The 144,179-nt window shown below is 34.4% G+C and overlaps 6 protein-coding genes across 9 annotated transcripts; 5 read left to right on the plus strand and 1 right to left on the minus strand.

The window, feature by feature from the left end:
* The first annotated feature begins 1,142 nt into the window (after nucleotides 1–1,142).
* Nucleotides 1,143–11,001, plus strand: LOC145616579 (uncharacterized). 3 transcript variants are annotated; one of them, XM_081671328.1, is made up of 11 exons: nucleotides 1,143–1,275; nucleotides 1,372–1,433; nucleotides 1,513–1,576; nucleotides 2,483–2,554; nucleotides 2,641–2,687; nucleotides 3,526–3,685; nucleotides 7,435–7,664; nucleotides 7,772–7,895; nucleotides 8,010–8,303; nucleotides 8,380–8,496; nucleotides 10,203–11,001. In XM_081671328.1, the coding sequence occupies exons 6-11, from the start codon at nucleotides 3,545–3,547 to the stop codon at nucleotides 10,494–10,496; spliced, it is 1,200 nt and encodes a 399-aa protein (XP_081527454.1). In that variant the 5' UTR covers nucleotides 1,143–1,275; nucleotides 1,372–1,433; nucleotides 1,513–1,576; nucleotides 2,483–2,554; nucleotides 2,641–2,687; nucleotides 3,526–3,544; the 3' UTR covers nucleotides 10,497–11,001. The 3 variants fall into 3 exon arrangements, with proteins under 3 accessions (XP_081527454.1, XP_081527455.1, XP_081527456.1); XM_081671329.1 differs by having other exon boundaries at nucleotides 3,534–3,685; XM_081671330.1 differs by lacking the exon at nucleotides 3,526–3,685.
* LOC145616576 (uncharacterized) lies at nucleotides 3,543–7,298 on the plus strand. The gene is made up of 4 exons (XM_081671327.1): nucleotides 3,543–5,775; nucleotides 5,870–6,190; nucleotides 6,299–6,398; nucleotides 6,493–7,298. Exons 1-4 carry the CDS (start codon nucleotides 4,895–4,897, stop codon nucleotides 7,222–7,224), a joined length of 2,034 nt encoding a protein of 677 aa, XP_081527453.1. The 5' UTR covers nucleotides 3,543–4,894; the 3' UTR covers nucleotides 7,225–7,298.
* Nucleotides 11,002–15,881: 4,880 nt separating the features above from the next.
* LOC145617948 (methyl-CpG-binding domain-containing protein 4-like) lies at nucleotides 15,882–19,859 on the plus strand. Its single transcript, XM_081672719.1, has 2 exons — nucleotides 15,882–16,019; nucleotides 19,123–19,859. Exons 1-2 carry the CDS (start codon nucleotides 15,984–15,986, stop codon nucleotides 19,627–19,629), a joined length of 543 nt encoding a protein of 180 aa, XP_081528845.1. The 5' UTR covers nucleotides 15,882–15,983; the 3' UTR covers nucleotides 19,630–19,859.
* An 18,216-nt stretch (nucleotides 19,860–38,075) lies between these two features.
* Nucleotides 38,076–72,136, minus strand: LOC145616329 (piezo-type mechanosensitive ion channel homolog). Of its 2 annotated transcripts, none has more exons than XM_081671028.1 (22): nucleotides 71,997–72,136; nucleotides 71,708–71,807; nucleotides 70,518–70,598; nucleotides 70,248–70,407; nucleotides 69,989–70,146; nucleotides 65,765–65,921; nucleotides 65,440–65,626; nucleotides 62,638–62,753; nucleotides 60,852–60,936; nucleotides 60,277–60,492; nucleotides 60,028–60,205; nucleotides 59,246–59,374; nucleotides 58,880–59,053; nucleotides 58,519–58,746; nucleotides 55,915–57,450; nucleotides 51,412–53,957; nucleotides 49,324–49,719; nucleotides 46,893–47,051; nucleotides 41,259–41,771; nucleotides 40,323–40,461; nucleotides 40,051–40,195; nucleotides 38,076–38,688 (listed from the first exon to the last, which is right to left on the minus strand). In XM_081671028.1, exons 2-22 carry the CDS (start codon nucleotides 71,754–71,756, stop codon nucleotides 38,553–38,555), a joined length of 7,488 nt encoding a protein of 2,495 aa, XP_081527154.1. In that variant the 5' UTR covers nucleotides 71,757–71,807; nucleotides 71,997–72,136; the 3' UTR covers nucleotides 38,076–38,552. The 2 variants fall into 2 exon arrangements, with proteins under 2 accessions (XP_081527154.1, XP_081527155.1); XM_081671029.1 differs by having other exon boundaries at nucleotides 71,981–72,136.
* Nucleotides 72,137–97,017: 24,881 nt separating this feature from the next.
* LOC145617782 (auxin-binding protein T85-like) lies at nucleotides 97,018–104,546 on the plus strand. Its single transcript, XM_081672533.1, has 5 exons — nucleotides 97,018–97,234; nucleotides 98,348–98,454; nucleotides 99,512–99,715; nucleotides 102,771–102,838; nucleotides 104,268–104,546. The coding sequence occupies exons 1-5, from the start codon at nucleotides 97,141–97,143 to the stop codon at nucleotides 104,371–104,373; spliced, it is 579 nt and encodes a 192-aa protein (XP_081528659.1). The 5' UTR covers nucleotides 97,018–97,140; the 3' UTR covers nucleotides 104,374–104,546.
* Nucleotides 104,547–110,033: 5,487 nt separating this feature from the next.
* LOC145618066 (putative cyclic nucleotide-gated ion channel 16) lies at nucleotides 110,034–116,402 on the plus strand. The gene is made up of 6 exons (XM_081672847.1): nucleotides 110,034–110,492; nucleotides 110,686–110,898; nucleotides 111,489–111,799; nucleotides 112,823–112,934; nucleotides 115,230–115,466; nucleotides 115,623–116,402. The coding sequence occupies exons 1-6, from the start codon at nucleotides 110,034–110,036 to the stop codon at nucleotides 116,400–116,402; spliced, it is 2,112 nt and encodes a 703-aa protein (XP_081528973.1).
* Nucleotides 116,403–144,179: the final 27,777 nt, after the last annotated feature.

Raw genomic sequence — 144,179 nt, forward strand, 5'->3', positions numbered from 1 at the left:
ACTTTGGTGACCCAATACGGGAGGTCACCGATCCTTCGGAAGTTGTTGTAGCCACTAAAACCGAATTTCCTTTGCGTTTCTTATAAGGTAAGAAGCGTGATAGACCCCGAGATTCACAGGATTTTTGAAATTGTTCCTCGGCTAATGGGGGTACAGAAGGTTCAATTGCGCCACTCAACTGTTTCTTAGGCCCATGGTGCTTAATCCATTCCCACATTTTTCCTTCGCTCCCCCTTAGCTTCATACCAAAATATGTGAATTTTGTAGAATTATGTTTTGGTTGTTTAAGAGGATGTGATCTTCGTGAAGAGAATGGCATACTAATCATCCCGGGCTTATAGTTGGGACTGGGTTTTGTAAAAGGTGGGAAATTAGATGAGGTTAAGGTGTGGCTAGGCTCTTTAAGAGGAGGGTTTTTAATTTTTATGGATTTTGAGTGCGGCCTCCTCTTTTTTAAAGGGGAGACAGATGGAGTAACAATCATAAGGGATCTTTTTTTTCATTGACTACTCTTGGGTTGGGGTGGAATGATGTCTTTGAAAAACCTCCGAAGGTTCACTCTAGTAGTTCTAAATGTTATGTTCATTTTAGTCCAATATTCGAATTGGATATATTATGTTCAAAGTAAGACATTGGCTTATTTGGTCCATTGTTATCAGTCACCAAAGAAGTAGGCATATAAGAGGACAAACACAACTATTCTTCTTATGTCCAACCCTATTACACCCCGAGCACAAAACAAATAAATTCTCATGTCTGATATTAATCCATTTTAACTCAGAGTTTCCAAGGTCTAAGAAGAAACCAGGTACTAATGGTTCAAACACATGAATTTGGAGATTTACTCTAAGCAAACACATAATTGAACCTGGTACACTACTAAAATTCGCGGATTTTACGACTGTTTCCTTGCGATGGGCCAAAAAACGGTCGCAATTAATATTATTTACGACCGTTTATTAGCCTGTCGTAATTCTAATTAATTGCGACCGTTTTATAATAAATTGCGGCCGTTATAACGGTCGTTAAAATTATAAGAATTAATTTTTTTTTTGAAAATAATTACGACCGGCCTAAACGGTCGTAGAGACGGTCGTAACATTTTAAATCTTTTTTTTTTTGTTTCGCTGAATCCCAAAATAAAACAAATTCGTGAGTTTGGGTTTTCAGAAGGGGGAGTTTGAAGCAGAGAAGAAGGGGGAAGAGGAGAACACCTCGCTGCTCTGCCGTTGTTCTCACCGACGACCTGTCTCCGGCCAGCGACGCTACACACAGGTATGCCGTTCTATTTTTTTTTTGTTTTTTATTTTATTAGTTTAGTTAATTTGTTCGAAAACCCTAACGTTGGGTCTCAATTCAACCCCCACGCAGACCACCGTCGCCGGATTCCCCTCCAGGTCGTCTCTCCTTTGCTTTCTAATGATTGTACCAAGGTAAGTCGATGGTATTATTATGAATTTTTGTTAATTTGGGAGAAAACCCTAAAATTGATTCACAAATCAACGTTTGCAGGCGAAAAGTCGCCGGTTTCCTCCTTCTGTCGTAGCCTCCTCCGTCTTCTGTCGATTGTAATCAAGTAAGTCATGCAATTTTGGGTTTTTTTTTTTAAAAAAAAATTATTTTATTTTATTTTTTAAAAATTTATTTACTGTTTATGGCCTTCTCTCTCTTTCTTTCTTTTGTGGATTGATTAATGAAGCAGTTTATGTATGGAATTGGGTTTGATTCATTTTTTGATTGAATGAGGGTTAATATGGTTGTTCTGAAGTCTTATTTGGTTTAATTTGAGTTAAATGGTAACCAATTTTAACTTTTCTGTCATTTATAATTGTTTATATTTTGATGATGAAATACTGAAGTCCATTGGTGTTGTTGTTGATAAACTATGGTGTAGTCTGATGATTAATGTGATTGTGTTAAAATTGAATTGATTTGCTTTGGTGTAATTTGAGTAGAAAGGAACTAATGTCGAAGTGGATTTCAAGTTTGGTTTTAATTAAACTGTTTGTGGTGGCAATTTGATTAGAAAGGGAACCACTATCACATTGAATTGTTTGGATGTAATGAAATTTTTGTCTTAAATCGATTAAATAAGCCATGTAACTTTGTTTGCTTTGAGATTTACTGTTGAATTTGTACATGATCTTATCTAATATGCAAGATTCATAATGACTAGTTAAGAATTAGACATGGTAAATTTGCATTCCAAATAAGCTAGTTTATCGTAAATGTGTATTAATACATGGGTTTATCTCATTGTAATTACTTTAATATCATACTACATAGTTGAATAATTTCTTATACTATAAATAGTCTTTTCGCCTATTTTTTAGTCAAAAATGGTGAAATTTAACTCTTGTCCTTTTGATTAAGCTATGTTCTCAGTCTTGACCTTTTGGTTGATTTTTGTTTTATTTTTTTTTAATTTCGTTATTTAATCTTAAAAAGCTAATTGTGAGTCGCAAATTAACCCCCTTTGCAGCTCCATCGTTGCGAGATTCCTCTTCTGCCCGTCTTTCCTCCTTTTTCAGCCTATTTCCATCGCCCCCACTAGGTAAGTCGGCTGTACTTATTTATTTTTTTCATTTTAAAATTTTTTATAAATACCCTGCCTAAAAGTGTAACACCACCATATACCAGGAACACCTTTGTCGCTGCCTCTGCTTCTTCTGGTCAACTCCTCCGCTGTGTGTTTTTCTTCCCTTATTTATCTACTTCTTTTACTTGTGCTATATGATTCATATTTATGTTATTTGTTATGGAGTTGTGATCTCATGTGTTGGATAATTTTAGTTTGCTATTGATAGCTTGTTGTGTTGTTGGATTTTTTTACGCTTTATTGTGCGTAGGCTAGAACTTGGATGTGTTTTGGTTGGAGTAGAAATTTATTTTACTTTATGTCCAATGTAGGACTATTGGATGGTGTGAACTCATGTGTTGGATAATTTTAGTTTTCGTTTTAAAAAAAAATGAATCTTATTGAATTACAATGGCTTCATTAGAAATATGTATGTTTAAGGGGTTATTATAATCTTGCGAACAATAATTTGTATTATGGTCCCATAAAGTATTTAGTAAATTATTTGTTTTTTCATGAAGGGTTACATGTGTCTTTTTTCTAAAAAAAAAATATTTTAATATTTTGATTTTTGTTATCAAACTCCCATCTTTGTTAAGTATACAAATCTTATTGCTTCTATTATTTTATTAATGTTACATCAATTTACTTTGAAATGGTATAAATATAATTTTTAAATGTAAGTTATAAATAATTTAATCAATATTGTAAATTATAAATAATAAGTATCTTAGAAAAAATGTTGTAAAAATTATATTTATTTATCAAGTTAGAAGCATGTGACATAACATATGTTTAAATCTCTTAATAAAGAATGTGAAATCAACTTTCCCGTTCAAGTCATGATAAGGCCTTTGGATATCATTTCGATTCTAATTGTATCTTATGCCATTATTGTAATGAATACAAGTTCAGTGTGTATGATTAATGTGATTTGTTTTTCATAGTGTTGTAGATTTTGTAACCATGAAAAGGAAAGAGCGTTGGTGGATGTATGATAGATACGATGGCCGTAATACCCGTAAACTTAGGCAAGAGTTTGTGGATGGTGTTGAACAATTCATACAATTCTGTGAAGCTCATCCTGAGAGCCCGGGCGTAGATGAAGTAAGATGCCCTTGTCTGTTATGTAAGAATAGACGTCTTCATGATGCAAACACAGTAAAATTCCATTTGTTCAAAAAGGGGTTTATACCTGAAAACTATGAATGGGTTTCTCATGGTGAAGGGTTTCCTACATCAAGTGTAGAGCAACCAAATACGTACCGTGAGATGGTTCTCGATGCTCTTGGGAGTAATCATGAACCATCGGGTGACGATAGTACTAGTGGTTCAGATGAAGAGCCAAATGCTCAAGCAAAAGCATTTCAAGAGCTTTTAATGGCTGCCGAGCAACCACTGTACGAAGGTAGCTCCATGTCTGTGCTAGAAATGGCATCTCGAATTGTATCTTTGAAATCGGAATACAATTTGCCCCATAGGTGTGTTAATGGTTTGCATCATTACTAAATGAAGCGATTCCCGACAATAATAAGATGGGAAAAACATTCTACGATACAAAGAAGATTCTTAACGGACTTGAGATTCCGCATGAGAAGATTCACGCATGCCCAAAGGGTTGTATGTTATTTTGGAAAGCTGATGCTGAGTTGGATAAGTGTAGAGTGTGCGATAGGGACAGATATAAGAGGACTTCAAAGGGGTCATTGGTTCCCGTAAAAGAACTCATCTATTTTCCCATCACTCCAAGGCTACAACGGTTGTTTGCAACAAAGAACGTTGCGCAGGAAATGACCTGGCATTCCAAAAATCCTAGAGTCCAAGGCACAATGGCGCATCCTAGTGATAGTGAACCTTGGAAGCACTTGGATAGATCCTTCCCCGATTTTGCATCTGAACCTAGAAATGTGAGACTTGGTATGTGTACTGATGGGTTTGCTCCTAATGGCAAGTTTGGGGGTTAGTACTCATGTTGGCCCGTCATTCTGACCCCTTATAACTTGCCTCCATCGATGTGCATGAAAAAACCATTTATGTTCCTTTCTTTGCTCGTTCCTGGTCCTAAAAATCCGAAGGGGAACTTGGATGTGTATATGCAACCGTTAATTGAAGAATTGAAACAACTATGGGACGTTGGTGCAACAACTTATGACATTTCACAAAGGAGAAACTTCAATTTGCGTGCAGCAATCTTGTGGACTATAAGTGATTTCCCAGCCTATGGTATGCTTTCTAGATGGGCAATAGCCGGTAAAAAAGCTTGTCCATATTGCTTGGACAAATCAAAAGCTTTTTGGCTTGAAACATGGTGGTAAAATGTCATGGTTTGATTGTCACCGCCAATTTCTTCCTCCCGAACATCCTTTTCGAAACAACAAAGTTGCTTTTTGTAAGAATAAGGTTGAAAAGGGGACACCGCCACACATAATGTACGGCGACGAGCTATGGCAACAAGTTCAACACTTGGCTAAGGCAACAGATGGACCTGAAGCACTCACAAGCTTGAAAAAGAAGAAACTAGGGTGGTTTAAACAAAGTATTCTTTGGGAGCTACCGTACTGGAAGACTCTTCTCCTCTGCCACAACCTCGATGTCATGCATATTGAAAAGAATTTCTTTGACCAGCTAATTCACACAGTGATGGATGTGAAAAAACATACTTCAGACACAGTTGCAGCTAGATATGACATTGCCAAATATTGCAAACGACTACAATTACATGTGACGGAGGATGCGAGAGGGAAAGACACTTTGCCTAAAGCTCCATTCTCACTAGACAAGGCTCAAAAGAAAGTGTTATGCGAGTGGGTAAAGAACCTGAAATTTCCCGATGGTTATGCTTCTAATTTGAGTAGATGTGTAGATTTACAATCATGTAAGCTTCATGGTTTAAAGAGCCACGATTGTCATGTCTTCATGGAGAGGTTGTTGCCAGTTGCTTTTAAGGAATTGCTCCCGGTCCATGTTTGGAAAGCTATTACTGAGATTAGTCTTTTCTTCCGTGACCTTTGTTGTTCCACCATCAAATTGAGTGATATGGAAAGATTGGAACACAACATTGCAGAAATTCTTTGTAAGTTGGAGAAGATATTTCCACCGGCGTTCTTCAACTCTTTGGAACACTTACCAGTTCACCTGCCTTATGAAGCTAGGTTATGTGGTCCTGTCCAATATCGTTGGATGTATCCATTTGAAAGGTTTTAACTCCTACAAACTCATAGTTTCCATTTTTTTTTATACACCTATAGTAGTTTGCATAACATATAACTTAATCAATTTTATAAATTTTAGGTTCCTTAATCATTTGAAACGTAATATTGGCAATAAGGCTCGTGTTGAAGGTTCAATCTGTAATGCATATCTAACGGAAGAGATAGGGTACTTTTGCTCTAACTACTTCCAACAAGGAGTGGATACTAAAACACGTGACTTAGGTCGTAATGTTCATGATGAAGTTGAAAGCACTTTGGATGATAGTGTTCCGGAACTGTTTAGGGTTGATCAAGGACATGCTTCTACAGGTAGAGTGCGCCACTTTTTGGATGAGAAAGAATTACAACGTGCTCATTTGTATGTTTTGGGAAATAGTGGCATTCTGGAACCATATGAGAGGTATTACATTTGTATTTATCACACTCACTAAGATTTCATTGAATGTGCAACGTATCCAATGTCATTCACCATCATTAATACTCTTTCTCTGGTTATATGGAATGGAAGGGAGTTTGAGGACCACATTGTTCTAATGCAACCCACTATTCGCAAAGAAGAGGTGTGGATTAAACATGAAGCTGAATTCCTCAAGTGGTTTAGGTTGAAAGTGAGTGTGTTACGCATTTGACATCAACACTTTTTTTTTCTTGCTATAAATTAAGGACTCATATCAATTTAACATAATTATGCCATATGAGCAGGTGATTCAAGACAAGCCAAATGATGAAATATTGTTTGCTTTGGCAATGGGCCCATCTAAGCGAGTGCGTACTTGGAACCAATTCTATGTGAACGGATACAAATTCCAAACTTATGGCCATGGAAAACAGAAGTCAACAATGAATTATGGAGTGAGTGTATCCAATGAAGATGGTGGAGATTATTTTGGTATTTTAGAGGATATCATCGAGTTGGAGTTCACTGGTGCCCTTCGCACTTATAAGACTATTCTCTTCAAGTGCAGTTGGATGGATTCTACTAGGGGTATGAACATTGACCAATACAAGCTTGTAGAAGTCAATCATACCAAAAAATACCCCAAGTACGACCCATTTGTGCTTTCTTACCAAGCTAACCAAGTCTACTACGCACCTTATCCAAGTCTGAAAAGAGATAAGGTTCAATGGTGGGCAGTGTTCAAGACAAAGGCGAGGTCAGTTGTTGATGCACCAGTTGCCGAAGACTTTCTACAAGAAACCACTGCTGACATTCCTACTCTTTGTGCTCCGGATGACATTCCAGACTACGAAGGTGATGAAGATGGATTAGGAGATTCGGATACTGATGATGTAGTCCTCCCCGATGCCCCTCCAGATGAGTCCAGTTTCGAATCTACTGATAGTGAGGACGAGGATGAGGATGATGGATTTTGGGACGACGATAGTGATGATGATCTTAGTGCTGATGGGGAGGGTGATTCAACTGAGATTTAGGAGATTGATTGTAGCTTTGTTTTAACTTTTGAATTATTTAATCTTAATGGAGTTTAATTTATTTTAAAAGACCATCCAGGTTTTAATTTGATATACTTGTGTATTATTGATATTGTGCAAAGCCAAGGTTATGTGTGATGTTACCTTATAGATCGCAATAACATAATTATATGATCTTTAATGATGTGCATAATGTTTATCTTACTATAGGTTGTCATGGTTGGTGGCGGTCGTCGGATTTTGGGACATGTCACCCCGAGAGAATTGTTTCCATCGACAAGCCATGAAAATACGAAAACTTCTCCAGAAGTTACCCCAGAGTCACGTGTAGATGGTACTGGGACATCTACTCAGGTTCCTGAGACGCAAGACGATGACTCTACCATGGGTGAGGTAGCTACCCTCGTTGCGAGACGGACTTTGTACCCTACAGGGTTATGGTAAGTTAATCATGGTTAGCTTAATTTGCATTCGAATTTGATCAATGTTGGTTAGATTTGTATTTTATGTATGTAATGACTTCATTTGTTTGCTTATTGGTACTAAGGTTCGATGATAACACCGTGAGCACCTCCATTACAGAGATTTTTCAAGCACATTGGCGCAAACCATGGCTTAACTATGATGAGGCTGACGAGGGTACTAAGACCCATTGGTGGAACCAGTTTACGGTATTATATAACCCCCAAGTTTAATTTACTTATCTAACTTTGGTGTGTGTTGGTTACTTATTACAATGAATTATTACTCATAATATTTTTGTTGTTTCTTAAAAAAATTTGCAGAAACTATACCTTTGGAACGCTGATCTTGACACCCTTGTGAAGAAGGAGTATGAAAAGAAGGCACATAAGAGGTTGAAAGAGATGGCATACAATGCTTCTGTCAGAAACAAGTCAGTTCCAAAATGGATGGGGCATACTACGTTTCAGCAAATGATGGATAAAAGAAACAAGAAAGATTTTCAGGAGAGGTCAGAAAAAGCTAAGAAGAACAGGAGGGGCGGCTCCCTGTCTAATCCAATTGAGCCGTCACACTTCCAAGGTTCTATCTCTGCATCAAAGCATGAAAAGAAAATGGTAATACTTAATGGTTTTTAATGATAAATTTAAGTAGTTGCATACATTAAGCATTAAAAGAGTTTGATTTGTGCAGGCTCAGAAAGCCGGTGGAGTACTTCCAAGTGCCCCTAAGGTCTTCCTAAAGACCCATTTCAAGGAAGTTCCTGGAAAAGGAAAAGTTGCGGCTAACAAGAGGGCACAAGAAATCTCGGTAACACATCTAACTTTGGAAACTAATGAAATAATTTTTTTTAGGAAGAAAGCAAAACATAATCACCTTTACTTGTATATGCATGAAAATATCTATGATTAAGCAATTTGAACCTATAAACAAGTTTAATATGCTTTATATGAGATGTTTGATTGATAAAATCTTAGTTTATATCAAAAACAAAGAGTTAGGTAAATTAGAAGGTCATTTAAGCCATTTTAGCCTAGTTATGACCCTATAGCCTTGTATATGCATGGAAATGTCTATTATTAAGCAATTTGAACCTATAAACATGTTTAATATGCTCAATTTGAGATGTTTGATTGATAAAATCTTAGTTTATATCAAAAACAAAGAAAATGGGTAAGTTAGAAGGCCATTTAAGCCATTTTAGCCTAGTTATGACCCTATAGCCTTGTATATGCATGGAAATGTCTATGATTAAGCAATTTGAACCTATAAACATGTTTAATATGCTGAATTAGAGATGTTTGATTGATAAAATCTTAGTTTATATCAAAAACAAAGAAAATGGGTAAGTTAGAAGGCCATTTAAGCTATTTTAGCCTAGTTATGACCCTATAGCCTTGTATATGCATGAAAATGTCTATGATTAAGCAATTTGAACCTATAAACAAGTTTAATATGCTGAATTTGAGATGTTTGATTGATAAAATCTTAGTTAATATCAAAAACAAAGAAAATGGGTAAGTTAGAAGGCCATTTAAGCCATTTTAGCCTAGTTATGACCCTATAGCCTTGTATATGCATGAAAATGTCTATGATTAACCAATTTGAACCTATAAACATGTTTAATATGCTTTATATGAGATGTTTGATTGATAAAATCTTAGTTTATATCAAAACAAAGAAAATGGGTAAGTTAGAAGGCCATTTAAGCCATTTTAGCCTAGTTATGACCCTATAGCCTTGTATATGCATGAAAATGTCTATGCTTAAGCAATTTGAACCTATAAACATGTTTAATATGCTGAATTTGAGATGTTTGATTGATAAAATCTTAGTTAATATCAAAAACAAAGAAAATGGGTAAGTTAGAAGGTCATTTAAGCCATGTTAGCCTAGTTATGACCCTATAGCCTTGTATATGCATGAAAATGTCTATGATTAACCAATTTGAACCTATAAATATGTTTAATATGCTGAATTTGAGATGTTTGATTGATAAAATCTTAGTTTACATCAAAAACAAAGAAAATGGGTAAGTTAGAAGGTCATTTAAGCCATTTTAGCCTAGTTATGACCCTATAGCCTTGTATATGCATGAAAATGTTTATGATTAACCAATTTGAACCTATAAACAAGTTTAATATGCTGAATTTGAGATGTTTGATTGATAAAATCTTAGTTTATATCAAAAACAAAGAAAATGGGTAAGTTAGAAGGCCATTTAAGCCATTTTAGCCTAGTTATGACCCTATAGCCTTGTATATGCATGAAAATGTCTATGATTAAGCAATTTGAACCTATAAACATGTTTAATATGCTGAATTTGAGATGTTTGATTGATAAAATCTTAGTTTATATCAAAAACAAAGAAAATGGGTAAGTTAGAAGGTCATTTAAGCCATTTTAGCCTAGTTATGACCCTATAGCCTTTGTATATGCATGGAAATGTCTATGATTAAGCAATATGAACCTATGAACATGTTTAATATGTTGAATATGATTTTTCTTAATTACAGGATTCCTACCAAAAGAAGCTTGACGAGTCTTCCACTCAAGGGTCACAACCGGACCCTAACAAGCTATACTGGGACGTTGTTGGTGGTAGGAAAAAGGGTGTAGTGAAGGGCCTAGGTGCAAGCGCTAGTTTGTTTTACAGCCCCTCTTCTGAGAAAAGCTCGCAATCGTACAATCTTTCTATAGCTTCACAGTTGGAGGAACGGGTGCAAGTCGAGGTTGCCGAGCGAATAGAGGAGGCGAAAGTGCAGATGCAAACACAGATGGAGGCACAGTTTGCTACGCAGTTGCAGTAAGCATTGAAGAAGGAGCGGGAGGAGGCGGCAATTGAGAGTAAGCGAATGATGGAGACGATGTTGCAGAACTTGTTCTCTAACTGTTCAGGTGGTCCTTCATTTCAGCTTCGTAGGGAAGATGACCCGGACATGAGTGGTGGTGGGGTTGGTCAACAGGCTCCAGTGTCGTAGTTTATTTGTTCATATAGCTCTTAGTTTAGTATTGTTCATATAGGCCTCAGCTTTTTTTTGGGGGCATAGGCCTTAGCTTTTTTTTTGGGATATAGGCCTTAGCTTTTTTTTGGGGGGAACATAGTCCTTAACTTAGTATTATATTGTGCATATTGGCCTACTCTATTTTTGAAAGAACATAGGCCATTACTAATTCATATAGGCCTAACTTAGTTTTTAGTTTACCTTATAAAACTATTACTAACTAATTAGTATTATTATTAACTTGAGCATTGTTATTGTAAATATTGTTCAAAGTTGGACTTATTAGTATGAATTATGTGTTTTAATTTAATTATTTTTAAATTTATGAAATATAAAAACAGGTTATAGGTTCAGGTTAGGATGGCAACGTAAAATCAAATGGTATTAAAATTATGATTTTTGATGGTAATAATAACATATTATACCTGTCGCAAATGCCAAAAATTGCGACCGTCATATACCAGTCGCAAATACCAAAATTGCGACCGTCACAAAAACCTGTCGCAAATGCCAAAAATTGCGACCGTCATATGCCTGTCGCAAATACCAAAAATTGCGACCGTCATATACCTGTCGCAAATACCAAAAATTGCGACCGTTATATACCTGTCGCAAATACCAAAAATTGCGACCGTCTCAGACCGGTCGCAAACATCAGAAATTTGCGACCGTCATGAACCTGTCGCAATTTCGACAGTTAATCAACCAGTCGTTGAAAATACAAAAAACGGTCGCAAAAATAATTGCGACCGCCATATTGTCGCAAATTTGTTTTTTTGCAACCATCAAAATAACGACCGGCGTCTTGCGACCGTTGACGGTCGCAATATCAGTTTGCGACCGTTTTTGCCCGTTTTTACGACCGGTTGTGGCGGTCGCAAAAACACGTTTTTTTAGTAGTGGTAGGGGATCATCAATACACAAAATGTTCCCATCCAAAGAAAGCATTGGTTTAACAATATCTAACTTGCATAAGTTCAGAGGTACCTCATCAAGGTGTACCCATATAGCAACCTCTTTGAAGCTTATATCCCTTATTGATTTACCTAAACTCCAAGGTTTGAAAACTAGAAGAGCTGTCTGGTACGCTAAGAATCCCTACTCCAACATGGCATGTAATACCCCTCATGATTGCTTTAAAGGAGTTTGATATACTACTCATATCAACAAGATGCATCTTCTTTTTAGGGAGCTCATATGCTAAGAATACTCCATAGTTAAGCGTGCTTGGCTGGGAGTAGTCTTGGGATAGGTGACCTCCTGGGAAGTTTTCTCGGGGTGTGCATGAGTGAGGACAAAATGCGCCGGAAGGACTCGTGTTGGTTTGTGGGGACAGTTGTTGGCCCTCGATGCGCATTTCGTGACAATAGGTCCCTCCCTAATTTGTTTGGGGTCGGGGTGTTATAAATGGTATCAGAGCAACCTTGCGACCGCGTGCTGACCGTGGATAATTGATCCTATGTCAGTCGTCTAGCGGGGGAGAATTCTGGGGCCATATGGCCGTAGCCAGACTGGATGTAACACTTTGGCTACCCAGTTGCCGTTAGGTGTAATACTGGAGTCCCTAGCTTTCCAGGCGCAACGAGGGCGTTGCCGTTTTCAAGTGGGGGTGTATGTAATACCCCTCATGATTGCTTTAAAGGAGTTTGATATACAACTCATATCAACAAGATGCATCTTCCTTTTAGGGAGCTCATATGCTAAGAATACTCCATAGTTAAGCGTGCTTGGCTGGGAGTAGTCTTGGGATGGGTGACCTCCTGGGAAGTTTTCTCGGGGTGTGCATGAGTGAGGACAAAATGCGCCGGAAGGACTCGTGTTGGTTTGTGGGGACATTTGTTGGCCCTCAATGCGCATTTCGTGACAATAGGCCCCTCCCTAATTTGTTTGGGGTCGGGGTGTTACATGGCATCTCTGTCACGGACATCTTCATAGAGAAATAGAAAGATATTATTGTACTTCTGAACTTTAATTTCCCTAAATTTAATCCATTGGCTTGTCACCCATTCTTGAATTTGAAACTCTGAAAAATGACGATAGTCTACAAACTTCCCGAGAACTAGGTGATGAAGGAAATTGGAATTTTGGGATGTGTAACAACTGTTTCCGGCTTGGGTAATCAGAAAATTGAGGCGAAGCCATATCAAGTGAAATAAGGGAAGAGGTAGAATCTAGGAAGATCGTGAACGAAGGACTAGGTTAACAAAACAGAGCTAAGAAAATAATAGAAACCCACTTATACGAATAGTAACACTAAGCTATTATATATATCTAATGGAAAGGAAACACTAACTATTTAAAAGTCGTCGCCGATGATACAGGCTGCCGAGAACACGATGATGCGGCAATGAACAGAAAACTGAGGTAAAAGCACCACCAATCATTCAAGAGGATTTGGGTTTTCGACCGAGTAGTTGCGAAATCAACGAAAACTTGGTTTGATTGATTGTAGTTGTTAATTAAGGGGTAAAGGAAAGGTTTGTCGGTGAGAAATGGTGGCAGGAATAAAAGGCTCTAGAATTCTTCTTGAGAGATAAGCTCCCTTTCAGAGAGAGAAGTGTTGATACACTTTCTTATTTGGTAACCCTTAAAATACCTATTGAATCCGTAGTGTTAATACTCATTTTAAACTGTTGTGCTAATGAGATTCCGCCAATCAAGTGATCGTTTCCTGAAATAGCTTTGATTGAAAGTTTTTAATTGATTTTGTTGACTCCTTTATTGGTCCAATCAAATCCATGATGGATGAGTTGAAATCAAATCGATATTGTTTGATATCTTTGACCAAGGAGTCATCTTTCCTTTCTTAGCTATTATCCTTTTTTTGTGCCAATGAAGTCAATTCTAAAAATCTTTTATTGATTCTCTGTTTCTTATCCTAATTTGTGGGATGTAAAGAGTCTAATTCCAACAGTTTCATATTTGAAATCCATGTGTTTTTTGTTGTAACATGTGTTGTATGTTTTTGTCAGACGGCGTGTCACATGTGAAATTCATTAAAAAAATAATTTTGTTGCAACATGTGTTACGTGTCATATTTGATATTCATTTAAAAAAATATTTTTATTGTAACATGTATTACATGCATTTGACTTGACGACAAGTCATGTTTGAAATTCATAAAATATTACTGCACGTGACACTTAAACTTGATTATCAATGTTTTATTAATATTTCTTCTGTTTCATAATTTTTTCACAAATTTTGACCAGACACACATGCCAACGCATAGGTTTAATAGCTACTAAATATTTTATAAAAAGTTGATAATAATAAATATACATACTACCTCAGCTTCTTATTTTGTGCAACAATTGCCATTTTAAGATGTTACAAGTTTTTGCTCCTCATCCTCGAAATTAAATTTATTAAAACCCTAAAGGTGGGATTTTTTGTTTTTTTTTTTTTTTTTTTTTTTTTTTTTTTTTTTTTTTTGTGGTGTACTTCTGGATTTCGGCAATTTGTTGGTTTATTTTAAAGGTGGGTTTGTGGTCGATTTTGGCGGTTTTTTGGGTTTGTTTTCTGGTGATGAGTTTGCGGGTTTAGTTATTTTTTTGGGGTGGGTTTGTTTTTAGAGAGAGCTTTTGTTAGTTTATGGTAGTTTTAATTTGTGGTGGTTTCGAAAAATTCTAGCGGTGTGGGTGGGTGGATGGTGCGCTTCGTCGGTTTCTAGGGAGGATGTGTGGTGGGTGGGTGTTATTGTTAGTGATATGGTGGTTGTTGATGTTGTATTTGTTGGGATGGTGGTAATAAGCTCTCTTAATTATTTGTATCTTACTTTAATTGACATCCTTTAAAAGTTTTGTCTTGCTAAATTAATGTGCGAGGTATTTTGTTGCACAAAATAAGAAAAAGTGGTAGTATTAATACACAGTTAAAGTTAATAGATAAATAGTAGTCCTAAAAATTAACCTGTATCAATTATTTAGATAGGAAGGAGTATATATATAATTAAATATTGACCTAACTCACAAACTTATCTTATCAATTTATCAGATATTCGTATTGACCTTGATAAGTAAACATGTTAAAACCCTTAAAATTTAGGTGTTTTTTCGGTGTCTAATTTGCATCGTTATATTAATAAAAAACTTCTTAAACTTGTTTATAAGACTTATCCTCAATTCCACAATTTATTATTTATTTTTACGCTGAACTATACTATGAAACTATGTTAGTTTCAGGTTCAAAATCTTAACAATAACTCGACCGGTATAATTAACGTGTCGTGTCATGATGTGTTGACCTGTTTGGTTAAGGCCTTGTGTTGTCTCTACCTGTTTGTTTGTTTTTTTTTTCCTGAACTTAAATTATTTTATTGAATTATAATTAATTTTTCTCCCTTTAAGTTATTTTTATTAAACTTAAATGATTTTCCTGAACTGAAATTATTTTTAATGGTAAAAACTATTTTTTTTTTTTTTTTTGGCAATCTTTTTAACCGATTAACTATTATATTCTTGTTTCTATAATGTTACTAAATATACCAATTAGAACTTATTATTATTGAACTGTAATTATTTTTGCTTAAAGAATTAAAATTATTTTTACTGAACAATTGAGTGTTACTCCCTTCATCTCATAATAATTGACAATGCACATTAGACTTTTTTTTTTCCTACAATACATATTAACTTTGACCATTGTTATTTAGTAGCGTAATAAAACAAATTTATGAAATATGTTGTTAAATAGATGTAATATACAACTTCGTATTTTGATAATGTCATTTTTTATAGTATTTTTAACTAATATTTACTGATATATATTTGAACAACGCTTTTTGGTGTGGTCATGCTATGTTGTGCGACTAGCTAGCTGACACAAACAATAACACTGACTAATTAATCTCTGATTGGATGAATAACCCTGACCGGGTAACCTCTAACTGAGTAATCCCTGACTCATCGGGTAACCCCAACCACACCGTGTAGCCAGTCACCTACGAAAATTTATGATATTTAAAAGTTATATTGATATATGTATCAAGTTTGACTGTGTCAATTATTTTAAAACAGAGTGGATTTTTTAAGGGATTTTATAAATAAGGTAATAGGATAGAGCCTTAATTGCCCATACAAGTGGCAAACCCTTGACACTAACACGTTTCCTATAATGTCTAATCATCGTTACGTGTCAGTTTTTGCCAGCTAAGCTTAGGTGTTACATGTAAGTTATGGCCCCTTAATGAGCCTTATATCAGAAACTCCCATAGTCACATTCACATTCACCATTAGAAAGAGGAGAGAGAAAGAGCAAGAGAGAGAAAATCCGTGCGAAATTCGTGAAACCATGAGCAAAAAACAGAAAATTCAGGACGATTCTAAGGTATGCATGTTTCTCTCTTCCTTCAATTTATATATTTTCGGTTTGCTATTTTTTTTGGTTTATTTTCACTGTTGTTGCTGTTGTTGTTTGTTGATTGTAAATTGTGAATTGAATTTTCGATTTTCTGGCAGAATAAAAAAGAACAAGTGCTGCTGTAATTTACATATACTTAAAATTGGTATTTTGTTATAATTCAGATGAAAATTCTGATTTTTTTTTTTAGAACGGATGAAAATTCTGATGAATTGCATTTTTATTGATTTATTTTTGTTGTTTGATTTTTTCTGGGTAAGCAATTAATTCGTTTAATTTGGTCTATTTGTTGTTTGGAGTTGTTGTAAACTTGAAATTAGCCGTTAATTTCCTCATTGATTTTTTTATTAATAAATTTAATAGAGTGATTTTTTTTTTTAAAAAAAGGGTGATTTATCAGTTGATTGAGTTTCTGATGTTATATTACTTATAAATAATCAATTTTAATCTGTTTTTATAAGTAAAAATCAACTTCAATTAGTATAAATTATTTTAAGGTTAGTACAAATAGGGTGAATAGATGGAAGAAAGCCTTGGTTTTACTCTATTACAAATTGATCATCTATTTGATTTCTACCCTGTGTTTTACCATCTATTATATGGTATTTTTTTTTCAAGTTTCAAGGAGACAAAGATATACTAAAATACTCCTTTCGTCCCAAAATGATGTTCTTGTTTTGACTAAAACTTTTCGGTTTTGCAAATTATTAGCTATGATACTTAAAGTCTATAGTAATTCAGTTTATCAGGAATTAATTGAAGAAGAAGATAGAATTTTTAGTTAGGGTGTAATCTTGAGGCCTAGAAAATGTGTAAGAGAGTAGAAATTTTTGTTTTCACTTGAGTTTTACCATGTAACTTTGATCTTTATTTTAAACCCAAGCCAGATACTCGAATTGACACTCGAACATTGGCGTGAAACTTGGATACTTCATTTTGTTATTTTATTTTTTCATGAAAAAAGCCATGTTTCACTGAGCAAATGCCTATGTTAGACACACGAGTCTGATTTACATAGTCTATATGACATAACAAATGGATCAGCTATTGATTACGTTGCTAAATAATTGAAGAAATCAAAGATCTCTATTGACAATCTTTTGATCGGTTTTTAATTACATTGCTATATAATCGAAGATCTTAATTCAAAAGATTGAGTTAGCTGTTGATTACGTTACTAAATAATTGGAGATCATTGATTACACTCAATTAGGTTGTAGATACTGGTGTGCCGTTAGACTCTTGCATGGGTGGTGGGCGTAAATATCGGAGAATTGTGTGATAGGCTATACTTTACGTAATTAATGTACATAATTTCCTTTTGGAGGACTTAGCGTATATATTGAATGCGGTTTAATGCTGTAATAAATTTTGCTTTTGGTACATCTTTGCTTAGTTGATCTTGGTGTATAGTGTTGTGTGTTCATTACTTGCCATGAGTTGTCTGTTGGTGATTTTGAATGTCAACTTGAATTGCTTACTTTATGCTTAGACCAAACGTCATATCTAGTGTGAGTATGGGCTTTGCTTGCTTCAAATTTCTCTATCAACCCTTTTTTGGTGCACTGAATGTCTTACCTGAATATTCCTGTGTCTCTGCTCATATGAAGTGTTGATTTTGCATTGTCCTAGATTAGATGAATTATGCTCCTGAACAACAATGCGATTTCGTTGTTCACTATCTTGCTTCATGTGAACCTACTGTATTTAAGCCTCTTTTTTTTTGAAAAAAATAAAAATTCTTAAGTGTGTTTATACAGGATGTTTGCATGTTAAGGTTCCAAGGTCTGCTAGGTTTTATTCAAAAGATACATCTACATGAATATTTTTAGCTTACATTGGCATTGGATCACCTATTAATGACGTTAAATAATCAAAGATCTCAATTTATAAGCATTGGTCAGCTATTGATTACGTTGCCAAATAATTAAAGATCTCATTTTACGAGCATCTAGTTAATAGCGACTGCCGTACTGTTAGACTCTTGCATGGTGGCTGGAGTGATTATTGGATAATTGAGTGGAGGGCTATACTTTGCTATGTACACAAGTTCCTTTTTGTGAGGCTTTACTTGCATAATGAGTTGCAGTTTGAGACTATAACTAGATTTTGCTGTTGGTGTGTCTTTCCTTAGTTGAGCATGGTGACAAATCATGTTCAGTGTCCATTACTTTTCATGCTTTGTCTGTAGGTAATTTGGATGTCAACTTGAATCAATTACTTTATGCTTAGACCCAAAAGTCATTTAATGCAAGTTACTTTGTTTGCTTCAAATTGGACCCTTTTATTGATGCACTGGATATCTTTACCTAGAAATCCTTATCTGTCTGTTGATATGAAGAGTTGATTTTGCATTGACCTAGATTGAGGATTCCTTGGATGCACTCTGCTTGAGTAGCATTGCCATTTCGCTCATTCTTTTGATGACTTTGTACCTGCAATATGATGCTTCATAACACACTATATTCCAGCCTTAAAAAAAAAAAAAAAAAAAAAAAAAGGAAGTTTGCATGTTAAGGTTCTAAGGTCTGCTAGATTTTGTTCAAGATATCGATCTACATGAATATTTTCTGCTTATCGCCCCCCCCCCCTTCTTCTCCTCTCTCTTCCTTCCACAATGTGCAGCTGTACTTAGTATCATGTGTAGAATACATTCTCATTATTTTCTAAAAAGAAGCTTGAGCGAAAAGATGCTTGCACATATCATGTTTAGAGGTTTTATTATTATTGTTGTATTGCTCATCTCATTGTATTAACTTATATGTGCCTAAATCTTAATAATAACAGACATTGATTCAAAAAGTAATTGGAAATTTTGTAACTGTTATTCTGTTGCAGTTGCTTTATTTTTGAATAGAAAATATCAAATATAGATTGTTTGATTAATGGGTTGAGTTATATATGGTCAAACAAAATGTTGGGATTTGGGATGTTCAATGAAAAAGATGCTTGGTTTGTTCTTTTAGACAGTGACAAGCTGTGATTACCTTGGCTTTGGCTACGCTTTTCTGAAACAGAAATGAAGATTTGATTTGTTTTAATCTAATTGTTCATCCTTTTTGAATTGTAGCCAAAGCGTGGTGCCATTGACCTGTATGCTGTACAGTGTGGTAAGTGCCAAAAGTGGAGATCAATTGCTACAAAGGAAGAGTACGAGGAACTGCGATGCAAGTTTATGGATGACCCATATACCTGTGACAGACAACCAAATGTGACGTGTGATGACCCAGCAGACCTTGAATGTGATGCAACCAGAACTTGGGTTATTGACAAGCCTAATCTTCCGAAGACTCCAGCAGGGTTCAAGAGGGAACTCATCCTCCGATCAGATTATTCTAAGTTGGATGCCCATTACCTAACACCAACCGGGAAGAAAGTGAGGTGTCAGGGAGAAGTAGTGCAATTCTTGGAGAAGCATCCAGAATACCGACACTTAAAGCTAGACGACTTCAACTTTACTGTTCCAAAGATACTGGAGGATACTATTCCCCCTGAGGTGAGGAGGAAGCGCGCAGAAAAATCTGCGAGCAAAAAGGATAATGATTTTGATGGTAAGAGGAAGAATTGTAACAATTAGTAGGCTAAGTTGTTGACATTGTTGTTGCTCTTCCTGCTTCAACTTTTTTATCTATATCTTAGAGAACAATGAATATCTCAGAAGTGGTAGGTGTCTAGGGTAGTAGAACTTGCTTTTGGAAATGTCTGTAATGTGCCATTTGTATAATTTGGCCTTAGATGAATCTGTTAAGCTGAATTTTCGAGTTACTGTGCATGCTTATTATATGTAGCATCAGATTTCTTCCCATATTTGCATTCTAAAACTGCTTGATTCTCGCCGTGAAGGATTATGATTTCCTTTTTTGCCTGCTTGATGTGTATGTTAATCATGTTTAACAATTGGAGACACTTTGGGGGGCATGCTTGGATTGAGGCCTTAAGATAAAAATTCAAGTGGTTAAGATAGTGTGTATGGGTTATATTACCATTGAAGTAGTGATTATTAGGGTGCTATTCTCCTCCTTTGAACTTACTAAAATTGTTAAAACCTTATTATGTGTTATTTTATTAGTTGTAAATTGAATTTAGATAACCATGTTGATTTAACCTCATTACCTTTATTAACATTTTCTTTTTTTAGTTTATATAAATATAAATGTAAGTATATAACCCAACCAAGCATATAAAAACGTGTTATTTTCCTTGTGTTGTTAACTAGTCAAGGTTTCATTTTTGTCACATAGAAGTACTTTTATTGCCCTTTTTGTTTTCATTTCTATTTGCCCCATTTAGAATATTCCATTGAGATTTATCCTTTTTTAAATATTTCATTGAGAATTATTTTCTACTCTTCTTCCACCTCTGTGAGAGGAGTTTAAATGCTTGATTCTCACTTCAAACTAACAGGATCCTTAAATTTTCCCCCTACTTAAAAACAAATTTTTTTAAAAAAAAGTTAAATTCCTTTGCACTTTTGTAGAGAGTGATTTTGACCATGAATATTCAAGGATCTATTTGCATGGTTTACTATTTTGAAAGTAAATTGGTTGTATATGCCATTCACTAATATATATTTTAGACATGAGAATATATTAAATTTGGTTAAATCTTGTGCAAGTTGCAACGCACGAATGTTACTATTCGTTTACTCCCTCTGTCCTAAATTGTTTGTCCCAAACTAAAAAAATCACTTTATTAAGGGCTTGGGCAAAAAATGGTGCAAATGGGTTGACATAAATATCAATGAGGAGAGAAATAGAGAGAGTGCCAGCGGAAAACATGCCAATAGTAGTATGAAGCAATTTTTAAGTGACACCTAAAAAAGCATGTGGAGCAAACAAATAGGACAGAGGGAGTAGTTAATACTAATACATAGGAAATAAAATCTGATAAAATAGGTCTTTACTTGAGTTTCATCATACATTTATGGAAATATTATAGACATATTTATTTTTGGTATGTAGATTGATATCCCTCATTATTTGTGTCATTGCCAAAATTTAATATTTAGTGTATTGTAAAATTTGCGTTTGCGACAGAACATAGTTTTTATCATTATTATTATTATTATTATTATTATTATTATTATTATTATTGTATTGTAAAATTTGGGTTTGCGACGGAACATAGTTTTTCTTCTTCTTCTATTATTATTATTAGGGTAAATATAAGTTGATATACTAGATCAACTTGTATTGTCAATATACAAAGTAAATACGACTTATTATTATTTACTATTGGGAATTTTTTGGTAAAAGTGCGATGTTGATTAGGCAATATTATTGTATAAGCATTCCTCTGTTGCCATTATCGTAGCCGTAACTTTCCCTTTCCTCATTCTTTTGTTGAACAATGGCGCTCCAGATGACCTTTTCTAGGACAAGAGCTCACTCAGTTATTCCAAACGCGAAAGCACTCCACCACTTCAACCACTATCATCTTCTATTTCTTCTCCTTTCGTCACAGACTTCAATTCTTCAACCATTTTCAAAATTCAAGCTCAATGGAAGCTTCAATGGAGAACATGGTCATCCTTGCACTTTTGGGGTTAACCATGCCCTTAATTTCACCCTTTATTCATAGGGTATTTATTTAAGAATGGGAAAGGTGGTGGAAATCGGGGAGGCTATAATGGTGGTGGTATTGAAGAAGCTTCAATAATGGTGGTGGAGATGGGGAAGCTTCAATAGTGATGGATATATAGGGTTGTTCAGAGTGTGTTTTAGACTACACCAAATTGCAAACCAAACCTCAATTTTGCAATTTGGTGCGGTTTTAAAATAGACCAAACCGCACTTATATGTGGTTTGTAGTTTTTATACTATATTTTTATTTGAAATGTATAAAAGAATTAAAAAAAATATATATAAGCTAATAATATGACTATTAGCTAATTAAAGATTTTTTTTTTTTAAAAAAAAGGAGTTTAATATTTGAATTATAAATTAATAATCGCAAAACAAAATAAAAGTTTTGTTTAAAAAATTATAATTATAAATTTTAAAATATATGGTTAAACCGCAATCTACACCGCACCAAACCACATTTTGCGGTGCGGTTTGAAGCAGTTTGAAAAAAATACAAACCTTAATTTTCCCAAACCAAACTGCGAACACCTCTAGTGGTAGAGGTTGGGGAAGCTTTAATGGAGGAAAAAGGAGGAAGCTTTTCAATGGTGGTATCAGTAGAGTGCTTGCAACAACTACATAGACGGAAGTAGTAATTAATGATGGCATACAGGGTTTTAAATCATTTGAATGACTAACCAGGTGACGAAGCGCGAATCTAAGCTGGCGAAAACTTCTACTCATTTTATTTAAAGAATAACACCAGTTGATTGAAAATTTTCGTTGATCTATTATATTAGTTAAACTAGCTAATAATTTGATAATTATTGTATACTGCCCTTCTCATTGAAATATATATTTCATTCTCTTTGAATATATAGAATTGAGAAGAATATTTGGTTGCTATTTCTAAAAAATCCGTATTAAAACTAACTAATAGAGGTTCCATATGCTTAGGATTACACAAAAAGTTTGATTAAATTATAAGAAAACACTACAAGAAAACAGCATGATTGCGAAGGAAAAAATCTGTCGCAAAATAAGTAAAATTTGTCGGAAATTAGGTTTCCGTCGCAAAGCGTTGTCGCAATACTGTTTGTCGGAAATTTGCTCATTACGACGAATTTTCCGTCGGAATCGCATATTTCGACGGAATTTACGATAGACTGCGAAATGTCAGAAAACGGTTTGACCAAATCTGAAGTTCCGTCGCAAATTTCCGACAGAAAAATCCGTCGCAAATTATTTATTCCGACGGAAAAATCCGTCCCAAAATATTAATTCCAACAGAAATTTCTTCTAACATGGCATAAATACTTAGTTTGAAGTGCCTAGGGCTTGAAATCAAATGAAATGAACACTTACCACATTTAAAGAACCAAAGTCATCCAAATTCAACCAATTTTCGCCTATATGGCTTAAAACTTGCCAATTTTCTATGTTTTTAATCAAATGACCTCATTCTTTCTTCCAACATGGCATATATACTTAGTTTGAATTGTCTAGGGTTTGAAATCAAATGAAATGAACACTTAACACATTTAAGGAACCAAAGTCATCCAAATTCAACCAATTTTGACCTATATGGCTTAAAACTTGCCTATTTTTTATGTTTTTATTGAAATGACCTCATTCTTTCTTCTAACATGCCATAAATACTTAGTTTGAAGTGCTTAGGGCTTGAAATCAAATAAAATGAACATTTAACACATTTAAGGAACCAAAGTCATCCAAATTCAACCAATTTTAGCCTGTATGGCTTCTAACTTGCCCATTTTTTATGTTTTTATTCAAATGACCTCATTCTTTCTTCTAACAAACCATAAATACTTATTTTGAAGTGCCTAGGGCTTGAAATCAAATAAAATGAACACTTAACACATTTAAGGAACCAAAGTCATCCAAATTCAACCAATTTTGGCCTATATGACTTAAAACTTGTCCATTTTCTATGTTTTCAATCAAACGACCTCATTCTTTCTTCTAACATGGCATAAATACTTAAATTGAAGTTCTTAGGGCTTGAAATCAAATGAAATGAACAATTAACACATTTAAGGAACCAAAGTCATCCAAATTCAACTAATTTTGGCCTATATGGCTTAAAACTTGCCAATTTTATATGTTTTTAATCAAATGACCTTATTCTTTCTTCCAACATGGAATATATACTTATTTTAAAGTACCTAAGGCTTGAAATCAAATGAAATGAACACTTAAAACATTTAAGGAACCAAAGTCATCCAAATTCAACCAATTTTGGCCTAAATGGCTTAAAACTTGCCTATTTTCTATGTTTTTATTGAAATGACCTCATTCTTTCTTCTAACATGCCATAAATAATTAGTTTGAAGTGCTTTGGGCTTGAAATCATATTAAATAAACATTTAACACATTTAAGGAACCAAAGTCATCCAAATTCAACCAATTTTGGCCTATATGGATATTAACTTGCCCATTACCTATTTTTTTATTTAAATGACCACATTCTTTCTTCTAACATGGAATAAATATTTAGTTTGAAGTTCTTCGGGCATGAAATCAAATGAAATGAATACTTAACACATTTTAGGAACCAAAGTCATCGAAATTCAACCAATTTTGGCCTATATGATTTAAAACTTGCCCATTTTCTATGTTTTTAAGCAAATGACCTCATTCTTTCTTCTAACATGGAATAAGTACTTAGTTTTAAGTGCCTAGGGCTTGAAATCAAATGATATGAACACTTAACACATTTAAAGAAAGAAAGTCATCCATATTTAACCAATTTTGGCCTATATGGCTTAAAACTTGCCAATTTTCTATGTTTTTAATCAAATGACCTCATTTTTTCTTCCATTATAGCATATATACTCAGTTTGAAGTGCCTAGAGATTGAAATCAAATGAAATGAACACTTAACACAGTTAAGGAACCAAAGTCACCCAAATTCAACCAATTTTGGCCTATATGGCTTAAAACTTGCCTATTTTCTATATTTTTATTGAAATGACCTCATTCTTTCTTCGAACATGCCATAAATAATTAGTTTGAAATGCTTAGGGATTGAAATCAAATTAAATGAACATTTAACACATTTAAGGAACCAAAGTCATCCAAATTCAACCAATTTTGGCCTATATGGCTTTTAACTTGCCCATTTTCTATGTTTTTATTTAAATGACCTCATTCTTTCTTCTAACATGGAATAAATACTTAGTTTGAAGTTCTTAGGGCATGAAATCTAATGAATTGAATACTTAACACATTTTAAGAACCAAAGTCATCGAAATTCAACCAACTTTGGCCTATATGACTTAAAACTTGCCCATTTTCTATGTTTTTAAGTAAATGGCCTCATTCTTTCTTCTAACATGGAATAATTACTTAGTTTTAAGTGCCTAGGTTTTGAAATCAAATGAAATGAACACTTAACACATTTATAGAACCAAAGTTACCCAAATTCAACCAATTTTGGCCTATATTGCTTAAAACTTGCTAATTTTCTATGTTTTTAATCAAATGACCTCATTCTTTCTTCCATCATGGCATATATAATTATTTTGAAGTGCCTAGGACTTGAAATCTAATGAAATAAACACTTAACACATTTAAGGAACCAAAGTTATCCAAATTCAACCAATTTTGGCCTATATGACTTAAAACTTGCCTAGTTTTTATGTTTTTATTGAAATGACATCATTCTTTCTTTTAACATGCCATAAATAATTACTTTGAAGTGCTTAGGGCTTGAAATCAAATTAAATGAACATTTAACATTTAAGGAACCAAAGTCATCCAAATTCTACCAATTTTGGGCTATATGACTTAAAACTTGCCCATTTTCTATTTTTTTAATAAAACGACCTCATTCTTTCTTCTAACATGCCATAAATACTTAGTTTGAAGTTCCTAGGGCTGGAAATCAAATGAAATGAACAGTTAACACATTTAGGGAACCAAAGTTATCCAAATTCAACCAATTTTGGCTTATATGGCTTCTAACTTGCCCATTTTCTATGTTTTCATTCAAATGACCTCATTCTTTCTTCTAACATGCCATAAAAACCAAGTTTGAACTGCCTAGGGCTTGAAATCAAATGAAATGAACACTTAACATATTTTAGGAACCAAAGTCATCCAAATGCAAGTAATTTGTTTTAGAGACTAAGATATAATGAAGTTTTTACTGCATTTCTCTTTGCCTTGGTGTTAGCAGGCACTTGCCTTTCCCTGGCACTTCCTTGAAGTGTGCCTTAATGAAAAAGTCAGGGGCATTTGGAATATGGCCTTGATTTTTGCCGCTTTTAAATGTACATGCAGAAATTCAATGAAAACATGTCACACTACATTAGTTTATTAATGCACATATAAAATCATTTGTACTAGTCACATTTTAGTAAGTTCACCATCTTTTTTGCATGTTGTACAACAGATATAGATCCTTGGAAGTGGGTTAGTTCGACGACATTGTCCATAGACCCGCCTCTTCTGTTCTTCTTGTTTTGTTCTGATCTCTTCTTATATTCTGGATCATTGGCAACAATATGCAACATCTTCTTATGAACATCTTCATTGAGCCATCTTGGTTTGGCTCCATTCATCTTCTTTGTGATGTTGTAGAACATGTCACATAGGCGATTTGCAAACTTGAATTCGAAGGTTTGCTTCAAATGGTAGTCCAACTGAGGTGCCCATCTGAATTTTTTCTGCAATTCATGGAAAGACTTATATTTACAAACTAAACTCCATCAATATAGCCAATAAAACACGTATTAGGTTAGGTATAGATTATCATATGCGGAACAAATTCCAGAAGTGTTCTCTTGAATCCGCATCAACCTCTCCGTAATTCCTCCAAGGCTCTCGATAGTAGCTGGTGAGCGTGTCGGAGAGAACATTCCTCACCTGATTGTTATCAAACCTATAATCATATTGAGGCATCCACGTTAGTAATAAAATGTTTAAATTACGGAAATTAAGAATCTAAGGCTATTTCATTACAACTACATACGAACCAAAGTGTGGTAGAGTCTAACTCCGGCAAATCCTTAGGTGGTGGTTCCTGTTGACCCTCAAGCTGTTGCTCCTGCTGTTGTTGCCCTTGATGCTGGTGTTGCCCTTGATGCTGTTGTTGTGGCTGAATATGTCTCCGGGTGATGATTTCTTGAGACGCCCCCAAATCATGTGCCTCCTCTTCCTCCATGGAGTCGTCCTCATCGTTGTGCACAACAACATGAGTTTTTCCCCTTCCCCTTTGTCTTCTTCGACGTTTCTCCTTATTTTTCCCCGCAATGAGCACCTGAAACAGTTTCAAATACAAAGAAAATTAGAACCATGTTACAAAGACTATTAAGTTTAACAGAAAAGTAATGAAATATTAATCATTAAAACCACGTTTCAAATGAAGTTACAATTAATAGAAAAAATAATGACATATTAGAACCATGTTACAAAGGAAAGTAAATTCAACTGAAAAAATAATGGAACATTAAGACCCAGTCATTATTAAATCATAAAAATTACAGGAAAATAGATAAAGGAGTAACTACATATTCTCCTCCTCATTACTCTTATCACTACCATCACTATCGCTATCACTATCATTATTACTATCACTAGTGTCATCTAAAAATACATCGATCTCCTCATCCTCGTCACTGTCACTTCCATCAATGCTAGATTCTTCATCTTCATCGCTTGAGATAACAAAGCCATCGCCATCATCATCATCAATATCATCAATATGGAAATGCAAATGAGATTTGACCAAGGGTCCTTATCACTCCAACCTAACCCATCCTTGGATGTTTAATCTCACTAGTGAATGTATGCCAAATTTTCAATTCTATGGAAAATCCGGCATGCAGCATTTCCATATCGTTCTCCAAGTAAACGATGTAGGCGATTAGATACACCTATATATGTACCCAGAGAACAGTTTAGAGAAATGACAAGCAAGGATATTCCTTAGAATAAAAAAAATGGAATACAATCACCACCTTAGTGAGATTAAACGTCCAAGGACAGTCCCAACCGGGGACTATCCAAGACATACTCCTAATGTGTATGCCTTGAACAGGTATCTAAGCAAATGATTATGCAAATGATTCATTTAAAAATATATATACTAAACTAACATAAATAATATTAAACAAATATATATATCATGATTAAACTAAACAAGAGAAACATATCATAACACCATACTATTAATATAAACCAAATCAAACCAAACCAAAGTAAACTAATACATCATATTAAACTAAACCAAACCAAACTACCGTTTTATATATTAAATTAAACTAACATATTTATAAAAAAAATAAATTAAACTAAATTAAAATACTTTATATTAAAATAAATTAAACTAAAACACATTATATTAACACAAGCTTAACTAAACTACATTATGTTAAACAAAACTAAACCAAACTAACATTTTTTTAAAGAGAAGGGAGCAATTAATTAATTATAAAAGATGACCAATGTTTACAAAATTAGGATCATCAAGCATACAAATGCTTGGACCCTTAAGCCTGCACTGGCTGCTGATCATCAGCTCCACCAAACCATAGCAACTAAAAACAAAGACAAGCATAATCAACATTCCACTAAGCAAATCCTTAATAAAATTAAAACCCAACAGATTGTCTAATAACCAAACTAACACACATACATATATACATTATATTAGGGTTTGTAATGTGACTAACCTTTATATCTGCACTTCTTTTTGACAATTAAACCAACAAAATTGTACAAATCCTACAAAAAATTAAAAAAAAAATTAAAATAATTAAGGGTTATAATTAAACAAAATTAAATTAAAGGGGGGGGGGGGGGGGAGCAAAGGACGACTTACTGAAATTTTCAACCGGAAGCTAAGCAATGTAGGTGCTTCAGTCATGACAAGGGGACGGAGGTGCCCAGAGGCTGTGTTGTGGTGGTTAAAGGTTAGCCTGTCAGATTTGAAAATTTCTTTAAAAAATAAAATAAAATAAAATACCAAAAATTATAGGGCAACACTTACTAGACGCGGCAGTTGCGTCGCCAAAAACAACCACTAGCGTCGGGGGGAAACTCGACAGCAACTGCTCTCTCTTCCTCCTTCTCTTTCTCTTTCTTGTTCTCTTTCTCCTTCTCTCTCTTTCTTGCACCCTTCTTTCTCTCTTTCGTTCTCGGCGGCGGGTGTGCATCGCCGGCAGGAGTGACTGTGCGTCGCCGGCAGGAGAGACTGCGCTGCCCTACTCTTTCTCTCTCATTCTCTTTCTCTCTCTCCTTTTTCTCTTTGTCGTTCTACTTCAGTGTTTCCCCCTTTTTCTTAGGTTAAGCCAAATGTTCTAATTTTGGGTTTTTTTCAAAAAGAACACATCAATTCCGATAGAAAAATATTCCGTCGGAATAATAAACGTCCAACGGAATATTTTTCCGCCGGAAACTTTCCGACGGAAAAAGCATCGTAACTCATATTTTCCGTCGCTAAATTGCGACGAAAAATATTCCGTCGAAAAATTTAAACTTTACGACGGAAAAAGAGGTCCGTCGCAACCATTCCATCGCTAGTTAGCCTATTTCTAGTAGTGGAAGTGATTAGTTTGTTTCTTATTTATTGCATTTATTGGAAGATTTTTTTATGTGTTTTATTTTTTTTTAATTGGAAGAATATAGAGAGAAGTGCACTCAATTAGCAAAAAAATTGTTCTATCGGAATACCCCTTTTAAACATCTAATGTCTTGATTTGCGTGTTGAAAATTGTTCGGTTAAAGTTTTGGAAGTCAAGTTAGTTCTTAAGGATCCAAATTAATCTCGAAATTAGCAAAAAAAAAATAACGCAAATGTCTCATATGCGTGTCAAAAAAATGTCTCGATTTCCGTGCCGTTACTTTTTGTGATAATAATTGTTCGGTTTAGGTTTTAGGGGTCATTTTGACCCTTAACGGGTCTAAATCGAACTCGAAATTGTCAAAAAATTAACGAAAATATCTCATTTTGCACGTCATGATATTTCTTATTTTTTTGTCATGACACGCAAAACGAGACATTTTCGTTAATTTTTTGATAATTTCGAGTTCGATTTAGATTCTTAAACAGTCAGATGACCCCTAAAACCTTAACCGAACAATAACTGTCACAAAAAAGTAATGGCACGCAAATCGAGACATTATTTGACATGCATATGAGACATTTGCGTTATTTTTTTTGCTAATTTTGAGGTTAATTTGGATCCTTAAGGACTAACTTGACTCCCAAAACTTTAACCGACTAATTTTCGACATGCAAATCAAGACATTAGATGTTTAAAAGGGGTATATAGTCTTTTCCTTAATTATTTAAACTTTATGAAATATTTTTTAACGGTGTTAGTCATGGTTGGGAAAAAGACCAAACCTCAGGTGTACCATTGGGAAGGCAAAAATTTAAGAGTGTATCAATGGGAAAAGTCAAAACCACGGGTGTACCAATGGGAATTTCTCTTTTTTTTTTTTAAATTAAATTTTGCCACCTCCTACTATCTTCAAAAACAAGGAAAATTCCCATTAGATTTCCCAATCCTCATGCATGACGTCATTGAGTGTACTTCTCTCTATATTCTCATGTTAAATTACGTTTTTATCGATATACATTAAAATTGGGTTTGGGAAAAGCATTTGGTAGTAGATTATTATTATTCTAGCTCACATGAAGATAATCAAGGATTAACATGTATCAATTATTGTTGTTCTCAAATTTGGGGAATTTTTCATTAATTGATATAATCTTCTAAATCAAGCCATATTTACATTGATTAATTCTATATTGAGCTAATATATATGCTCAATTCACGATAATAAATCATATTTTTGAAAATACGATTAAATTTAAGAAAACCCCAAAATTCTTATGAACCCTAATTCTTAAATTATAACAAATATTAAGCATAATTTATAAACACATATAATCAATTTTGCTACTAATTGAAGACATAATACATAAAATTGATGCAAATTAGTCTCACTTCAAAATTAATTAATCACTAAAACTAATCCCTATATTTCATTTAAAAACCCTAAATGAAGAACACCATCATGTAATTAATTAGCCCCAATTTCATAAATTAGGTACCTATATTTTTTGCTTTATTTGTATACTTTAAGTTTGCAATTAAAAACAGAATAACGTAGGGAAATAAACGAAAAAATATGAAAATACTTGTCGATGTATATATTGATCCGAAAAATCAAAAAACACAAGGATAAGTGTTTAAGCCTAATTATATATAGGAAATCCACCAAGAATTAAACAAAATCAAGAATAACTAACTACAAGAATCCACCTAATTAACTAGCTCTAAATAAACAAATTAAATGTTTTAACTAAAACAAAAAAAACAACAATTGATCGCAACCAATTAAAGAAAGTGTTTAACTTCAATTTTCTATGTTTGATAATTTGACATTTGTGTGTGTGTGTACAACCCTATTTATAAGATGAGCTAGCTTAGAAAGATTAGGAAAAGTCCCTAATAATTCAATCCTAACTAAACTAGAATTTTACTCGGCCTTGAATTGGAGACCAAGTTACATGGTTTACCAACTAACAATCCTCACAATTTGCTTAGTTGTCTAAATTAAACTAACTAGGACTCTTCTAACAGCCTTCCTTAATTAAATCGACACGCCTATAATCAGTTATAACCAACTAATATATCCTAACAACTTAACTAACTAATCATCTGTAAGCGTCATTCGAAGTGCGCCTATGTTAAGCATGTTGTGAATATGCTTGGAACTCATAGAAAGTGGGAATTGGCATATAATTAGGGACAAGGAAAGTAAGGAGTCGCCAACAAGTTTTTAAGAAACTTGTAAACCGTTCACGAATCATTTAAGGCAACCACGATAAAGGGACAACGATAGGCAACAACGATTGACCCATGAAGGTTACACCCCATTCATAATCCATGAGATTAATAACTCTATATGATTCGGAACCACAAAAGGAGGATCGAGGATGATGGTACGAAGTGAGTCATGGAGTCACATTCGCCCGTATTGGCCTCTACTCGATACTTATTGCAAAAAGTGATTCTTGTGATCTCAAAGGCATAGAAACAATATTTTATTTTCTCCAAACTAACAATAGGTTAAATTGGTGAATATTAATGCAACATAGAATTTTAAAATATTAGCGATCACTTCAATTAACAACAAGATTAAAAAGGGAACCTAAAACGATTGTCAAAATTATCTTATTTGGCGCTATTTTCAATTACATATTCCCTTTAAACATGCAATATGGTGATCATAATAACAATTGAATACACATCAATATTGGAAGCAATTTAACCATAAATGCAACAATTAATATATGACAAAAATAATAAAAAAATCATTAGAAAAGTAAGAACAAAAGGAACATAATTCATTATTTTGATTTTGTTTGCTTGCAACTATAAAAACAATAAATGTGTTAGTAACTTCAAGGAAAATTAATAAAACAACAATGTAATTAAATTTAATAGAGTTGATTCGGGACCAAACCCTCAAACAATTCTACCTTTCACGCCTTGGTTTTAGCGTAGAGCTGCGGGTTAAAGTACGGACTCCAGGGAGTGCTTAAGGGAGGTATGGTGGAAGAATTGGGAAGGCTAGAACTTAGGTTAAAGCAAGAGAGAGAGAGAAGAGAGAAGGTTATGGTGTAGGGAGAAAGAGAATGATTTTTGGTGCCCCAAAACTGGAGAAATAAGGGTCGTATTCATATGGAAAAGGAGTAGGGTGAAGCACGGAACCCTAGAAATGAAGAGGCACCACAGAGAGACACTAATTATGCACCGTATCACGGTGTGTGTACCGCGTCACGACGCTGAATACCGCAACATGTATGAAGTACCGCGACGCAATGCGAAATACCATGTCACGGTGTTTCTGTCATGACACGGTGCACCAGTTTCCTTAAAAGCGTCCAAAATCATTAAGCATGTGACATTTTAAACGCGAAGAAGACATGTAAAAACAATGTACCACGGTATGTGTACCGCGACACGTCATCATATATATGCCACGTCGCGGCATTTTACCTTGACGCGATAAATTTCAGTTTTTTTACGTCTTTTTAAAACTATGATAATTTTTAATCTGTAACTTGGAATAAATTATATAATATATCGTTGGAAAGCTTATCAAGTCTAATTTCTAACACTATTAGAATCAGGTCATAATCATTGGTAAATTTTAATATATAGCTGTTTTAGTGAAAGGGTATCGGTTTTGGGCCGAGTTTAGTGTTTTGCTCATATCTTATTCGTTTTTAATCGGAATTGGACTTATGATATACCGTTGAAAGTTTATTTAAAGACATATCCAACTAAATAATATTTGGAATAAAATTATAGGGCCACGAAATCAGTTCAGCTCGGGTTTGTGATGCGGACACGAAAAGTGGAAAATAAGTTACAGTTTGGGGAAATGAACTAAGAATTGGGTTGGTTTATGACATATATTAGATTGAATATGGATTTAAGAACTCCAAAGATTAAATTCTCAACCTGACCAATAATGGCGGTGAAAGGTTGTTCATCATCGGGATTGGTTTTGGGGAGACATATTTAGGTGTCTACACCGTATCATAACAAACTAAAAAACTTTACACAAACCTAATGCTTGAACTAAGAAAAACCCTTTCAAATGAAAGGTAAAAACCTGTAAATTAAAATCTAAGTAAACTAATTAAAGAAATAATCGATTTAAACTCCAAGAAAAGCTACTAGACAAATCGTAGCTTTGCTTTGATAACCAAGAAACTGTGCATTGCTTGCTGGCTGATTGCATCAATAGTGTTTAACTACAAACAAGTTCCTTAAGTATAATGACCAAATCCTTGAAGTTCTCCATGCTTGTATTCATCTCAGTGGGACCAACAATGACATCATATAAGAGGCTTTTGGCAATTTGGTTGAAAATTTTAATTATTTAATAGTTTTGGAAATAGTTGGTGGTTAATTTTGTTTTTTTAAAAAATAAAAATTCTCGGTAGTTATTACTAAAAAAAACTTTACATACCTAATTGTCGCAATTTGTTAACTATTATACCAATTTGTTGCAACTGATAATTTTAATACCAATGTGTCATTAAGATGCTAACTTGTACGTATACCAATGTGATCCATTGATCCACCTTTATTTTCAGGCTTATCAAATCAGATAACACCAACAACTCAAATTGTAATACATTACAAATTGATTTTTTTTTAAAAGATAATAATTATAGTTAAATGTATATATTCAAAAAGGTGACAAAAGATATAATGAATCTTTGCTTTGAGAAAAAAAAAATATTAGTATCACATTAAATTGTTGCCCAAAAAAAAAAAATATCAGTTCACATGAATTTCCAAATAATCGTAATTTCCAAATTTATAAACGTAATTATCCTAATTTTTCCAAATTAATAGTACCTAATTTCATATATTTATGAACCCTGAACCTCAAAATTAATATAACAAATACTATCTTCCAAATTAAGAAACCTGATTTCCCAAATTTATATTCACCAAATCATTGATTTCGCTGATACATACATAAACTTGAATCTTCCAAATTATCTCGAATTAGTTTTTATGGTCGGGCGATGCCCCGAGTACTGCATTATTCTATGATTAAAATCCTTCTTTTTACTTAATGTTGTTAGAATGACATGTAATATATGGTGATAGCTTAGTGGCCAACCCTTTAGTTATTAAACTTAAGATTGTGGGTTTGTTCAAATCTTGTACAATCCATACTTTTAAGCACATGAAATGTAATGATTCGATGAATTGAGGAGAGCGCCACAAGACTCACTTAATTGAGGTGACAGCCTCATGAAATGTAAGCTTGTTTGAAACCCCTTTTGAGTTACGTTATAACGTTAGTAGTAGTATAGATTTATTTCTACAATTTTTAATTCCAAGACCCACTATATCTAGCAAATCAATGATAGTTAGAGCTTTTATTTAATTTTTCTTTGAATCAATGTAGCTTTTAAAAAGCTTGAGATAACTCATATGAATAGTGTTTGGGCAATTCATATCCTACCTAAATTATTATTTACTTATTTGACCCAAACAATTAAACTAGGCAATTAAACCTAACTTTAATTGCCTTTTGTAGAACTCTTATGAATAGCGTAAACATTTATACCCCTAAAAATATTTACAATTTTGGGTATTTCTAAGCTATTTCTTTGATGTTATTGAGTTTCTAATAAGGTGTGCCCATGGTTTTTCAAATTATAAGTTGTGCCCTCCAATTTAAGGTGTTTAATCAACCATACCCTCTAACGTTAGCCGGACGTTTGTAATAATTGTATAAAAATGGGAAGTATAAGAAGTGGATAAGAAAAAAGAAGAAAAAGTACATCGAGAGCTTGACATATCAATGGTTGCTTTTAAAAGAAAGAAGAAAAATTAGATGAGAAAATGTGGAAAAAAAATGGTTAATGATAATCCTCTTATGTAACTCTAAACCAATTTAGACGAGAAATTTCTCTCCAAAGTTGGGTAATTAAGAATTAACACAAAACCTAACGTTGAGTAAACATCACAGGGTACACTTGAATAAACATCGACCTTAAGCTGGAGGGGCAAATCTTGTAATTTTGAAAAAGCATGGGCACATCTTAGAAACTCAATAACCAAGGGGGCATAGCTTAGAAAAACCCTTTTCTTCATTAATGTTACCAATAACTAAAGTTGTTATATGAAGGAAAACTGAGAGAGCTCCGCGAAGATGGCTAGCTATAATTCATATCGAGTGCTTAAGCCACCCTAGTAGGTGCATATAAGTAGATGAAATAAAAAACAATTAAGGGAATAATAAAAAAAAAATTAAGGGAATAATAAAAAAAAAAAAAAGAGAAATAAGTGGGTTCCACAAACAAAGTTATTAATCCTTTTGCAGATGATGCTACTCAATTTTTTTTGGTTTTCAAGGTATTTTTCAAAATAATATTTTAAAAGGAAAATTTCCAAAAGTGTGTAATAAGTAGCTTTTGGAAAAAAAATCCTTATATAATTTTACTAAAAAATTACTGTTGTTTAAATTAAATTATTTTAACATAAATTGTATTTAGTTTTTTACCTATTAAAAACCATTCTAACTAATTCTCCATTATGTTTGTTTTTAATGTTACTAAATTTCACTGATTAAAACTTAATTTTACTAAAATTAACTTATCTTTGCTGAAATACAGAGTTAAGATAACATTTAGTGATCAAGTTTTCACCTTATGGTGATCAACTTTTTTTCATTGCAGTTTGGTGACTGAGGTCAACTTTCCCGTGAATTAACTCAACTGAATTATATCTAACTTACCTTTAACAACACCAAAACTTAATCACCTCCAAAAAAAAAAACATAATCACTTGTCATAAATATGTTTGGAATTATTTATGAAATTTGTTTTTTTTTCCAAAAAACTAGCCGTTCGAGTTTAAATTACAAAACGTATTTATTTCACTTACTAACAAAAAGAGAAGATAATCAAAAAGCAACTCGTCCAAACTCCATTGCAAAGCTTCATCATTTCACAACAAATCCAATAGCACAATCTTCACAATTTTTTTCATCCTGCAAGAACAATAAAAACCAAAATAGGTTATGGAAAGGTCAAAATTTTTCTGTCTTTGCAATAGAAGGCCAGTACAAAGAGTATCTAGGATTGTTAGACATCCATGCATGAGATTTCTAATATGTCCAACCACAACCACAACTTCACATAATTCATTCACTCATATACTCTGTTTTCAAAAACAATAACAATCTAAATCAGAGTTAAGATTACCATTTATGAGAACAAAAATATTGTAGAAAGATCAGAATTGTACCTTAGCAAAAAGTTAATAACCGTTCGTGCAAAGCTTTTCCAAAAATGGCTTGAGTCCAAAGGAGAAGAGAAAATGAAAAGGAGGGGGAGAATATTATCCTCTGTTTTTGTAGTAAATAATACAAAGACAAAGAAGAGGAGAGTAGGGTGAAGCGCGCGAAAAAGGGGAACAAAGGGAGCGGAAAAGTCATTTCATTAACCACGTTTTCGATTAAAAAAAAATTACATTGCTTAATTCTTATTAGTTAACCTTAGGTGACTACGTTTTTAACCCCAAGTTACTAAGTTTTTTTCCCCCAATTTAATTAATGTTACCGGAAAGTTAACCTCAATCACCAGCCTGCAATGAAAAAAAAGGTGATCACCAAAAGGTGAAAATGGTGAAAACTTGATTACCAATTATTATCTTTAACTCTTGAAATCCAACTAAGCTTATTTTTAATGAATATTCTTAATTAAAAGAAAAGAAAATAGGGCGTTATAAATGGAATGAGGAAGTACTAATGTAGATTTAATATGTATTTGCAAATGCATATCAAATATTAAAATATTGAAAAAAAAAAATGTAAAGCACGTGGAGATGAGAAAAAAGAGGAGAGGGATGGACAAGTTGGACCACTTTTAAATGTACCACAGAAAGCTTATATAATATCATTGAATATGTAGTGATACTATTTCTACACGTAGTTAGTACCACTGAATAAATATACAATACCATTGAATGAATATATAGCCCGATATTCTGGTCATTATAGAACCGCGCATCAGTGGCCGCCAAGGTGTTTGACTACAGAACCATGCATGTCTGTTAGAGCGAATTGGATGATCGGGCCGACTCTCGTCGCCTCTTCCCCTCCATATGAGACTCGCATCGAGACGTCCTTGCCATAGAATTTTCTATGTCCTAACCCTTTCACTGGCTATAAGGGTTGGAACCGATCCCCTGGTCAGGGGCCAGGGTTGGCTCGTGGACGGTGCCACTTTTATTCAGAAAACAGACAAAGGTCAGTACACGTGGAGAACCCTCACGTCTGTTTTACAGGATTTACGTAAACATGGTTGCGAGAGAGCTAATCGAACGGGAGAGTACTCAGCCACTGAATATTCAATGATACTATTTGATCATCTAGTAATACTATTAATCACTCAGTGGTACATTCTAAATCCAGCACATGAGGGTGAGAGAAAGGAGGAGAGAGATTGGTAAGTAGGGCCACTTTTAAATGTACCGTTGAAAGCTTAGATAATATCATTGACTATGTAGTGATACTATTTCTACACGTAGTGAGTACTGCTGTATGAATATATTGTACCACTACATACATACATGCATAGTACCACTAAATGTTCAATGATACTATTTGATCATCCAGTGATACAATTTAAATGCAGAAATACATTTACGTGAAACCCCAATACCCCTCGTTATGTATTTACTCATACATCACAAACCTCCCTTTGAAAGGCCTCATAATGGAATACTGGTTCATTTCTTGGGGAAAACAGTACGGAGTATTCACTATTGTATTAAATATTTAAATATAATTTTCTCACGTGTAAGGCATGCACCCTTGACTAGTGCAAGTATTACAAGGTTGAAATACAAAGTAGTTTAGTTTTGTACCTGTAAAGTTTCCAAAAAAATTCAAAGGCAAATATGAAGGTGAAAATACAGTAATTTACATGATTCAAATACCTTGTGTATATATACAATTATACTTTAATAATTCTACAACTACTGTAACAAGTATTTACAGAACAACATCTATTTGTTACTCTATAGTACAGCTCGTATGCATCCCCCTTGCCCCTCCTCAAGACTCCACACTCAGAACAAGTTGTCAGTACTGTGAAATCCTCAACAAGAACAAGTTGTCAGTACTGTGAAATCCTCATCAAGAACAAGTGAGCAGCTGCTGTTACCCTAATTGCTGAGCAATATAGTGTACAAGTATAAGACTCTATGAGCGTTCTTCCAAAAACAGACCGGTATGGATATTACTGATACAACACAAATGACAGTTTAGAGCCGAGTAAAACTCCAGCTGAAAAGATCACTCATCACAGTCTGATCTATGTCCAAAAGAATCATAACCAAATATCCATCATCTAATCTGGTTTGGTGTATTCGAGCAACATGTGTGGTGATCTATAGATTTTCACCAAGGTCCAGTAAAGGACTTCCTCCACTCCCAGTTCACCTTCTGCTCTTGCAGCATATATGTCCTCACAAATAGCAATCAACCTGTACCAACCAGAATAATTATGTAAGTTTTAATTTCAGTGTTATTATATGCAGAAAATGCTGTATGTTACTCCCACCATGCAGAAATAGTCATCACATTGTCCTAAACCCTCATAATTAAGGATACAATATAATTATACAAATTGACCTTAAGCATCCAGATTTTAATGTTCTCCCCTTCACTTAAGCTGAGAAGTGTCATAATCAATGATATAATCATAAACAATCTCTAAACTAGGAAACGCCATTCTTCTCCACAACCTTAATATACAAATATGATACTCTGTATTATTTGTTCTGAATCGAGGGAGCATATGACATCTCATTAATCAAACTAGGATTGGGGGGAGGAGGGTCGACAAAGAAATTTTTTTTAAAAAAAAATCAATGCAAAGAAAAAAAAAATAACCATCTCCTAAGGGAATGTGGCATCAATCTAGGCTTTACCAGGAAACTTGGATACAAAGTGTGTACCCAAGAGTAAGACCTATTGATTTTCATGGGCTTTTTTCTGCTAGGAAACCTAAACAAAGTGATCCCGTAAAAAAAAATAAAATAAAAAAGGGTGATGCCGTAGCATTTGTCAATCAGCCTAGCCCAATCCCTGGTCTTTTATTTAGGTGCCAGAGCAACTGTAAATGACTAAAAAAGATTAAGTTCCTAGCCCTAGAATTGGAGACTGGCCCAGAGACTGAACACGCCCTTCAATTCAATCAACTAAAAGTCAGATTCTTAAGAATAATCTCCATTCTAATATGATACACGCCAACATATGTAATCGTTAGACGAAAATTAAAATTCTCTTATTCCAAACACTATTTCAACTAAGTGCTAGACCAACAATTCACTTTTGTACCACAAACAAAACATGACACAAATTACAATGTGCTCCAACTTTTATATATCTTGAAAGTAGGGTATAGAAGGGTTCAGTTTCAATATGCCTTAAGAAGTTTGTCAAGTGACTGGATTGGTGTTCAAATTCCTTTGCTATTTGACTTACCTAGTTACCTGACGTTAAATATTCAGCTGTTTCTTAGACCAAATGCAGGTATCAAAATTAGAACCATTCACATTGATTCTCCAGTTTCTTTTTTTCACAATGCATATAAAAACTTAAACCAATATGAGAATTTATCATTTAAAAAATGGAACTAAATCTGAATAAAATGGTTATTAAAGGTTTAAAACTTGACCCATTAACAGTTGGAACTCTGGTACCTGTACATGTGCTCAACCCAACTCCAATCTCCAAATTCTCAAAGAATTGGAACTTTTTGTCTTCTTTAAGGTATATCATATGGAACAAGCAACAATAAAAACTAGCAAATGTAAAGTAAAGGGAAGCTGAGGTAGAAATACCTATCACAGGAAGGAAGGTTCTCATATGGGATTCTCATTCTAAGGTCAGAGCATTGCAGCCTGATGAACCGACCAACAGCAAGCACAAATGTAATATATAGACCCCAGATGCTGAATTTGCTTAAAGTATCTCCAAGAAGTCCCTCTAATTAATAAGATTCAAGCATTAGAAGACATCACAATTACTGAAGCACTAAAAAAAAAAATTGCCAAAAAAAAAAGACATTCATTTCTCAAGTTCTTTATGGTATGCCAGCGCTGCTCATACTTACGTGGTGTTTCTTCTGAGACCACGATTGCTGTAGGTCCAGTCAGACCTTCACATCTAGAAACATTTAGTGGATTGACATCATAAAATGACCACCACTCAGGATTCTGATGATTGATGACAAGATCGGCATCGACTTTTAACTGAAACAAAAGAAATCAGACAACATAATGATAGAAATCTACTTGTTTTTATCCCTCAAGGAAGAACAAATTTGCACTGTTGCAATTTGAATTTAATCTTTCCAATAAGGTGATCTAATACCATAAATAAGAGTTTTTTTTTTTTTTTTTTTTTTTTTTTTTTTTTTTTTTTTTTTTTTTTTCAGAATTCTTAAATAACAACAAATGATTAGCATAATTTCCAAAAGAATTTAGCAAAAAATCTTAATTAATACTCCCTCTGTTTTTAAATACTTGCTCCGCTTTCCTTTTGCGGCCGTTTTTAAATACTTGCTCCATTTCCTTATTTGGAAAACTTTTATAATATTTTATTCATTTTTCTTAACTAGTGGACCCAATTTTATTACTTTTAGATTCTCTCTCCTCCAATTTACCTTCCACCAACCCCACTATCTCCATATTTTAATACTTTCTCCATTTCTCCTAAAACTCCGCACATGGAGAAATGGAGCAAGTAATTAAAAACGGAGGGAGTATATATTTCCTCGCTATTGCACTAAAATCAGATTAGACCTCTTCATATCACATAACACCATGCTAAGAACAGGGGTTTTTTCATTTCTTTTTTTTTTAAAAAAAAAATAAATAAATAATTATAAGTTTAGATACAGAATGAACTAGTAAATGAATAAGGATGAATAAACAAACCACTAACTAGCGTTGTAATAAAATTTCTGATGACCATAGATATCAATTTCAAAGATTAAAAAATAGAAGCTAAGCAAAATGCGGAAAATATAAAGTTTAGCATAACATACCTCTGGTTCAAATGGTCTCACATCACCAGAACCAGTAACTCGGAAGAATCTTGGAAAGATGTTCTTCACTCGGAAACTATTCATAGAACCATTGAAAACAGACTGTAACTCGGACCTTTTTGGAAGATCAGACACATTGTCAACATCTCTTTCATATTTCACAACCTCTTTTCCTTTAGGTCTATCCCTAGTCAGTACCCAAGAGAAAATTATATGCACATCCCTGCCTACATTAAGAGACTCAGTGAATCTCTTTTGAACTACTTCTGGGACCAGCCAAAGGGTACTAGCATCAGCTTGGCAACATATTACTTGAATGTCATTCGTATCATAAGTAGTCAATAAACCTTGAGGATCAAGATCATCCTTGTTTTTGACATTTTCCCACTCCAGCTTTTCACAAAGGGTGGTTTGATACAGGGTCAGCCTACCACCATTTGTCTTAATATCAACCTGAACACTGACATCTCTAACAGGATTTGCGATGTTTGTTGGATTGCCACTGCTGTACATCTGCAACGAAAATAGAGTATGAGAGTCTCAATGATGACATTTGACAATTGCATCTGTCAAAAGTACATCCATAAATCATAAAAGTAAATTTATAGATTCCAAAGTATATATCCAATGACATAATTCTTTAAACAAGTCATTTTAACAAAGAAAACACACTAGGCCATGCTTGGATTGGGGATGTGATTAAGGTGTAATAAAAGTCAAACCAAGAAAAACATAGTGATTAGAGGTGTTGCTGTCAGAGAGGGTTTTTACAAATGAAATAAGGTAGTTGTGACGGGAGGAAAAAAGAAAGATGGAGGAATCATTACCCTCATATAGAGGGTAATAGTTACCCACCCTCCCCCTAGTATAGCTACTACCCCAAAATGAGGGTAATAATTCCTCTACTTTCGCCTTCTCACCACACCATCATTACGTATCCCCCTACCAAATACATACCACTATTTCCTCCTTCCCTATATCCGCTTTCATTAAGTTTGACTTTTATTAGTAATACATGTCAATCCAAGCATGCCCTAATAATCAACAAATAGCAGCTTTGACAAAAAAATCCCCAATTTGTATTCTAACATCGCTATACTACCTCCGTTAGTTTTTATGTTTGCTCTACTCACTTTATTTCATTTTTGGCATACCACATTCAATACCATCTTATCTCTTACCCCACAATATTTTCAATTCTCATATCTCTTACTTACACCCACCCACCTTTTCATACAATCTCTTTTACTTTAATGTAGAGAAAAGTATATCAAATCGAAGCAAAAGCAAAGACAACTAAAACGAATTTGGGCTGCTGCAATATTATGAGGACAAGGGTGACATCCACATCATCTAGTTGTTGAGATTGAATGGCCCAAATAGGTTTTCAATGGTGATTTATGATGAAAACTAAGATGGATGTATGGGAACACTCTAAGAGATAGAATCAGAAATGAGGTTTTTGCAAGAAAGTAGGTGTGGCAGGCATTGCAGATAAACTAAGAGAAAACCGCCTGCCTTGGTTTGGGCATGTAAGACGAAGACCCGAGGGTGCACCAGTTCGAAGAGTAGGACCATGGAGGGCTTAAACGAGGGAAAGGGTGACCGAAAATGACTTGGTTGGAAGGAGTTAGGAAGGATATGAGGTATATGGATTTGCATGAGGATGAAACATTGAACCATAAGAGATGGAGGAGGAAGATTTATGTCGATGACTACACAGAATAATCAAATTTGGTTCATGTTAGCCGACCCCACTTATGGGGTTGAGACTTTGATTGATTGATTGATTAAATATGATGAAAACTATGAACCAATTACATGCGTCAAAGGTAACCCAAAAACCTATATATTATATGGAAAGTCCTATTTTTAGGAAATTCATGTTTAACCTTCAGGAATAAACAGTTTAATTATAAAAAAGATCAGTAATAAAAACAAAAGTCAGCTATAATTAATAATAACCTATACAAGATAGATAATAATCAAGACTAGAAATATACACTATGGATAGAAGATATTAAAACTAGGGAAAGATCAACATTAAGAAAGGAAATATATCTATATGTATAAAGCATGCAGTACTTCAATAACATACTTTGTTTTCATAGAATTAAAAAAAAAAAAAAAAAAAAAAAAAAAAAAAAAAAAAAAAAAAAAAAAAAAAAATTGATTTTTACACTATTTAAATATTAACTTAACCAAATATTTTTCCTAATACTCCTACCATCCTTAATTACTTGACCAAACTCCTTCAAAAGTTGTCCTTATTAATTTGACAAACTTCCATGAATAAAGAGGACCTGCTTTTTTTTGGAGAAGGAAAAAAAAAAAAAATTTATTTACTTATAATAAGTAAAAGAAATTAATAGTTAATTAGTTATAGTTATGCATTGGCATGTTGTGTGTTGACACATGATATTCCAATGGTTGTAAGTTTAACGAGGCAAAGTAAGTATATTGTGTTATTATATTACTAAAATAAGTGGAAACAAGGTATAAATAGCATGCGGCAGAGTAAGGCTCCGTTCACTTCACCTTATTTATGCTGATATGAAACTAATTTTACTAGACTGAAATAATTTATGCTGAACTGAAACTATTTACACTGAATTGAAACTAATTTTGCTGAACTAAAATTATTTTTTACTAATTCTCTTTTATATTTCTTATTTAGAGTTACTAATTTTTACTGAACCGAAATTATTTTTACTGAACTGAAATCATTTTCACTAAACTGAACTTATTTTTACTAAATTGAAATTATTTTTACTAATAATAATTTTTTAAGGTGAAATGAGGGCCTAAGTATATTGTGTGAGTATGTTACTAAAATAAGTGATAATAAGGTATAAATAACATGGCCTTAGTTCAATCCTGTAAATTAATGTTCATATTATCATTAAATGCATATAACGTATTTTAAAATAAATATCAATATAAAGTGAAATTCGAACATTTTCTTTTTATGCACTAGTATCCACTTATGGAATACTTTAAGCTCTAATTTCTTATATTTTGATCAAAAGGAAACACATTAATTATCATCAAACAGCAACAGTGATAATAAGCTTTTGAATCATTTTGCTTCAAAATTGTTATACATAAGTTGTTGTTCATTCAATTGAAAAGTAGAAAAAAAACCTCATACAAGTAACAAAAATTAATACAAAAGTAAAGAATGATGCTAACCCTCTCTATTCACAATGGCACAACCACTTTCTCTCACATCTTTCTTAGTTCAAAATTATTAACAGTGCCATTACAAACTTTTGGAGTGCCAAAACAAGCACTTGACACACTAAGTATGTTATTATGTTAACGAATGACAATCCAGAGACAATATCGAACTACTGTGTTAACTACTGTATTTTACAAGTACTGACAGCCCAAATATTGAACTTGGAAACTTCTTTAATCTAGCAAAATATCCAAACCATTAGCTAGGCACACAATGCTCCAAAAAGACTTCCTCTCTCTATTACTCCCAATCTCAGATACATAGCCACCAGATGCACCAGAACAAAATGCAGCTTTTAAGAAATAAAAATTTATTAACTTCATTTATGTATAACTATTGATTTGGAAACAATAAGAAGAATGAAAGACTTAAATATTTAAATAGAATAAGGAAACAAAAGCATGTGAGTATTATAATTGAGTAAGCATCAAAATTGCATTATAACTTTTCTATCATATAAGCGGGAAATTCATTTTAAATACCCATGTGTTTAGCCTAATTAGACTAAGAGTATGTTGAGAAGCAAATATTTGCTTAATCGAAAAATAATCAGATCAAACCACATCATATTAGATCACATTATTATGTTTGTATTAGCTTATTTATATATAAATAATTTTTCCATGATTTAAAATTTTTGAAACTTTCATAATTGGAAAGTACTCATTAATAGGAATATGAACCTAGTCTATGATGGCATCATGAATTAATAAGTTCATTAAGATGACCTATTATCAAACATTCAAGTAGATTTCTAATGAAGATATTATGTGCCATGAATCACTCAGGTACTTTAACTATATATCTATCTCATGGACAAATGTGCCCAAAATACAAAAAAAACATTTATGTTTACATATGCATGAAAAAAGGAAAAGTTACCTTCCATAGTAAAAAATCCAATCTAAAATACATTTTTGATGATTCAACAACAATTTATAAATCAACCATAAGTAAAAACCAGATATGCTTTTGCAAATTAGTCACAATTGGATGAAATTTTTTCAGCATACTTATTTTTAGTCTATTTTTCTTGTTCGTTATTTTATTTTTTGGGGGTGGGGGCTATTGATTTACCTGAAAAATGATAAAATTTACATAGGGAAATTTTTGTTTAATTGATTGTTCTACATATAAGTTTGTATGGGATGCAACACAAATGAATAAAGAGTAATAGTTTGAACATATAATCTGGTGAGAAATTACTTTTCCCCAGAAAGAAATTGCTTTTCCCCAGAAAGGAATAGTTTGAGAGAATATTGTATTCATTTTCTTCATATTTCACTATTTTTTATTACAGGAAATATTATTTCCCTCAAAGTATAGCAAACGTCGGTGTAATTGATTAATACTTCTACCTGCCGTGGTATAATTACAGTAAACCTCAACATTCCTCCCTCAGAATGTTTCAAAAAGTATACCCTACTAATGGAAAAACTTAAAAAGTATGTGCATTGTTTTATAGTTAAGCTAAAAAAGGGCTCTGAAAAATATCAAGGGACATGTTTCAGAAGAGTTAGAAACTCAACGGACCTCTGAAAAAAGCAACATCGTCAGGAGCCCTATCCTGGGAAACACTATTTTTTGCAACAGCGATATTGAAAAAGTTTTCGAAACAAACATTGTGTAAGGAGTAAGAACATAATTCTTCTCCATCCAAAACATACTTGGAGAATATCAAAATCATAACAGAGACATTGTCTACCTCAATTTCGATATAAAAATGGGCCATCTCACAATACAAACTCAAGTGTTTATTCCCCATCTTTGTAATGATTATCACCCAGCAAGACAGCTCTATTCCTCTCTGGGTCTGCAACTATTGAACAGGGATGCTTTTTTCTATTTTAATTTTTAGTTTAAAGTTAGCCACAACTACAGAAGAGAAATAGTACCCACCCACTCTAGAACTGCTGACTTGCCGTGTCAAAATCAATAATATGGTACCTGCCAACATAGTTGCTTCCCTGGTATGGATGTCCCATAAAAGGATTTATGTATACATTTCCAAGAAATCTTGCATGGAAGGAAAAGGGGGGATACGTGTATGCAAGAAAAAAAATAAAAAGCTGACAAAATAGAGAGGGTCAGTATTCAAAGGTAGTCACTCCACTAACAATCCACAGTTTTCCTTTTACCATCACAGTTGACCAAGGAAAAGGAAAAAGGTATTTCCAATGTTATGAAATTCTAGACCCTATAATGAAGATAAAATATTTGTCATTATGTACTGGAACAAACAATTCTAACAAAGGGGTAGTAATTAGTTATATGTTTTAATTGAGTCGAGTAACAAAAGATGAAAACAGAACATCCAATTGTATAGGTTAAATGACATTCAATAATTAATTATTGCAAATTATTCAAAATTCATATTTTAACAAGATTCTTACCAGCATAGGAGCCCAAATGACACATATCAAAATGAGGAATAGACATATGCCACTGCAGAACTTAGTCATTTTTGGCTGTTTCTCTCCTTGTTTATGACTTGCTCTATTTAAAATGGCATCACATTTGACGAGATATAAGCTTGCATTTATGTCCTCCAACTGTTCAAGATACATGGCAACATTATTAAACATCGAATAGGTCTTTACTACATCGATTAAAATGGCTAAACAAAGGGAAGAAACAAAAATGCAAGGCCACAATTATCATCAATGCAAATCAACTTGAAATGTGAAATTGACAATTAAAAAAAAAAACCCAACGTTGAAAATCAAGTAAGAAAATCACAAAGAAAACGATAGGACAGTACATAATACTACCTCTGCTTTCCTAAGTTCTACTCACTTTTCGTTTTCATCCGTTTTTTTAAGTTCTACTCACTTTCTTTTTTCATCCGTTTTCTAAGTTCGACTTACTTTTACTTTATTCCTTTATGACAACCTTTATTCATTTTTTATCAGCTAAAGCGCTCACTAAATTTATTCAATATGACTTAATTGTCCCTAAAATCATCATCTCTCTCTCTCTCTCTCTCTCTCTCTCTCTCTCTCTCTCCTCACAACACCTTACAACCCCCACCACCACCACAACAAACACCTACCACCATTGGCAATCGTACAGCCACCTCATCCAATAGTTCTCCTCTCCTCCGACACCAATGAACCTCCTTTTTCTCTCTCATCCAAAAACCCCAAACTCAGAAGAAAAGAGAAAAAAGAAAAACAAAACCTTTGATTTCATCTTCAGCTTCCTCGCAATCTTCTTGTTCATCATTCTACTCTCTTGTTCAAAATCGTAAAATTTGCTCAAATTCTCAATTTCCTTCTCTTTTGGTACCTAATGACTGACGTATTCATCTTCCTAATTGCAGCAACTGTCTCTCCTCTCGCTCTCAGTCCCCAAAACCCATTTACTGCAGCAATTCCCCTGATTAGTTTCTCACTCAATTCGACTTATTTTGGGTTTGTGATTTTTCACTAAGATGAGTTGTGCTAATTGGTTCTGCTAAAAATTGCTGAATTGGATTTAGTTATTCTATTTAATGAAATGTCACTTGGTTTCTGTGGTAATTGACAAAGTGGGTTTGTATTATTCGTTAAATTGAACTGTGCAACGATTTTCTATTTTTCTGCGGAAATTGATGAAATGGTGTTGAGTTATTCATTGTTGTGTTGGTGGTGCAGCTGGGCTTCGTGGTTGGGTCGGTTGTGTGTGTTGCGGATGGGCTTGGGAATAGGTGGTGAAGGATTAGGTCGGTGGTGGTGGCAGTGCACTACCATCGGAATGAGAAACAGGGGAAGGAAAAAAGTAAATGGACATGGTGGTTGTAAGGAGTGGGGTGGGGGGAGAGGAGAGAAGAAAGAAGGGATCGGTTTTTTTTTTTTTGTTAATGCAAACCATAGTTTTTTGACCAAAGATTAATGATAAAACACTCACTACGGTCATAAGTTGGAACAAAATTTTAATTAGGGCCATTTTTTTATTTTAAAAAAATAAAAAAAAATTACAAATCCAGGTAGCAAAAGGGCTACCATGAAGCATTACCCTAAAAAAGAAAAAGTAGAGGGTTTGCTCCATACCATTCCATTGGAGCATTTGGCTGTAGTGTAAAGCTTCAGGAATCTAGATCTTCCTACAGGTTGGGTATTAAATAAAGTGTTTACCTTTCCTTCAATTTGCATCCTTGCCAACATCTTTCAAAAGAACATTCTCTTGCACATTCATCAGGTTTCAAAAGGCTTAATGTCACCTGTTATTATCTACTCATAATAAAATCGCTAATATAAAACTTCCGTAGTCCCCCCACCCCCCCCCCCCCCCCCCCAAAAAAAAAAAAAAAAAAAAAAATTAAAAAAAAAAAAAAAATTAAAAAACAAAAAAAAAATAAAATAAAAAATAAATCGTCATTATTTCTGTTAATACTACCTCAGTCAAGAATTGGTGTTCCTAAATTGAACTTGAAGCATGTGAACTATTGAGCTGTGAACATCAAAATATTAGAGTATATACCATGATTACCATCTTCAATAGTTTAATCGTCATCCTAAGTGAAAATTATTGTCCACAGAGACCATAATTATGGATAATGAAGTTTAATTGTGGAGGGGCATTACATACAATCATACTCTGTATCTAAGTATTAGCTCCAAGAGAGGGAAAGAACAAACAGAACAAAGTTAAGATCAATCAAGACAAAATAACACTCAATGTTATTGGGTAACAATTTATAAAAAGGAAAAGAACAGAGGCATAAGTATAAAAAAATAAATAAAAAAAATAAAAAATAAATGAATAAAATAAAATAAACAGCAAGCACACTTGTCAATTATCATAAGGAGAAAACGGAATGAATACACTGCAAGCTACTATTACCTTCAGCCAGTCATACATCGTCAATGATGTTGTAGTACATGACCAGTCAAGCACACAACGTAATTCATAAAGGAACGGAAGAGCTCGATAAAGCCGATACCCAAGGTAGTTAATCCTCGAAACTGTGCTGGTCAAAAACTGGCGATACAGTGTACTTTTATGTGGCATTCCATAGCGAATTTGTATTGCCTGAAGTGCTAGGGACACTGCTTTTGTCAGAAAGATAGCACGAAGTGCTAAAATTCCAGCGTACTGTTGAAATGGTTGCATGTTCCAAGCATATTCTGTAACTGAATACGTAAAGAGTACAAGGTTGAAAAGGTAGAACAAAACTTTCCCCGTGGCAAATGAACATAGGTAAATAATTCGATCAACCACTATTAAGAAAAAGATAACCTGCATACAAACAATTAGCAAAGTTACTTATACCATCACATACACATAAGCTTGGATTTTTAACAAAATGCACACTACCAGATAAAAGCAGCAATAAAAGTAATGATGCGATTACAAATTTTTAATTAACAGATTTAGTAACTGAAATAAAAAACATAATATTCTAAAGTTATTCCTACTGTTTGTCGCTTACATTTGATGGTCACTGAATCAAAGGAGTAGGGGAGGGAAAGAGCAGACTGATTACCTTTGATGTTCCTAGTTGGGATAATTTTACCTATAAGTCCTCTACACTAACACCCCACCCCAACTCCCCAAGGTTTCTCATCTCCATTCCCCACTTTCTACCTGGTTCTCTCTCCCTCCAACAACAACAAATAAGCCCCAATGATAAATCATCAACCGCTGACTGCTCTTAATCTACGACACAGTCCTCCAATTATTGCAGCTTCCCTCTGATCTCCAGCAGTTGTGTCTCTCAACTTTTCTCTCTTCTTATTCGTAAGCCATAACACAAAAGCCTATTCTGTGTGGTGGGGTTGTACGATGCTGGTGGTGATGGGATTGTGCAGTGCTGATAAGGTTGCACTATTAATCATAACAAATCCCAGATCTTGTGCGGTGGGTTGTGTGATGCAAGTGGAGTCTACTTGTGTGCAAAGGGGAGGCACAATTGTGTAAAGTGGAGGTGGTGTAAGGTTGAGTGGGCCAGTGCTGGTAATTATATGGGTAGAGAGATATGTTGTGATTTTATCTTCTTATATTCCCTCTATTAACAAACATCAAAGCTTTGAGTGTTTTTCTTTCTTTTCCCTTTCTTGCTTCTTCTCCCTTATCCCTCTACATAGTAAATGCACCCAAACGTTATCAATAGACTGTATGAACAAGGGGATTGACAGTTCTACTTACAGCATTATAAAGAAAGGACCAATTCCATCTCTACATCTTCTTCCTACTTTGACTTCTTTTGAATCTTTTAAAAAAATTTATCAAATATAGACGGAAGGAGTAACTTTCTACTTAAATTATATCTATTATATTAATCAAGATACAGAAGATATAAGAAGATACAAAAAAGAAGACTTAGAATCATTGCAGAAAAATAATGGTAAGACAGATATGCATGCTAAATTACAATTTACATTACTGAAAAACAACTAAGACCTCGGACCTCCATAGAGTAACAACAAAGGCATGAAAGATGTATAATCAAATCCTGCAAAACTCCCAAATTTTATACGTAGTATATTTTTTTCCTTTCTAACCATGACACCTAAAGGAAAAAAAATAAAAAAAAATCAGACCTTCAACAAAATTTTTGCCTCTAACTCTTCTTCCCCTATGCCTACTAAAGAAAAGGTAAATTGTTAAGCTATAAGTGTCTTCCTTTGTAGAGTTATAATATGCATTGTTCAGGTAGAATTTACAGCAATACGGACTTTCCAAGTTCGTACAAAGGCTAGGGAAGTGTGCACAGACCATATACATTAATTTCTTCAACTCTGCGACTTATAGAATTTGCTTTAATTCTTTTTGATAGTGAGTCAATGAACATTAGTGTACATAGACCGTGCACACAAAATGTTTTCATCTGATTGATTTCCAAAATATATACAAAATCTTAACACATCAGTATGACACCTGACCCAAATACAACACATAAAAGAAATAGTAACAGATTTAGAGGCTTACCATTAATATGAACACATACTCCTTAGGGAACTGATCTTCAAGTTGATAAACACCAAGAAAATCACTTTTATTCTTAATGACCGACTGGTAGAAAATAGCAACCAAAAAGAAAACTGCAAGATCAGCACCAAATACATAGGCATATAGGTCAACTTCTCTTTTTCCACCACCAATTACAGATAATACAGGATATGGGAATCCAACTTCTTCAACATATCCCAAGCGTTTTGCAATAAGAACCTCTCTTGCAACATCGGCAGCAGGTGTTAGTGATTTTGACCAACCCTTTGACACACAATCTGGCAGTGGAGGGGCATGTACAACTTCAAACACAGCCAAAGCTACATTGGGATTTTCTTCACTCCTCTCAATACTCTGAATGTTAACCCTGCAAGCAGAAGGGCAAACATTTGGATTTTCTCCCTTGCAATGTTCACTGTGGACGAGCTGAAGCAATTGATTCATTCCTGACTCAATCTTCTCAGGTTGAATGCCATCTTCTGGCCATGCCCCAACGTCCATGGACAGCTGAACAAAATATGGAGGAGACTCTGCTCCCTGAGTTAGAGATTTCCAGTAACTTAAGCAGCTTCTAGCTATCATCTCCACTCCATCTTTCAGTGGTTGGAAAACTTTGTTTAGCTTTTCACTCCAGCTAGAACATGGGCCAACATATTTTCTTTCATGCATTTTTCTCTTGATAGCATTAAACTCCGATAATGCACTCCAGTCACCATCTTGGGCAGTTATGGAGCTCTGTAAAAGCGTAAATAGGTAGACCAAAAAGATAGGCAATGAGCTTATCACAAATGATGAATTGATTTTATGATGAGGAAAACCCAACTCTTGAAGCAAAGTCAAGTCAATCAATCCACAGTGTTGAATGATTATTTGGTACAAGTATTCAATTAAGATGTAAAATTCTGTATAGATCAGCATGACAACCCAGAAGGTATAGCTAGGGCCTGTGTTAACACACAGAGCATAGAAAAAAAGGGCTGCAAGGTATACCATAGATAACAGACTGAAGTTCCAAAGGAAAACAAGAATAAAGCAACAGTAACAAACAATATCATTATTGGATCGCATCTGGGACCATATGTGCCTAAAGATTCTCAAAAGCTTCAGCTTCACAGATTCGGACATAGTTCTACTCTTGTCAGACTGCAATGAAGATGTACGAGCTATATGAACATTTTCAGGATTTTGGCTCTCCATTTCACCACATCCTTTATCATCATCAGAAGAATGGCCGGTTGAATCCAAATCTTCTTGTGATACATTCAAAAGACTTGCAAGATTGGTAACAGCTTGATTTCCAAGAGATTGTACTTGAGAAACACCATCACCTATCAGCTGCACCGCAGATTTCAATGGGTGATCCTTTGACTGGCCTTTAGAGCTTTTTCTTTTTCTTTCAACTACTGACTGGTGATCAGAATCCTCAATTTCAGTAATTTCACCAAAAGATATTTCTTTCGAATCTTGAGTTGTTAATTGTTCCGCATTTGGACTTTCAGATTTTCTGTTAACTGGAGATCCAAGCAATTCTGAAGGTAGAACGAAGTCACCAGAAGTCTTCTGCCCCTCTCTTAATGTGTGAGCAACCCTAAAACCTCTATCAAAGTTAAAAGAGGGACTTAACAAATCCTCCTTATCAGCAGCCGTAAAATTTTTATCCACAATAAAAGAGGCACTTCTCCGTTTCCTTAAACCTCCACTTCCAGGAGATAGCTGACCATGATTACCCGGAGAGTTCATACTGTGAAGCTGAACTTGCAGGTCAAGCATCTCTGATTTCATCTTCTCCACTTGCATATTACGTTGTCTTTTCTCCTCCTCAGTCTCACGGATATGCTGTAACTGTGCAGTCTTCCATGCAGCCTTTTTCTCTTGCTCACGTACAATAGCTCCAATTTGCTCTGCCTCAAGATATCGCGATACATGTTCAAATTCTGGAGATGAGAACATATATGATTGCAGTGATACCAGCATGAATATGACGATCTCAACCAATGCAGATCTTGAAGTAATACGAAACCCGTAATCATATTTATAAAATCCAATGGCTTCATAAATGTAACCTACAGTGCCACACTTTCCTTCATTGAAGACTCCAATAAAAGGAGATTGATAAGCAAGAGACAGAACTATAATTACAAAATTATACATGCGCAAGAACTTGAAGATTTTGTTTCTTTTCCGAAGAATTTCCAATCTCATCCGAAAGAACACCAAAGCAAAACCAAGATATCCAAGGTGCAGAATGTCATACTCCAAAGTTCCAGTTATCAAAATCAAAGTAAGCACAAGATCCAGCAGGTGGCAATAACAGTAAAGTCTCAGATAGTCAAAAATGGTCCACATACTTTTTGTTTCAAACGAAAGGTCTTTCCAAACAAATATGTTCTTGCGCTGAGACATCATCTGATTAAAAGTATATGACCCTGATAAATTGGGTGATCTGTCAGCACGCAGCTTGAAACAAGCAACGATGAAGACTATAAAGTAGCTGATAAGCATTCGAGTATCATCCACAACAAGCCCTGCAAAACATGATGAAAAGTTAAAAATTATGATTTATGGCTTAGTTGAGTAGTAGGAATCTAAAACAGAAATAGTTTAGCAAAACAAGACCTACTATAGTTTTATAATTATCAAGAAGTGGATTTCTCCATCACGGAAGGAAACGACGACAAAAAAATGGCTGCATAAAACCCCTTTCCAAATTTTACAGAAAATTGACATAAGAATGCAGATTAATATTACTTATAAAATGAGTATAGAAGATGACTTTCATTATTAACATAGTTTGGTTTGTAAAATTATGATTAACAAAGAAATTCATTAAATTACTTCATAATTTTTTGACAAAGATATCCATTATTAGCAAATGAGAAAGAAGGGATATAACTAGTACGCAAGAAGTGCTCACATCAGACACCATTCGAACAAAGATGTAAAATCAACGCCTATCAAGAAAAAATTTCTATAGTACTTAATGGTATCTCATATTTTCTAACTCTCTACTCCAATTCTCTTTCCATAAACTTGCCAAAAAAATCTTCAAGCAACCAGCTTCATTTTCAAAAGAAGGTTCCAGGGAAAATGGTTAAGATATGCTTTTACAAGGTTTTGACAGAGCATGAAAGAATAAAAAAAGTGACATTTTGATCTATGGAGTGTTGTAAATGATAATAGAACAACCATGTGTGATCGTATATTGAGCCAATGGACAAGAAAGTGACATTGTGATCTATGGGGTGTTACAAATGCTACCTTACGAGTGGGGATATTGGACTAGGCAGAAGTTCAAGAGAGAGACATGTATGTCAATCTGTCATCAAAGAACAACAAAAAAAAGTTGCAATCTTCTTACAAGACTACTTACTATGTACCGGCAATGAAGGATAAATATTCCTCTATATGGAATTGATCGTACTACCTATACCAACAAAGTGTACCTTTCATTCTAACTAAGTATGATGTGGGAGAGAGAGAGAGAGAGAGAGAGAGAGAGAGAGAGAGAGAGAGAGAGAGAGAGAGAGAGAGAGAGAGAGAGAGAGAGAGAGAGAGAGAGAGAGAGAGAGAGAGAGAGAGAGAGAGAGAGAGAGAGAGAGAGAGAGAGAGAGAGAGAGAGAGAGAGAGAGAGAGAGAGAGAGAGAGAGAGAGAGAGAGAGAGAGAGAGAGGGGTCCAAGTGCTACATGCTTCACAACATCTTTGCTGTTAAATAAACAACATCCACCAGATACTTTGGTAAAGATTAAGCACTATGATCGCAAGGGTATATTACTGTGTAATATTCAATATTTAAACAAATGTCCACAACATCTTTGCTGTTAAAGACACGTCATCCACCCAATCATTTGGTATAGACTAAGCACTATGATCTTGAGGGTGTATAACTGTGTACTATTCCCTAAAATATAATCTCCAATCTTCAAACTTATAATTTGACCAAACACCAGGCATAAAACATCAAATGATATAGCAAAGAGACTTCAAGAAGTCTGTGAAGTTGTTTCCTTCCACCAATACGTAAATAGATGATCTGTGGACTCATTTTTCCTTGCATAGATGACAAAGTAAAGGGTTTTTTGTGCTAGGGCAGCGGGGTTTGGTTGCAAGTGCTCATATTGTAAAGATATGTTAGTGAGGAACAAATCAAATGATACTTCAACTCGAATTATACAGTTCAAAACAAATGAAAAGTTGGCAAAAATTAAAACCATTCTCAACTTCCCAGGTCTAGACGAATGAAAGCAACTCAAGAGGAAAAGAAACTTTACATGACTACAAACTAATGGTATTCTTAAATACTTCTAGGTACGTCCATTTGCATATCAGCCCAAACCCCCCCACCCCCCCTCTCCCCCTAAGGCCTTCTTATCCTGATATTATCAATAATTTACATCTTTATCCTACCAACAAACTAATCACTTAAGTAATGATCTGAATTTGCTCAATACTACTGCATAAAAAGGGGAAAACAAATACCATACCTAGCCAACAGCGTTGACAATACTGAAAGTGTAGCTTTGAGCTTTTCCAGCAATCATGGCAACGAACAGCCATCTCATGTGGTAATTGTCGGTTCAGAGACATCTTATTCTCCCAGATGGAAAAATATTCAAGAATCAGGACACATGCGAACAGGAAAACCAGAACGGACCATAGCTTTCTAATAATTCGTCGATCCAAAAGAACAAAAGTAGCAAGCAAACCAATGTAGAGCAGTGAAATGACATTCAAGAGGGCAAAACTAGCAAGAAGCAAGACAATCATGTTAATTTCTAGACCGAAGAGGTTAAACATATTTTCAATCCAAAACATCAAATAAACTTTCAAGGTCATCTTTTGCATATCAAATCTCTCATTTCTTAAAGCAAGAATTCTCCTCTTGTTCCACTTTTGACTCTCTTTGATGGTTTCCCAAAAGTATCCAGACGAATATCTTTCAGTTCTGGAATTCTCAGATTCTCTTCCCAAAAGAATTGGTTCAGAAGGGTCAGTGGTATTTGATTTCCATGTATAGCTTGCTGTAGTCTTTCCCATATCAGAAATTGTGGAATGTGGTACTGAGCTGTTTTCTTCATCATAGCTGGACATAGTAACTGCATCATCTTCGGCTGTGATAAACAAAGGACATGGTTCCTCCCACTCACCTATCAATACATTATTATTTGGCATCCTATCCAACCAATGAAAAACATTATATTGGAGTGTACATGCAGAAATCACCAAAACATTTCCTCTCAAGCTTGATTCTATTCCCCAAAACCCAGGCTCAAACACTTGGAGACCCAAGACATGAGACACATCTGAATGAGTTTGGCCAGGGAACATCTTTGCCTGCTGACCCCACATCTGGAAAAGATATTCCACCATCACTACAAAACCTGTATAAACCAGAAATGACTTTGACGGGACCCTTGAAGTTTTGGGAAAAGTTGAGCAGATGATCATGCCTAGAAGGTACACAAAACCAATTGCGTTTATTTGTGATATGGCTGCATAAAATAGAGCAGCAAACAGAAATTTATTGCTGTGCCATATCATAAACCTTCTCATAAAACCAACTGTTCCTGATTGCAGCACATTAGCATCACATGGTTCATTGTACTTGCTCTGTCGCCTTTCATAGCTATAAAGTTGCATTACAATCAAGACTGCCATAGATTCCCAGATGTTATTCAACAGAGAAGCTTCAGGTTTATAACCCAGGTTTGGGTAAAGATCAATTATATGAGATAACCATGTTTGGAAGCTAGGAAAAATGCTGAGGCTATACATGAAGATGAACACCATTATAGCATAAGCTTTCAAGGGAAACCATAGGCGTCTTTTTGTCTGTTCAACAAGTTGCCTTCCAATGATCCAAAAAAGTAAAAGAAAAATATACCCAAATGATATATAATTAGGTCTAACCAGGTAAACTGCAATAAGTATAGTCAGAAAAGCAATATAGGTCCCCCATGAACGGTATACTGCAAGAAATTTCTGCCCTACTGCACTCAGGTATGATGCTATTCTTCTCTCTGTAAGAATAAGAGAAAATAACATCAGAGATAAAAAAAGATATTAGATACAAAAATGAAGACATGCATCATAGAGCAGACAAGTACATATTTGAATGAACTTAACGTGAGAAATACATTGTTGCTTCAAGGTAAAAAGAATCTCAGTGTACAGTAAACATAGCTATATTTGCACGAAGGAAGCACTGAAGCTTCCCAATTTTACAAAAATTTTGCAAAGACTAAAACAAATTTCTCCAGATAACAACATATCGACATACAGCATATGTAAAATTCTCATTTGGAACATTCAAATCATAGCACTGACCAAAACCTGCTATCAAAACATCCTGCTAAGCAATCCTTCTCGTGGAAAATGCATTAATACATGACAATTTTAGTCCACCAAAAGAAAAGCAGTGCCAACAGTATGAAGCTCAAAATCTCAAATTAGAAGAGTGCAATAACACTTAAAGAATACATCACTACTTCCTTGCAATGAACCCACTCCCACCACTACCCGTGACACCCACCTGCAGCAAGCAGCAAGGGCAGTCCAACAACAACAACCGAGACAAACAACAACAGCAAGCAGAGAGAGACAGAGGGCAGAGGAGCAGCAGGGCAGACAGGCCTCCTTAGGCCATTCGTTTGTAGTGTGCAAAAGTAGGAAGAAGACAATAGTAGTACTAGTAGTAATTAAGGCATTGTTGCCAATTTATGTAATGTAGTAGTAGTATAAATAGGGCAGTCTAGAGTAGAGAAGTTTAGGCAGAAAGTATTATTTTTAGAAGAGTCTTGGAGAGTGATGGCCTAAAGCCATTGTCGATTGACGAAAGCTTCAAGCTTTATTTATCCAAATTAACCTTCCGTCCATTTTATTTATCAACACCACGCTAGTTCGTTGCATTCCTTCAACCTTTCGAACAAAATACACTTTTTAGTTTTTACGAGTAACAAACCATTCGAACAAAATACACTTTTTACAAGTAACAAATAATCAATACAAAAACACGCCAAAGCGAGTGTCATCTATGTATAAAATAAGTCTCAAAACATCTTGATAGAAGCAGGTTAAAAATAACATACCATGAGAAGGACTATTGGTGCTGTCACCACCAGCTGCAGAGCAATAAACTGACAATAAAACTGACTTGTTTAAACCAGCTTTAAGCACACTGAATCCCATTGGAGGGTAAGGTGTATGTTGTACGAATGCTGAGAATGAAAATAGCAAGTCAAATCCATGATTATGTATGGTGCAAAAACAAGCAAGAAGAGCCGTTTCCAAGAAGTCCCATGAACTATCACGAAGACCTACATCAAGGCAAATACAAAATTGATGAAGATGATTTCTTACAAATGAGCCCTACTCAGAGTAAACAGAAAAAACACAAATATTATGGTAAAACATTTGAAAAAAAGAACATGCACAACAGCACAAGTATACCTAGTTGTGACAGTATTTCGCCAGTTAAAGAGCCTCCATGCTCCAGTTTTGTAGATATCAGGTTTATTTGAAGAATGTACAACAATGCAAAATGAGCTTCGCATAGAAGAATTAATGCCTTCCGTATCTTCCTGCTGATACTGTGTCCCAAAAGATATATCAAAAAGAATATCACTGCAATAGGTTGAAATGTTCAGTCAAAATTTAGCAAAAACCACAACTTAATGTTGATAATATTGATTCCACTCCAGACAAATGACAGCATGAACAGAAAATAGAGAAAAGTTAAAAGAAAACTCATCAAAAAAAAAAAAAAAAAAAAACAGTAAGAAGCAAATAGCCAAATACAAAAGGCCTTTCACATACTGTAAATAGCATGAATAAATCCAGGCTTCATAGCTATCAGAAATATCAAAGCCAACATGATAGCCCGGGAGCATTTCCGCAATCCCCAAGCAATTGTAGCAACAATAAGCACCTTGGTCTCCTCCTTAACTGCAAAAGTGCAAGTTACACGTAATGGTAAAAAGCTAGATATTAGAGATGAAAAGAAAACAAAACAAGGGCAACACATTAGAAACAGAATGGGGCAGGATATATGACACCAAATTGACTTTTCAAAATAACTTTGAGATTCGTTCCAACATAAATTAAGAGTTCACCTAGGTCTTGCATAATCTCTAAAGGAGGTAAATATTATTTATTTTTCTAGAGGAATGTAACTGCATTTAAACTCTCATGCTTCATCATAAATTGACTATGTTACAACACTGGTGTACGGGTTAATAAAACCCATTTTAGCAATTGAGCCATATAATGCGACTTAAACAAGTGAGTCCACAATCAGATCCTTCTACATTAACAAAAAAAAATTGCAAATAGGATCACAATCTCTAACAAGAGAGTCTCCAGCATGTATAGACTAACTAAAACATTACTCAGAAATTTGAGAGGCTAGTTAACAAACATCAGTGAAAAAGAACAGGAGAAATACAATTGCATATTGTATCTAATAGGTGCATGCCAAAGAAAGCCTCATGGCATGAGCCCAGAGAGAAGCTAATCCCACAGAAAAACCTACTCCTTAGTTATTAATTTTTGAAAGATTCTTCATTTCTTTCCAAGCAAACCAAAAAAAAAAAAATTACCTTCTATAGTAGGGTCTCCGTTTGGAATATGACCATTCTCATTAGATAGGTATGTAAACACAGAATTGTTCACAAGATTACCAACAGCAATCAGGACTCCAAGACCAAATTGAGCAAGGAGAAAATATCCAGGAATTGTGTAACGCCACAAACCAACAAGCTCCCAAATCTCCATGTTCTGCACAATTTGTGAATTAGATACAATTACAAGAAAAGATATTATTAAGTAGCACAAGACTCGAGGATTACCTTCCCAAGTTCCCAGTTCACAATTGAAAATGCTACATTGAATATGTAAGTACTGACGGCCCACAGGAGTGTGAAAACAAGCAGCAGACTATTCAATCGGTGCAATTGAAACAATGACGGGAACGCATATACAATATACCCAACATAAGCCAGCAATCCAAATGCGCATATACTTGCAAAATGGAAAGTCCAAAAGGAAAGAGCAACCAACGATAACTGCCATGTTAAAAGTTGAAAATCAATATCTAGAATACAATAAGACAGAGTAAATTTGGCACATTTATCCACCACTGAGGAGCTTCTCAACGAATAACAACTAAGACAGAAGACTTCTTAACAGAAGAAAGAATTCCAACAAGTATATGATTAATGTAATAAGGTAAGAGAATCTTCAGAACTAAAAACTGAGCACCAATTGCTCTTTACATCTACTCTTCAGTCAACAAACTTTTAAGCACAAAACTATCTAGTAGGTAACATTAAGCTACAAGAATATGATATAGAGAAGAATAGGATTATTATGTGAAGATATGTAAGTGGTTGATTGGTCACAGTCAATAGTTTAAGATAGTTACCGGGAAACCATATGTGAAAAAATTGATCGTAAATGTCCGAAAAACTGCTCCTTTCACCAAAAAATTGGTATGTCTCTCTCCTGACCTAAAAATGAAGTACAGTCAAATGAGCTCAGCAAACACAAATGAGTTTAATGTCAAAGTCACCTCTATGCAACACATGGCCCCAAAGTTAATAACAAAGGAAATACTCCTTGCATTCCCAAATGTTCTACAGCTTCTACACACTTTTCGTTTGGAGCATTTTATAATATTCTACTTCTACTCAATATTATTTTTGGCAGACCCGCATTACCATCTTTCCTCTCTTACTCCACAATATTTACACCTTTTCACAGTCTATTAGTCCAAAAGAATCTAATAGATGAGATCAACGAAAATATGACACAGCTATAAAGAATAACTAATTTTTTATCTGAATCCAATTTCTTTTTCTGAATATTTCAATATCAATAATAATTAACTGTGATGCTGGATTTTTTTAAGAATATGATCTAATGCTTTAGTTAACCCAATGAAAATCTAAAAAGTTTATATCTAAGTTATAATTAATAGTTGATCTAAAGTACATAACAAGATGTTCTAAATTTTGATTGATATGTTCTTATTACTTTTTTATGTACATAGTGGGTGATGAAGCAAAATTTTAATCTAGGGAAGACTTTTCAGAACATAAGAATCACAATATAGAACATAAGAAGCACTATTTAGAACGTAAGGACATAAGAATTACAATTTAGAACATAGAACATAAGCTTTAGACTTTTAGAAAGTGACTCAAAAAGTATTATATATTATCTTTATGAACCAACAGACATTTAGTTAAGAGTACAGACTATGAGTCCAAAATATTACGAAATTGCCATTACTCACCCCCTTAAAAAAAACTAAGCAGTTAAATGAATCAAGATCTACAGCCCTGATTTGTTCTCAACTAACATTCTTTCTCTCTTTGGTGAAAGTAATTAATGATTGACCATATTACCATAATTGCAAAAAATTTATCTTATTCACTATATTCTAATTTCATTTATAGTCATAATGATTCCCTAAAAAGCATATTAAGGTACTTTGCACTGTCAAATCAATTACAATAAACAGCGTCACCTTTCCAATGTACACGCCTATTCCATAATATCATTTTTTTCTCCCAAAATCGCTACAGCTGAATCGGTCAATTAATGCAAAAGGGAGAATGGATCCAATTTCACATAACCTTTTTCTGCGACCCAATACAACATTTATTAAAGCAATGAAAAATGTCTCTTCTCACCTTCCCTACAATTGCACTCACCATATAACTTCATTCGGATATCATCACATCAAGTGTTTAAGATCAATGAAAGATGAGGATTTTCTTCCGTAAATAGAAATTAAATTATAGACAAGAAAAGAGAGTAATCATCAAATTATCCTCTACAGGCTACAGTCATATCCGACACTACATCACCACTTCTTACTAATCAAACTCGATAGTCAAAACTCAAAAGTCTAACCCCCAACCCAAAAAGGGAAATGACAAAAGCGTATCTTTAACAAAAAGGGAATATTGTCTACACATCACACCACTTAAACTAAAGGCAAATAGGATAGTGGGGCTATATATTTGGCAACACTACTCCAAGATTCCGAAATTGAAAACGAGGACAAATAAAATAAAATAAAATAATATATACTGCATAAAGGAAAAGAAGGCCATATGTATCGCCAATATTCTATTCACATAATGGACAAAAATATGCACCAAATGAGATAACTTAATCATTGCATACTCTTAATGACATACCTTAATTGACGAATAAAAAAAGAATTTCTTGCAGGAAGAAGTTGCTCGGTCAAATCACTTTCTGAACTGGACATCATGAATTCCATTTCCTCCAAATCATTTTTTATGCATGACAGCTGTTTGATAGAAAAAAAAAAGGCACAAATAACGTGGCCGATACAGTTCAAACAAAAGGCTACAAGACTTGAAAAGAATAAAATAAAGTGATACTTATGGTATTATGGACAATAACAAAGCCAAGAGGTTATAAAATAAGCATCAATGCAAAAGGGGGAAAGAAAAAAAGAAGGAAAAAAAAAAAAGTGAAGGCAATAACATTCATACAACTAAATTAACTCAGTAAAATTAGTTGTTTTTGAACAAATCTGGGTTACTTGGGCACCAGATCAATATCACAAGATTTAAATGCAGGCAATTTCTAGTATGCAGGTATGATATATATTAATAAAGATAAATAAAAAAAATACAAAAACTGAGCAATCCTTTAACAATTATAAACTATCAGAATTTCTCCCTCAAACACTTTTGTTTAATTGTCGTATAATTTGGCGAAAGATACAAATTTATGCTTTATGTTGGAATTTTCAGATTTATTGAGGTGAGTTGCAGATGTAAGTTTAAATTTATAAAATTTCACATCAGCCAAACAGTCATTGCTAGAACATTTTTTTGCAAGACTACTGGGGTTGGAAATTGGTAGTCGGCTACTGGGATAATAACTTAGTGCTGCTGGTTCCTCTAGGCTCTAGCCAGTAGTAGTCAAAGACTATCAGTAACAGCATGAGGAACCATTCTTAATATCCCACTGCCGATTTCCACTGGTAGTTTCCTAGGACCCATTTCTATTTAATCGAACACTACTTTCAACTGGTGTAACATTCAGTATAACTTTTATTAATGTTATTTGCATAATTTTTTTCTCCAGATACAAGTATTGGCCAGAAGTAGAGTGAAAGTAAAAACAAGGGAAATAAAGGTAAAATAAATAAAATAGGTATCATTTGGTTGTCCACATACTCTAGTGTGGCATTGAAATTGATATTGCGTATATTCAAATATATAATTATGCAATGAGTTTGTCACACCAACACAATATCGATTCCATCTAAATTATTTGTTATTATCTTCACCAAGAACAGACAAAATATCTTTATTCTACAACATCAATTATCTTTAACTAAACTATGTATAGAGGTTCATTATAACAAGGAAAATTTTGTCAGAAACTCCTTTATAAGTTACTTTTTTTGCGAGAAACTACCTAATAAAAAAATCTGGCAAGAAACTAACTTTTAAATGAATTTCTATGCCAGAAGATACCGGTTATCAGATTTTCATCATTGACTTAATATTAAATTCAGCGTTGACTAATCACATGGACACTACTATCACCACCACTACTCGCGAAACCACCACCCACCCTCACAAGTCACAACTCTTTGCAAAACCACCACCCACCCTCAACCCTTCTTCAAAACCACCATCCATCCACCCTCACCGTTTTTCCTAAAAATACCATCCACCCTCACCGCCTTCTTTGAAAAACACCACCCACCTACCCTACTTTCACAGAAACCACCACCCTCACCAACATGTGACTAGTCAACGCTGATTTAGAATCCAGCAATTGGTATCTTCTTGCAAAATATATCGTTTAAAGGAAGTTTCTTGTCAGATTTTTTTTATAAGGTAGTTTCTTGCCTGATTTTTTTGAAAGGTAGTTTCTCACAATAAATGTAATTCATAAGGGAGTTTCTAACAAACTTATAGCAATAACAGCACTGAGCTTATTAAGCAAGCTTCAGTTCCCTGTTTTAAATCAAGATAAATTACATTTTTCTACTTAATATTTAAGATGAATAAGAATGGAAATAACAGAAATTTTCATGCTCATATGTTTTGACATTAAAGAGCCATTGAACACCTTAAACGTAATGTCGCTGTGACGCTATAGTTCTCATTGGACATGGAGGAACCTCACTGAAGCTTGTAAGTGCCAAGTGGTTAAAACATTCCAAGTTTATGGGTCGCCTAAGTTCATTTGTATAAGATAAGGATTTGATCTCTATTGGATGTCCAATCTCCAGACCCAATGACAATAAGTTATAATTTTTGAATAACAAGATTGATCAAAGTATAAGTCACATGTGAGGGACTATGTTGTGCACATGTGAGTAAGTGAGTTGTCCTACGTAGGAGAAGAGAGAATATAGCCAACTTATAAAGCCTTGAAAGCAATCTTCCCATGGCTATTTGGCATTATGACGGAACCTTACTTGGGATATTAAGTGGTCAAAGTCTCCTCATTTATGGATAGTCAAAGTCTCCTCATTTATGGATAGTCAAAGCCTAGTTTCATAGCTTCCACAAATATTTTAATATTTGCAGATCTTGGCACATGGAGGCTTGTGACATTCCAAGCCATGGTGCAAGGTATGTCCTAATAATTTATGTTACCTTAAGTATCATCACATATTAGAAACAGAAAGATAAAAGCCAAGTTGATCATGAAGAGCCACAGTAGAGTACTCTCAAATTGTATAAGACTAGTTTCTACTTTTTAAACAAGTACCAAAAAACAATAGTGGGTTTATTATTGATATGAGGGAATATATATAGGCAACTATGGTCTTGGTCATGCCATATTGAGCAGATATATGAAGATACTGAAGTTATGATCCAAGAGGACAAAAGTCACCTTTATGACATCATACTTCTACGTAAACCAAACCCTGCACTACTCTTAACAACAACAACAACAACAACAACAACAACAACAACAAAAATACAATATATGCATACCATTGCATAGAAACAAATGAGAGAAAGACCAGAACATATTTCCAGCCATCCAGATTCCGCAGATATCTTGTAAAGACCAAGAAAATTAGCTATCTGTTGAAGCAATGTTGGGAATTGCACAGGGAGCTGATAAGTATAAAGTAGAAGAATATTGAAGCAAGCATAGAGTTGAAGAGACCTCCACCATCTTCACAATGTAGAATAAGAAAAGAAATGATCAGTGATGTTTGGTAAGAAAGATAAAAAATAAAAAATAAATAAAAAATAAAATAAAAAGCCTACTCAATAATAGAATAAAAGATAACTGGAACTGTCAGAACATTACCTGAAGAGGCCTGAAAAATTGCTTGTCAAAGACCAGTCCACTAGCCCGACACAGCTACAAATGAAAAAGGGCAGAGATACCCAAGAAGGATGGCTTATGCCCACAACCAGTTGGATGGCAGGCAACAGGAAGCAGAACACAACCTTGAAGTAAGAACCTATGCAGTGACCAATATAAAAGCGAGGAAACCATTATTCAGTTAGCTGAGACTAGAGAATAATAAAAAAAGAACGAACAAATGACCCAGCAGAAAAAATAATCCCATTTCTAGAAAAGTCAAAGTTGGGATTTGTACTCAAAAGAATTGCATTTCGGAGTTAGGGGTAATATGTACATTCTGTTGTGTCCAGCCTAGCCCTTTCAAGACCAATCAATCACAGTGAATGTTCAATCAAATGGCTTCACAAATTTCTATGAACTAAAAGCCAAACCTTCCCCTCCATGTTAAGAAATCTATTCAAGCTATGCTATTTCATATGCCTCATGTCAATGATTATCCCTTTTGCTCTTTATGATTGAATTCCTTACTAGAACAGTTATGATCAAGCAAAATACAGGTTGTGGAATCTCAAAGTTCATATAAAAATAGAAATAAGACTTCCAGCAAATCTTTTACTTCACCAAAGGGGTATCAAACACAACCCAATATGTCCCTTACGCCTTGATAGTGAGGAGTCCATCCTTCAGGTCCTTAAGGATTGACTGATTGCTTAGAGAAAAAAGAAGGCCGGGATTCTTTTCAGCCTACATAATTAATTGTTTAACACTCCATTGTCTATACATTAGTTACTTCACTCAAATGACACAACAAAACCAATCCCGTTTCCTTGGAACATTAACTTTACCTTCATCGAAAAGGAGATTCAGAAAAGAAGGAATCGATTTAGTAAATTCTCTAATCCATAACAAATGTGGTTCAAAGACATGAAATGAACCGTGATAGAGTTTTAAAAAACCAAGCTAGTTACATCAAGATAAATTTAAAAACACATCCATTGGGAACCACCTCCATTAAGAAAGCTGTTAATTAATATGTATGCTTCCTTTTCTCCTGCTACATTAATGGCATGGACAATGGGTTATAGGATTCAAGAACTATTTCAAATGTAATTGGGCCATTATTACTGAGTTTTTAGTTATATAGGCTGCAATTAACAAGCCCAAATAAAACTCCTATGATAGCATTCATAGCAACAGATTAGACATTGTCGATACACATGCAAACACTGGCCACATTGGGGCAAAGAAAGGGAGCCATTGTACTTCAAAGAAGGGAAACGCACAGGGTGGTAGATCAACTAGCTAGCAGTGCAAGGATGGAAGGAGGGATACTTTTTAATCAAGTACCTGTTTACATAATCCCCCAACTGCAAGATTCTTGTTTGGAAGACTCCCATTTTGGATGTAATTTTTGTAATAACTCTAACTTGAGCCAAAGCTATGAGACTAGAGTGTCTTTAAAACTTTTTTTAACCTGTTAACATCCTTCCAAATGCAAAGTCTAAGTCGATTTATTTGCTTTATTTTTTTATGTAGCCTTTTCATCAGCTCTTATACTACATACTAATTATAATTGTTCCAATCATTTTCTTCCCCAACTCCATCCAAAGCACAATATCAATTCCCAAAATACAACATAACTCCCAATATAGTCTTAGGTAAACCATCATAATTCCAATAAAACCATCAGTTCTTCATGGTTCGTGATCTTTTACCTTCATTTTTTCAACAATTCAAGTCCCAAAATGGCTACTATTATGTCCCTCCAGTAGCCAAACCTTATCTTAAAAAAAATCACATAGCTTCGACTTTCATACCACCCATTAGACTAATTGTGAAAAAGCATCAAATTGGAAACCTCAACTCGGCAATTTCATTTACTATCATCATGTTGATTTGGTTTTTTTTTTTTTTATTAAGTGGATTCATGGTAAAATGTTAAGTGGATTCATGGTAAAATGTGAAATACATTTTGGTAGTATATTCCTCTGAAATTATGCAATTAAAATTTTGGATGCTGCAAAAGGTTGTTGCCATACTCATCTCAGTTTTTTTTATTGTTTTTTTTTAACCAATAAAGTAGTTAATGAAGATCAGACAATAGTAAACTTTACATGTCACCTGACTAGCGAATGATAAATACTAAAATTGTAAATCTTCTTTATAATTGGGAGGGCCTATATTTTATAGGTAGCAAAGCCTCTAAATTATTTAAGATGGCCTTAAACTTAACTTATCAAAACTTATTTAACCTAATAAGAAAAAGAGCTTATCTAATCTGAAATTTCTGTCTCAAAAAGGCCAAGATAAGTTCAAGTGTTCAACTATACACAGCATTAATACCCAAGAAGCTGTCTATTATGATTAAGAAAAAAAACGAAGAGATTAGTGTTGGGTTTGAGAAGTGTGAGAACGGTTCAAGGCTAGATTAAGGTGTAGAAATCGAGTTCGTGCGAACAAGGTTAAAGGTTCGCCTGAACTTTTGGAAGTACATTTTGGGGGGTACCCCAGAAGGTTTCACCCAAACCCAAGTTTGGTTTACCATAAACAGGTGAGGTTCACCCAAACCCAAGAGTAATTTGCCCTTGCCCCTGTTTTATGTGTTGAAATTTGTTGTGCGACGTGGAAGTTTCTTGTCCATTTGATTGTTATTATGCCTTGCACTATATATACTCTAGTTAGTAATGTATCACGGTAAGATAAATGGGAAAGATATTGCTAGAGAAAGCCTCCATTGTATAAGCCCCAATACTTAGGGTTTGAGTGTGGGAAAGGGTGTTATTTTGGATGGAGCCTTCATGGTACCTCGAAAGGTTGTAAACTACATTGCTCTTCATCAAAGATTATTCTATAGTGGATTGGTGGGTTTTCTCCCGGCACTCGGGTTCGCACGGTAAGTTCTCCTTGTTGTTGCTTACTTGTAATTCGTTCTTCATTGTTGTTAATTGTTAATTATTGCATACTTGTTAGCACATTCGTAATCTCTAACAAATAGACCTTGGAAAAAAGGTCATTGTTCCTTAGTAAGAGGGGTATCCATACCCCTCATTTAGTCTTGTCTATTTGGCATTACACTCTACTTTTTTGTTTCTATGTATTGTGCATAAACTAAAAAGATTGAAGAATTTATCTTTTTTTTGTTTGCAAAAGAAGACACGTACAATGTTAGTGGTCAAAACTTGATTTGTTGACCTAAGAAAGAGGCTAAGGTAAGTGCATAATGTTGTTTCCTTCAAGGGTTATTTAAAAAATTTGGCAGTCACTTAGATGCTTTACAAGGAACTCCCCCCCCCCCCCCCCCTCTTTCCCCAATAACACACCAACAAGATCCAAGAACTGCTTTTCTTTCCCTAATTGAAAAGTTGATTATAAGAAGAAAACAAGCTTTTAGAAGTCTTGGAAGGGCAAAACCCAGCCTTTGTTCTCCAAATGAATTCTGACTTTTCATCACGCAAGGGAGAAGTGGTGTTCTCTTTCGTTATTCTCAACTTAGTTTAAGTATCTATCACCATTGGCAAACTTTTCTCTTAGGTAAATCAGCAAAGTATTAAAGCAAGGACAAAGTCACGCATACACTTTTTTTTTGTGTATAAGTTTTTTTTTTTTTAATTTTTTTTTTAATTTCTATTTTGGGAGGAGGGGGGGGGGGGGGGGGGCGGTAATTTGACTGTGCAACGCAGCCACATAAGAAAACAAGAAAGGAATGACAATAGAACTAGATCTAGATTCCTACATGAAGATTATGATAAGAGTAATACAGTGCAAGTTTTATTGGTGCTCTAGTCTAAGATAGGAATATGTATGAAAAGGATGACCTTTTAAACACGGGATTCTGACCATCTTATTAAATACAAGTGTCTTATCCTAAAATTTGAACAGGTTTTGTCATTTTATTGTGTCTCTTCTCACAACTCAATCTCCTTTCAACTTGCAATGGTTTCACAATTGAATTAGAGCCTTATATTGTGAGCTAGGAACAGTGTCAGGAAAACTGTTATACACACTTGTTGCCTACAGCTGCATTTTGAAATTTTAACACTAGCATGTCTATCCTTTTCATTGAAAACTAATCTATAATTAACTCCCACAAGAGAGCAAAAATACATGCATTTTTGTATAAAATACAGTCAATAAAACATAATATAAATGACAGGGAAAGTTTGTTGCTGAGAATGCATGGGACTAAAGAAAATTATTAAAATAATAAAAAGATTCCAATCATACCTAATGACTCCAAAATGGATGAGAAATTCCCCCAGCAAGAACCTCGCCAAGGAACCATACCGAGTTTGTGCTGATATAACCAAACTAAACAAACAAAACCCACTGTTACTTGTATAATCACATAAAATATTGCAGTTGGAGATCTCCAGGAGTGGAACCTGCAGCAGGAAGCCAATATATTAAGGTGATGCCAGGTTGATGAAAGAGCATAGGCACAAAGTTTTCAAACAGCTCAAGCAATTTGCAGTCATTCACTTACCTCATGAGCCCGATTAGCTCCACCCACGATGTATCTTCTAGACTCCATTTGTCCTCCTTGATTGCCCAAGTAATAGTGAAAATTGCTTGTACTAGGGCAACAAGTAGAGAATATATACTAATACCCCACAAAAATAGAATCAACCTACGAAAACGAAAATCTGTAGAAAACCCGTCAGAATTTGCACGTTACCTAGCATATGAATTACTGCTTTTACATATTATTTGACAGAGAATAATTAGTAACCAGCTTGAACAACATAGAACTCACCTCTTCTAGGAAGACTGAACTGAATGACAAGAAATGCTACTAGATCAACAAGCGATATTAAACTCCAATTGACCAAAGCAGCTGCAATAACAAATATAAGCCCATAAGGAGGCCAGCAATTGCGAAGCATGATGACAAGGAGAATCAAAGAATGTGCGGAAAACAGTATGTATGACAGGAAGTACAACCAACAAATGAACAAGGAACTACTATAATTTGACAAGCAGACATGTATAGCCCAACTAACACAAGCCTGGATTACATCCAACTGTTTACTCAAACTAAATAATCATGCCTGTTTCAAAAGTTGGGACAGTCAACTACCAAGAAACAAAGAGAATCGGGGAAAACCCACAAACACAACGGAATAAAAATCAAGATGCCAACAACCAATGGTGCGAATGACGCTAAACAAGATAAACAATATTGAGTTAATCACATCATACTATTGGAAAACTCCCTTGACTTAACCAAATAGGGATAATAAACTACCAACTTACCAAGTTGATTGTATTATATCGAATCAGTCCATGACCATTGGCAACACAATATTATCACATGTGACATATACGTTTTAAGACCACACTCGCCCTTTCTAAGCACAGAATGTATACTTCACACGAATAACTGTCCTAATCACTCTAATGGGCACTCTCCCACTTCCTCAGCCTATATAAACAGTCACATGGTTGGATTACTTACAGTAGAACCCCTTAAAACTACTAACAGTTTTCTAACGATGTTTGTAAACTCCCTCAATGATGTACATGATCAATGACCCCAAATTTCCATACTAAACATCTAAACCAAATATTCTACTATAAATAGCATTTGTGCATTCAAAATCGAGCCCACGACTTTTCAATTCTAAAGTATTTTCGCCCACTCGACAGTCAGAAGCATGTACACCCTTTCCACAGTCAACATTATGCTGCCTATGTAAAATGGCATACACCCACATCAAGAAAGTTTATCTACTTCATTATAACCCCCAACATTGAAGGTCAGCTTAGTTGAAACATATGATTTCGTCAATTATACTCCAAAACTAAGATACATTTCTAAAGAATTGAAGACCCAGATTCTAAAATGTTCAAGAAACAACAATACAAGCACTATAAATCTTTAATAACCCAAAATTCTAAAAAAAAAAAAATTAAAAAAAAAAAAAAAAAAAAAAAAACAAGTACCTGCTATAAGAAGCAATGGCAGCAAAAATTGGCAGAAAAAATTCTCCATTTCCCAGTTGTTATCATCGAAGAAATTGCCTTAAATTCGCCCACTTCACAACTGAAAACATCAAATTGAAGAAAACCCAGTTAAACTCAAGAATTTTTGGCAACATTTAAGGGTGATTTAGGGGATCTGGGCAATAAAACGATGGAAATTTGGTTGGTTATGCCAAGTATAATTTACAAAAATGTGTAATTTAGAGCACCCAATTATGTATCAGTTGTTGTTACCTGTTCAAAAGATTACCTGCTGAATTTGAGTGCAGACAAAAGAGAGGGAGAGATTTTTTAGATTTGATTGAATCCGCCAATGCTCAACTACTCGTTGTATACAACAACGACTTTAATTACTTGATATCTCACTTACGGGGAAATAGGCAAAATTTTTATTATACTCCCTTCTCCATTATCGGATCCCGTAATCTACTCGTAACATTAATAGCATTAAATGATGTTTACTTCGTGTATCTATACGAACACAAATTTGGTATAGTCAATCATTATAGGAGTTACTTTGTTATAGTATTACAAGGATTACTCGGTCAGTATTTGTTGACATCTGATTATGTCTCCTCAAAAATCAAACCCACTGATGAGTACCTTTCACATCTTTGATTATCGAGTTATGTGAAAAATTGAAGAGTCTCGTGAATTTCCCTTAACCCTTAACCGTTTCTAACTTTTCATTTATTTCGTGTCTTTCAAGTTTCAACCCAAAATAATTCATTTTCGCGTCCTTAAAATCATTCATTTCGTGTCCTTAAAATCATTCATTTCTTGCTTTTTTTATTAAAGCGTTCAAACCAGTTTATTTTGGTCCATAATCTAGATCCAATAATTGTTTAGTTTGATGGAGTTTGAAAACAGATTTCCAATTATAAGCTCAAATACGAGTTATAACGAGTAAGTTATGGCCAAAATACTGAACTGGGCCAAACCGAACTTTATATGCGGACCTAATGATCATGTGAAGGGTCCATTAACCTTAATTCAATTCCTAAACCAATTAAGATTTATTATAACTTTTAGAAGTCTCTAGAAGGTTTAAAGCTATCCTTTTCAAAAGATAAAGATCAAAGAGTTTGAAATTGAATAAAACTAGCTCCTCTTTTTGATAATCCTTATTCAATTCGAATTCAAAGATGTCAGATATAATTTTCATTCCTCATAATTTTTATCCATATCTTAGATGGTTAGATAGCCCTTGAAATTTTATTTCCAATTATATATTATAATCTTAATTCCGAGCTATAACAAAAAAGATATGATTGAAATACCAAACTCTGATGTCAAAAAAAAAAAAAAAAAAAAATACCAAACTCTATCAAAAAATGACACCGTCCCACTATATCGGCCATATCTTTTATTCAACAAAAGATTTTAATCTGATTCTGATTGGGTTGGAAAGTAGACTTGAAAAGCTTTCCAAGACATATTATTCATCTTATTCCTATCTCTGGATCAAAAGTTAAGACAAAAACAAAATCCGCAAAAAGTGTTTTTTTATCGCACCACGATGGATCTTACGCGCCGTGATATTCCTATCGTGCCGCGATAAAAGGAGTTTTATTGCGATTCGAATTTTTACTCTTTTCTGATCGTTCGACCTTCTTTTTTCTTACAAATAGAGGTTGTATCACCCCGTTTTCAATCATCAACAAGCTTGATCACCAACAATCATCATCTTTCTCCCTCTTTCAGCAAAAGCTTATTCTTTCTCTCTCTCTTGATTTTCTAAGCCCTAGCTTAAACACGTCAAAACACACATAATTTTCCCAATTAAGTCACCTGTAGGGAATATTTCAAGCATCCTAAACTTGAACCCCATTGTGATCATACACTTAAGCATTGTGGCGTCCAAAGGGAAGGAAACAAGAGTAAAAGAGTCACCAACAAGTTCCAAGTTTTAGGAACTTGTAAAACGTTCATAGGGTGAAGGTTACACCCTTTCACGATCCATGAGATCGCTAACTCCATAGTGGTCTGGAACCATAACTAGATATTCGGGGATGAAGGTACGAATCCAACCTAAAAAAGATTGAACCCGCTCTATAAAATAGGCCTCTACTTTATTCTTCTCATATTCATGTGCGCTTTCTGACTAATATGCAATCATTATATTAACCCTAAACCTGTTTATCTATGTTGGTTGAATATTAATGCACAAATCTATAATTAATACTAAAGTAACAACCGCTGATGTCATCTCTTTTTCAAAGATGTACACGTGGCGCTATTTTATTAAAAGATTTCCCGCTCAAATGCTATTATTTCTTTTTGAAAAAAAATGCGATTTATATTTTTTTTAAAACAGATATAAAGTAATTATTATTTAGGTAATTAATTTAAAATAAGTACATACTCCCTCCGTCCCCTTTTGATAGTCCATATGGGCAAATTTTAGTACCAAAATGTTCACCCCATTTGCTTTTTCCAACAACTATAAATATTAATTTTTTTTACCAAACTTCCCTCCAATTTGCAACAATACTTATGCAAATTTATATTTCCCATGTAAATTTTGTTTTCCCATGTACTTTTATTATTTTCTCTCTCTACTTTTTTGCATACCCAATGTTAATTTACTTTTTCGATGTACCTTAACTATTCTTATTTGTGTTTATTAATTTCCGTGAAAAATGCCCATAAGGGACTATCAAAAAGGGATTGAGGTAGTATTATTTTGGAAATTTATGTTCATATTAGGTTGTTAAAGTCTTTATAGGAGTAGTTAACATAATTAAAGGTCAATTAAATTGAACTTATGAATATTGTAAACTCAAAAAAAAATTACAAAATTCCCAAAATATATTTATGGTAAATTCGTGCATTGCACGGGCATCAATCTAGTAAAACTATTATTGGCGATCACTTAAATTAAAATCATATTAGCCTAAACCAAATTATTGTAATTATCTTATTAGGCATGATTTCAAATACAAAAAATCCCTTTAAACCTGCATAAAAGGCGTGATTTAGCAATAACAACAAACATAATATTGATGTGTTCATTTTATATATATATTTACCCCCGTCCCTTGGTCGTAATTAGTAATGTTTTTGGCTCCTTCGAGCCACTTTTATTACTAATTTGTGTTTTCCAGTGCTTTGGTAGTTTTGCTTGAGTTTTGTAGGAATTTACGTACTTGGAGCATTTTCCCAGGTTTTCGAGGAGCATCTACAAGTGCTGGAAGACCGCGACCCAGTTCGTTAGCCCAAGACCGATCAGAGGTATCGACCGGTGACAAAGGGCTCAGTTTGATGGCACTAGGGCCGAGTTCGGAGGCCCAAAGGTGGAGTTTTGAGGCCCAAAGGACCGTGCCCAAGCTTCGAAGCTTCGCCCGGAGACGCGCCCGGTCGGGCGGGGCGGAGCAACACCTTGAAGAGTCCCGCGCCCGGAGCACGCGCCCGACCGGGCACGAGAAGATACTTGAGGAGGAAAAAGGCGGGCCCGGTCGGGCGAGCACTGCTCGACTGGGCGCGAGTAGACTTTAGACTTGTTTTGTTTTCCGTTTTGCTTTTGTTTAGCGGAGATCTTCTTGCTTATTTTAATGTAATTTTATTAGGCAAGATTAGATACTTCTTGATTATTCTCTTACTCTAGTTTTTATTCTCCTTCTCTCTACTTAAACTTTCTCTCTCTAGACTTTTATTCTCTCTTGTTCCTTAACTCAATTGTAATTCCGCCGTCTTGGTACGATTTCTCTCTTAATTAATCTCAGTATTTTATTCATTCAATTTCTTCATGTCTTGTTTAATTATTATGTTTTGCTTAGTTTTAATTATGTCCGAGTAGTTTTCCTTCTAGGGTTTATGGGGATCTAATAAATAATATGAAGGGTAATTTTATGATTGTTGATCATTAATGCTTAATTGATTTCCTATTGATTGTTTAAATGCTACGCAATTAGATTTGGCCAGGTTTAATTGTATGAGTTTAATTAGCAATATTGATTCGAGATTCGAGAGATGAAAATTGATGTTTAGGCTTAGTTTCAATAGGCAGATTAATTTATAAATGGTTAGGTCGAGATTCGAGAGATGAGATTTAATACCGGTAAATTAATTCTGTGATTGTAATACGTAGCGAAAGCCCTTTATGATCTGATTAATTAATGCATTGATGATTGATTATTGTGTTTGCCCTGGAATATTGTTTTTTAGTGAACCTATGCCCTAGGCCTTCTTATATTTGATTTCTTCCTTAATTATTCTCCTTACTCATAATCTTCGTAGTATAGTTTAAAATCGCAAATAAATATTGGTTACTTTAATAATTTAGACTATATTAATTAATTAGGAGTAGAAAGACTAGTTTCCCTGTGGATTCGACCCTACTTCCCTATCTGCATAAGCTAGTGGACTTAGGTAATTATTTTTTATTAGGCGATACGACTTTAGCCTGTCAAAATAATCTAAACTACAAAAACAATTAGAAATAAAAATAAAACCGTTTCCCCGGCAACGGCGCCAAATTTTGAACCCCACAACTGTCAGACCAATGAATTAGCTGTAATTGGCCATTATATGTTTGGGTACGGGAAATTGAACATAGCCCGGTATATAATCCACCACCTAGGTAGGCACGCTACGCACTAGTAGAATAAACAAAATGGCAAGCGGTTCAAACCCCCTAATGGCAAGCGGTTTTGAACCGCTCCCTATTAGGGGGCTTGCCATTGTCCATTTAAATGGCAAGCGGTTCAGAACCGCTTGCCATTTGACGAGAATGGGCAGCGGTTTTGGCGCCAAACCGCTGCCCATTAGGGGTATAAAAAATAAATTTTTTTTTTTTTTTTTGTTTTTTTCTCTGAAATTGAAACACAAATAAAATATATATAAGAACAATAATATTTTTATTAATTAATTGATGTAAGTATTACATTTTCATAAAAAAAAATTACAAAAATTTAAACAAGTAAATAATTAATACAAGTTATCTACAAAAACTAAAAATACGAACAGCTCTTGTTCCACCACCGTCCACGCGCACCACCACCGTCACCCGTAGCCACCAAAACCCACCCAAACAAACACCACCAGATCCACCTTCACCCGTAGCCACCGAAACCCACCCAAACAAACCCACCCAAACAAACACCACCAGATCCACCTTCACCCGTAGCCACCGAAACCCACCCAAACAAACCCACCCAAACAAACACCACCAGATCCACCTTCACCCGTAGCCACCAAAACCCACCCAAACAAACCCACAACGACTTCCACCAACACCAGAACACCGGCCAACACCACCACCCACCACGACCCCCACCAACAACAAATCGATCTGAAACAAACCAATTCAACCACCCATCACAATAAAATTAAAAAAAAAAAAAAACTGAAAAACAAAATAAAAGAAAAAAAAAGGAAATACCTTTAATACCACCAAAAAATCGAAATTGGCTTTAAATTTGGGTTTCATGGGTCAAATTCGACAATAAAAACTCTAGATCTAGAGTTTTTATGGTCGAATTCGACCCTAAAAACCCACACGCACCACCGGCTCGAAAACCCACCGGGCTACCACCAGAATTCGCTCGAAAACCCACCAGAATTCGCTCGAAAACCCAAACCCACGATATTGAACTCCAAATCTGCGTAATCGAGCTCAAAACCTTGTTGTTGTTGTATGGAAAAAAAATGGAGTATGGTGTATGAACAAAGAAGAAGCGTGAAAATAAATTAAGAGTGAGAAATGGACAAGAGGCGTGAGCAATGGAGGGGAGAGGGGAGAGGGGAGAGGAGAGAGGAGAGAGAAGAGAGAAGAGAGAGAATGTGCGTGAGAGGAGAGGCGTGAGAAATGAGGCTGAGTGGAGAGAGCTCGTGAGAAATGAATGGGCCCGTATTTAGTTTTAGGGTTTTTTAAGGAATGGCAAGCGGTTTTGGGTTGAACCGCTTGGCATTTGGGTAAATGGCAAGCGGTTTTGGGTCGAACCGCTTGCCATTTGGGTAAATGGCAAGCGGTTCGACCCAAAACCGCTTGCCATTTCATATATCAGGTTGTTTTTTTTTTTGGTGGGTTTTTCGAAGCGGATTTTATAAACCGCTTGCCATTTGGGGCTTCCCATTTAGTTTATTCTACTAGTGACGGCCAGCAACCAGGCCACTACCCCCATCCGTCTTGGTGGCATTATCACTAGGATAGCCATCAAGAAAGCCGGCTTTGTAGAGAGTGGACCCCACCGCATGACTAACATGGGACCCCGACACCTACATTACCTCTAGGTACCTTGAGGAGCTTGGGTGGTTGCGGGTAAACGGGAGCCAGGTCACCCATTGGTGCATTAGGACAGGGACCGAACAACCCTTACCCATCTTTCCTTTGCCCAACCCCCACCTGACCGCCTTTCCCCTAGGGCAAGAGTCCTACACTTATGCCTTGTTAGTTGCCCATGCTAGGGGCGAGGATCCACAGCAGGCCCAGCCATAGCCTGTAGTTCAGCCTATTCCACAGCCACCATCACCACCCCGACAGTCCTATTCCGTCCCTCATGGTGACTCTGACCCAGTTTGGGACTTGCAGAGTATTGGCCAGGCCATATGTTGCATTAAGCAAACCCAGACCGAGTTTAGACAGATGATTGGTTCTGTCGACCATAGGCTAGGCTACCTAAAGAGGAACCAGGGTAGGGGACTCTACCCCATTTATGATGATTATGCTCGTCAGGGCAACATTCCCGAAGATGTTGTTTACCCAGACTGGTTCCAGCCCCCAACTCAGGGATACGATAGGGATCCCACTGCCCATGGTATTTACACAGACTATTCTTTGTTCCATGGGTACGGCCAGGAAATTCCTTTTGGGGGACCGCCAGGGGGAACTTTTCATGCTAACTATTTTGGTGGTAGCTCCTTTGGTGCAGATGGTGCAGGTTCCAGTGGTGGAGCAGGTGGGTCCTCACGGATGGACCAGGATGAGGATGAGTAGTCAGCTGGGCTACATTCGAGCCAATGAGGACATTGTCTGATCCTGACTTGGGGGAGATTTTTGGATTTGGTATATATTTTCTTCTTCCTTTTTCTTTATTTTTGTTTATTTTTGGTGTGTTTTGTTAGTTTAGATGTATTGCTTTTTAGATTAGTTTATTGCTTTCCTTATATGAAAAATACAAAAAAATTGAAAAAACAAAAAAAATAAAAAAAAATACGAACCAATGAACTGTAAATTATGCTTCCCTGTGCCCCATACTTGAGAAAATTGTTTTGATTCTTGGTATTTGATTTTGAGCATTGTGAATTTGTTGATCATGATTTGAAGTTTAATTACTTGGATTCCTAAACTTGCGTCAATTTTGTCCAACTACATGTGAATATAGTGCTTGACTAGTTGATTTGGTTAGGAATGTGTGATTAGTTCCTGGTATGTCAATGAATTTGAGTATTGGTTTGCAACTATGAGTAGTGTTTCATGACTCAATATTATGCACATGTGGAGGACGAAGGCATTTGTTCTTTAGGTAGCCTTCAGATGATTTTAGATACATTTGTTCCCTTCTTGCTACCCATGTTGTTGCCTTGACTTTTTGTTGTTTATTAGCCACATTACAAGCCATGTTTGCCCCATTGGTTACTAGTCCCAAGCTTGGCTTGGGGGAGCTATTAGTGAGTGAGGTGAGGGAGTTTGTAGTGTGCACATTATTTGCACAATTTGGGTGGATTTGAGAAGTTGTTTGTTCTTGATCATATTTTTGTTTTGATGAGTTTTATTGTGTATATATTTGGAAAATAAAAGTGTGATGAAAAAAAGAGAAGTTCAAGAAAAAAATTGAAAAAAAAAAAAGTGAACTTCTAGAAAAAAAAATGAAAAAAAGAGCAAAAAGAAAAAAAAAAAAAAAAGTGTTTAATGTTCAAATGTTCTAAGTGAAGGTTGATCAAAAGAAAAAAAAAAGAGAAAAATTGAGTTTCATTGTAAATATTTGAGTTTGAGTTTGTTTATTCACTCTAGTTTATATTATCATATTTTTATGAGTGAATTTTGTAGGTATTGGGTTGAATTTTATGATTGGAGTATTATTTGGTGGATTTGTGTTGGAATTAGTTTTGTTGGAGATGATTATGATCATTATCTTTGGTCATGGGTTTATTAGGATATGGCTCCCTTTTAGCAAGGCTTTTCTCTCACATATTCCCAAATTCATCCTACCCTTTCACCCTAGCCTTACATTACAAGCTTTAAAAGACCTTTTGACCTTATGCATAGAGTTGTGTAAATATGAAAGTGTTGTTTATCAATGCAAGTTATGACTTGACATATTCCGAGTCGACTATTAGGTTGAGTGTATGTCTTTTTAAACACACGAGTGTTGTGAGTTTGGGAGGGCATTGTTCACATTAAAGGGGTTGGGATGGAGAGCGATCGAGTACATCTTTTACTCGCCACATAAATGAGAGTTGAGTGTGTGAGCACTACTCTTGAATTCTATATGCTCTTGTGGTTTGCTCTACTTGACAATTGTTGGGGAGGAAGGGTGATTAGATGGATAGGATTGGTTGATTTTGAAGCATGTTCACTTGATTTGCCTTGAATCGGTTGTGCTTGATTTTCATATTGGGGTGAGGCATGTTTTATTGTTCATTGAGGAGCTCTTTGCTTAGGGACAAGAAAAGGTTTGGCTTGGGGGAGATTGATGTGTTCATTATATATATATATTTATCCCCGTCCCTTGGTCATAATTAGTAATGTTTTTGGCTCCTACGAGCCACTTTTATTACTAATTTGTGTTTTCTAGTGCTTTGGTAGTTTTGCTTGAGTTTTGTAGGAATTTGCGTACTTGGAGCATTTTCCCAGGTTTTCGAGGAGCATCTACAAGTGCTGGAAGACCGCGACCCAGTTCGTTAGCCCAAGACCGATCAGAGGTATCGACCGGTGACAAAGGGCACAGTTTGATGGCACTAGGGCCGAGTTCGGAGGCCCAAAGGTGGAGTTTTGAGGCCCAAAGGACCGTGCCCAAGCTTCGAAGCTTCGCCCGGAGACGCGCCCGGTCGGGCGGGGCGGAGCAACACCTTGAAGAGTCCCGCGCCCGGAGCACGCGCCCGACCGGGCACGAGAAGACACTTGAGGAGGAAAAAGGCGGGCCCGGTCGGGCGAGCCACTGCCCGACCGGGCGTGAGTAGACTTTAGACTTGTTTTGTTTTCCGTTTTGCTTTTGTTTAGCGGAGATCTTCTTGCTTATTTTAATGTAATTTTATTAGGCAAGATTAGATACTTCTTGATTATTCTCTTACTCTAGTTTTTATTTTCCTTCTCTCTACTTAAACTTTCTCTCTCTAGACTTTTATTCTCTCTTGTTCCTTAACTCAATTTTAATTCCGCCGTCTTGGTACGATTTCTCTCTTAATTAATCTCAGTATTTTATTCATTCAATTTCTTCATGTCTTGTTTAATTATTATGTTTTGCTTAGTTTTAATTATGTCCGAGTAGTTTTCCTTCTAGGGTTTATGGGGATCTAATAAATAATATGAAGGGTAATTTTATGATTGTTGATCATTAATGCTTAATTGATTTCCTATTGATTGTTTAAATGCTATGCAATTAGATTTGGCCAGGTTTAATTGTATGAGTTTAATTAGCAATATTGATTCGAGATTCGAGAGATGAGAATTGATGTTTAGGCTTAGTTTCAATAGGCAGATTAATTTATAAATGGTTAGGTCGAGATTCGAGAGATGAGATTTAATACCGGTAAATTAATTCTGTGATTGTAATACGTAGCGAAAGCCCTTTATGATCTGATTAATTAATGCATTGATGATTGATTATTGTGTTTGCCCTGGAATATTGTTTTTTAGTGAACCTATGCCCTAGGCCTTCTTATATTTGATTTCTTCCTTAATTATTCTCCTTACTCATAATATTCGTAGTATAGTTTAAAATCGCAAATAAATATTGGTTACTTTAATAATTTAGACTATATTAATTAATTAGGAGTAGAAAGACTAGTTTCCCTGTGGATTCGACCCTACTTCCCTATCTGCATAAGCTAGTGGATTTAGGTAATTATTTTTGATTAGGTGATACGACTTTAGCCTGTCACGCGGCCACTTTTGATAGCCCAAGACCGATTGGAGGTAGCAAATCGGTGACTAAGGGCTCAGTTTGGAGATACAAGTCATTTGGGCCAAGTTCGGAGGCCCAAAGGAAGAAGCCCGAGGCTAAAATGCCTCGCTCGGATCCACCAGGGGCCGCCCGAAGGCGCGCCCGGCCGGGCGGGGCGAGACATCACTTGAGGAAGCTCGCGCCCGGAGCACGCGCCCGGCCGGGCGCTAGAGGGCATTATGAGAAGAAAAAGGCGGGCCTGGTCGGGCGGCCCCTTGCCCGACCAGGCGCGTGTGTTTTAGGGGTTAATTAAACCGCCCGACCGGGCGCGTGTGTTTTAGGGGTTAATGAAACTCCGATTTATTTTGTTCAGCGTAGATTTCCTTGCTTAGTATTAATGTAATTTTATTAGGCAAGATTAACTACTTCTTTTCACTTCTCTATACTCTAGTTTTTAATTCCTTCTCTCTCTACTTAGACTTTCTCTCTCTAGAATTTATTTTCTCTTATTTCGAAAACTCCATTGTAATTCCGCCGTCTTGGTACGATTTCTCTCTTATTAATTTCAGTATTTTTATTCATTCAATTTCTTATGTCTTGCTTATTTACTATGTTTTGTTTAGCTTTAATTATGTCTGAATAGTTCTCTTTCTAGGGTTTATGGGGATCTAATAAATAATATGAAGGGGTAATTTTATGATTATTAATTGTTAATGCTTAATTGATTTCCTATTGACTGTTTAAATGCTTTGCAATTAGATTTGGCCAGGTTTAATTGTATGAGTTTAGCAATATTTATTCGAGATTCGAGAGATGATAATTGATGTTTAGGCTTGGTTTCAATAGGCAGATTAATTTATAAATGGTTAGGTCGAGATTCGAGAGATGAGATTTAATACCGGTAAATTAACTCTGTGATTGTAATACGTAGCGAAGCCCTTTATGATCTGATTAATTAATGCATTGATGATTGATTATTATGTTTTACCCTGGAATATTGTTTATTAGTGAACCTATGCCCTAGGCTTTATTATTATTGATTTCTTCCCTGATTATTCTTCTTACTCATAATCTTCGTAGCATAGTTTTTATTCATAAAAATATTGGTTACTTTAATAATTTAGATTATAATAATTGATTAGGAGTAGAAAGACTTGTTTCCCTGTGGATTCGACCCTACTTCCCTATCTGCATAAGCTAGTGGACTTAGGTAATTATTTTTGATTAGGTGATACGACTTTAGCCTGTCAAATATCAAGCAACATAATAATAATAATAATAATAATAATAACAATAATAATAATAATAATAATAATAATAATAATAATAATAATAATAATAATAATAATCATCATCATCATCATCATAATCATGATCTCAATCTCAATAAAGCATGATAATATTAATAGCAAGATCCTAGGCATGATACTAACAAGATTAATAACAAATTCTAGCATGTCACTATGCAATAAAGATCAAAGCTTTAACCCTAACATGATATTATCATGATATAAGAAAGAAGAAGCATCCTAAACGTGATACTAGAAAGCAATAAAACATCCTAACATAATACTAGGAATTAATTAAATTTAAGCATTCTTTCTACAAGAATAGAGTAATAAAATTACTCACTTTGATGCCTCGTACCTCTTTCTAATAACAAAATACACGCGTTAGTAAACTTCAATAAAATATTAAACAAAACAACTAAATTCAATCATTAAGTTGAAGCTAGAAATTGGATTTGGAGTAAGTCCAAACCCTCAGAAAGTATCAACCTTTCACGTCTATAGAGAAGGCAACTTCGAACTTGGCTAGGTGTGTCTAGAACTAATGAATGCGGTAGTAGGGTGTTTGTGAGAAAGCTAGTTTAAAAAGCAAAAGGGGGAAAGAATAAGCTATTGCTTAAAGAGAGAGAAGAGAGAGAATTATGATGGTTGTGGATGATTTGAAAACGGGGGTCAAGGACCCTATTTATAGAAAATAGTCCGGAAATCGATAGAAAAGAAATCGAGTTCGACTCAAAATAAAAAACCTCATGTCGCGAACGACAGGAGCCAGCGCCAAACAACAAGAATCACGCCAGGCGACGGGCTTTGTCATTTGACGACAGCCTTGTTGTTTTGCGCTGATTAGAAGATAAAACGCGCTTTGCACGCGAAATCCTCTTCTTAATACGACTAAGTAGTAATCTCCGCGTTTATCAATTAAAATCAGATTTATCATAAAACACTTATTTTATTCCAAATAAAACTCTTTAATACGAAGTATATAATTATCAATCCTAATTTCATTAGAATTTAAAAGAACCTTCTAGATTATTATAGAGGATTAAAGTCAATCCTAATAGCTTTAGGAATAATAATTAATAACAGGCCCTCCTCTAGATCATTAGGCCGCATATAAAAATCACTCCTGGCCCAATTTAGTATTTTGGCCAAAACTTCCTCATTATTCATCGAAATTGGGCTTATAGTATATCGTTGGAAAACTCTTTTCGAGCCCAATCCAATTACACTATTATTGGATCCTTATCATAAACCAAACTAAATTAGGCTGGCTATTTTCATAAATAGAGTATATCTTCAAAAATAGAAAGAAGGAATTTTAGTAAAAACAACCGCATCACTAGACTTTTCACACTTTCACTTGGTTCGATAATCAAATGACGTGAAAAGTATTCAACACAGGGTTTGGTTTTGGGGAGACACATTTTGGTGTCTACAACACCATACGTCCTGTGCGAGACTCAAATACATCTAGCCAAACTCGTAATTGCCTTCGTCCTCGACGTGAAGGGTTGATAGTTCTGAGGATTTGATCCCAAATCTACATTTCAATTAATATTATTTTAATTATTTGATTTAATATTTCTTAAATTTTACTAACGTGTGTATTCTATTGATAGAAAGTGGTACGAGGCATTAAAGTGAGTAATTCAATTACTCTATTCTTGTAGAAAACATGCTTAGATTTTTATATTAATTTCTAGTATCATGTTAGGATGCCTTAATGATTCCTAGTATCATGTTATGATTATGCCTTTAGAGCATCAATAATGCACTAGTTCTTAAAATGTAGCTCTTATTTTCTCTCGTATTCCACATCATCAAGAATTCTTATTAAGAGTTACCCTCAATGTAACCTAAGAAATGCACTAGTTGTTAACATTATATCTTAATCTCTCTCTTCTTTCTCTCTCTTACTTTTAATAATTGCTTCATCATTACTTTATTTCTCCAACACTTTTTTGAAAAAGAACTATTATTATTATTATTGTTATTATTATAATAATAATTATTATTATTATATAAAAAAACCTACAAAGTCAATCAATTATTATAATTATTATTATTACTATTATTATTATCATTATTATTATTATCATTATCATTATTATATTTCAACACAATACAAAGTTATACAGCCTATAGAAAATTTATTGGGAAGCCGAGATACAATCTGGGCCCCAGCTATATATAATGGGATCCATTGCATTAGTGCTGCTATGATCGCACCCAAACATTAATGGGGTGAGAGAGGCTCTGTAACACCCCAATAATTCTCCCTTTTTCAAACCACTTACTTTAAATAAAATAGTGGAGAACCATTGACATGTTACCGCCACGTGTTAAAACGTTAAGGCTTTATCAAAGTATCGCAGCGGAAAAATCAAACTTAAGTATTTAAAATAACACAATTTAGAAAACGAATAAGTCAAAGCTTACAAATTGGAACCATATAAGGCCCTTATTTAAAACCAAACCAATATTAAAAATCCAAAACATAAACGAAATAGCAAAGCATAAATAAGTTCAACACAAGAATCGAATACTCTCAATCACACCAATCCCTTGACAATGCGTTTGTCAAATCCCTTAACTTCACATCATCAAGCTAACCTGTGCATACTGCTCCCCAATAATACAAGTGTAATAATTGGATCATCACAGGGTCATTGAAAGGCGAAGGCCATGACCAAAAGAAAACACACACAAAAGCACGCAATCAGCAAAGCTGAGTACATACAAGCTACAACGTACCAAACCTAGCATGCTCAATTAATTAAAGTAATTAAACATACAACACGAATTCATTAATCAAGTCTCCACACTTAGACAATTCAATTGACTCAACATACTTACTAACCAATTCCAAACACTTGACTCATCATATTCAATTTAATAAATTTAATTTAGTTTGGAGTAAGCAATAGACCAGGTTGTCCAATCCAGGTCCCAAATGACCATTTGAAATAAAAGTTTAGCGCGATGCAAGAATGGGCGCGACTCCATTCTCACAAAGTTAGTCTAGGATAATCAACATTACTAGCTCAATTAAATAATGTAGTTCAAAACTACATAACACATTGTACTCTGAAAATAACCTTTATCAACTCAACCTCGAATAATAATACAAACCTTTACTCAACTCTTTATCCCGTAAGTGTGCCATGCTCATTGTTCTATACCTAGCCTTGGACATGGGTAATTCGAATAAAACCAACAAGTATAAAAACTTGAATACTCCCAATAACTAGAAAACACCTTGAACCAGACCACATACGGGTCAATTCCCACTGTAGGGGACCATAGAAAAATAAATAATAAAGATTGTACCTCATTCTTAACTCATGATCATTGTCTCATTACCAACATGCCAAGGACTAAGGTCTATAACGCCGAGCCTCAAACCCATAACAAAATAAATAATTCTCAACCTTTTGATCTCACACATTGATCAAATAACCATTCACAAATTAATTTATAATATCTCAATATTGGCACATGTTCCCAAATAACATAACAATTCGATTCATAATGTCTCAACTCTTAAAACACATACTAATAACCCAAATATAATCATATCTCAACCCAAAAATAATACTCTGCATTAATAATCCTAAAACCTCAAGAACAATACTCCCTATAGCAATAACATTAAAAAAAACCCAGAAATATAACACAATCATTCAATATAACAATAGTAGCAAGACAATTAAATCAGATCATATCATAAAATTATATACGTCAATCATATATACATACACTCAAGCATATGAATATCCAATTATACAATAATAATATAAGGTAATAATTAATAAATTCATTCCATTTAAACCATTAAATTCCAATCCTTTAATAATCCAAATGTGGTTAACAAACCAATCCAATAAAATATGTTTGTATCAACATTCCATACAAATAATTAATCCAATATAATTCAACATGTTTGCATCCATAATTCCATACAAACATAATCAATTCACCAAAACATGTCTCATAAACATAAGCACATGAATTAATTAAATGTATAACCAAACAATTTCCATCCAAGTGTTCCCTAATCATGAAACTAAGTTCTTTCCTTTTGGTACCTAAACATGATACTACTTATAACGAAGTAGACATGTACGTACCTCATACAAACAATCCTTTTGAGCCACTTTTAATCACTTAAAATTCTCCTAGGGAATAATCACTTCCTAGAAAACAACCAACAATTAATATTACTATCCCAAGTAATTTCCAACAATATAATATGATGAAAAACTTATTAAAATAAATAAAACATATATTTATATGCTTAATTAACTTTAAAAATAATTAATTTTATTAATCAAACTCAAGGATAAAATTTTAAAAATAAAAAACTTCGTTAAAAATGAAAAACTGCCCGAAAATCATATTTAGAGGCAGAATTTGGCCACGAGAGGGTGGTGCTCACTACCAAAGGTAGTGAGTCTTTCTTAAAACATCGTTTCCACATGGAAAACACTACTTTTTTGTCAAAATCGGATGAGTTCAGAACCTGATCGGGATTAAAACGGGATTAATATTAACGAACCGAAATCTAAACATTAAAATACGAATTTACGTGCTCAAAATAATCTGGAAACTAATTAGTAATATAATCACCAAAATTTCAAAACATCATTACTATAAAAGCCCTAAATCAATTGTTCATAAAAACCCTAAAATCATGATTTTCAATAAATTGAAACCCTAGGTTTATAATTCATAAAATATGAAATTTATAACATAAATATAATCTGAAATTTATAATCTTTATACCATTAAAATATAATTTAATACTAAAAATATAATCTTTATACTAAAATCAAAACCCAAAACAATTAAAATAACATTAAGCAAAATAATGAAACAAAGGAGGATGAAAATAAGACTAACCTTTTTGTGTGGGAAATTTTGGGGATGTATGGGGTATTTATAGGAGAGAGAGTGGTGTAGGGTTAGTTTTAAGATTGGGCCTCATAAAATTAATGGGCCAATTAAGAAAAGAAAGTGGGTTTGGTTTGTTTGCTGGATATAAATTAGTGAAGAAAGGTTCATAAAAAGTTCTTTGTAATAAAATCGTTCATCAAACCCAAAAATAATTTGAAACTTTTGAAATTAAATCCGAAAAAAAAATACAAATAAATATTATGAATAAAATATAATTTCATTACTAATATATTTAAAAATACGGGGGATTACAGGCTCGAACTCTCAAAGAATTATTATTATTATTATTATTATTATTATTATTATTATTATTATTATTACTATTACTATTACTATATATCAAAAACAGACAAAGTCATACAACCTACAAAAAATTAGTGGGAAGCCGAGATACAATCTGGGCCCCCACTCTTCTAGCTATAGCAAATCCTGCCCTAGTAAAGATATGAGCAACAGCAAGTGCCCTATATCTTGAGTCTCTGAGAACTTCTGGATCCGCTTCAACAACGCAATCGCCTCCTTCTTCAATTCCCCAAGTGAAGAGAAAGAGAAAGGAAGGAAACCATATCCAATTGGCCAACAACTAGATTCGTATTTGACCCGCTTACGTCGAGCCGCATCAGTCACAACGTCCAGAAACAAAGTCAGATAGCTCAGACTGGGTCAAAGGAGAAAACCTTGTCAAGTCAACAGAGACATCACGACCACGATCCCAAGAATACAGTAACACATTTGCAGGTTCAAGGGCCCCGTCATTCCCTCCAGACAACCCAATGTCAACCTTTTTTCTAGCAGAAATCACATATTGATATCAACAAGGGTATCCCGAACCACATTATGCCGATACCATACCAGCACACGACACCGCGTGATCACCGAAGATATCCCCAATAAAAACCCTAGAACAAGCAGAGCACGACGTCGAGACAGAAAATAATGGAACACCCAACCGGTAGCATGACATACATCGATAAGTCTTTGTGTTCATCGTCTGACCCAACCCCGAAATAGGAACCGCTCGAAGCCAAGCTGAGGTGTATGTGATCTTCCTGTTGTGATTTTCACCATGCTGATTGTCGAGAAGATAAAGAAAAGGTGAATTCGGCAGAAGCGATAACCTTTGTGAAATATGTATCTTTATTATTATTATTATTATTGTTATTATTATTATTATTATTATTAATGCAAATATTAAAAAATGGCATTAATTCTAAAAAGAGAGATAACAATTTTTGCATACAATAACACTTTAACAATTGGAAAAATAAGATACGTACGCAATAAAGCATAACAAAAATATACGTATAAAAAATTAAAAGTAAAGGGAATAAAAACACATTTTACTTATCACCACCATGACCAAGCCGATGCCAAATATGTTCCGTCAAGTCGTCTGGCAGTTAATTATATGTTTCCCTATTTTGAACTCTCATTCCATTCCTTAGGTATGATTGCATATCGGCACGCCAGCATATATTATAATTAGTTGGCGAGTCCCTATCATCTTGTGCTTGATCAAAACTGACTAAAATCTCCATATTCTTCGTTGTGAAGGTAACCTTGTCGTTCATCTTCAACAATCATGTTATTCAATATAATACAAGCTATCATTATTTTTTGCACAACTTCTATTTTCCATATTAGTGCCGGGTTTCGAATAATAGTAAATCTTGCCTAGAGAGCTCCAAAAGCACGCTCAACCTCTTTTCGCGCCGACTCTTGGCGTTGTGAAAATAATTTTGCCTTTGGACCTTGAGGAAGTCGATATGCTTGTACAAAATAATCTACGTAAGGTTATTAGTGAGCTTTTCTCACTAATTCTGATGTACTCATCAATTTGGTCAGTTGCTACTCCATATGCCAACAATCTCATAGTTGTAGTGCATTTTTGTAATGGTGAAAAACCGGGCTTACCAACTACATCATATTTTTGTTGAAACCATGGATCACGTTGTTGGACTATGTCAACTACATGAAGAAATGACGACTTTCTAAACCTTCGTCGAAATTGATCATTAGTATATACAGGATTCTTAGCCAAATATATAATCTAAGAACAAGCGATTGTGACCAGCAACACAATTTCTTGGTCGATTGAGAGAACGACTCTTCCTTTGCCTTTGAGAAGTTAAACCCCTTCTAGTGAGTTCAGTAACTGTTTTAGCTACAATTTCATTGCGAAATGGCATTGCCATGACCCAATTACAAACCATTAGTCAAACTTGTGAATGGGGGTTTAGATTTTCATAATCCAAGCTCCTAGATGTAATCCCCTGTATTTTAAAATATATTATTAATGAAATTATATTTTATTCATAATATTTATTTGTATTTTTTCGGATTTAATTTCAAAAGTTTCAAATTATTTTTGGGTTTGATAAACGATTTTATTACAAAGAACTTTTTATGAACCTTTCTTCAATAATTTATGTCCAACAAACAAACCAAACCCACTTTACTTTCTTAATTGGCCCATTAATTTTATGAGGCCCAATCTTAAAACTAACCCTACACCACTCTCACCTATAAATACCCTATACATCCCCAAAATTTCCCCACACAAAAGGTTAGTCTTATTTTCTTTCTCTTTTGTTTTATTAATTTGTGTAATTATAATTATTGATTATGGGTTTTGATTTTATTGTTTGAAATCAATTTAATTAGTATCAAATTGTATTTTGATGATTAAACTTTATAATTTCAGATTTTATAAATGTTATAATTTTCAGATTTTGTAAATTTAATAACCTAGGGTTTATAATTATTGAAAATCATGATTTTAGGGTTTTTATGAACAATTGATTTAGGGCTTTTATAGTAATGATGTTTTGAAATTTTGGTGATTATAACTACTAATTAGTTTAACTTAAATCCAGATTATTTTGAACACGTAAATTAGTGTTTTAATGTTTAGATTTCGGTTCGTTAATATTAATCCCGTTTTAATCCTGATCAGGTTCCGAACTCATCCGATTTTGACAAAAAAAAAAAGTAGTGTTTTCCATGTAGAAACAATGTTTTAAGAAAGACTTATTACCTTTGGTAGTGAGAGCCACCCTCTCGTGGCCAAATTCGGCCTCTAAATATGATTTTTGGGCAGTTTTTGATTTTTAACGAAGTTTTTTTATGCTTAAAATTTTATCCTTGAGTTTGATTAATAAAATTAATTATATTTAAAGTTAACTAAGCATAAATATATGTTTTTATTGAAGTTTTAAGAGGTTATTCATCATATTATATTGTTGGAAATTACTTGGGTTAGTAATATTAATTGTTGGTTGTTTTCTAGGAAGTGATTATTGCCTAGGAGAATTTTAAGTGATTATAAGTGGCACAAAGGATTGCTTATACGAGGTACGTACATGTCTACTTCGTTATAAGTAGTGTCATGTTTAGGTACCAAAAGGAAAGAACTTAGTTTCATGATTAGGGAACATTTGGATGGAAATTGTTTGGTTACACATTGATTTAATTCATGTGCTTATGTTTATGAAACAGGTTTTGGTGAATTGATTATGTTTGTATGGAATTATGGATGCAAACATGTTGAATTATATTGGATTAAATGTTTGTATGGAATGTTGATACAAGCATAATTTTATTGGATTGGTTTGTTAACCACATTTGGATTATTAAAAGATTGGAATTGAATGGTTTAAGTGGAATGAATTTATTAATTATTCCACAAGGTTATTATTATTTATTTATTACTCAATCATAACTTGTTAGTATGTTGAGTAAAGGTGGATTAAGCCGAAATGGCTAGGTGAGTTGACTATGTTCAACAATTTTGGATAATTTGGAAGTTTAATGGAATTAAAGGTCAACTTGTGATGTGATCACCATTGTCCTAAATAAGATTAAAAGTGAATTGATGTATGATTGTTATGTATGGTCTTCTTGAATGAGTCGGCTATTAATTATAATTGTAATTACGTAAAGTGAAACATGGATGAGCAATAAAACTCGGGAAAGCGTGCAATTCTAGATTATTGACAATTATGGGTTGGGGTACACGGTGGTAGCCCGTGACTTTTCGAGGCTTGTTTGATCAACATGTCCTCTTCTTTTTTGGTATTTACATTTATTTTATAGTGAAAGTTAGATGGGATCCTAGACTAACTTTGTGAGAATGGAGTCGCGCCCATTCTTGCATCGCGCTAAACTTTTATTTTAAATGGTCATTTGGGACCAAAATGATTTGGTGGATTGGACAACCTGGTCTATTGCTTACTCCAATTAAATTAATTAATTAAATGTAAAGAGTCAAGTGTTTGGAATTAGTTAGTAAGTATGTTGAGTCAATTAAATTGTTTAAGTGTGGAGTCTTGGTTAATGAATTCACGTTGTATGTTTATTTACTTTAATTAGTTGGGCATGCTAGGTTTTGTACATTGTAGCTTGTATGTACTCAGCTTTGCTGATTGCGTGCTTTTGTGTGTGTTTTCTTTTGGTCATGGCCTTCGCCTTTCAATGACCCTGTGATGATCCAATTATTACACTTGTATTATTGGGGAGCAGTATTGCACAGGTTAGCTTGATGATATGAAGTTGGGGAATTTGACATACGCATTGTCAAGGGATTGGTGTGATTGAGAGTGTTCAATTCTTGTGTTGAACTTACTCATGTTTTTCTATTTCGTTTATGTTTTGGATTTTGATTATTGGTTTGGTTTTAAATAAGGGCCTTATATGGTTCCAATTTGTAAGCTTTGACTTATTCGTTTTCTAAACTGTGTTATTTTAAAGATTTATGTTTGGTTTTCCGCTGCAATACTTTGATAAAGCCTTAACGTTTTAACACGTGGCGGTAACATGCCAATGGTTCTCCACTATTTTATTTAAATTAAGTGGTTTGGAAAAGAGAGAATTATTGGGGTGTTACACTAGAGCTTGAACTTGAACATAAGGCATTATTATTTTGAGCATAGACTATATTGTATGTTGTGACAACATTGATGTACAAGAAGATGGTGTTATTTAAATTTGAAAAGTATAAAATGGTTGTAAATAATTAATTTGCCATGAAAAATACTTAACACACCATGAAATGTCACACCACATTCATATGGGGTCTGTATAATACTATTCATGTCAGCGGAAGAGTTCACAACCTGCATCAATGAATCACCTGCAAAAGGTGATATGACAAAGACAATACAATGTCACAACAAGATAGTAGTAGCTAATACATTAATTTTTGCAATACAACGGCCAACTTACAAGATTAAGAGTTAAACTAATACATCCACTAGTGGTAACTAATTTAACCTAACAATCACAAGACATCTACAATTACATTGAATTAACGATATGGTCATTAATTCGTCCCATAACTTATTTTTATGAGCTTCATCTTCCTCTGATAAACTATCTCGACGTAGTATCAGTAACACCCTAGAAATTCCTTTCCTTTAAAATACCTATTTTGCTTTTTCTAAAACTCATAATAGGAAAATCTAAGAAAACACGCATTCAAGACTCTCTAGACATGGTCATGGTGTGACAAACATGGCCGCACCACAGCTGTGCGCGCCCGCACCTGGCTGGGTCTCCCTTCTCCCCTTCTTCGACCTTGCTCAACCTTGTGCGCATGTCTTGGTGATGGTGATGAACATCAAAGTATGAAGTCTTGAAATGAGTATTTTGGTGGGTTTGTGGCAAAGATGATGCCCCCACCGCATACGTGCACCGGTCTCTAGACTTGCCCCTTGAGTTCCTTCCAACTTGAAGCTCCAAAAGCTAACACAAGGCATCCATCATGATGAGAAATGTAGGAGGGAAGCTCAGTAATCTTTGAAAACTCGATCACAACCTAAAAACAAACGAAAACAAACAAATAAAAGGGAAAAACAACGAATAAACAAAGAATGCACAAAATAAAGAAATTAACTACGAAAAGCACAAACTAACGAAATAAAGAGCAAAACTAAGAAAAACTAAGGAAAAGAGCTACAAAATGAAATAAAAATCATCCTAAAAGGGATCAAATGAGTGCCATAAATGTCACTCATCATGATGATTGAAGCTTTTCTTATTTCCTTTGATCTTTGATCAAGATTGTAAGATTTCTTTTCCTTTAATTCAATCTTTAGTTTGATCTTTAGTTTGATTTCAATTGTTTTGTTGAATGTTCAAGTTTGATTGAAGTTTGATTGATTTGTAATTTGATTTTAGTTTGTTCAATTTGATCATGATGAATTTGTTGTTTAGCTTTGTTTTGATCTTGATTTCAATGGCTAGTTAGTAGTTTGATTGCTAGGGTAATGGTGAAGCATGTATGAGTAATGGATTGAAGTTAATTTGGGAAAATTGATTGAGATTGATCATGTGCATGTGTGTGTTTGATTTAGGCTTGATCACCCTAGTTATTCACACTAGATTGCATTGTAGGTTCACATTGATACGGACCATTGATTTGTGGCTTGCAATTACACGATTGAGGTGTCTTGTGACGTTCCTAGCTAGAGTTTATCGTAGTTGACGCTAGTTAGACCTCAAGGAAAATAGCTTGATATGCTCTTTTAGTTGCATGATTGGTTTCCCCTCACATTGCTTGACTTAGTCAACTCTTTCCCAATTAGCGGAATCCGTTACTAGTACATGTGGATCCGAGCCCTAGTGTTTATTACATTTGTTCCAATTTAGCTTGCTTAGTTGTTTAGAATTCACACCCCTTACCTTACCTTTCCGGAATAGCTTGACTTGTCAATATAGGATCACACCATTCCTTTGGGTTCGACCCTCAACTTACCATTATACTTGTATGAGGGTGTGTTGTCAGATTATAAATATTGTTTGGCCTAGGGTAGAGTTAGTTTTAACGACCTAGTCTCAACCCTTGTCAGTATTGTGTGTTCGGTACGGGTACGAGTACGAGTACGGGTACAATGATATTAGAGGTACCCAGGGGAAATGAAATACTACGGGTACAGGGTCGAGTACGGACACGAAACAGAAATGCAATACGGTGGCTTGGAAAATAGAAGATACGGGTATGGATAATTAAGTATAGTAAAATATATTCTTTGAATATATATTTTATAAAATTTACAGTACTAATTATTTGAAAAATTTTACTTTACAGAAGTATATTTTAAGAAGAAAAAAAATATATTCAAAAATTTATAAAGGTTATAAAAAAAATCTAATATTAATTTTTTTTTTTTTAACATTGAATTATATTTACGATATGCGATACTGTGATATAATTGAGTACAATTTATTTTAATAAAATAAAAAAATAATGTAAATTATTTCACTGTTATGCACTAAGCTAACCTTAGTTGATTTTGTTAAAACTAAGTTTTAACATAATTATTGCACGGGTACTATACTAGTAACATAATACTAAATCAGACACTAGGATGTCCTGGTGCTGTTTTTTCCCTCCAAACTCTTCTTCCCTTTTTAACTTTTTTTTTTTTTTTTTTTTTTTTTTTTTTTTTTTTTTTTAATATTTGATTCTATAATGATATTATTTCAAATCTTTTATATTATCTTTATGAGAATTATATATATAATGATATTATTCCTTGTTATTTGATGTTCATAATTATATATACATTTACCTGAATAGTTATTTCAACTTCTTTAAAAAAAAAATCTATAACTAATACTAAAGTAGCAACCGCTGATGTCATCTTTTTTCAAAGTTGTATACGTGGTGCTATCTCATGAAAAGATTTCCCGCTCAATTGCTTTTTGCTTTTTTTTTTTTTAAATTTTTTTTGAAACAAAATGCTATTTAATTTTAAATAGGTAATAACTATTTTTTAGGTAATTAATTTTAAATAGGTACCTATTATTTTGGTAATTTAGGTTGATATTAGGTTTTTGGAGTCTTTAAAAATTTTGACAACAAAAAATTTGACATTGATTAATAAGCGTTATTAGCATAATTGAGGTGAATGAAAGTGAGCTTATAAACATTTTGCGCTCAAAAAAAAAAAAAATTGTGAAAACAAAAATCCAAAGATAAATTACTGTGAAACCCGTGCATTGCACGGGTGCTAACCTAGTCAATCAATAAAATAATACTAAAAAGATACCTGGAGTGACACGTGTTACATCCTTGTGCTGTTTTTTTCCTACAAAACTCTTCTTCCCTTTTTAACTTTTTTCTTTTCTTTTTTTTTTTCTTTTTAATAAATAATATTATTTCAATTTATTATCTTTATGACAAATTTATATTCCTTTTTATTTGGTGTGTATAATTATTCCATGTACATTTACCTAAATAATTATTTCAACTTCTTTTTTTTTTTAAAAAAAATCAATCAATCATCAATAATCAACGATCTTACCGCGTTCTCCCCACTAGTCTCAAATCTCTCCTTAGTGAGCATCCCAATGATTCCTCGAAGGTGAACGCCAGAGTTTATGGTCAATGTCGGAATTTTTTTTTTAATTTTTTTTACAGTGGAGAAAAAGGAGACTAACTCCCAACAGACTCGGGACTACCAAAGGTGTACAAATAAGGACTAGAAGAGAGTTTAACTCTCTTAACAGAACTAATACAAGGATATAAACGAGGGATGGGGGTACAATCTTCAACACGTGCTAAACAATGCAAATGTGAGGGTTCCCAAGTTTCATCACAGATCATAGTCTTCGGATGCCCAAGGCTTGCTCCTTTGCGCTTCTTGGACCTGTAATGCTAATATATGAAAAAGAATTGAACTTTCCTATTCTTGACTTATAAGGCCTTCCAAACCTGAAAAAGAATGTGAATGTCGGAATATTGATTCAGGTGGTCATTGACAACAAAAAAATATAATTTGGGTGGTATTGAGCAACATATTTTTAAGTGGGTGGTTTTTGACAAAAATAGTGTTTTTAACAAATATTTTTAGACAAAATTTCCTATTTAAAATGTAAAAGGATATTTCATAAAAAAACAAAATTTATCAATTAAAAGGTTCTTTCTCTTTATATAGAGCACTATAGATTTTGTAAAACAGTGCTTGTAGAGGGATAATCTAGTTTGCAACTATTTTTTGACAATTTTCTTACAAAGATTAAAATAGTTTGTGAGTTGTGACTTTGTGAGAACTGTGGACTCAAGGGAAATTCGAGAAGAAGCCGTCATTGCCAGAGAGAAATGTATCAGTTTAGAGCTTATCTACTTCCTATGGTATTTCTCAGTTGGCTTCTCTTAGCAGCAACCCTCTTAGCTTCAGATTGCTCCATTAATGGTGAGCTTTCAATTCCCACCTAAAATTTCATGTTAATATCTGGGGTTTCTTTTTTTCTCATGATTGTTGTTTATTTGTATTCTTGTTTTCTGCAATTTGTGTTCAATGTTACAATGCACATTTGATACTTTGGAAATGAATTAATGGATTAAGGGATTATTATATTTTTTGATAATGTATTGAGTGATGATGAATTATTTGAGATTTATCGTTTCAATTTTCGGACAACTGAATTGAATTGTTGTGCCAACATTTTAATTTTGTGCTGGTATTGAATTGTTGATGGGTTGATTAATAGTTAAACTTTATGGTTTAGCTAACCATTATAACGAGTATAAAAATTAATGTTACCTATGCAAAACTGTAATTATATCCAGAAAATTTGCAAAAAAAAATAAAATAAAATAAAATAAAATAAAATAAAAATAAAAAATTGATACTGTGATGTATGAACAATGCAATAACATTGCAAAAAGTGTAAAAGAAACAAACCAAAGAGTAACACCGCTAACAAAAGGCCTGTCTGTTATAATTTTTTCTATGTTAGTCGGACTCGGGTATCCATGTCCAACACGGGTATGTGTTCAGTGTCTGGCTTGCTAATTTGTGAATATTCCATGATTTTGAATTAAAATGAAGTGTCTAAGTGTCCTACCCATGTTTGCGGCGAGTACTTGAAGTCAAATGAAGAGTCTAAGTAACACAGTTTTGAGAAAATATTAGCTATAGGAGTTGTTAATAGTGATGAATCTATGATGACGATCAGGTACTCCCACTTTAAACATTATCTGTAGAACGAGTTAGAGTTTTATTTTTAATTTTCTATGATGTCAATCAAGTACTCTCACTTTGAATAATTTTTAATGTTAGCTATAGAAGGAGTTGTTAATAAAGATGAATCTTAAACCAATATACAAGGAATTGTGCAAATGTTTGGACCATGAACATATGAGTTGGAATAAGATTTAATCTGAGATCTTTGATTCAAGGTCATTGGTTTTTATGGATGCAAGAAATACAGAATTAACATGGAGAAGCTCATAGTACTTTGTTTTTCTAGTCAGGTTAGCATATTGGTGTGGGATTTTTGATTATAATCTGCTTTTGATGCAGGATTTCCACTTGTGAGGAATATAAGTGAGCTTCCCCAAAGTAACTATGGTAGAGAAGGCCTTTCTCACATTACCCTTGCTGGGTCTCTCATTCATGGCTTGAAAGAGGCAAGTATTATGGTTGTATTAATAGATCATTGCTCATCTCTCATTTTCATAGTAGCTAGAAGCTTTCAAAATCTATAAATTCTTAACTACAAAGTACAAACACACTCCCTTGTATAAGTTGAATGTAACCCTATTTATTTTTTATGTACCCCGTTCGTTACAAGCTTTAGAATTCGTAAAATATACATATAACTGCCTATCACATTATTCAAGCAACCTCCCAAGATGATACCTTCTCTCCCACTTATTTTTTATATCACAACATGGAAGAACCACGATATTGTTCAATTAAGTTGGTATTTTCTGAAATAAAGAAGAGGAAAGGATCCTTGCTTATTAAGGAAATTGAAAAGGGTGAGCTCGGAAGAATTGAGATAATTTTATTGTGCAATTTGATAGTGAAGTTGCTTACAATATTCACCTTTGGATCTGATTCAAAAGATTCTAATCAGTAATCACAAAACCATGTTGCATGCATTTTAGTTTGAAGATAATAGAAATTATAATTGAATATGGGCTAAAGACTAAGAACAGGACAGTCAATGTATTAAATATGATTACTCTAATGCTGGACATATTGTTTTGGATCATCCTCATGCGTAGATCCAAGATGTACTATTGGAGTATAAATCTTCCCAACTTGTAGTAATAGTGATAGCCTAAGGTGATACGTTCAAAAAGGGGTACACTTGGTAATAAAAGGGTTCAGTTTTTGAACGTTATCTGCTTTACATTTATTTTTCTAAGATAAATACATGTTGCAATAACACTCCCAAATTTTGACTATTGGTTTTTATGAACTTTAAGCATTGTTTTTATTAATTTGAAAGCCTCAAGTTATGGGGTGTTACAATGATAGTATAGTATATTATACAAGTATATGTTCTGCTATATTAGGTGATATGAATCAAAGCTTTTTGAAGCGAGTAATTATGGTTAGACATTAGCAAAATATGATAATAGTTAAGACAATTTAAGAGATCACATTATTTAAATTGTTATGGTTGTGGTTCTAAAATCTCTTGTCTTAAATATTTGCTTATGTTAATTTTGGCAGATTGAGGTGTGGCTTCAAACCTTCTCTCCTGGATCACAGACACCAATTCACAGACACTCGTGCGAAGAAGTTTTTGTAGTCCTGAAGGGTAGTGGCACACTTTATCATGCTTTAGACTCACATGGAAAATATCCTGGCCAACCTAAAGCCTTTCCTATCTTTGCAAACAGTACTTTCATTATCCCTGTCAATGATGTTCACCAGGTAAACTGATTTCTGCCCATGTAGTGATGGTATCTGAATTATTTCTCTAGATGTGGCAAGTATTGATGTATTTTGTGTTTATTAATCTATAATTTTGATTTTTGTGGAGTCACCAATATGAGCAAAACAGAATATTAATTACTTCCTTAAGTTATAGAAGGTTACTGTATGCATACTATGCAATTCACATTAGAATTTCCGTCTAAAGCTGACATTATTGAGGAGAAAACTGATCGAACTAATGTACCAATCAGGTTTGGTGAGTGCCATTTGGCCACGGAAAGAATTATTTATCACCAATTAAAGATTTAGACTCTACAAAAACCTTGCCGAGCATTAAAAAACTGAACTTTGATGGCCTAGTTGACCCTTGTAAAGAAGATTAACAAAATCGCACTAGTGAAGTATAAAATGGAGGATTATATGGGCACTTCCAAAAATAGAAGTAGAAAAAGACCTCCAGGAATAGCTTGTAATGATCCCCTACCCCTAACAATCGGAGCATGAATCTTTCAACTGACGGTGTAATATTTTAGAATAACCTTTCTTGATCTATGAAGTTTTTTAAGTGGGTAATGCCCTGAATCTACATTCTTGCTGACTTCTTAGGTTTTGGAGATTTCTTTTCTGCTGTCTTATTTAGGTTGTTTTGTGGTTTAATCTTTTCAAGTGGAAGTGTGTTTGAGATTCAACTATCAGAATGCCAGAGAGACTGAAGAGATAAAAATCCCTAGGGGGTCTTGTATTAGCTCTTTGTTTTGGACTAAGCTCTTTAGAGTTTAGACTAATAGTTCAACGTATGAGTTCTAAGGAAGTTACATATTCTCTTCTAACATTGAGAGGTTAAGTTTGGTGACCTAAGGCGTTTTTGTGGTTTGCCATCTTAGTGTTACCCATGAAAGACAACATATACTCACTTAGATACAAAACAATTATGTGATAATTGTTCATACATATTACAATCACTTGCAAAATTGGCAAGAAGGCACTTTATTTTATTCACCATCTGTCCCAACTCCCAATCACAGTCCAATAATTTAAATAGAGTATAGAATAATTAAACAGAATATAATTAGTATAATAGAAATAAAATATCTTAGATTTTGAGCTTCAAAGGAAAATTATATGGGACGCCAATTACATCGTTGTATTTGGTCAGGAGTTAGGAATTTAAGGAGCATGTAAAGAAGATGAGTTTACAGGAGATGCAAATGTTAAAATGGATGTGTGGGAAGTGGGAACACCTCAAGAGATGTAACACAAATTGTAGATACATAGAGGGATGGTGGAGTTATTTTAATCAGAATTAGCATGCTACTAATGCAAGTTGAAGTGAAACATGTATCTATGTTTGTATGTTTATGTGTACACTCCTTTAACATGAGAAGCTCATGTAAATAGTCTTTCAAATTTAGAAATATATGTTATGAATGCCATGATCTCGCACTTGTGTTCATCAAGGACAATATCTTGTGTTTAAGATATTGAGTCCTAACTTGTTTGACTCTTGTATATGCACCCATACCCGACGCTTGTACCACCATGTTTGAATTACGTAGTGCATAACAATATCCCAAATCATTAAATAACATTAAAGAATTTGCTTGAAAGTAATGATAGGAGCAAGGATGCTGTGGATTTGAATGGAAATCAGGACCACTATTTTTTTTTTTTTTAAAAAAAAAAACATAATTGAGGGATCATTGTGGTATTGAGCTAATTTGGTAATATAACACTAAATGGGAATACTATATCACATTGCACCGTAAGGGCCTGTTCACATTTACTGAGCTTTGTTAAGCTGAGCTGAACTGATTAGAGCTTAACTAAACTGAGGTGAGCTGAAATGAAAATTTTATAAGAGAAGGAAATTAGGAGCTGAACTGTACTAAACTGAACTGATTGGAGCTGAACAGAACTAATTGGAGCTGAACTGAACTAAACTGAACTGAAATTAAGCTAAAGTGAACAGGCCCAAAATTATTGTGATTGTTTAAAAAAAGAGAAACATCTTCAAGCCATATTCTAGGCACCTTCACCCTCTACTTATATTCTTGATCCTGGTCAAACTGAAACTTCTTCCTTCTTGTATTAAACCCAACTCTTTCATCCTCTTTAATCATCTTCTTTTGTTTTAAGGAATCTTCCGAAATCCAGAATTTCTTATTCAGCTTGCTTAACTTGCAACTGCAACTCTGCAATGCTTTCTACTTTTCTCATTCACTTTATTACAAGGGAAACCAATAATGAACTACTTATTAATGACTTTTAGACCAGGTACTTGTTTTTTCTCCAAATATAGTCCGGCTGCATCCTTGTAATCTTGTCCTTGAGAAATAGAGTTTATCTGTGCCCTAGTACTCTTCCTTGTTGAAATTCAAACTGCACCTTGCCACACCCTATGATATTAGTATATTACTTCTGCAGACCTAGTCACATTCAAATGATCAAGTCAGCATCCCTTTAATAATTCCCAGAATCCCAGTGGCCTGTCATTGATCACGACCTACCTCAGTTTGTTCAGACTGATTTTTTAGCTTCCCAGGGGTCTGTCTTCTGAAAGCTATAACTAGGACCTGAATAGCAATTTGGTCAAGCTGTCTTTTAGTAAAATTTTTAATCGCATTCCCTTTGTTCAGACTGTGATTTTAGTTTCCCAGTGGCCTGTCTTCTGAAAACTATAACTAGAATCTGAATAGTAGTTTGGTCAAGCTGTCTTTTAGTAGAATTTGTAATTGCATTTTCCTTGATCTTGGTAATTTTTGTGAAGATAGAGAAAAGCAAAGTGTCATTATTCTAACTAGTTTGACATTGTGACCATATATGTTTGCATTTTAAGGTACCGTCTTACCATTTGAAGTTTTGTCAAGTTTTCTATAAGAACTCTGCTGGTTCGTGCCTTGTCTATTGCTTTCGGGTTGCAGAGGGGATTGTTAAGATATCCATTTCATTTTTATTCCACTCAGTAAATAAGCGTATGCAGGCTTTTCCGTTTCTGCATCTATTATGACAATGGACAATAGTTGACGCCCCTGACTTTTGTTTTGATGTACAGGTCTCGAACACTGACAGCAGTGAGGATCTGCAACTGCTGGCTATTGTATCACGTCCTCCAGTCAAAGTGTAATTTCTTCTCTCAGTCTATCAAGATAGTTTCCCCAAATTTTCTTACTTAAGAACAAGCTCTGAAATCATTCATAGTGCATATTTGCATACTGAAAAAGTGAAAAGTTGCATTTATTTATTTATTTTTCTTAAAAGATAGCGGAGTAGCTAGAAAAGTTTACACTACTATTAGCTATATTTCATCAATAAAAGGTCTTGTTTAGAATCAAACTAGTCACTGAACAATGAACATTATGTATTTTTATAATATGTTCCCTTTTTGGCTCTTTGACAATCATGATTACTTTTAGTAACTAAGCTGATGGGGTTTCTTTCTTTTTGATGTGGATTAATTTAATAAGTATTTTTGGAAAGTTTACCTCATGATATATTTACTCATGTCCCTTTTTGCTTGCTCCATAGAGCAAAGATTACTTTTCTATGAAGTGAGGCAAAATCATGCACATGGTGTTGCAAGAGGCGTTGATGAGAAGAGAGAGGGAGAGAACAATGGGGTATCTCAAAGGGACACCCCAAAGAGGAATACGGGAATTATAGAAAGGGTCAAAGGGATTAGTTGTTTTCTCATGGTTTTGATTTTTCCAATATATATTGATTTCACCATATTTTTTTTTCATTCCTTCGATTATTCCAATATAGTCTGGTGAAGTAACAACTTGCCAATTGTATCATCACTTTGATATTGAATCAAGCTGTCAAATGAATAGCATTCTATTCGTTTGTTTTGTTGTATGTTGTCTTGGGCTTGTCTTATTAGACTGAAACTTTTTGGGTGCATTTGGTGTGATTGGAGGAAACAGAATGGATTTAGGTCAATGAGAGATGGAAATAGTAATTGTAACGATTGCTTTTATGGATTGTCTGGTATTATAATGGAATGGAATCAAATGAGAGAGGGAGATTGAGGAAGATGGCATGTTGTGTTATCAGTGGGTTAGGGAGGATAACAGATGGGTGGAATCAATTACCATCAAGTAAGAGAAACATTACCATACCTCGCAAATTAAACAATTTTATTATGGGCATACGTGGCTCTGTTACTAGCCCTAAACATCTTCACAAATTCTTATGTGGCCAGCCATCATGGGGGTTATTTCGTTAATGTTATAGGAGTTACTCGGTTAGAGTTACGGGGGTTGCTTTGTCAGTCTTATAGGGGTTACTTAGTCTATGTTACAGGGGTTACTTTATTATTTTACAAGCGGTCACATGGTATGGCAAACCACACACAAGACGCACTGGATTTAGAATATTACCATTGCTATTTGCAATATGTTCTTATGCATAAAGATCGAGTTTGTTTTACCATTGCTATCTGTAATACATTCTTATGTATAAATATCAGATATGATTGTATCTGCTGTATAAATCTTGAGGATGCCTTAATTGGATTATTGACTATGATTTTTTATTTATTATGTGATAGGTTTATGTATGAAGACTGGTCGATGCCTCATACTGCAGCCAGATTGAAGTTTCCATTCTACTGGGATGAACACTGTTTCGAATCACCAGTTAAAGATGAGCTTTAGACAATTTAACTCGCATGTTCTACAACATTATATGCTAAGTTGCTAACATGTTAACATCAAATGGAGCCAAGTATTTGTGTTGAATTATGAATGCTTCCAATGTATCATGTATTAGTGTTGTTCATAATGTAAGGAACAAATGATCATGGTAATGTATATGCTTTAATGTCTTATGTTTGAATTCTGAATATGTCAACGAGTACTGTACATACATCAGGGCAGTCCATATTTCGATTTTCCTGTCTTTACTGCTCAGGGATGAAAAGCTAAACTTCTTTCTGACTTCCATGTCCAAATTCGCAGAATCTGAATCATCTTTCTAAACCAGAGGCAGTTTACTAGCCATCTCTGCTTGTATGTCATCGAATTGAATGCTTACATTGCAGATTTTGAGCATGAAATTATTATTCGACTTATTATATCTTGCCCGACTTAAATGTTTAAATTAGCAGAATCTGAATAAGTATTCTTCTAAACCAGCAGGCAGTTAACTTGCCATCTCTGCTTGTATGTAATTGAATCAAATGCTTCCATTGCTGCTTACCTCGACAGATCTTGAGCATGAAAGAGTTTTCAACGTGCTAAAATCTTGCCCAATGTTATATACACCTTAAAAAAGTACTCTAATAATTCCATTACTCCTTTGATGGTACTAAAACATGTTCAAATGATACTATTACTACATTAGATCCCCGTATTACTATCTTTTTCAACAAAGTATCTATCTGTTAACATTTATGTACTAAACGCTTTTACAAATAAACAACTAATACTACCTAAGTACCTTGCAATTAAATCAGCTGATAAACTTAGCTAGTCAAATTAGTTTTGTACATTAGAACGTTTAAAATGAATTTAATTCTTGTGTCTTTATTTATTTTGCTATTAACAAGTTAGACTTTCAGTCAATTTTTTTTTTTATTTTTTTATTTTTATTTATTATTATTATTATTATTTTTTTTTTTGAGAAAATACAGTCATGTATTTAGATATAAAGGCTTTTAACTTCCATAAGAAAAGCACTTTATCACCATTCAAAAAAAAAAAAAACAAAAAAAAAAAACGAAAAACACTTTATCACTTATTTATCTCCAGTTTTTTTAGACCAAAAAGATGTCACTTAGGAAAAAATGTGTTCAAATGAGTCCATAAATTCGGGATCTAATGTACAAACTAGTTTGACGCCCAGGCGATGCCTCGGGTCATTTTTTCATATAAAAAACTATAGTTAATTGTTTTTAAAAATTATTTTAATAAATTAAAGGGAAATCTATTGATGGTTTCATAATTTAAAAAAAAATCATTTTTTTTTATAAATTTTATTGACATTAACAAAATTCATTATGAAATAAGCAGTAACCTAACTTTTATACTTCATATTAGTTTGTTTTATCTATTAAATGAATTTTTATCTACCATTATAAATTTCTTCAAAGTATAGATGAGCAAACGAAAGAATTAGGATTAAAAAATTAGCATTTATGAACATTAATTTTTTGTAGGGAAAATTAATGATTAGTTTTAATATGACATAAATCACATGATGACCCCACATTATTTATCAATTCATGACGACACGTGGCAAAAATGATGACACGTGGCATGATTACAATTCTTGCCTTGGGTTTTAATATATATATAGATATCTAGTAGTCCCTTCATTTATTGATCTTCTTACTTTGATCAATTTTGTCTTCAAAAGGATTTTAAGTGAGAAGAACAATATAATATATAATTCGGCCCTTTCTTCTATAAAATCCTTATATATATCTTTTAACCTATACTAAAAGCAAATCCTCCCATGACACTTGTCATAACCTTGTGAAAAATTTTCCCGCCTTTTTCACTTCTCTCTCTCTCTCTTTTTTTTTTTTTTTTTTGGCAAAATCTAGAAGTAAACTATTTATACCGTATGATATTTTCTTTCCACTTTGACAATCATATTCCTTATATACCCAAATGAAATATTTATGAATATCTTTTTTATACTTTATGTAGTATTAATATTATTGTAAAAAATATTTAACAACCGTGCATTACACGGGATTTTAATCTAGTATATATATATATATATATATATATATATATATATATATATATATATATATATATATATATATATATATATATATATATATATATATAAGTTAACAATTACATTTGATCCTATAAACAGGAAATAAGTTACGTATACTTCAAAAAGTATAAAATGATTACATAAAATGATTACACATTTTTTATTACTCATTATAAGGAGCATATATTTAATTTAAAAAAGAAAATAGGAAAAAAAGTTTATATGGATATTTCCAACCCTACTCCATATAAAATCACAAATGAATTATCAATGAGCCATTTATGTGTAGCGTATTGGAGGTATTGCTAATATCTAATACGGAGTATATATGAGGTCCTTTTAGAATTTGGGCTACGTGCATAAATAAATAATTAAATATGCATAATTTCACGTTAACCACTCAATGTGAAATAATAAAGGGAAATTCTCAATGGTGCTCTTAAGGTTTTTTTCTTTTCTCAATGGTAAACAGCAAAAAATCAAATTATCTTTGGTAATCATGAATTTATTATATTAATAATAATTTATAATTAAAAGTTAAGTATGGTTAGGTTTATTTTAATTTTTAACAACTAAATACAATTAAATAAAAAAAAAACCAACCACCACCAATTGCCAACCTTCCTCCCTGCCACCCACTTCGTTGCCCTGCCACCACCGACGCCACAACCGCCGGCACCCAAACCGACCCAGGCCCTACCATGCCGGCGCGCCGACCTTCCCAGTCGTTGCCTCGCCCCCTAAACCACCAACCATCCTTGAAAGTCCTTCTCTCTCTCTCTCTCTCTCTCACTGAAACCCCATTAACAACCCTTCCCCTAATTCAAAAACCCCAATCGCCCCTCCCCTCACCTCGAGAAAACCCATCGCCTCTTCCCCCACCATCGCGCCACCACAAACCAGTAGCCATTGATATTTCCACACACTAGAGTTGATCTACGAAATCTGACCCGAACAAACAAACTCACCACTGTTGGACGTCCCAATGGTAAGATCTGATTCAATTAGTCACAATCAGCGCATTTAGCGTTGATTTCGATTCGACTCGCCTGGGGAGAGAGAAACCGTCGGAGTGTAACCCTTCCACAAGAGAATTCGTTGAAATTCTATGTAGGTTATTTTAGGGGTTTATCGTGGCGGAGGAAGGGGGTTTGGGGGAAGGGGAGTTGGGAGGTTCAGAGGGTTGCGACGGGGAGGGGGGTTAATTGCGGCGCTGGGGAGGTGGTCTGAGTGGGGTGCAGTCGGCGCCGGGCCAAGAGCAGAGGGATCGGGGGCGTGGGTGGGGGCAGGGGTGGCTGGCTGGTTTTTTTTTTTCTTAAAAAGAATAATTTTAAACTACATATTATTAAAAAAAAATCATAAACTAACCCTGGTTAAAGATTTTAACCAAATTATATCATTAATGCTATTATTAATATATGTTAATAAGAGATGATTACCAATGATAATTAAAATTTTTGCTGTTTACCATTGAGAAAAATAAAAACTTCATGAGCACCATTGAGAATTTCCCAATAATAAATACCCCTTCAAATATGCGATTTGGATGGTTTTATGGGTTGAGTATTAGCGCATAGCGCCTATATGTTTTAGAAACATATAGGATGACTAAATGTACCACTACAGCCTAATAAGTGACAGGTGGTAGGTATTTTAGGAGAAAATAATCAATGACATAGGATGACAAAAATTACCTCCGTATGTATAATAGTACACAAAAAGTACTATTAATACAACTTATATTTTAATGGTACATTATAGTACACAAAAATGTACCATTGTAGAAAAACATCAAATGAAAAAAAATAATAAAAACCCCATGATACCCTCCTACATGCATGCTAAACATATAGGTGCTATGCGCCTAGAAGCACTTAAAAATTACAATTGTCAATATGTGAATTATTTGTCGTTTTTTTCTCTCTCCTTTATACCACTTTTTCTCTCCTATGTGGTCTATAAGACTATAACCTTCTGTCATTTCCACATCTTATTTTATAAAATCATTATTCACTTTATATTTCATGTGGATCACTTTCTCTCTCCTCTACAGTCAATGTGGATTACATACTAAATATTGCTAATAAATGTATAAGCGTCTGTCTATGAACTGTTTGCCATTTTTCTTCTCCTCTTTGTCCCACTACTTTCCCTATAGTTTCATATAAATCACCAGTCATATTTGTATATCTTTTAAACAAAAAATTGAATAATTTTCCATTTTACCATTATCAATTTTTTTAGTAGTAGGATTGGACAAGTAGCGCTCTATTAGGTCTCCATGTTCTAAATGATATTTTATTAATGTTTGCCACATCAATTTATATGCATATACTATATAATGTGGTGAAATTCAAAACATATAATGAGAAAATATAATTAAACCAAACCTTTATATTTTCATAAATGATCGATCTAAATCTTACTCGTGCCAATAATGACAATATCATAACATTGCAATATACCAAGTAGTTCCCTACTTCCTTACATTCATACGACATCTACAAAGAAATATATATCAAAGACATGCATGACAATTGAATCAATTAAAAACACTCTTTCAGCAAAGCTACGATCGTTGTTGCAAAACGAACATTCTTTATACCCTCTTCCACATTGTCGTGATGTACAGCCTACTTAGAAGAGGGGGTCTATGGATCTGTTGTACACGTGAAGAAAATTTTCGCCTGATTTGTCTGGTTGTAATCGAAAGATTAATTTCTTTTTCGACCCCGCACAAATCTCTACCCATGAAACAACTCTACATCAATCCATCAAACAAAAAAGCAAATCCTCCCTCAAAAGAGAGAAGAAAAGCCCTTTCTTTCGAAGGAGAAAAATCCTTCTATATAAGAAGAAAGCGAAAAGCGTTCCTCCTAAAAGAGGAAGAGATATCTTTTTCTTACTTTTCAAACCAAATCAACATAAACTAATCCTCACACTATTATAGTTAAAGAAATTGAGGAATTGAAATATATATATATATATTGCTAAAGCTCCTAGCTACTTAATGAATTTCAACATGTTTTATTCAAAAAAAAAAGAAAAAATCATGTACATTGATTTATAAAATCGGATATTTAGTTTTGAATCTTGATCTATTTTAATATTATTTTACTTTTTATATAACACATTAGTTATCGATTATCAATTTATAGGGGATTATTTTAATTTATTGAATGCATAATTATAATGAACTTGTAGTAGTAGAGTGCATGTCATAAATTTCTTAAATAAGAAATTTTCAATTTTTTTCTCTTTACTTGTACTATGATGAATATAAATGGAATTAATAAATTCTTACTATATATTTTTCATTTTTGACAATTCCTTAACCAACTTTTCCCTTCTTTTACACCCTTACACATATAAATTCAAAAGCGAAATATTTGGCTTATCCCTTAACTCTCCGTAAGCTTCTCAACCTCCTTCAAACAATCATCTTCTCAACATTTTTTTATTTCATATCCAGATATCCTTTCTCAATATTTTTTCTTTAACACCCTTACACAATTAAATTCATAGAAAATTATCTTTTCCTTAATCAATATTTTAACATACTCAAATCTAGATACAAAAAAGTATGCATAGTTTTCAATTTTATGCACCATCCTCCAAGATTCGTCATTTCCCTACATCATTCTCAATTCTTCGACGACAACAACAAAAATCAAAGCCTCAATGGTGGACAAAGATCCATGATCCTCGTAGCGAATTCATTACTAGTTGGAATAACCTCTTCTTAATAACATGCCTAGTTACTCTATTTCTTGATCCTCTATACTTCTATGTTCCTACAATATGCGGTTACGCTTGTCTTAACACGAATTTCGAGTTATTAATCATTGTGACTCTTATTAGAACCATTTGTGATTTCCTTTACCTTGTGCATATTTTCTTAAAATTTCGAACTGCCTTTATTTCAAGAAATTCTAGAGTTTTTGGACGTAAGGAGCTTGTTATGGACCCTAAAGCTATTGCTGCTAGGTATTTAATGTCCGATTTTATAATCGACGTTGCTGCAATGCTTCCTTTACCTCAGGTATTATTCTTGAACAATTACATTTATAATGTGAAGTTTGTGTCAATAGCTATAGTTCGCTTTTAGCTCATGTCATTATGTGTTACATCTTATATTTATCAAAATTTTGTAGCGCTAAAATTGCACCAAATTATATGTATAACCTAGCACAAAATGAGTACAAATATTTACTAATTAATTATAATGGTTACAGACAATGATTTGGTTTATTGTCCCAGCATTAAGAAGTGGAACAAAAGCTCATACAAACCACACTGTGGCTCTTATTGTACTTGTTCAATTCATTCCTCGCTTGTTCGTAATGATTCCGTTGAATCGAAAGATTGTAAACTCTACTGGAATTGCTGCAAAAAATGCATGGTCTGGTGCAGTTTATAATATGCTTCTCTTTATATTGGCAGGCCATGTAAGAACCCCTAATTGTTGTTCTTCAAAATTTGACTAATTGCTTTAAAAGGAATATCATATAATTAAAATTAAAGTTTTTTTTTATTAGCTAATTAATTATTTATGATATATGGAGTATATGGAGAACAATTATTCATTAATTATGTCAATTGGTTATCGATTTGCTCAATTACATGCATATATGCACACTTACCAATACGTTCGCACAATGGAGATTGCATATTTAATTAATGTCATTAGAATTAAATAACATATTTAGGGAAGTACTTCTAATAATCCTACATGTAATTCTGTTTTAATTGTACATGTTTACCAATGTTTTACTCTAAGCATACAATGCTAATCTATTAAATATTTAAATTACTCATTGAAACAAATCAAATAAGATCTAACATGATTGTTGTATTTTATATACTAAGAGTAGATTAGAAGGTTATCTCATCTTAAAAATATAGTGTATGTTAAGATTATAAATGGGAAGAACAAAAAGAATCAGAGATAGTAACATATAATCTTACAAGTATTTCCTTACAATAGCAACATGCATTTTTTTTAAGACAAAATCGCTTTTTTCATGATAATTCACAGGTGATAGGAGGCATATGGTATTTATGGGCACTACAACGAGTACATACTTGCTGGACAATAGAGTGTTTGAGGCAAAGAAATTCAAGAAAATTTCCATGCAAACCTTCATTTTTTGATATAGAGAACAAAAACCTGCCGGCTCGAAAAAAATGGTTAGAAAGATCAGATGTTCTTACTAATTGTAACCCTCGAAATAAAGATCACAAATTTACCTTTGGAATGTTTGGTCGAATTATAACTGATGATGTTGTCTCTGCTGGTTTCACCCAAACTTATTTCTATTGCCTCTGGTGGGGGTTGAAGACCTTAAGGTATTTTCTTGTTTAGTTTTACTTTTGACATTTTGGCCGATAATTATCTTTTGAATAACCACTTTTGAGAACAACTACTGATTAATTTATTTATTTTTGAAAAAATTACCACAGAACACAAAAATTTTTAATTAAATAGCACTACCAATTTTTCTTTTTTCTTTGCCACTTTCACTTTCTTCTCATTTGGCGTTGGGAGTAGTAAAAATTCTAAATTTATAATCTAAAGGCTCAAATTTCAAACAAATAAAAGAAAAATAAAAGTGACATAGAAAAAAAAGGGGACAATATAATTAATAATGTGGCAACTAGGAAGAAAGGATGATGATTTAAACTTGAAACATTAATAAAATAAAATAGTATATGTAATATATTTTTGGGAATTATTGGGGCCTTAATGGCTAAAGTATACTGAGCCAAAAATTATGGACAGCTCACGTGTGAGGGGGAGTGTTGAGCCCATAAAATACCCCATGAGCATTCCCTTGTCCCATACTAAAAGACTAAAGGGGGAGTGTAGTGGTAATGGAACCCCACATTGAAAGAACTCAAGAGTTACCACCACTATATATATCAAGGGGCTACATCCCTCATTGCCATATGGTTTTGAGGTGGAACCTCCTTGGTCTTGTAAAGTGGTGGACTTGCACTCCCCCATGACGGGTGCGGTCTAGACCTGTATTTAACACACATGCTTGGAAAAATTCAATTAGGGGAAATTGTTTAAGAACTTGTATGAAATTGTTTGAAATATTTTATCTATAAATGGAAAAATACTAAATGGGAAGAACTATCAAACTTTACTGTCTGGGAAATGAGAAGAACAAAAAGGATCAGATTGTGTACATATATATGGAAAATTAAATGTTTATAATACGTTAAAAAACCATAATCACACTATGGATAAACTTGACAAATTTGTAAGTAATAATCTGAACGAATATTATATGAACTAATCTAAAGTTATGTTATCATAATTTATCTTGACTTATTTATTCATATATTTATTTATTTTTATCACAGTTCTTATGGGCAAAATATAGAAAATAGCACCTACGTTGAGGAAACACTATTTTGCAGTTTTATTTGTGTGATGGGTCTATTCCTTTTTTCGCACTTAATTGGCCAAGTTCAGGTAATACATTGTACGTATTTCTATTGTTTCATATCAGTTGACATGTTCATTAGGCACATTTACCAATGCAAGATTTCATTTGGCATATCAATGCTTAGCGCAAAAGTTTAAGCATTAGTTATACATAATAAAAATTGTACTGGTAACATTTTGTAAATGATCTATAATACTTTGTGTTTTCTCTTTTGGATGCATATGTAGACAACATGTGAAGTGAAACAATAATACTATTGTACATACCTATCTATTTTGGACTGAAAGTATTTACTAAATATAATTGGAGTACAATTGGATTGAATTGATAAAGTATAAAGTGTAAACTAATTGATTTCATTAAATAAACTCAGTTGAATTGAATAGAAAGACAAGTTGAACGAGCTTAAGTAGAGAGGAATAAGAAAGGTTCGGAAGACATGCTATATTAGGAAAAACTGAAGAAAAGAAATAGGGGGTCACCTTGTATGTGAATCTGATCGAGTAAACTATAATCTAGTAGGTCTAGTACACAGGGGCGTAGCTACGGGGTTGGCCGGTTGGCCCACGGTAGATTTAAAATCCTGGCTATGCCCCTGTGGGGAGGAGAAAGTAATTTTTTATTGCCGATGGAAAGGAAGAAGGGAGGAAAGCAATTAGGGAGAGAAATGGAAAGCTCATAATTAGTAAAACTTTTATTCTCTTCTATTTAAATTATAGGCTCACTTAAATATGATTGGATTAAAAAAAACGCCCTTCCTAATTAGTTAATGTTTAGTAGTGAGTAGAAGATGAAAATGAGTTATTTGTTAGAATAAAAACAAAATACTATACTCTTATCTCTTTTTGGTTAGCTAAATTAAATATAAAAAAAGATTAATAAAAAGATTGGCAATTAGAAAAAAATGACAAAAAGATCCCCAAAGAGATAACCTTTAGATAATTGAAGAATCATGATCAAATGTTAAATTCATTTATGCGGAAATCTTTGCTATCTAATTTACATGTGACTTATTCCAATGTAAAGAGAGAAGAGAAATTGGTTTGGATTGAATACTTTTTATGAGCTTATATCGACTATATAGATGAAACTCTCCTCTTTAATGATGTTTGAAGTTAATACTCTAATCACCGATTGCTTTCGGAATGGAACTTTCCATGGAATTATTAGTGGACAAAATTCTCTTACGTCGAGTTGCTCTAACGGATTCAGAAGTGTCAAATTGGGTATTCAAGTTGGGTTTGGGTTAGGTCATGTCACTTTTTTGTGACTTATATGTCGAGTTTAGGTTGGGTTGGGACAAATTCGATTCGAATTATGATAGGCTTAATATATTTTCGATTGCAGTTCACGTTCTATTCGAGTCAATTTGGGTTTGGTAATGTTTTGGGTTCGGTTTGTATCCAACAAGTAAATTTTAGTCGAATGAATTGAACTTCAGGTTGGGTCATTCTTAGACTCGGGTCAACTTTAGGTTAGGTTTAGTCATTAATACAAATTAGAAGTAATAAATAGGTCAAATAAAAAGTATAATCTTCCACTATTTCTATTTTTGATAACATTTTCAAATTAACTTTTAATTAAATTTTGAAATCCACATCAAATTTGAGTCAAAACAGTATTAGTACTGGTCAACATAAGTTGGTTTAACGAGTTGGACAAAATTAGATCATGGGTCACTAAATTGATCACTATGATTCAAGTAAGAAGTAGGTTATGTTTTATTATTTTAAAATTTAATCAAGTTAAGTGTTACTTCAAGTTCTGATCATTGTTAGGTTGGGTCAAATTGATTGTCGGTCAATATCCATTCAGGTCGGTAGCTAGTTGTGACAGGTTATAAAGTTTTTAGGTTCTAAAGAAGTTGAGTATAAATCGAGTTTGGATTATAATCAAGTCGGGTCAAATCGGTTAATATCAAGTTGATTATAGATCGGGTGCAGGTCATAAAGTATCAGGTCTATATCAGTTAATATCGGGTCTATTTTGGTTCAAGTTACATGCCACTGTTGTCACCTATCCTTCGAGTGGTACAGATCGGATACATTTCATTGTCGGCTCAAGTCGGTTCTTCGGGTCGGGTTAGATTTTGATACCTCTAAACCAATTTTAAATCTAATAAAAATTCTAATTTTCAAAAAAAAAAAAAACAAAAAGAATTTCGAGAAGTATAATAACAATATGAGTTTTTTTTTTCCCTTTCCTTAAAGTGAGAAATTTGTACTGAGTAGTAATAGTATTTCATGTAATAAAATTATCTTGAGTAACCTTGTTATGTTCTTTTACTTTTCTTAGAATTATCATATGATCTCATATTGCAGAATTATCTTCAATCTATAATGACCAGAATTGAAGAATGGAGGATAAAAAGAAGAGATACAGAGGAGTGGATGCAACATAGACAACTCCCAGAGGAACTTAGGGAGCGAATTCGGCGATTTGTTCAATATAAGTGGCTCGCAACAAGAGGAGTTGATGAAGAGTCTATTTTACAATCATTGCCCTTAGATATTCGACGAGAAATTCAAAAACATTTATGCTTGGGTCTTGTCCGCCGGGTAAGTTAATTTTGCTTAAGTATTGCAGTTTCATATATGGTTAATTAATACAAAATTTATTCTTTAGTAGTTTAGTATTAGCAATAATCATTTAAATTTCATTATTTATGAACGCTTAGCTTGGACAATTATTTATGGCATATGTTCCTTTTGTAGGTTCCTTTCTTTGCACAAATGGACGATCAACTATTAGATGCTATATGTGAACGTCTAATACCGTCCTTAAGCACCAAAGACACATACATAGCTCGAGAAGGAGATCCGGTTTCCGAGATGATGTTCATAATAAGAGGGCAACTAGAGAGCTCCACTACATATGGTGGTCGCTCGGGTTTCTTTAACTCTATTACTCTTCGCCAAGGCGACTTTTGCGGTGAAGAGTTATTAACATGGGCAATATTACCAACAACTACAACTCTAAACCTTCCATCCTCAACAAGAAAAGTAAAAGCCATCACCGAAGTCGAAGCGTTTGCATTACGAGCTGACGACCTGAAGTATGTAGCGACTCAATTTAAGCGTTTACAAAGCAAAAAGCTTCAACATTCTTTTAGGTACTATTCTCATCAATGGAGGACATGGGGAGCATGTTTTATACAAGCCGCTTGGCGGCGTCACCAAAAGAGGAAATTGGCTGAAGATTTGGCAAGACATGAAAATTACTTCTATTATATTATGGATGATGATGATGATAATGAAAATAATGAGGATGAGATCATGTATAGTGAAGGTGACCCATTGATTTTTAAGCAAAATGATGAAGATGATGATAATAATAAACACCAACAACCACTTAAAGCTACAATTCTAGCTTCTAAATTTGCTGCAAATACTAAAAGAGGGGCAAATCAGAAGGTGAAAATTGTTGATACTTCTTCTCATCATGATCTAAAGATGCCTAAGATGTTTAAGCCAGAAGATCCTGACTTTTTTTGACCAAAATTTCATGTGATCTGTATACTGTTTAGTTAGCAATCATTGATTAATACCGAGATAAAATTATTGAATTACCTTTCGTATATAGTGTTTACTATAGCTAGTCTCGACAAACTAAGATTATTTTGAGCTATCGGGGTATGTCGTTTTTTTTTTAATCTTGGTTTAACTTTTTACTTTACATGGTTCACATGTTAATAAACGTGAGGAGAACTTCTTCAAATGCTGAAAAGGGTGCAAGACAAGAGTGAAAAGGGGGCTGAGGGCAGAACATTGAGTAGAGTTATAATAAATAGGCTAATCTTACTTATTAGCGACAAGAGGTACAAGCTTGACAAATGCATCAAGGCTTTGTGTATGTGTGAAAGCGAAAATTTAGAGGATTGGATTCTTTTAAATTAAACAAGAAGTTGAATTAGCATTGTCCTAATAAACAATACTCCCTCCGTCCCTAAATTACATTCCTCTTTTCTATTTTTGGTATTCCAAAATTACATTCCTCCTTTCTATTTTTGGTAAGTTTTTTTAGTAAATCAACTCTTTTTTTCTGTTTTATATTTAATGTTTTCTCACTCATCCTTACCTAATGTCACTCATAATCCTTGTGCCAAATTACAATGAATATGATTGGTTAAAATTTTTTAATTAGGAGCATGTGATTGGTCCTTTTTTTTGCAAAGGATTGATAACTTGTCATGAGTAATAACTAATCTATCTTTGTACTTCCCATTGCATTATCTAATTATTGTTATTTGTCTTATTCTTCCCTTCTTAATTCCCGTGTAAATTTTCAAAGAGGAATGTAATTTAGGGACGGAGGGAGTACTTCCTTTGTTTTTATTTAGTTGCAATACACCCTTTTGGCACGCATTTTAAAAAAGATATTAAACTAAGTAAACGAATAAATTAATTTATAAAATTTTACCACCTATAAGAAGAAAGAGATAAGTTGCTACTATTTAAATTTCATAGCTTAATTCATTAGTATACCTAGTTTAATCACTACCCTGAAAAATATGATAAAAGGTGTGTTGCAAAGTATAAAAAAAACAAAAAAAGTATAAACCTTATAAATATAAGGAAAATCTGCAAATGCAATCATTGAAAGTACTCATTTTGCCGATTGCAACATATTTAGAAAAAAAAAATACAAGTTTGTTGAGCCCATGAACAACCCACATGTGAGCATTCTTTTGTTCCACACTAAAAACACTAAAGGGGGAGTGTAGTGGTAATAAAATCCCACATTGAAAAAATTCAAGAGTTACCACCACAATATAACGCTAAGGGGCTTATTGAGGATATTATATTTTAGGAAATTACTCCCTCTGTTTTTTATTTTATATGCATCAGTTTGACCGGCACATTTGCCGAGACGCTACTTTGACCATAAATATCTTTAATTGTGTATTAGTAAAAATTGTAACAAAATTATTATGAAACTAGTCAATATGACGAATCAAATGATACATAATATAATAACATTTATTCATTTTTAGAGGTGAAAAAATTAAGTCAACCATGGTATATGAATAGTGGAATTGTCAAAGTGATGCATATAAAAAAAAACGGAGGGAGTATATGATAGTATTTAGTTGTTATATTTTGTGCCGAGAATATAATCTTTTGAGATCTTTGTGACATTTGCTAATTTTATCAGATTAGGGAAACCTTGTATTATATATTGGCTATGGTCGTATCAATGGAAATCAAGTGATTGAGTTTATTCAATTTATCATATTCTCTCTATATTTGTTAGGGCTACTCCCTTTATTGCCATATGGTTTTGAGGTGGAACTCACTTGGTCTTGTGAAGTGGTGGACTTGCACTCTTCCGTGACGGGTGCGGCCCGGACTTGATTCAACAAATTTGAAACAAAAAACTTAACCAAAATTGATACGAGTATCATTTTCCATTTTCCTGCCAAAATCGCTTGAGAATGACGTCATAGTTTTGTCGCGGTTCTTTGGCTTGGTTAGGCTTTGAAATAGAATACTGCAAACAACATTGTTGTAGAAAAGCACAAAATTAATTATTTGAATAATAGGGGAGAGATTTAAGGTATTTTACCACCTAACTTGTTTCCAAAAATGTTGAATTTATGAATGTTGGGGAGTCTCAACCTAATAATTATGATCCGCTAGAAAATGCATTATTCTCTAAATGAAGCGTGAGAAGGTAGATCAACGATCGGTATTCCACAAGATTACAATGGATAAAATTAAAAAATGTAGATCAAGGTGTATAAATGAAGAATATAAAGAAGATATGATGGAGGCAAGGAACTTGTCTGAAAAGTTGTAAGAAAGTAATAAGAATTTTGGGCCGGGTGTCATGTGGAAGTAGGTCAATGAGAAGCAGTTAAGCTTGAAGAGGATATAGTGTAGTCTAGGAAGTGAAGGTAAGGAAATTGGGAAGATGTTGTGCAGGGTAGGGTCGTCTTCAAGGACGGGCTTAAATTAGAGATGTTGCTTTGAACTCTGGAGATTCCATACCATGAAAATTGTAGTCATGGGTAAGGGATTCGAAAGCACTTAAGGTTGTATGTGAGGGTTATTGAGCGTGGCAGAGTGTGATGAGAGTGAAGAAGAGTTAGGTGAAATGTAGGATAAGAAGTGGAGGATGGGTGGCTTGTTAGACATTGATGGTTGTGACTTGTGAATAGAAGTCAAAGAATGTGTAGTAAATAAAATAAGAGAGTAAAAGTAGAAAGGAGGATAAAATGAAAATGCACGACGTAATCAAAATGAGTGTTAAAAAGGTTAGACATATTTTTTTAGGCTGTAATTGTCAAAGTAGGTGCTTAAAATGGGTGCATTTGGCATATTTTCCAAAATATAACTGCAAAACTGCAACGGATAAGAGTAATTTAGATTTCATAATTCCTTTATCTAAGCCACTCTTTTTAATTTTGGAGTATCTTAAAAATCTTTTGTGAAAACTTAAGACTGCGTAACATGATATTTTTCAGAAGACCAACTCCATCGAAAGCTTATGTCGCCCATAGCTTGAGCCTTAATAATTGGTTTTAAAATCTATCACACTCTCTCACTTATTGAAAGCTTTTTGGACTTAAAGTTTTGACTCAGGATGGGCCTTCTTATACCTATTGTTAAATATCATATTAAAGGACCAATTCAACTAAAACTAAGGGCCTGTTCTCTTCATCTTAATTTCAATTCAGCTTCAATCAGTTCAGTCCAGTTCAATTCAGCTCTTAATTTCCTTCTCTCATAAATAATTCATTTAAGCTCTATTCAGTTCAGTTCATATTAGCTCCAATCAATTCAGTTCAGTAAAACAGAACAAGCCCATAAAATTGGTATTTAGAGCCTCATGATTGGTTTTGTACTTTGTCAATAATATAATGAATTAGCACCAAATCAAGTCTAAGGGTGGACATACAAAAACTGTCATTTCATGCGCTTAAATGTAACACCCCAATAATTCTCTCTTTAAACCTATGAATAACCTGATCAAAATCCAAGAGAAATACCGGCGTGCTACCGCCACATGTTCAAACGTTAAGGCTATATCAGAAAATAGCAGCGAAAAAACTAAATCAGTTATAATAAAGTTTCAAAACCAACGAAATAAACCAAATTAAGTGTTACAAATTCGAACCATTATGGCCCTTATTCAAAATCCAAACTGGAAGAAGTAGTATAAAAATAAAACCGAGTTTCAATAAATTCAAACTTGCAAAAGAAATAAACTGCAAACAATAACCAACTCTCCACTCAAAATCCCCCAACCCTGATGCGGATGCTGCATGTGTAAGAATCTGTGGTTAATCGGCTCCCCAATATTACAAGTGTAAAAATTGGATCGTCACAGGGTCATTGAAAGGCGAAGGCCATGACCATAGAAAGACACAGACAAAAGCACGCAATCAGCAAAGCTGAGTACATACAAGCTGCGAAATAAAATAAGAAAACCCTAGCATGCTACTAATAATCAATCATCATGCAACATTAAATTATAAAGTCAATACACGGCTCAATTATCAAATTTATTAAGACTTCACTAGTTATTAGTAGCTAAATCATTTCAATTTATTCATTGGATTAAGCAATAGACAAGGTTGTCTAACCCATGCTCCATTTGGAACATCAATTAAAGAGAAACCCCATGCCTTCTTTCGAAAACATCAATAAACATCCAACGACCACGGGCGTGACTCCGTGACCGTAGTTAGTATGAGATCTCACCTAACTCTTAGTTTTGAAAAATATTTGAAATAAGAGACTCGTAGATCAGACGGCCTCGAGAAAAGTGCACGGCTAATACCCCGTGTACCCCAACTCCTGATTGTCATTACTCCAGATGTGCACCAATCCAGAGTTTTATTGTTCATCCATCTTGCACTTTACGTGATTTACAAGTATAGACTTGGTGATGACTCATATGCAAACAATACAATCTATCCAATATCAATTCAATCAAGTAAAACAAGTTTCCAATTTCAATTCTTGATTCATTAGTGACAAGCAACATGTATTATTTATTCTTTTAACTACCTCGGTGTATAAGCACCCCAAAACCTTAACCTCGTCTTATAAGACTTAAATCCTTCCTTTACTCATTCTGTTTCAATAATCATGTACGAGTAATAAATAAGTCATTCCACCAATTCACATACATTTGCCTCTAAGCGCATCTTGCAAAATTAATGCATTAATAATACTTGCAAAGTAAAATAGTGCACAACAGACGAAAATCACAATGTATAACCAAACAATTATGTCTAGTCTTCTCTATACATGATATTAAGTTCTCGATACATCCCTAAACATGCTTCTAAAGGCAAGGTTTCGTAACTAGTACATACCTCGAGTAAACGAATTGGTATGCCACTTTACTAACTAGAAATCACCTTTTATAAATTCCTCTCCTAAACCAAACAACAATAATTCAATCAATACCCAAGCAATTAAATTTACAGCAATACTAACTGTAGGCGTCGCTCGAAGTGCGCCTACGTAAAGCATAGTGGTGAATATGCTTGGCACTCATAGGAAGTGGGAATTGACATAACGATTAGGGACACGATTAGGGACAAGGAAAGTAGGGAGCCGCCAACAAGTTTTTAAGGAACTTGTAAACCGTTCACGGATCATAAAAGGCAACCACGATTAAGGGACAACGAAGGCAACAACGATTGACCCGTGAAGGTTTTACCCCATTCATAATCCATGAGATTACTAACTCCATATGGTTTGGAACCACGAAAGGAGGATCGGGGATGATGGTACGAAGTGAGTCATGGAGTCACATTTGCCCGTATTGGCCTCTACTAGATTTTTATTGTGAAAAGTAATTCCTATGATCTCAAAGGCATGCAAATAAAATATTCAATTCGCTCCAAACTATTATTAAGCTAAATTGGTTGAATATTAATGCAACATATAATTCTAAAATATTAGTGATCACTTGATTAAATAACAAGATTAAAGGAACCTAAACCGGTTGTCCAAATTATCTTATTAGGCGTGATTTCCAATTATATATTCCCTTTAACATGCAAATGGTGATCAATATAATAGAAATCAACATTAATATTAGAAGCAATATAGCAATAAATCCAACAATATAAAATCGTTAGAAAAATAATAAAAATAAAAGGAACATGATTCCTTACTTTGATTTTGTCTGCTTGCTACTATAAAAACAATAAACGAGTTAGTAACTTCAAGGAAAATTAATGAAACAATAATTAAAATGGGATTAAATTAAATTAAATTAAATAGAATTGATTTGGGGCCAAACCCTCAAACGGTTCTACCTTTCACGCCGTGGTTTAAGGATGGAACCTCGGGTAAAGTACGGACTCCTTGGAGTGCTTAAGGAAGGTATTTTGAGAGAGAAGGGTAGGCTAGTGTTTAGGATAAAGCATAGAAGAGAAATGAGAGAGTTAATTGATGCCTCGTACATCAGAAATGAGGGGGTATTTATAGAAAAAATGTGCTGAGGGAACACACGGAACCTTAAAAAGATAAAAAAAAACCTAAAAAGTATCCCGCAACACGGTAAACTGTACCGTGACACGGGAAGTTCCACCGTCAGACGGGAACCATTCCCGTGACACGGTGCAGTTATTGTGTGACGCGGGGTATTTTTAGCAAACGGGGAAGAAAACGCGTTAGGTTTTACGCGGAAAGGACACGTAATGCCCCCGTGTCACAGCAGGTGTCCCGTGACACGGGAAATCTTACCGTCAGACAGGAGATTTTCTCGTGTCACGGTGTACTGTTGCCGTGACGCGGGAGATTTTTGTCCGTTTTTCCGTCTAAATTCATTTTTTAACCCTAATTTCGTTCAGCATTTTAAGTGCCGATTGATAATTTCGGGCCATTTTCTGATTTAATATTATTTGGGCTAAAATAAGAAAATAAGTAAAAGGTTTGGGCCAAAAAATTAATAATAAAACAATAAAATAAAAGAGATTTTGGGCTTAAATTAAAAACTATGCTTTTACCAAATATCAAGACTAATCCATGGACCATTCAGAAATACGAATTTAATTAAATATGATTTTTAAGCACTCTCGGGATTAAATACTGAACCCGACCAATAGTGGCGGTGAAAGGTTGTTCATAATCGGGTTTGGTTTTAGGGAGACATTTTTAGGTGTCTACCGAATCCCCCACTTTGACTGAGTTTGTAGAAACGTAAGCTTCGAAAAGTATAGTCAAAGTAGTCGATAGGGACGGAGATTGACTTAAGACGTTCTGCGATCCTAAATCACTCTATATACGCCGATACCTGTAGAAAAACGTTAGTTCTACAGATAAAATAGTAAAGGGATAGAATACGTATCTGACACCAGTGTATCGGTGACAAAATGATGCTTGGTATCTTCCTATGCTTGAAGGAATCCACCGGATGATGTTTCGCTAAAATGCTTTCCATGCCTGAGGAAAGCCGACTGATCAATTTGGTAGCTTTCTATGCTTGAAGAAATCTACCGGATAACATTTTCCATGCTTGAGGAAAATCGATAGATGATTTTGGCGGTTTTCTATGCTTGAAGAAATCCACCGATAATACTTTCCATGCTATATTCGAACCTCTACAAAGGATCTATGTAAGTTCCTCTTAATTTCATCTCGAATTTGCCTCAAATTTCATGTGAAAACCTTGAAAAATCAAATTGGGGATTTTTAATTTTGAGGTTATATGTCACAAATATTGCCATGAATTTGTTTGCATATGTATGTATGTGCGTTTGTGAGAAATTGGAGACAAAAATTGCATGATTTGGTGGAGAATTGAACAAATCACCATTTTTGGGTACTACTTTTTGTGAAATGATGTTCTTGTTGTTCATGTTATTTCTTTGCACTTGAAATGGTGAAATATTGGTGGTAGATCTTGTAAAATATGCCATGATGTGTTGATCTATTGTTTTTGTGCGATTTCGAAACATATTTTTGTGTATGTACTATATTGTCGTGGAGAACATAGTATCATGCGGCTAGGAGAACTGTAGTATTAGTTTGTCATGGAGAAACTTAATACTAGTAATAATTCTATTATTTTGCTAATTTTTTAGCCTTGAGGTAAGAATTTAGCGTATAACGGAAAATGCAACCTGACATAATTGATAAGCCATTTTTGAATAAATAATTAAATAACTTAGGAAATGATGCTAAGCATTTAGATTTTTATTTTTGAAATAGCATGCCTAGACGGCGGGATTGCGATCTTTCTACACGTGGCCGACGTCAGGCTTTTCGGGAGGACACTCCCACAGTTCCTGAGGGCGTGGAGGACGATTTCTTAGAGACCGAGCCTCGCGCTTCTTCGAGTAGGGGCAGATGGGTTCCACCTCCATGGACACCCGATGAGTTGGTTTTCTGTCGTGAGAACCACGTTTCTCACCGTCCACTTGCCGGCATAGTCGATGGCACGCTTCACCATCATGGATCCGGAGCCGGAGATTTGATTCCTCGATTGTATGAGATTATCACGAGGGATCCTGTTACGAATGCCTTGTGGGTATCTGCTGGTTTAGTGGACTTCTATTCGGCTGTCGTAAGGTTTCGCAGCCCCCGGGGTTGCGGCCCGACAGTTGTTCGTGCGTTGTTGGAGTATTTCTGGGATACTACCAACACCTTTCATTTTTCTTGGGGGGGGGGGGAGATGATAGTGACCCCTCTGGACTTTAGCATGATTACCGGTCTGCGCTTCACCGATCAGGCCGTGCGGCAGCTTCCTGACCTTAGTTGGGGGGCGGCTGAGGTAGTAGATTTGTTAGGTCCGATCATTTAGTATATCAGGACTCGGCCGGTACCTCGAGGTGGTCCGAGAAGCGGGCGATCAAAGCTGGCTTCCGTTCTGGCCTAGGGTTTTGACATGGAGGAGACATCTCCTGAGCAGCGAGTGCGGATCTTCATTTTGATTCTCATTTCTATGACTCTTTCTCCTGATAGGAATTCGCGCGCGCTCGTTTGCTATTTTCCTTCTTTAGTCAGGATCAGCGAGATAGGATCCCTTAGTTAGGCTAGCCTTGGATATGCGGATCTTCACTTGTCGCTACGTCATGGCAGCTGAATGACCAGTCCCCCGTGACTGTTTACGGCTTATGGAGAGTCGTAGAGGTGACTGTAATCCCCTGTATTTTTACATATTTTATAAATGAAAATTTATTTTATTTATAATATTTATTTGTTATTTTCATAATTTAATTTCAAAAGTTTCAAATTATTAATCTGGGTCGAAAATTATTTGAACAAATTATTTTATGCACCTTTATTCTACAATTTATGTCCAATCACACAAGCCTAACCCATTTGTTTACTTAATCGACCCATTATTTTTATGAGGCCCAATCTTTCTTTTACCCTACAATAATTCTCTCCTATAAATACCCCATGAATCTCCAAAAATTTCCCACACAAAAAGGTTAGTCTTATTTTCATCCTCCTTTGTTTCATTATTTTGCTTAATGTTAATTTAATTGTTTTGGGTTTTGATTTTAGTATAAAGATTATATTTTTAGTATCAAATTATATTTTAATGGTATAAAGATTATAAATTTCAGATTATATTTATGTTATAAATTTCATATTTTATGAATTATAAACCTAGGGTTTCAATTTATTGAAAATCATGATTTTAGTGTTTTTATGAACAATTGATTTAGGGCTTTTATAGTAATGATGTTTTGAAATTTTGGTGATTATAACTACTGATTAGTTTAACTTAATTCCAGATTATTTTGAACACATAGATTCGTGTTTTAATTTTTAGATTTCCGTTCGTTAATATTAATCCCGTTTTAATCCCGTTAATATTAATCCCGTTTTAATCCCGATCAGGTTCCATGTGGAAACAACGTTTTAAGAAAGACTCACTACCTATGGTAGTGAGCACCACCCTCTCGTGGCCAAATTCAGCGTCTAAATATGATTTTCGGGCAGTTTTTGGTTTTTAACGAAGTTTTTTTTAAAATTTTATCCTTGAGTTTAAAGGGTAAGAGATAATTTAATTTTTCTATGGATAACTTAAGTATAAAGATGTATTTTGATGAAGTTTCGAAGTGGTTTTCGATTAGTTTAAAATGCTGGAATTTTATTTAAAGTAGTATAATTGTGATTTTAATAAAAAGGTGTGATTACCTATTAAAAGGGAGATTTTTAGGGGTTTTTATATAATTTTAGATTTTTATTAGACTTTGAACTTGCTGTAATTTCATGTATAAGAGTGTATTTTAAGGTTTTTATGAAGAAAAATTTAAAGAACTATATATAAGCCTTTAACTTTAACAAAAGGGAAGGTTTTAAAGTGTTGTTTGATTTGGATTTTGAAGGTTTTAAAGTAAGTTATTATTGCTGTAAATTTGATTGATTGGGTATTGATTGAGATGTTATTATTTGGTTTAGGAGAGGACTTTGTAGAAGGTGATTTCTAGTTTCTAAAGTGGCCAATCGAATTGTTTACTCAAGGTACGTACAAGTTACGAAACCTTTCTTTTAGGTGCATGTTTAAGGACGACGGATAGTATCATGTATAGGGATGACTGAGTTAAATTGTTTGGTTATACATTGTGAATTTCGTATGACGTGCACTATTTTATATTGCAAATATTATTTGTGCTCTAATTATGCAAGGTGCGCTTAGAGGCAAAGGTATATGATTGGTGTAATGATTAATTTATTACTCATTCATGATTATGCAAGCAGGATGAGTAAAGGAAGAATTTAAGTCTTCTAAGACGAGGTTGAGGTTTTGGGGTGCCTTATGCACTCAAGGTGTTTATACACCGAGGTAGTAAAGGAATAAATAATAAATGTTGCTTGCCACTAATAAATCAAGAATTGAAATTGAAAAGTTGTTTTTGATTGAATTGATATTGGATTGATTGTATTGTTATGCATATGAGTCATCACCAAGTCTAAACCTGTAAATCACGTAAAGTGCAAGATGGATGAGCAATAAAACTCTGGATTGGTGCACTTCTGGAGTAATGACAATCAGGGGTTGGGGTACATGGGGTATTAGCCGTGTACTTTTCTCGAGGCCGTCTGATCTACGAGTCTCTTATTTCAAATATTTTTCAAAACTAGGAGTTAGGTGAGATCTCATACTAACTACGGTCACGGAGTCGCGCCCGTGGTCGTTGGATGTTTATTGATGTTTCCGAAAGGAGGCATGGGGTTTTTCTTTTATTGATGTTCCAAATGGAGCATGGGTTGGACAACCTTGTCTATTGCGTAATCCAATGAATAAAAATAATGATTTACCTATTATTAATTAATGGAGTCTTAGTAATATAAATAGTTGAGTCGTGTGTTGAGTCTATAATTTAATGATGCATGATGATTGATTATTGGTAGCATGTTATGGATTTCTTAATTTATTTTGCAGCTTGTATGTACTCAGCTTTGCTGATTGCGTGCTTTGTGTGTCTTTCTTTGGTCATGGCCTTCGCCTTTCAATGACCCTGTGACGATCTAATTTTTACATTGTAATATTGGGGAGCAGAATTACCACAGGTTCTTACACATGCAGCATTCATCAGGGTTGTGGGATCTTGAGTAGAGAGTTGGTTGTTTGCATTTTATTTCTTTTGCAAGTTTGAATTTATTTTCATTTGATTTTATTTGACACTATTTCTTTTGGGTTTGAATTTATTTGAACACTGAATTTAATCACTTACTACTTTTATTGGGTTTTGAATAAGGGCCTTAATGGTTCCAAGTTGTATGACTTAATTTGGTTTCATTCGTTGGTTTTGAAACTTATTTATAACTGATTTAGTTTTTCCGCTGCTATTTTCTGATAAAGCCTTAACGTTTGAACACGTGGCGGTAGCACGCCAGTAATTCTCTTGAATAATGTTCAGGGTCCTCACAGGTTTAAAGAGAGAATTATTGGGGTGTTACAGTGACGATCTTTCCTCTTCTTGTTTTGTTCCAATCTGTTTGACTCATGTGCTTAGAGATTACTTTTCATTGCAGCTATGGTTCTATAAGTATTTCCCGGGATTGGCCCCTCGTCGGCGTCGTGGAGCGGTCCATGAATTCCCTGTTGGAGCTAGCTAGCGTGACCGAGGCGAGTCACGAGTGGAGTCTGTCTCTGTGCTGCGCGGGTTGTTACGCCGAGGCACCTCTTCTGTTGGTGTAAGAATTGATTTTGCAGCCTGCCATTCTTTATCTTGACGTCACTTTCAGCATTTCATTGCAACTTTTTATGGTTTTCAGGTGGCTATTGATGTCCAGTATCGGCCTTGGGCTAGGATGACTGACCTTCCTAAGGCCTTGCAGCTTTCGACGCGCCGTACTGTTTTTATTGGTACTGGTCGCTTTGTTTGGTATCTTGGAGAGCGTGTCGTTCGTCAGCACAGTGATGATCTCTTTGTGGTGCCTTTGCCTCCACTAGAGTCGATGTTGCACTCACGCTTGCTTAGGGAGTTGATAAACAAAGGAGAACGCTTCACTTTTCCTCGGCAGGGGCTCGTGCGCATGGAGGGTGATTATTTGCGGGACGTGCTTCCCCTTTTGGCTCCTCCACCCCGTCTTCCCGAGGTATGGTTTCTTTTGAGAATTTTCTCACTAGTCTCTGTTTAAACCGTCAAATAACCTGATTATTCGATCGTATTTTCAGACGACTGTTCGCCCTGTGGGGAGGATTGAGGTGCCACCTCAATCTGTCCGTTACCCAGGGCCTATCGGTATTACTGAGGACCACATTGCTGACGCGCCAGAGGGTTGCAGACAGGCGCAGGAGTCTTTTCCTGACGTGTTTGAGCCGGTAAGCTTTTGACATATTGTTAACCCTTTTTAATACCTCTTGTTACTGATTTTCCTTTGCTTTGTTCTCAGCCTACTCACCCGGAGATGATGGGATTCATGAAGCTGGTTGACGCTTTGAAGTATTGCATCATCAAGCTTCGGCGTGGCGCGAGTTGTCGAGGCGGTTCTAGCGATGTGCTTGAGGTATGTTCACCTTTTCATTTTTACCATTTGTTCTATCTTGCATCATTAACATCTTTGATTTCGTGTTTTTCAGGAGCGACGGAGGTCCCGATCGCGCTTGAGGCATAGAGACTCGGACGAGGGGGAGCCTAGTCGTGGCAGACGATCTCCATAGGTTCGTCGGCATTCTCAGTCTCAGCCTTCCGAACCATTCCAGCACTTTCAGGGTCAGTGGCAGCAGCATTCATTTTCACAGCCTTCACAGCCTGAGTTCAGTCCGGTCATCACTTTTGTGGATCGGGGCTTATATTCAGTTCCATTGTTTGGGGCGATGCCTCCACCGATGCCTGGCTTGTTTTCAGTTCCAGTGTCTGGGACGATGCCCTCACCGACGCTTCCTACTACTTGGAGTCAGTCTATGCCGTTTACTAACTGGACGGGCCCTGCCTTGAGCATGTCTTCTACTGGAGCTACTGGGACTAGTAGGGACACTACTCCTCGTACCCGAATGATGGAGGGACTCTTTGGTTCTCAGCCCCTGTATACTCAGGATACTCAGGATGATACTGATCCTCAGTCTTCTAGTTCTAGAGATTTTTGACCGAGGTTTTTATTTTGTACTTTGCTTGATGACACTTGACACTATCTATGTACTATGACTTACTTTGTATATTTTATTCACACTCTATGCTTTTGATTTTATTTATTTAATTAATGTGTACGTTAGTGTGTGCTTGAGACTGATTGTGTGTGACTGTGTGTTTATTAACAACGCGAAAAAATACCGTTATTTTTCGTAAGTGGAGGGTACCGACCTTCTCCCGAAAGAAAAAAAAAACAAAAGAAAAAAGAGATAAAAAGAGGTTAATTTTAAAACTTTCCCAAAATAAAAATGGAGCGAGTTTAATAACTTCCCCAAAAATAAAATGGAGCAAGTTTAACAACTTCCCCAAAAATAAAAATAAAAATAAAATAAAATAAAATGGAGTAAATAAAAATAAAATAAAATGGAGCAAGTTTAAAAACTTCCCCAAAAATAAAAAAAAAAAATTAAATAAAAATAAAAGAGAGAATTTTATTGGGAATAAAACTCGAGAAACAAAAAAAAATCCGGAAGAAATAGGTCAAGGATAAAAAAAAGAAAGCGCGTGAACACCGTGACACGTATTTTTGTACCGCGTCATGGTAGGATTTCCCGTGACACGGTATAGTTTCCCGTGTCACGGTGTAAATTCCTGTGTCACGGTGGGAATTCCCGTGTCACGGTGATAAAATACTACAGCCGTTTTGTACGCGTGTAACTAGATAAATTTTTCCCCGTTCTGACCCTTTTCGCCTATAAATTACGACCCATAATTCATGATATGCATAATTACGAAACACAAAATAATTAGAATTTTATATTTCAATAATAATGTCTCGTAATTTTGATAACATATTGCGTGATTGGTCATATTCTCTGACTAATGCTGACAAAAGAGAATTAGAATTGTTTTATGTGAGAGGTTGATTAGCCCTGAGGCATGTCGCGATTGAACATGATTTTCTTAGAGCAGCCTTAGATTAGTGGATCGGAGACCAGAAACTCATTGCTTTAATTTTGATTATGATGAACTCTGCCCTCTGCCGGAGGAATTCGGTGCCATCTTTGGCTTTCCTGCTAGGAATCTTGTTGCCATGTCTACTCTGCGAGTATACTATTACCAGGATTTTGAACGTCATCTGAATCTGACAGATCCTGATTTGAATAGGATTGTGTGCGGTAATGAAGTAGATCTAGAAAAGCTTGCAAATTTATATTTTAATCGCCCTGTCTCTGAGTCATATCATGTATATCGTAGAAGGGCTTATATTTTTTGCATGTTTAGCAAGCTTTTATTTGCAAACGGTAGGGTAGGATATGCTTGTTTAGTGTCTGTGCTTGAACATGTTGAATCTGGAAGATCCCCTATGCCTACTTGCATTGGAGAAACTTTGCGCGGCCTCGACGAAGCAAAATCTGACCGGAAAGCCATCAGGAAGGGCTCTCTAGTACTGCTGCAGGTAAAGAAGGCCTCTAGTTAGCCTCCGTGACATCTGGCAGGCCCCGTGTCACGGTTGTGCTTACCCATATGCATGAGTAAGCATATGCCTACTTGCCTTGGACACGACATGTACAGTATGAGTAAGCATGTAATGCCTTAATTTCTGTGCGGCCCACACAAGTGCGAGACACAACTTCTTAAGTAATGTGTATCGTGTCTCATATCCTTGAAGCTTCTTGCTCAAATAGTAGACTGCATTCTCCTTGATTTCGATCTCTTGTGCTAGCATTGCCCCCATCGTTTCTCTTGTGACCATAAGGTAGAGTCGAAGAGGAAAGTCAGGCATTGCTGGTGCTAGCACAGGCGGGTTTGACAGGTACTCTTTGATCTTGTCGAAAGCTTTTTGGCAATCGTCATCCCATGTGACGGGAACGTTCTTCTTGAGCTTTTTGAATATAGGTTCGCATATCGCCGTGAGTTTGGATATGAACCTACTTATGTATTGCAATCTTTCAATAAAGCCTCGAATCTCCTTCTCAGACTTGGGTGGTGGCATGGCCATGATTGCTTTGACTTTCGTGGGATCTATTTCAATCCCTTGAGAGCTTATCACATAGCCAAGCAATTTGCCTGATGTAACTCCAAATGCACACTTTGCTGGATTTAATCTCATGTTGTACTTGCGGAGTCTTTCAAAGAACTTGCGAAGTGCAATGATGTGGCCTGGGCGATCTTTTGATTTGACGATTATATCATCAACATAGACTTCCACCTCTTTGTGCATCATATCATGTAATAATTCTGTGGCTGCTCTTTGGTAGGTGGCACCCGCGTTTTTCAACCCGAATGGCATTACCGTATAGCAATATGTTCCCTACTGTGTGATGAATGTGGTTTTCTCCATGTCTTCCTCGGCCATAAGTACTTGGTTATATCCAGCGTAACCATCCATGAAGGAAAGGAGTGCATGGTTTACTGTGTTGTCGACCAGAATGTCAATGTGAGGTAGAGGGAACCCATCTTTTGGACTTGCCTTGTTGAGATCCCTGTAATCAACACACATTCTGACCCTTCCATCTTTCTTTGGGACTGGAACCACATTAGCTATCCATTTTGGATACTTGGACACTTTGATGAACCTTGCAGCTAGTTGCTGTATGATTTCTTCTTTGATCTTGAGAGCCACATCCGGCTTCATACGACGCAACTTTTGCTTGACGGGCTTCATACCTGGAATGAGTGGTATCGTATGTTGCGCAATATCCCTGTCAATACCTGCCATGTCTTGGTAAGACCAAGCAAATACATCAACAAATGCACTAAGTAAGTTAATTAACTCTTTGCGTTCATCTTGACTTAGTGTTAATCCAATTTTTACTTCTTTGGTAGTCGTATCATTGGAAATATTGATTGTTTCTGTATCTTCAATAATTGCCATTTTATTATCATGTTCTTTCATTTCTTTTATTATTTCCTTGTCATTTTTATCATTAGCAAAGCAATATTGATCAGGGTTAGGGGAATGACACACATCATAAGCAAAGGTACTCATTTTATTAAAATCGTTGGTCATTACATCAAGGAGGGCAAGGTCAGCTGCGACCTCGCCAGAATTATTTGGAATAGAGGAGGGAGACTCAACAAGAGGCTCAACGCTAGGGGGGAACTACAGGAAAAGACTCGATAGCAGAAAGGGGGTCGGCCTTAGATCCTAAGGGTTCATTAACGGACTCAAACTCGAACTCGGACCCAGACGATTCAGGTTCATCAAACATGGGGCCTTCGCCAGTGGTTACTTCAAGTTTTTCTCCATTCGGCATGGTAACCTTCACCGTTTTGCTCCATCCTTTCGGAACACCATCGGCTGGGGAAATTAACTCCGAGGGATCAAAATCTTTGCTTGACATTGTTATCATTGTTAGTGTGCCTAGGTTCATTTTTTTCCAATCCGAAAAGAAGATTAATACTCATATCATCGGAATCTGGGCTAGTTGGTTCTTCGGCTGTTGAGGAGACATCACCTTCGTCAATGAAGTCACAATCCATGAACACCTCAAAGCCTGGTTCACGTTTCCCCCTGTAGATAAAAGGTTCAGGAAATTCGTAGCACGGGAAGTCCTCTCCTTCTTTGACGAGTTGACCATTGAGTGTGAGAGGATAAGGATTTATAGCCATCTCCTTGTTCTCTTTTCGAGCTGCGTTCTGAGCAACCATCTTGACCACAGCTTTCATATCTTCTTTTGTTGGTATGAATCCTAGGCCAAAGGTGTCCTTCTTTAAAGAACCTGGATGGTCCCAAAGTTCAGCTATCTTCTTTTTGATGCCAAGGGTCATCCCAGGGAAATTCCCTTGCTTCTTCATGATCGCATTAATGTTGTCTTTTGAATAAGGATCAAACTCGAGGTGACATTTCTCATCTTCCTCGATCATAAGAACATATTCTAAAGAAAACCCCCAAAGATCCTCATCTTCCTCATTGTGCTCGACATGAACAATGGGGGTATCAATGACTTGAATACGCATGGGAGAGGCATCAATGGTGATCGGAACTCCTCCAACTATAGCTTTAACTTTCTGGTGCAGTGATGATGGGATCGCCTTCAACTCATGAAGCCAAGGGCGTCCTAACAATAGATTGAAAGAAGCCTTGATGTCCACCACCTGAAATTTGGTGCGACGTTCAATGGCTCCAGTAGTGATATTCAACATGATAGTACCCACGGCTTGACGGCGAGTATTATCATAAGCTCGGATCCCCTGAGTAGAGGGAATTAATTCTTCATCTTTTATACCCAACTTCTTTGTAGTGCGCAACGGGCATACATTGATTGTTGAGCCATTATCAACTAGGCTCATGGGAACATTCATCTGTCTACACACCACAGTAAGGTGTAGGGCTTTGTTATGTTAATCCCCTTCCAAGGGTAAATCCTTATCAGAAAAGGAAATCAAGTTACTAGGACTTGGCAATTCAGTAGTGAGAAAGCTGACTAGTCCTTGAGGAGTCATATCACTATCAACTCTTATCTTCACAAGAGCATTCATCACGGCCTTCCGATGCTCATGAGACGTAGCCAACAGCTTCCAAACATTCATTTCCACCTTGGTCTTTTGCAATTGCTTGATCACATCGTTGCTCACAGGGTCGATGGGATCAACTATTGGTTATGCTTGCGGTGGAGGTGTAGGTGGAGTGGGTCGCTGTAACCTTCCACTTCTAGTGAGAACCTTGACCTCAGGGTCCCCCCAAACATCTTCGCTATCTTTCAGATTGACAGCGCCAAGAGATGAACAAACTATATCTTTGAGATAGACGTCTTCATCATCGCTATCCCAAATTCCGTTGACTTCTTCACAGCTTGAAATAAAAACTACTTCTGGTAAAGGTTCATTCACAGGTTGAATGAGTATTGACAGATCAAAGGAGACTTCATCTCCCATGATAGCCAAAGCATCAGAAAGAGGACCTGTTTGAATATTAGGCTTCTTGCTCCCTGGAGGGACAGGAAGTTGATTAGCATCAATCAAGTCTTGGATCGCATCCTTCAACTTCCAACACTTCTCAGTAGTATGACCTTTGCCTTGATGGAATTTGCAATGAGCATTGGGGTCATAACTAGCAATTCTGTTCTCTGGTCGAGGTTCTGGAAAAGGTCCAATTGGCATAATCAGTTCTTGACTATGCAAGCGATCAAAAGCAGCATCATAAGTCATTCCTAAAGGCGTGTAAACCCTCCTTCGCCTTTGGAATCTCTGAGGGGCAGCATTAAGAGCCAGCACATCATTGATATTGACATTGTTGGTAGCATTATTGGGCTTGGAATACAAAGAAGAAGGACTGTCGTTCTTCTTGTTTTTCCAAGTGTTGTTGTTATTATTGTTGTTGCTACCAACAATCTTCATCAGTTCATCTTCGATATTGATCCCAATATCGTACACAGCTTCAAAAGTGTTCTGTGGCAGGAATTTCAAGTGTTGCTTATACTTATGAGTCAGATTTGCAATAAATAGGCGAACCATCTCTTTCTCCTTGGGAGGATCCACCAAGAGTGCAGCTGTTTCCCTCTACCTGCTTAAATAAGTAGTGAAGCCTTCATTCTCTTTCTGTTTGAGAATGGAGAGTTCACGTTCAGAAGTTTTGGTTTGGATGTTACACTTGTAATGGTTCATGAAACTTTCAGTAACGTCCTCCCAAGTTGCAACGTGCTTGGATTCCAGAGAGTAGAACCATTGTTGACAGGCATGCTCCAGGGAAAGAGGGAACACAGTAGGGAAGAGTGTCACATCTAACCCCTTAAGAGCCATGGTTGCAGAAAAGGCTTTCAAATGAAACATAGGGTTATCCGTAGGCTTGAATTTGGGAATGTCAGCAGTGGAAAACTTCTCAGGAAGCCTGTCCCTTATGTTCAGAGAAGTGGCAAGTTGTTCTACATAGGTAAACTCTTCAGAGATCTTACTCATTTGTTCTCCGATTTTGTCAATTGCAGCTACAGTGGCATTGCTTTGATTGTTTTGCTCTACCGTGTGAACCCTGGTAGTGAGTGCTTCCATCATAGTAGACAACCTGTCAATGGCATGGTTAATGTTCTCCATATCTTCCTTAGTGGCCATTGGTTGAAAGTAAATGGGAGATGGATTATGTGGAAATGCTTGTGGCGGTTTTCTTGTACGCCTCTTAGGTTGTTGAGGTAGCGACTCAAATCGTAACAGTCTACCCCTGCTTCTTGACCAAGTGCTATGACATTGAAATAAATGCACATTTAATGACTAGACTTATCCTTGACCCATCCGGAAAATAAGAAGGGAAAGAAGGAAAAAGTTTGAAAACAAAAAAGCATGTATGGGAGGATACCATCCGACTTACTCCTAAAAAAACGGAAAAAACGCAAGACTTTCCTAATGTACGGTCACGAACAAAATAGTGCATGACTCGAAGAAAAGAGTGTGGACTCGACACGACTTGTGAGTGATTAAGTGAGGTTATGGACACGTGTTATGACCGTACAGCTATACATGACACCAAACGGGACACATAAACCACATACATATGCACAAAGAACCAAAAATGGACTGACGGGACATTATCCTGGGCACCGTGTCACGGTGCTGGCTGTCGTGACACGGTGCAGTCCACCGTCAGACGGTAAATTGCCCCGTGTCACGGCACTGTTCACCGTGTCACGGCAGACTTGCTGTGACGCGGTGCTCAGTTCCAGGCCTTTTAGTGACATTTTTCCAGATTTTAATCGTTTTTATGGTCCGTACTAATTACTAAGTGGAAATAAAAACCCTCGGTCATAGGTTAGTCCAAAAAACAAAATGAACAAACACATGTGGGTTAGCACCAAATAAACCACGTAGCATTTAGTCACGATGATGCAAAAAGTTCTCAACCTAAGGTCAAGTTCTATGTTCGACTATGGTCAAGCTTTGGGTGTCAAAAGGGTACCATGGTTAAGAGTTTGGACGCGTTTGCAAGGCAGCCTCCCTTGAGGGTGTATGCTAACGGGCAGCTCCGCGAGTTTGTGATGAAATCGAACTCGACTCCATGGTTTGGGTGGATTTAATAACTCGGATGAACCCTTATTGCCACGAGCGTTTTTGGGTTGATAGAGCTTAAATCCCCCGGGGCTAAGACGTATGTAGAACACATACGGTTTTTCAGAAAAATCGAAAGAAGTCGACTGTGAGAAGAGAAAATAAGCCATCGGGCTGATTTAAGGATTGCCGTGACACGACAATGACCACCGTGTCACGGTGCTGTTCACCGTCAGACGGTAAACTGCACCGTGACACGGCAGTTTCTGCCGTGACACGGCAGTCAGGAAATCTGACTGGTGCCCTATTTTTCTTCATACACAATCAAGTTGTTCAATTTTTCCTACGGGACAGATCTAAATGCGACGTTAAAACGTCTATGCTTATGCAAAAATGCCAAATTAATCACAGGAATATTTTTCAAGAATCTTTCAAGTCTCATCCACTCATCTTAATTAAATACCGATCACTCAAATCGATAAATAACCAAGAATCCTCCCCAATGGAGTCGCCAAATTGTAGGCGTCGCTCGAAGTGCGCCTACGTAAAGCATAGTTGTGAATATGCTTGGCACTCATAGGAAGTGGGAATTGGCATAACGATTAGGGACACGATTAGGGACAAGGAAAGTAGGGAGCCGCCAACAAGTTTTTAAGAAAATTGTAAACCGTTCACGGATCATAAAAGGCAACCACGATTAAGGGACAAAGAAGGCAACAACAATTGACCCGTGAAGGTTACACCCCATTCATAATCCATGAGATTACTAACTCCATATGGTTCGGAACCACGAAAGGAGGATCGGGGATGATGGTACGAAGTGCGTCATGGAGTCACATTCGCCCGTATTGGCCTCTACTCGATTCTTATTATGAAAAGTAATTCCTGCGATCTCAAAGGCATGCAAATAAAATATTCAATTCGCTCCAAACTATTATTAAGCTAAATTGGTTGAATATTAATGCAACATATAATTCTAAAATATTAGTGATCACTTGATTAAATAACAAGATTAAAGAAACCTAAACCGGTTGTCCAAATTATCTTATTAGGTGTGATTTTCAATTACATATTCCCTTTAACATGCAAATGGTGATCAATATAATAGAAATCAACATTAATATTAGAAGCAATATAGCAATAAATCCAACAATATAAAATCGTTAGAAAAATAATAGAAATAAAAGGAACATGATTCCTTACTTTGATTTTGTCTGCTTGCTACTATAAAAACAATAAACGCGTTAGTAACTTCAAGGAAAATTAATGAAACAATAATTAAAATGGAATTAAATTAAATTAAATAGAATTGATTTGGGACCAAACCCTCAAAAAGTTCTACCTTTCATGCCGTGGTTTAAGGATGGAACCTCGGGTAAAGTACGGACTCCTTGGAGTGCTTAAGGAAGGTATTTTGAGAGAGAAGGGTAGGCTAGTGTTTAGGCTAAAGCATAGAAGAGAAATGAGAGAGTTAATTGATGCCCCGTACATCAGAAATGAGGGGGTATTTATAGAAAAAATGTGCTGAGGGAACACACGGAACCCTAAAAAGATAAAAAAAAAAAAAACCTAAAAACGTATCCCGCGACACGGTAAACTGTACCGTGACACGGGAAGTTCCACCGTCAGACAGGTACCATTCCCATGACACGGTGCAGTTACTGTGTGACGCGGGGTATTTTTAGCAAACGGGGAAGAAAACGCGTTAGGTTTTACACGGAAAGGACACGTAATGCCCCTGTGTCACAGCAGGTGTCCCGTGACACGGGAAATCTTACCGTCAGACGGGAGATTTTCCCGTGTCACGGTGTACTGTTGCCGTGACGCGGGAGATTTTTGTCCGTTTTTTCGTCTAAATTCATTTTTTAACCCTAATTTCGTTCAGAATTTAAGTGCCGATTGATAATTTCGGGCCATTTTCTGATTTAATATTATTTGGGCTAAAATAAGAAAATAAGTAAAAGGTTTGGGCCAAAAAAATAAATAATAAAACAACAAAATAAAAAAGAGATTTTGGGCTTAAATTAAAAACTATGCTTTTACCAAACACCAAGACTGATCCATGGACCATTCAGAAATACGAATTTAATTAAATATGATTTTTAAGCACTCTCGGGATTAAATACTGAACCCGACCACTAGTGGCGGTGAAAGGTTGTTCATCATCGGGTTTGGTTTTGGGGAGACATTTTTAGGTGTCTACACTAACTTACATTAAAACCTCTTATACCATCAAAATAAAGCTTTTAAATTATTCCCAATAGTCAAGGTTAATAATTCAATAGTTTTCTATAAGTTTATACGCTAAAATCATGAAAATATAGCATGTAATACAAAATTACAGCAAGTTTAACTTACTAACATATGCTAAAAATTTGTTTTATTAATAGTTTTTACTAACATACTGCATAAAAAAGTTGTTTAAAACATATAGAAGTATTCTAAACCTTAATTTTTGGCTCAAAACTAATAAAATTCAGATCATATAAAATCTGAAAAATAAATTAAATTGCAAACTTCAAGCTTTTAAAGATCTACATTCATAATTCAATAGTTAGAATAGTGTATTACACATAAAAACCTTAAAATCCTTCAATTAAACAACATAAAACTCCAATTTCAGAAAATATATAATCTGAAAATTAATTTTAAGTATAAAATTGTGGGTTTTGTCATTATGTAATCATAGTATTGATAGTTAACTTGCTTAACACGTTTTCAAGCCCTAAAACATGAAAAATCAACATTTAAACCCTAAAGTATACATAATATAAAATCTGAAATTTTGAATCATAAATTAAACATGTCAAAACTCATAAAATCATAATATTTTATAACTCATGTATATAATCAAATCATAATAATGATAATTTAGAACAAAATTTAATCATAGATTGAAACTTTAATCAAATTAATAAAACAAAGAGAAGTAAAGAAAGAAGAGAGAGGAGGGCGAACTGTCAAAGGTGGGTGGCTGCCTAGTGGCGTGCAGCTGGCGGCAGGCGGCTCGGTGGTGGTGCGGGTGGTGGCTGGGTGGTGAAGTCAGTAGTGAGAAGAAGAAGTTTTTCTTTTTTATCTTCTGAGTGTCGTGAAAGAGGAGAAGAGGAGGAAGAGAGTGAAATCTCCTTTTTTTTTTTTTTTTTTTTTTGGTACGTGAGAGGAAATAGTGTGAGGGTTTTTATTTGGGTTTTAGTTCTCTAATTTTATTAGGAGTAGGAATTGTATAATTTGGGCTTGAATAGAAATCAAGCATTGGGCTACTAAGTTAAGATTTGTTTTTAAAATTAGTCAAAGACTTATTAGTTTACTTAAATCTTTCATAAAAATAATTTATTCAACGAAATCAAAAATTAAATAATATATAATACTTGCATAAATAAGAAATAAATATATTATAATTAAGTTGAAAATATGGGAGATTACATTAAAGGGGCAACAAAACATTAAAAAAACACAGTGAAAGTATTAAAAAATTCTCAATTTAAGACGAAACTTGAACTTTGTTTCCGCACTGCGAAAACAATTAAACAATAAAAGCAATAAAAGCACTAAGACTTAGGCCTCGTTCTTTAGAGCTGCTCTGCTCTGCTCGGCTTTGCTCTTCTCTGCTCTGCTCAAATCAAATCTGCTCTGCTCTGCTCAAAAGAAATCTGCTCTACTCTGCTCTGATCTGCTCTATTTTTAAATAATAATTAATAATAACAACAACAATAATTAATATTTAATAATAATAATTAATATTGTATTGATGATAATAATTTATTATTTTGAATAATTATAATAATTATTAATATTAAAAATAATTTTAATAATTATTAATGTTAATAATAATTAATATTTATTAATCACTAATAATAATAATTATCAATAATAATATTTAATAATTCAAACTATTAATAATTAATATTTAATAATATTATTAATTAATAAATTCTAATAATTATAACAATTCTTTCAAAAAAAATAAATAATAATAATAATAACAATTAATAACAATTTATTTTATAAACATTAGATATTAGAATCATAATATGTAGAAACATTTTATGTGGGTATTGATTGTTAGTTCATAGAGTTGAATTAACTTTCAAATATTTCCATACAATTTAAGAATTAAAAAAAAAAAGAGGTTGTTTTCAAGTAGTATTTTGTATATTATTATTATTTTAGGGTTAAAAATATATCATTAAGACAAATTTATAAGTAAAATTATTATTACTCATTAAATCATTATATTTTAAAATTTTTGTGAAAAAATATAAGTAAACCATTGTATTTTATCTTTCTACTATTAACATATGTTAAATATGGTATACATAAATTTATGTTTTCACTCACCTAAATTGTATATGCACTTAACAACAACAACAACAACAACAACAACAAAATAATAATAATAACAACAACATTCATAATAATAACATTAATATAGTATTAATAATAACGTAGAAATCTGCTCTGCTCGGCTCGGCTCTGCTCTGCTCGGTTATCCTGAAATCTGCTCTGCTCTGCTCTGCTGAAATTTAATCTGCTCTACTCTGCCTAGAAGCTCAAAAGGACAGGGCCTTTCAAGTTTTATCTCAACTTAGCTTAGAGCCTTTGTCCTCCCTACCCTAATTACTTTTACTAATCTCTTTTTAGAAGGGGCCCAAGCTTGCAAATCCAAGCAAAGAGGAAGATCTGTTGGGCGAGTACAATTGGCGGGCCCAATCAGGTGGCCTAATGCCCGATAGGATGAGTATGCTGCAAGGTGCATTAAGTCGATGTTTGCTCTTTGATTTGGGCCTGATTATAACACTCCATATCTGATAAGAGTCTTTTCATGATAATCTATTTATCTATTAATCTATCTATATATTATACTATAAGACAAGCGCCTCAATATGAGACTGACAAATGTCTCTTTATGATTCGCTATCTTTTTTTATTTTATTTTTTTTATTACACATTTATGTTTCCATATAAAAAAATATTTTAAATATCTTAATCCAAATAACTACATAAACTATTGTAGTAAAGTCTATAAATATTATTTTTTTAAAATAAAAAGAAAGTGTTAGTATTATATTTTGGGAAATTGCCTTTGTTGATAGCATATTAGCATAGTGTAATATTTCTTTGCTTATAATGTAATAAGTTACTATAATAGATGAACGTGATAATGGTTAGAGCATCTATTATAGTAAATTCTAACAATATTATCGCGACATAATGAGCAAAGGAAAGAATTATACAAGCATTTCGAATTACATAATACGAGCATAATGGTCAGACCATCTATTATATAGTAAAGTGTAGAAAAAATAGTTATCAAATACAAAAAAATCTATCTATCTATATATCAATAACTTAATACTAAAACAGACACCGGAAGTGACACGTGTCACATCCTGGTGCTATTTTTTCCCTCCAAAACTCCCCCTTCCTTTTTAGATAATTTATTTTTAGAATATACTTGTATAATACAAGTATAATAATAATAATAATACTCCAAATCTCTTATATGTTCATAATAAATATATTCCTATTTATTTGGTGTTCTTAATTCTCTTCCATACACAGTTACCTAAAATCTTATTCCAACCCGTATTCAATTATCTTATTTAATTGTTCACAATTAATATTATTCCAACTCTTATATGAAACTTTTAAATTAATTATTTGTTGGATGTAATTATTTTTTTAAAAAAAAAAAAATTAGACTTACCGTGCATGCAACTAGTGTAAACTAAACCTAACTTTAATTCAATATATATATGAGAATGTTATTTGATTTATTTTCCCCCAATTTAATCTACAATTATTGTTTCAAAAAAATTATATCTTCTATAATTACATTCAATTTTCATCTCTTCTTCTCTTTTAAAAATAATTTATTTCCAATTAAAACATATTATAAAATAAATATTTATATTGTACACCTATAAATTAAGCTTAGGATTTGTCATTGGGGGTGCTTACCGAATATGGGATTAAAATCTTATTTTGATAAAATCTTGGAAATTTCAATCAATCGTACTAATGATCTTGATAATTTTTCCAAAAAAAAGTAGGTGATTTCGGTATACAATACAAGTATAGTGTATTTTGATTTATGAGCAAAGATATGAAATGTGATTTGAAAATATATATTCATGGGTAATTTCGGTATATAACACAAGTATAGTATCTATTGTTATAAACATCGGCCTTACATTCATGGGCTTTGGAAATGTGATCAAAAGTGTCGGATGTTTTGTAAAAAAATTCTCAGTTTATGCGGTAAGTGGTTGCATTTTTGTATAATTGTATTTTTATGGGATAATTAATTAATATATATATATTCTTTTTATGAAATAATTTTAGTATCCATTGTAAAAATGATTTCAGTTCAGTAAAAATAAGTCCAGTTTAGTAAAATTTATTTTTTATAAAGAAGAATTATAATAGAAAATAAATAAAATAATTACGGTTCAACAAAATAATTTCAGGTTCATTAAAACTAATTACAGTTTAGTAAAAATACTTTAAGTTCAGCAAAAATAATTTCAGTTCAGTAAAAATAATTTCAGTTCAAGAAAAATAAGGTGAAGTGAACGAAGCCTTATTATGTTTAAGGTTTTTAAAGGTTTCTAGAAAATTCTAACACATTGAGAAATTGATGGGAAAATAGTTGAAGAACCTAGAAGAGTTGTATAATTCTTAAGATACTTCAAGACTTAAGTGGACATATTTAGGAACATGCATGTGTGTAGAAATTTCCACACGCTTTTTCCACCCCATATCTCATGTATAAATATAAGGTTTGGGCATCACTTTGAAATATGTAAAAGTTTCTCTATACATTATCATAATCAAAGTTTCTATATATACATGCACAAGAAGCCATGCCTATATAAAGCTTTCTTACCTTTTTACCCTCCTTGTATACTATCCACCTTTCTCTACTACGAATCCACTATTCCTATTTTGTATAACCTCTTTGTGAGTTTCTATAATGAGAGTTTGCTTATACTCTCATTCCGTTCCTAAATAATCACATTTGACTTTTTTCACTATTCATATATTTTGTGTCAAACAAAAAAAAAAAAAAAAAAAGAAAAAAAAAAGAAACTTTTCATATATTAACTTTGATCCTCGTTTTTAGACACGTATTAAAAACGAAATTTATTATATAATATTGTTAAATAGGTATTATTATAAAGTTGCAATTTATAACTTTTTTTCTATATATATTTTATATTAGTATTTAATCATATATATTAAAGGTCAAACTACTGTGCATTGGCATGTGTGCCAAGTTTGACTGTGTCAATTATTCAGGTTCGGGTGGAATACTAATCACCCTATTTAAAGGTTATTGTTCTTTTCTATTTTTCATGTAATTTTGGATGCTCGTTGTTCGTGAATTTTTTTAGAATGGTTCCCACGTTAAATCTTTTGTCCCATCTTTAATTTGCTTCCGTTATGTACTCACCAACTCTAACACCATGCATTGTATTTGTAAAATGCTCAAATAACATAATGAATTCGTATTTGTAGAATGTACAAATAGCATTATGAATCCAATTGTTACCATAGTAGACACTACTGCTTTTGTGTTTTCTTATGAAGATTTTCTTATGGGTTATATTCTTAAACTTCAGAAAGGAAAAAAAAAAATTCTTTCATAAACTATTATGATCCGGGACACCATTGGGAATTGCAGTGGAAAAGGCACGGTTGTTTCATCAATTTACCACTAAAAGCTTATTTTGAGAAAGTTTTGGAGGTTTCAATTGATCGAATTGACAAACTTGACAGAATTTTCAAG

This window comes from Chenopodium album, chromosome 26 (assembly GCF_948465745.1).
Source record: "Chenopodium album chromosome 26, dcCheAlbu1.1, whole genome shotgun sequence".
NCBI classification, from domain to species: Eukaryota; Viridiplantae; Streptophyta; class Magnoliopsida; order Caryophyllales; family Amaranthaceae; genus Chenopodium; species Chenopodium album.

Coding starts and splice junctions, on each gene's coding strand:
- LOC145618066 (XM_081672847.1), top strand. CDS start 110,034: ATGCATAGTTTTCAATTTTATGCACCATCCTCCAAGATTCGTCATTTC. Junction 110,899..111,488: donor TCTTTATATTGGCAGGCCAT/GTAAGAACCCCT, acceptor GATAATTCACAG/GTGATAGGAGGCATATGGTA. Junction 115,467..115,622: donor GCTTGGGTCTTGTCCGCCGG/GTAAGTTAATTT, acceptor TTCCTTTTGTAG/GTTCCTTTCTTTGCACAAAT.
- LOC145616579 (XM_081671328.1), top strand. CDS start 3,545: ATGAAAAGGAAAGAGCGTTGGTGGATGTATGATAGATACGATGGCCGT. Junction 7,896..8,009: donor ATTGGTGGAACCAGTTTACG/GTATTATATAAC, acceptor AAAAATTTGCAG/AAACTATACCTTTGGAACGC. Junction 8,497..10,202: donor AGAGGGCACAAGAAATCTCG/GTAACACATCTA, acceptor TCTTAATTACAG/GATTCCTACCAAAAGAAGCT.
- LOC145616329 (XM_081671028.1), bottom strand. CDS start 71,756: ATGGAGAATTTTTTCTGCCAATTTTTGCTGCCATTGCTTCTTATAGCA. Junction 70,599..71,707: donor GCCATTGCTTCTTATAGCAG/GTACTTGTTTTT, acceptor TTGTTATTGCAG/CTGCTTTGGTCAATTGGAGT. Junction 40,462..41,258: donor TGAGACCATTTGAACCAGAG/GTATGTTATGCT, acceptor CTTTTGTTTCAG/TTAAAAGTCGATGCCGATCT.
- LOC145616576 (XM_081671327.1), top strand. CDS start 4,895: ATGTCATGGTTTGATTGTCACCGCCAATTTCTTCCTCCCGAACATCCT. Junction 6,191..6,298: donor ATTCTGGAACCATATGAGAG/GTATTACATTTG, acceptor ATGGAATGGAAG/GGAGTTTGAGGACCACATTG. Junction 6,399..6,492: donor TCAAGTGGTTTAGGTTGAAA/GTGAGTGTGTTA, acceptor CCATATGAGCAG/GTGATTCAAGACAAGCCAAA.
- LOC145617948 (XM_081672719.1), top strand. CDS start 15,984: ATGAGCAAAAAACAGAAAATTCAGGACGATTCTAAG. Junction 16,020..19,122: donor AAATTCAGGACGATTCTAAG/GTATGCATGTTT, acceptor TTTGAATTGTAG/CCAAAGCGTGGTGCCATTGA.
- LOC145617782 (XM_081672533.1), top strand. CDS start 97,141: ATGTATCAGTTTAGAGCTTATCTACTTCCTATGGTATTTCTCAGTTGG. Junction 97,235..98,347: donor TTCAGATTGCTCCATTAATG/GTGAGCTTTCAA, acceptor CTTTTGATGCAG/GATTTCCACTTGTGAGGAAT. Junction 102,839..104,267: donor TCACGTCCTCCAGTCAAAGT/GTAATTTCTTCT, acceptor ATTATGTGATAG/GTTTATGTATGAAGACTGGT.